The 117,064-nt window shown below is 42.3% G+C and overlaps 2 protein-coding genes across 4 annotated transcripts; one reads left to right on the forward strand and one right to left on the reverse strand.

The window, feature by feature from the left end:
- The first annotated feature begins 21,290 nt into the window (after positions 1–21,290).
- LOC128499098 (rab5 GDP/GTP exchange factor-like) lies at positions 21,291–36,012 on the forward strand. Of its 2 annotated transcripts, none has more exons than XM_053468534.1 (9): positions 21,291–21,376; positions 22,653–22,855; positions 23,549–23,715; positions 24,234–24,379; positions 24,497–24,566; positions 24,870–25,005; positions 28,042–28,133; positions 30,420–30,676; positions 35,537–36,012. In XM_053468534.1, exons 2-9 carry the CDS (start codon positions 22,659–22,661, stop codon positions 35,855–35,857), a joined length of 1,386 nt encoding a protein of 461 aa, XP_053324509.1. In that variant the 5' UTR covers positions 21,291–21,376; positions 22,653–22,658; the 3' UTR covers positions 35,858–36,012. The 2 variants fall into 2 exon arrangements, with proteins under 2 accessions (XP_053324509.1, XP_053324510.1); XM_053468535.1 differs by lacking the exon at positions 35,537–36,012 and adding an exon at positions 32,013–32,117.
- Positions 36,013–37,712: 1,700 nt separating this feature from the next.
- MORC2 (MORC family CW-type zinc finger 2) lies at positions 37,713–77,457 on the reverse strand. 2 transcript variants are annotated; one of them, XM_053468530.1, is made up of 26 exons: positions 77,225–77,457; positions 74,801–74,854; positions 74,457–74,491; positions 73,908–73,976; positions 73,672–73,762; positions 73,212–73,320; positions 66,127–66,286; positions 55,423–55,534; positions 52,337–52,462; positions 52,104–52,183; positions 50,875–50,957; positions 50,244–50,329; positions 49,585–49,725; positions 48,569–48,723; positions 46,877–47,005; positions 46,354–46,459; positions 45,817–45,949; positions 44,209–44,280; positions 43,765–44,130; positions 43,278–43,433; positions 42,869–42,962; positions 41,257–41,398; positions 40,822–40,995; positions 39,483–39,576; positions 39,039–39,227; positions 37,713–38,028 (listed from the first exon to the last, which is right to left on the reverse strand). In XM_053468530.1, the coding sequence occupies exons 1-26, from the start codon at positions 77,290–77,292 to the stop codon at positions 37,960–37,962; spliced, it is 3,093 nt and encodes a 1,030-aa protein (XP_053324505.1). In that variant the 5' UTR covers positions 77,293–77,457; the 3' UTR covers positions 37,713–37,959. The 2 variants fall into 2 exon arrangements, with proteins under 2 accessions (XP_053324505.1, XP_053324506.1); XM_053468531.1 differs by having other exon boundaries at positions 42,869–42,923; positions 77,225–77,455.
- Between the last annotated feature and the right edge of the window lie 39,607 nt (positions 77,458–117,064).

Consider the following 117,064-nt stretch of genomic DNA (forward strand, 5'->3'; position numbering starts at 1 on the left):
ATCTCTGCGATAGTACCCTTAACAAATGTAAAACGACCAGAGCTATCGAGTAAAGTATCTTTAACTAAGAAGGGGACCGAGCGGGCTATGAGAACAGCCGTACCCTTGGATTTGGCCTCCGGGTTATTGCTAAAGAAACCCAGTGGATATGAAGCATCTCTGAGATTGGGGGCCTGCCCTACTTTAAAGTGGGTCTCCTGCAACAACACCACGGAGGCCCTGTGGTGCTTAAATTCCCGGAGAGCTCGAGAGCGTTTTTCCGGCAAGTTAAGGCCCTTAGCGTTGGCTGAATAAAACGTGAGTGGAGAGGGCTGGTAAGCCGCCATGAGGAACTGAAAGCGGGCGAGAGAGGCGGAAAAGAGAAAAAACCTAGGGGAGACACGGGGGAGGGCACTCAGGGGAGGGAGAGGAGGGGATAGTCAGGTAGGAAGGGCATGAGTGTCAATCGCCGGAGGCAATTCCACACTCCAAATAGAGAGTGCGGGATCCCCGGTAGATGGGGTAAGACACCAAGTCCTGCAGGGGCCAGAGGCGTGCAGGCGGAGGAGAATACGAGAAGCGAAACCGCCGTGAAGCGAAACCAAACGTCAGGAGGTGTCTGGATACGGCGAAATAACAACAACAACCGACCACCCGCTCAAGCGTAACAAGACAAAAGGTGAGCACCACGTAAAATAACTAGCAGGCAGGTATAATTGGCCAACAATAAGGCAAGGAGCAGTATACATAAGGGTCACAGAGTAATGAACAACCCCAACGCAGGGGGGACACAGTGAGCGAAAAAAAAACAAAAAAAAAAAACACCAAGAAGTATCAGAATGTATCTAAGTGCATGTGTGGTGTAGTTCTAGTGGAACAAGGCGGTGGGAAGCGCCGATTACTCGAAACCGCCCTCGTAAGACCAAAAAGACTAACGGCACTGCCGCGCATAGGCATGCGTCGTATGGCATAGAGACCGCGTGTAAGCAAACAAGTGGGCAGCAAGAGGGCCCAGTAGCGGCGCAAATAGAAAAACAAAACAAATCCACAGAAATAAAGAAACATAAACGAGCGTCTCACGTGAACCCCAAGCGTCGTACGAAGGAGAACGTCCAAATCTCCCTGAGTCCCGGCGTTATAGTAGTTCGGGAAAAGTCAAACGAACGCAAAACGCAGCAAACGAGGTGCGGGCCAAAAAGAACGTTCACTCCTCCAAGGGGCGAGCAGGGACGTCCTCCTCGGCGGCTCTCCGGGGCGCGTGGGGACGAACTCCTCCGGGCCATGGGGGTCGGTGTCGCTGCCGGCGCGGTCCAGAGGGTCCGGCGCTGTCGCTGAGCCAATCGGCCACGGCAATCTCGGGGAGATCCAGGTCCTGTAGAAAGGATCGTACATCAGCCGGAGATCGGATCGTGGCAGTAACGGTGCCTCGTCGCGCAGTCAGGGCAAAGGGGTGGCCCCATCTATATGCGATGTTAAGGCCCTGGAGCGATGTGGTAAGCGGCCGCAAGGCACGCCTTGCTTGTAAGGTATAGCGGGACAGGTCATGGTAAAGGGAGACCTGATGGCCCTCGAAGTCCCAGGATCTGTGGGAGCGTGCTTTCAGCATGATGTCCTCTTTCTCCACATAGTTGTGGAGGCAGCAGATGACGTCTCTGGGAGGGTCACCCGGGCCACCGACAGATCTCAGGGCTCTGTGTGCGCGATCAAGTTTAATGGGTTTCCTACCGGGGTCCACAGGGAGACCGAGGATCATCGAGAAGAGCCTATTCAGTAGTCCATGGAGGTCCTCGAGGCGTCCACCCTCCGGCAAACCGCGCACCCGAATGTTCGATCTGCGGCCACGGTTGTCGAGATCCTCCAGGCAGTAGAATAAATCGGCCAATTTCGTGGAGTAAAGGCGATCAAGGTGAGTAAGACGGTGATCCACCTCCCGCGCCCTGGTTTCGGTAGCCGTGAGCCGCGTGTCTAGGCGCGCCATGTCAGTGCGCAAGGCCGTAACCTCCGTGCGGACCGTCTGCTTCACCTCTGAGACAAGGAGGCTGAAGTCGTCCTTAGTGGGGAGGGAAGAAAAGATGCACCGCCAGTCCGTTGGAGTAGGGTCCGGAGAGGCATCCGGGCGTAGATGCGGAGGATCATCTTCCTCATCCCGGAGGCCCGCAGGGGTCGGCGCCATGTTGGATTCAGCGGCCTGGGACTGTAAGAGAGCCGGAGTATGGAAAAACTCCCTCACAGACGGAGGCTGAGGTCTGACACTGGGTCCCGGAGTTGCCGGGTCCGCAGATACCCTCTTGGTCCTGCCCATCGCCGGCGGAAAAAGGTGCTTTTGCCGAGTTTAGAGAGCGGGTGGCACGGAGCTACAGGATTATGCGGCCATCTTCCCCGCCAGGTCAGCCACGCCCCCCGTCATGATATGCCTTTTAACTCCCATTATACCACCCCCCAGAAATGCCTTTTTTTTTTTTTTTTAATCTACAATTAATTTTTATTGAAAGGTTTTTCATATAACAGATAAGTATAACTTTTAAGATAGGAATACAGAAAAAGAGAAAAAAAAGGGAGGGGTTCAGCTACTTACAATAGTTAATGTAAATTTTTCATATATACTGTAGTACATCCACATGAGAGTATAATGAGATGTACAATTACAAGGTACAATCTTAATATATCACAGTTGAACTTAGAAAATGACACAATGCACTTCTCTTTTTTCTTTTTTTCCTAAGTAGAGTCCCATTCTGACCTAAATTTGTTACGAAGCTTCCTATCAAATTCATCCCAATGGTACTTTAATGTAGGGTATTCTATCATCAAATGACGTACACTGAGTTCTAGAGATTAATTTTCTTTATAAAGTGTCAACAATTCTTGTGTATTTGGGACAGTTTGTTTACCCCAGTGTCTAGGGAGAATAGAAGTGACAGCAATGAATAAATGGGAAAGGATAATTCTCTGTACTTTGGGAATAACATTGGGAATCACTTTGAATAAAACCATCTTTGGGGTCAGAGAGTTAATAGAATTTGTTATTAATTTGACCATTGTGAGAATATGTGACCAGAAGGGGGTCAGTTTGGTACAGGGCCACCATATATGTTCCATATGTCCTACTGCTCCACAGCCTCTGCAACAAAGTGGGGACTGAGATGATTTCATAACATTGAGTTTAGAAGGATATAGATACCATCCATAAAATATCTTAAGATGGTTTTCCCAATGCGAAGCACACTGAGTGACCCCTTGTAGACTATTTCTGACAGATCCATTTCAAAACCTAGTTCTTTTTCCCAACTAATCATATGAGAATGTTTATTAGAAAGACTAGATGAGAAGTAACTATAGCACTTGGTGATCATGTGTGCTTTATTGGGATGATTTAAGCAGATGTTCTCTAGGTTTGTGAGGGAAATTGACCAGTCCTTCATGTCTTCTGCAGGGCAATCAATGGAACTTCTAATAACATTTAGTATGATGTCAAATTAGTGTATGTGTCCCTGAGTGTGTGTGTGTGTGTGTGTTTCAGTGTGTGTTTGTGTGTCTGAATGTGTTTGTGTGTCTCAGTGAGTGTGTGTGTCTGAGTGAGTGTGTGTGTGTCTGTCAGTGTGTGTTTGTGTGTCACTGAGTGTGTCTGTCAGCTTTGCTGACTCACTGAGCTCCTTTTTGCACGGAGAACCCCCTCCACCTGCCACTGCCACCCGACCACCTGAATCTTACATTTCTCAAACTGTACTTTAGTATTTGCCTTAATGACCTCTATTAAATGTCTTTCCCAAGCATCTTCCATCGTTACTGGGGGAAACAAATGTTATTTTGTTACTAGTATTTACCTTAACTTGTTGGACCTGAGCTTTAATAAGCCCATTTATTTTTTTGACATTATCTGTCACATAATCCGTATGTCATCTCCCCTTCAAGATATACATATTTCAGACTATTCAGGTATGTTTTAACTTGTATGGTTGGAAGGGCCGGGACCTTTATAATCTCACTTTAATATGACTTTTCCTCGAGGCATGTTTACTTGACTTAAAGACAGTTTTGCTTGATCCTCCATTTAACTGACCTAAAGGGTAATTTATTTTATGATGGATGCATGTCCAATTTTAGTCTTTGAAGACAATTCACAGAATTATGAAAAGGTTTGGTCAAGGCATCGTGATGGCTAGATCAGACACAGATTTTACCTTTAGCTTACACCCTAGGACAGACATTGCATTAAAATCTATATTAATCAAAGAAAATGCTATGTACAGCTTAGTAGCCTAGTAAATGTCAAAACTTTCCAGCTAGGAGGGAAGATGGACACTAGTACATAACCTGCAAAATGCTATCAGACAAACCACGATGGTGCTCACATACATATTTCATTGCCTAGCTACCAGGAAAGTATAAAGTCCATTGGTTTATGGAGTATATTGAAGTCTAATGTGCCTTTCCCATGCATAATATCCATATAGTCCAAAGACTGAAAACAAGCATCTTATGCAACAGGTAGAAGCCATTGCTTAAAACTGTAGGTTCATTGTCTGTCAACATGCATATAGTCTTATTAGAATATATATTGCATAGGTATATATTCTGATTATATTATTTGGGCAGCATTAAAAAATATTTATTTTTTGCAAAGCATAAATGGGCCAGGGTGGTTTAATTAAAGTTAAGATTAAGTATAGCAATACAATTTAGTATTGAAAGCATTGACTGTCTGCAATCTGAAGTAAACTGTAAGCCCCAAAATGAATCATATAGAGTAAACAGTAGTATAAAAGAAAATATGCAGAAAAGCGTCTGATAAGGTGGAAAATAAGCAGGGCACTTAGTCTGGGTCAGCAAAGCTCAGTTGCCTATCAAAGACATTCTGTTTTTAATACATCCAGAATTAAAAACTAGATACAGGAGTCCACAATAATGAGGAAGATGATTTGGGATTTAATGAAGTGTTTCACAGCTCGGAATTAATTGAGAAATATCAACTAATTAAAGTCTCCAAGACATAACAAAGGGGGCTTCTCAGAACCTTAAGGGAAAAACCATTCTGGAGTCTCTCTTTTGATACATTTTAATAAAAAGTGCAAGGGATAAATCACAAAGTTTGCTACAAAGACAATCTACACTTTAAATGGTGTTATTATAAAACTCTGCTTTATAATAATTTTAACAGGAACCAGGTGACCCAATAAGCCCCTGGCCACGGTTGGCGGGTTTCCCTTTCTGTTAGCTGGCTACAAGTGGGTAGCCATGTTGGTCCAAATCAGCAATCCTGCAGAGAATGGGAGTCAATGGGGATCCTTTAAAGTTAAATGATATAGGCGGTCCATTCACATAGGGTCGTCTTACTGAATGTTTGTCAGTAGTGACCAATCAGAAAGGTGTCAGTTCAGAGCAACCGTCTTCAAAATGGGAACGGGGAATCTCTGACTGCTGTGGCTAGAAGCTTTATTGTGGCTTGGCAGCAAGGGGGGAACTTGCTGGGTGGACAGGGAAGAATGGAGGGCACAAAGTTAACACTTGAACGATAACAATGAGCTGTGCCCTATATCAGCATACGGTTCCATAATTGAACCAGAGGGTTTGTTTCTATAATATTTTACAACCCCAACAGTGCTCAACAAAATGCTATAAGCTGAGGGAAAGAGAAAAAACCCTCTATTTGGCAAACCACTGAATGATGCACAGTATTCTTTAGTACCTTTTATAGCAGGGCATTGGGCAACTATACCATGCAATTACCAATCCATAAATGTATTGCTGTGGAAGCATGATGTTTCCTAATCCTCAGTCATCTTTTTTCTTTTAAAGCTGGTATTTTAATTAGTCTATTTAAAATGTTCTAAGCCATATTCTTAAGGTTCTTTTGTTTTAGGAATATTTGGTAACTCCCTTGTTTGACATTGAGTAAATTAATTATTCCAGCATGTTGAAACATCTTCCTGGCTACTCTGTTGTACTTATACACACAAATACACATTAACCACTTCATGTGTCTCCTGTTCTTCCTCCAACATGATGCTTAGATTGCAAGGTCTTTGGCACAGAAATGTATTTTTCATACCAATAACGATGAGTGGCTCATGTTATTACTCTTCAATCTTCCTGATTGTAATGAAAAATTGTAAAATTTGAGATTTTGATAATTCGGATCAAATTTTTGATAATTCTTGCAAAGTAAAATGACAAGTTCTCAGTTTTAATATATCAAATATTCGAAATAGAATATTGATTGTTTTATGTTGTCCAGTAAAACAAAAAACAGATTCTGGCTGTAGTAAAAAATAAAGTATGCTATGTGCCACCACTTTGTCAAATAGTTTGCCTATCCTATGTACTCTATATGTGTCATATCCTCTTTGAATAAAAGTGTTTAAAAAAATGCATTCTGTATGCATTCTGTATAAATCATGGTTTGACAAACCAGGGAGCCATACATCCTCAAAAATGTCACTCTTGGTGCTTAATCATTAAAAAATGTGTAACTGTTACAATATGTCAATGTACAATTAATGTTTAAGCACTAAGGGGAAACACAATGTAACATCTGGACACTTTACAGATAAGGTCTCATGGCTGAGGCAATGCTAGGTAGATTTCAGATGCCTTAAAGCATTAAATCTCTGTCCCTCTCCATTGTTTCCTCCAACCTTACTTGTGGCACCAGGTTGAGAGGTTTACTTAATGTTTTGCATATCCAAGATATGTGATACGTTGGTTTTCCATCTATACTCATTCATTTCCCAATACAGCAAATAAGAATTTGCATATACAGCTGACTTTGTCACAGGTATACTGTCATGAGACAAATGTGTTCACATATACATACAAAGAGTGCATTTATATTGCCTTTGTTCTTGAAAGTGGAAACTCTTTAGGTGTTTTTATGACTTAGGTACCAAACTCATGTACAGTGCATGAATTATCAGTTTGACAGTAATTTAGTAACACTGTATTGTACCAAATGTGTCATTGTCAAATGTACCGTACTTATTTTTTTACTTGGTCACTTAAATAATAGGCAGAGGAGAAGCAGTAGTTATATCTAGAATTTGGTAAGGTATTAAACAGTGTCCCTAATAGGAGACTCAGGGATCAGTATGGGGAACCATACTTTTTAATAGAAACATAGAAACATAGAAAGTGACGGCAGATAAGAGCCAGAAGGCCCATCCAGTCTGCCCAACCTCTGAGTACTCTCCTTTAGTACTTGCCCTTATCCTATATCTAGCTTGGCATTATGCCTATCCCATGCTTGCTTAAATGACTTTACTGTATTAACATCTACCACTTCCACTGGGAGGCTATTCCATGCGTCCACTACCCTTTCCGTAAAGTAATATTTTCTGATGTTACCATTAAACCTTTGCCCCTCTAGTTTATGCTTGTGTCCTCTTGTTGTGGTTTTATTTCTTCTTTTAAATAAACTTTCTTCCTTTACTTTGTTGATTCCCTTTAAGTATTTAAATGTTTCTATCATATCCCCCCTGTCCCGTCTTTTTTCCAGGCTATATAGGTTAAGATCCTTTAACCTGTCCGGGTAAGGTTTATTTTGTAATTCATAAACCATTTTAGTAGCCCTTCTCTGCACTTTCTCCAACATATCTATATCCTTCTGGAGATATGGTCTCCAGTACTGTACACAATACTCCAAGTGAGGTCTCACCAGTGATCTGTACAGCGGCATGAGCACTTCCCTCTTTCTACTGCTAATACCTCTCCTTATACAACCAAGCATTCTGCTAGCATTACCTGCTGCTCTACTGCATTGTCTACCTACCTTTAAATCCTCAGAAATAATTACCCCTAAATCCCTTTCCTCACACGTTGAGGTTAGGACAGTACCAAATAGTCTATACTCTGCCCTTGGGTTTTTATGCCCCAGGTGCATTACTTTGCATTTATCCACGTTAAATGCCAATTGCCACAGCTCTGACCATTTTTCCAGCTTACCTAGATCGTTTGCCATTTGGCTTCTTCCTCCAGGAACATCAACCCTGTTGCAAATTTTTGTGTCGTCGGCAAATAAACATACCTTTCCATCAACACCATCTGCAATATCACTAATGAAAATATTAAAGAGAATGGGTCCAAGTACAGATCCCTGAGGTATCCCACTGGTAACAAGACCTTGTTCTGAATATACGCCATTGACTACAACCCTCTGTTTTCTGTCACTCAGCCACTCCTTAATCCATTCAACAACATTGGGATCTAAACCCAGAGATTGCAGTTTATTTATAAGTCTTCTATGTGGGACAGTGTCAAAGGCCTTACTGAAATCCAGATACGCAATGTCTACTGCACCACCTTGATCAATTACTTTAGTCACCCAATCAAAAAAATCAATAAGATTTGTTTGGCAAGATCTTCCTGAGGAAAACCCATGTTGTTTTTGATCTTGAAAGCCATGTGACTTCAGATGTTCAACAATCCTTTCCTTTAACATGGTTTCCATTAATTTTCCCACTACAGATGTAAGACTAACTGGCCTGTAGTTGCCCGACTCCTCCCTACTGCCTTTTTTGTGTATAGGCACAACATTCGCTACTTTCCAATCCCCAGGGACAACTCCCGTTACCAATGATTCGTTAAATATATCAGTTAACGGTTTTGCTAGTACACCCCCAAGCTCTTTTAATAACTTGGGGTGTATCCCATCAGGCCCCATCGACTTATTTGTCTTTACCTTAGACAACTGAAGTAAAACCTCCGCCTCGATAAACTCACATATTTCAAATGATTCAGTCTTTTTTCCCAACTGAGGTCCCATTCCATCATTCTCATCTGTAAAAACTGAACAGAAATATTCGTTGAGGCAGTCAGCTAAACCTTTATCCTCTTCTACATATATGCCTTTTGTTTTTAGTCTAACTAATCCTTGTTTAACTTTCCTTTTCTCATTTATATATCTAAAAAATGTTTTATCTCCATTTTTTACTGATAGGGCAATTCGCTCTTCTGCCTGTGATTTGGCAGTTTTTATAACTTTCTTTGCCTCTTTCTGCCTCTTTTTTATTAATGATATTACAAATGGTCTCAAAGGTAAAGAATGTTTTTTTGAAAACGGTAAAAAAAAAAAAGTCTGCCACAGGGCAGACGCTCTTGTTGGAATAAGTCAAATGGCACTTTAATGTTGGAAAATTTAAAATAATGCACATCCAAAGCTAAAATATACACTACTTGACTAAAACTATGTGGACACCTGACCATCACACCTATATGAGGTTGTTGGATATCCCATTCCAAAACCATGGACATTATAATGGAGTGCCCCTTCCCCTTTGCAGCTATAACAGCCTCCACTTTTCTGCGAATGATTTCCAAAAAACATGTTTATACACCTGTTAACAATGAGTGTGACAGAAACAAAAGGGGGTCTACATGTTTTTTGTCATATAGTGTATTTCTTCAGCTAGTAGATGATCAAACTCACCTGCTTGTTTAGGACATCTATGTTTCATACATCTGTGTTTCCAAATTCTAAAGTTACACATCTCAAGGCTCTTCTACTTAACACCTTAACAACGGTAGGATGTGCTATGCTGTCCAGAAATAAGTGTTCCTTGATGATGGAAGGACAGCATAGCACCTCCTTCATTGATGGTATAGTGCATGGTTTCTTCTTCCCGAAAGATTGCCTTGCAACAGAGGCAGCCGTCTCCCTGCAGAGAATCCACACCTCTTCTGGCCATGTGATTGCCAATCTAAATCCAATTTAGGGTTGAGCTTGCTATTCTGCACTAGGCATAGGCACTAGGCCTTATCACAATCAGACTAAGGAGGCTTATGCCATTTTGGCATTAACCTCAGATAGCGAAACACTCACAGCGTCACATGTGGAGCCCATATCTGACATATCAAGTGTCACTTCCAATGACACTATTGTTCATCCATAGTCCAAAAGAGAAGAAAGCATACTAATCCTGTGCCTATCCATGAAAGTTGTGCATTGGTACTTCCAAACTCAGAGGTTTATCCTCCCCTGTTAACCCCATGCAATGTCAACATCTTCTCTGAGGACATTGCTGCACAAACAAATTTGTATACTACTCAATATTTGTCAGTTAACCCCAACTCATTTTATGTAAGATGCAACTTACCTACTGGAAATAAAAAAAAAATATTTGTCTTGACCCTAGCAATGGGCCTGACAAAAAACTCTCGATTTGGTCTTGACTTATCTAATCAATGGAATTGCTAACCAAGCAATGGAATCAAATTCTACAAGTTTTGTTAGAGCAGCTGAGGCTACACTTTGAGAATCTATCAGAGGAAATACTCTCCTCATCCAGGCTGCCCTAACTCAATTGGTACCAGTGAAAAAATAGTGTGGGACCTTCTCCTCCCTTTATTAAGTAAAGGTTACCACTTATAGGTGGATAATTATTATAGAGGCATTGACCATTTAAAAACTTTATATTGCCTGAGCGGTGTTGCTTGTGGGAGGGTTTTCCCCAGCAGCTTTGGGTCATAAGGAGCTACTTGCTGTAAGATATACTAACAAAAAGGAGGTGTATATGTTAACAACAACACATGATGAGAGCGTACATGTGAAAGGAACATCTAAAAAAAATTCAAACCTCTGCATGGTGCAAAACAGGCACATGGGGAGTGCACTTAGGTTGCCAAGCCTTAATGCATACCTTGTCCACAACAAAACTAATACCTGGTATGAAAAGGTAGCCATTTACCTTGTTCAAATGACAAGTTAAAATTCCTATGTTTTGTACAAAAAAGCCAGCATAGGGAAGAAATATACCTTCCTAGAGTTCCCAATGCAAATAATTGCTACAATTTGTTTGCAGGAGCCTGAAAATCTTACTCGAGAAGGAGTCTGTATTAGAAAAGATTTAAGTTACCACTGCCCATCTTGCGCTGCCAGACCGTTGCATAAACCGCTTCAGTGACTGCCACATTCTGATAAAGTATTGGTAAGGAACATTGCTGTGTGCCGCAAACTTCACCGGTTGTTTACTAATTGTGTCAGTTATCAGTTCTAAAAAGTTTTTTTAAAGTTTTCCATTTAGTTTGTTAGCTTTTCAAAAACATACACCGATCAGCCTTTTGCAGCCAAAACAGCCCTGACCTGTCGAGGCATGGACTCCAGCATTAAGCCTTGGCCTCCCATGACCCTGTCACTGTCACACAAACAGTGTTTTTATTTATTTGATTTTCCCATTGTTCATGTACTCTTGTGCTCTGTCACATGTATTGTTATGCTCATGCCTAGACACATACTTTTCACAGAAGCAGATTTATGCTAGGTTGACTTGGCTTTTCTTAAAAGCAGATGTTATAAGGATAAAACAATGAAATGCCTTAAGTATTCCTTTTCCAGATGCCATCTTATGTTAGAAGACATTGTATTATGGCCAAATATAGGGAATTACTGCCCCATAAAAAACAAGGCTGGAAAAAAATCTAAAAAATGGGTCCCTTGTATAACACAGTAAATACTCCAATACATTAATGTATATTTGCATTCTGAACTCTGTTGACATGTCTCCTTAGCGGTCACTTACCTGATTGGCAGCACTGTCTCATACAGAACTCTTTGGTCTCTTTTGTTTGAACGCACACGTGGAAGTCTCATGTTTCTAACGGAGTAGTTTATTTGAAATTCTGGGTTTAGTGAATAAATCCTTACATATATAAATACTAAAAATGTAATGCAAACCACCTGCATAGTCCTTGGTGTTAAACCAGGGTTAAAATATTGGCTTTACTCTACCTATGTATCTTTTTAAGCACGTTTTCTTAAAAAGGTTTTGTCATTAACCTTTAAATATATTATAAATAGCAGTGGGCTGAAATTCTAAAACTGTAGCTTCCTCTCTTTGTTTATTTGAAATTGTTCCAAGGCATTCAAAGGCGCTCTGGAAGCTCATTGCATAGTTATTGGACAAAATGAATTTTTAAGGCTGATTTGACCTGGTTGCAAGGTTTATGTATAGGTTTTATGATGGGCAGATTTGTGATATATCCAACAAACAGAATGCTGGGCCACCCCCTTACAGGCCAGGTCTATGAATATACTTGTGTACTGACTTTGGCTGCTACCCACTTCATGAAATTGTTGCATACAACAATAGCCAGTTTTGCACATAAATAAGCCAGTGGGATGATATCAAACACATTGTGTGTGTCTGGGCTGGAACCTATGTTTTTCCTACAAAAACAATTATAGTTCCAAGGTGAAATCATTCCTGCCATATCCTGCCTTATTTAGGTTATTAAAATGCACATGGGACTTAGTCATACAATGACCTGTCTAAACCTTAATTAGAGCTAATGGTTGTGAAAATTCATAGTTTGCGATTTAAAACTCTAAGCCTAAAATAGTGATTGTAGATTATAGACTCTGCTAAGAAATAGAATATAATAAGCCAACTAAATAATTAGGGGTGTGCAGACTATTAGTATCACTTTTATTTATTTTCAAACTGTAAACAAACAGTATTTAGATTAGGAGAATTGTCTATTTCTGGCGCCATCTAGTGACAATCAATATGAACTACAAAATGTTTTGAAAAACAGATTTAGGAACTTCTTGATAAATTCTTGTTCAGTACTTTTGTACATAATTAGTGATAAAACCTATTTTCTCTTTAACCACTTTAGGGACAGAGCTGTTTTTTATTTTTTTCGTACCCCCCGTGACAATGACTGCTTTAACATTTCTGCGGTGCTCATGTTTAGCTGTAATTGTCTTGTTTCTCATTTACTGTACACACACAAGTTATATATTACATATAAACAAAAATAAAATATGCTGAAAAATTGAGGAAAGAAAGGACTTTTTCTTACTTTATTTGAAACATATTTTACTCATCTACAAAAGAAGCTAATGGGGAAAAAAACTGCTAAATAGATTCTAATGTTTGTCCAGAGTTTAGAAATACCATATATATATGGTATATATATATAGTTCTTGAGAAAGGCTCATTGAGAGCCGAAACGTTGGACCTTCACCAAGTCAATACATTTTATAAAAAGAAGACCCGCTGAGTGCATCAACTTTATTTGCTGTATATACATATATATATATATATATATATATATATATCTTCAATAAATATCCATATACATTTTTAGACTGTAAAAGGAAATAATCCATACCACTACCACACAAATGATTAATGAGCAGACACTGGCGTGGTCCTCTAATGTTTCTGTCACCCCCCTCTACCATTTTCATTTTCCTTGATCATTTGTGTAGCAGTGGTATTTATAATGGCCTCTTATTGTCTAAAATTGTATATGTATATTGTACTTTTTAAAGCTATGAATAAAACACTTAAAAATGTATTTTGGCATGCATCTTAGATTTTTATTTATATCTGGTTATTCTGATTGGGGTAGAGGGGGCAACATTTACTGCACCATACCTATTTGTATATCATTGATCATTTCACAGCAGAGTATTTTAGTGTGTTCTAAACTATTATTTAACAATAAACTTACATAAACTTAAATAAAATATGTCACCACAATACATAACTTGAGTGGCACAATTCAAAGGAGCAACAGATGACTTAAACCTCACATTGGAGGATCAAGGAGATGATGTTCCCGTAAACGCTTCGCCATATTTCCCTAAATTCACCTCAGGGCAAAATGTCGGTGCTTTCTGTGATTTCCTCTCCCCCGATTGGAGGATGAAGGAGAGAACATCACATCCCACTAGGTTATGTCCTTGGAGATGCCCACAAAGATAGAAGATTAAAGATAGCTGATTGAAGATAGAAAATACAGAAGTGGTCAGCAGAGAAGGTAGGGAAACATTTAGAGAGCCTGAGAGAGAGTGTGAGTGAGTGTGAATGTGGGCAGCAGGTAACGCATTTCATTCTCAAATTAAAATTCATTCTCAAATTAAAAATGCACCCCCCTCCCCAGGAGAACCAATATACAGGGAACGTAATTTGTTGCACGAAAACAAATGGGCCAGAAAAAACTGAAAAATGTGTCAGAATCGTTTGGCCCATTTGAACTTGAAATTCTATTGTTCTATAAAAAAGCTGACCCTAACTTGTGCTAAGCAAACAATATGGACACATTTCACTCAATAACATATGGGTATAGATATATGTGTACAGTATTGTGATATGTTATATATGAATTATGTTTTGTGCATGTTTATATATAAATATAACATATTAGTTAAAGGCATATCATTTACTGCATTCACAGTAAAGCATTCTTAAATAAATAACACAAACTAATACAACTAAGTGTCTGTTTACTGGGACGATCCCAAACAGTATATACCATATCTTATCATCATTGAAAGTACCAACCACAGTACAGAGAAGTTTCTAGGTATAATCTGAAAGTTTGATCTAATTTAATCAGGCTGGGAAACATTAGGCTTAATCTATTTGCAAAGAATTTTGCATAAAGTTTGGTATCAGAGCTTAACAGGAGAAAAAATTGTTTTGGCATATTAACCCTTGGGAAAATGGAGTTGATTTGAATCAATTATTTGATATTGATATGTTTTATTGGGCCAACATAGAAAAATATGTAAACCTGCATAGGCTTTGAGGACCTCAGAGGTCTCTTTTTAGTATAAAAATTTGCAAAACAACCCAATCCCATGGATCTATGAGGTTCAATGTTCCTCTAGCTGAATCTGTTGAGAATTCTGAGACTAGCCAGATAGAATCTAAAAATATATTGATAGCTCCCAAAAGCAGCAGATGATTATGAGGTCAATATATTAAAATTGCATTCAATAGACTTGGGCGCCAGCCAACTCTTTGTGTTCCACGAATATTCGCCGTTACTGTGTTCGGTTCGGGCGAATATTCGTGTACATTCTTCGTGGTACGCACTACGCAGCAGCTTTGGCACCAGGTCCGTAAGAGCAACTCAATCGGTCACTGGCAGGGGCCTCCTCTGCCATTAACCAATGAAATGGACCTGCACCAATAGAGTAGCTCGTACAGACTTTTAAAATCCTGGTGCCGAAACTCGGCCTAGGTAGACCACTGGTCTCCCCACTCTAGGAGTTAAAGGTCCATACGAGCGACAATTAGAGTCTCTCTTATGGACCTTTAACTGCTGACGGCGAACCTACGGATTTCCGCTCCCGTTATCTACGCAGCATCGCAGGGGTTAACGGGAGCGAAAATCTGTAGGTTCGCCAGGAGTTAAAGGTCCATAAGAGTGACTCTATTGGTTGCCAGGAGGGGCCTTCTTTAGCTTCAACCAATTAGTTGATGCCAAAGGAGGCCCCTGCAGGTGACCAATAGAGTTGCTTGCACAGCCCTTGAACTGCTGACGGCGAACCTACGGATTTTTGCTCCCGTTAACCCCTGCGATGCTGCGTAGATAAGGTAGGCTAGATGGGGAAGAAACCAGGGAGATTAGTAAGCGAAGAACATGACGATTCTTCGTGTTGTGTGGCTTTGTCTCCGTACACGTTTTGCCGCCACCATGTTCGTTTCTTCGGTATTCGGGTTGAACACCGAAAACGCACCCTTCTAGTCTAGTATTCACAATTTCTTTTGGTTCATTAGTGTTGATTTAATAGTCCTCCCTTACCTTATTTGCTGCCATGGTATAGGCTCTTCAAATTTTTGGAAGAGATGTTACTGGATTTTAAAAGAAAATATGTAAATGTACAAATGTGTCAGAAATCATAGAAGGGCACATCCTAAGCTACATTTCAAACTTGGAAGATGCTTCATGGTAATTTCAGGAAATAAATATATACAACGTACTATTGATAATCCAGTGAGTGTACAGCTTGCTCTAATTAACCGTATGCACTAGTCTTTTCTAAGTTTGGTCGAACCAAAATCATTTCTAGGAAGGAAATGAATTTTATTTTCAGACAGCTGCAAAGATTATCTGTCAGGAAAAGGAAAAGCTCAGCTGGGGGAAGAGCCACTTCTTATCAGAGATAGAGCAGATGGAAAGCAGCAGACACACAAGGATGCTCGCTGCTTTGTACTTAATTTTACATAAGACTCTCTGTTTGCACAGTGGTGCCTCCTAAACAATGAGGCAGCTCAAAACACCAAAACAATCCTTAATATGTAACATATGTATGTGTAATATCAGTATGCAAGTTAAATAACACTGTGTCACAGAACTAAACTACATACAAGGTTGTCCCAAGACATTCTGCTGCCTGGGTCCAAGGATGAAATGTTGCCCCGTCACGGCTAGCCATCGGATAACCAGACACATAGGGTGTGTGTGCAAGGGTTAACGATTCCAGCCCTTTGGTCACACACTTAAACCGTAAACACACCACAAAAACCCACGCCTGACTGGTAATACGCTGCCACCACCAAGTTATATTTTAAGCTGACTACAGCTTATGGGCGATTCGGTACCACACTGAACCGGTCAAAAATGTAAAAAACCCAATTTAAGTAAAACAATTAAGTAACATGGTATATTCCGGCATTCTCGGAAGGTAGAGTTCAGTTAGAGCACAGAGACGGAAACTGGATTCAGAGCCGGCATTAGGCGTTGTGGCGCCCTGTGCGGACTACTCCTCTGGCGCCCCCCCCCTCAGCCCCTTCAAACTACCCCCTCTCTGCCCCTTCAAACTACCCCCCTCTCTGCCCCTTCAAACTACCCCCCCTCAAACTACCCCCCTCAAACTACCCCTCCCCTCTGCCCCTTCAAACTACCCCCCCTCTGCCCCTTCAAACTACCCCCCCTCTGCCCCTTCAAACTACCCCCCCGCCCCTTCAAACTACCCCTCCCCTCTGCCCCTTCAAACTACACCCCCCCTCTGCCCCTTCAAACTACACCCCCCCCCCACTTACCTTGTTGCCGGAGTCCTGCGGTGAGAGCGGGAGGCATCCGTCTTCTCGCTCTGCCGGCATTTCATGTTGAGCGGCGGAATAGTCCGGCGCTCAACATGAGATACCGGCACCGCGACGGAGTCACGGAGAGTAAGGGGCGCCGAGCGGTTGCTGAGAACTTCACGAGCAACCGCTCAGCGCCCCTGCCCGGGACTTAGATTAAAGCATCAGGTTTTTTTTGTTTCTTTTTTTTAAACTTTATTTAACATGAATGATGTTAAATAAAGTTAAAAAAACAAAAACAAAAAAAACGATGTTTTAACCCCTTCGCGACCTTTGCCGGTTCAGGACCGTCATGACAAGAAGGTCACTAAATGACCTTTGACGGTCCTGAACCGTCAAAAAGTTAAATAAGCTTACAAAGTGATCAACGATCACTTTCTTCGCTTAAACGGCCTTGCTGCAATGCCTCGATGTCGAGGCATTCAGCAAGGCCGAGATTGGCATCGGGGGCCATGTCTGGCCCCTCCCCGGGGCGTCAACAGCCGCCATACATTGTATGGCGGCGGACGCCCGTTTTAAAAGCGTTTAGGAGGCGATCAACGATCGCCTCCTAAACTTAAATGGTGTCGCTGGAATGCCTCGATCAGGAGGCATCCAGCGACACCAAACACTTACCTTTAGGTGGGCTGTGACCGCTCCGGAGAGCGGTCACAGCCGCCGCTGCCGGTGATCTTCGCCATCAAGTAAGATGGCCGCCGCTCTGTAAAAAAAACAAACAAGAAAAAGTTTGCTAGATGGTCTCCAGACCCTCTAGAGAACTGGCTTCACTTGCTGGTTGAATACAGGTACTGCATTCAACCATGCAAGTCAATGGAGCCCAGCTTTCTAATCACTATGTGATTAGTAAAATATTCAAAAAAAAATAAAAAAAATAAAAAAAAAATGAAAAAAAAAAAATGTGCTAACATTTAAAAATAATTATGCAGTGATGTCACTAGATGAACCATCCAGTACCAGCAAAATGTGTAAAAAAAATATAAAAAAAGTATTAAAAAATAAAAAAAATAAAAAATAAAGTTTATTATTTTGAGCAAGTGCTAAAATTTCTCAAAAATCTCAAAGAGTTAAAATAAAAGCACTTCAAATACCCAAGGGGTGTCTAATATATAAAAAAAATGGCTGATGGGGTAAATTGGAGTGGCCTAGCTCACAGATAGGGCATAGGTACAGACTGACCAAAATGGAGAAAAAAAGCGCACTTCCCAAATGTGGCATTTTAAATCTGAAACAACCCGACAAACCCATGCATGTGGGGTATCACTGCACTCAGGAGATGTTCCTGAACACATATTGGGGGGTTGTTTGACAGTGACATATACCAGAACATGTATATCTATAACTAAAGTACAATTTGTGTGAAAAAAATTACTATTACAAAGTTTGACAAAGTGTAGTTCTATAATTGGTGCATGGAAAGGGTTAAAATAACAGCATTCGGAATACCCTGGGGTGTCTAGTTTTCCAAAATATATGGTTTGAATGGGTTAAATTGAGTTAACCGGCTTCAAAGATATTCCAAAGAGGAGATGGAGGCAGAATGACCAAATGACCACCTGAATTACGCATGCCCCAAAAGTAGCCTTTTACCAGCCAAACAATCTGACAAACCCATGCATGTGGGGTATCGCTGTACTCAGGAGATGTTGCTGAACACATATTGGGGTGTTGTTTGACAGTGACATATACCAGAACCTGTATATCTATAACTAAAGTACAATTTGTGTGGAAAAAAAAATAAAAAAAATTACTATTACAAAGTTTGACAAAGTGTAGTTGTATAATTGGTGCATGGAAAGGGTTAAAATAACAGCATTTGGAATACCCTGGGGTGTCTAGTTTTCAAAAATATATGGTTTGAATGGGTTAAATTGAGTTAACCGGCTTCAAAGATGTTCCAAAGAGGAGATGGAGGCAGACTGACCAGATTTGTTAAAAAAGATTTGGAAATCATAAAACGCTGCTTGTACTTATTGCCCTATAACTTACAAAAAACAGCAAAAAAACATAAAAACATTGGGTATCTCTAAACTCAGGACAAGTAGTAGAATCTATTTAGCTAGTTTTTTTACTTGCTTTTTTAGGTGAGTAAAAGATTTTTCAAATAAAAGTCATAAAATGTCTTTTTTTTCAATTTTTCACCATGTTTTTTTTATTTTTTTTATAGTAAATAAGATGATATGATCAAAATAATGGTATCTGAAGAAAGCCCATCTTGTCCTGAAAAAAACAATATATAACTTATGTGGGTACACTAAATGGGTGAGGAGAAAATTACACCTGAACACAAGCACCACAAAAGTGTCAAAACAGCCTCGGTCCCACAGGGTAGAAAACGAAAAATGAGCCCGGTCCTTAAGGGGTTAAGTTAAGTCCCGGGCAGGCACCCCTGCTACCATGGCGCCCTGTGCGGTCGCACAGGTCGCACACCCCTAAGGCCGGCCCTGACTGGATTAATATGTAGTTTCATCTGACGAATATCACAGTGCTTATGTGCAAAAGTAATATGAACAAAGGTGATAATTTAGACACAGAGTATACAATACAGTTTGTAAAAATAAACAAGGAGAAACACAGAAAAAACTAATTATACGAAACCCATATAGGTCATCTGCGGGAACCTCAATGTCCTTGTTGAGTTTGTTGATGATGTTCGGTGATGTTCCAAATCCATAGAAAGTTTCAGGAGAGGTTCTCGGAGAGGTCAATTTTATCACCTTAAAAGCTAGGCTCCATTGACTTGCATGGTTGAATTCAGTATCTGTGTTCAACCTGCAAGGGGAGGCAGAGTTCTCGGGAGGGTCTGCAGAGACCCCCTTGGAAACTCTGCCAACTCCTACTTGCCGGCATCTTGCGACTAGGGATGCAACTAATGATTATTTTCATAATCGATTAGTTGGCCATTTTTTTTAGATTCATCGATTAAAAAAATAATTTGAAAATATTTAAAATAATTCCATGAACAAACTGGGTGTTAAAAACAAACAGCAGATTAAATAAACTGAGAAAAATGCATTTCTTGTTTTTATTTCCCAACCTGCCCCCCACTTATGAACATCTGAGCCCAGGCTTGCCACACTGTCTCTCAGACATGCCTTATACCCCATGTATGCCTTATACCCCCAGATATGCGTTATATCCCCTAATATGCCTTATACCCCCAGATATGCCTTACACCGCACTGTACCCTCTGATGTGCCTTATACCCCAGATATGCCACTCTGCCCCCCCGTGCTCCAGACTCCTTGTTGTCTAGTAGTGGCAGCCGGTGAGCGTCTGCGCGATGTGTATAGACAATCTCTGCACCAGGTCACGTCACGCGGGCCTCCATCATAGAAGCCCCCGTGGAAGTGCCGGCAGCAGCCGGGATTGTCTGTGAACATTGCACAGACACCCACCGGCTGCCAGAGAGGAGTATCCAGGTCTCCAGCAGAGCTGCAGCGGATCCTCCTCTCTGGCAGCCGACAACCTGCTGGATGGTACTTCTATTGTGGAGCACCGGAAGGTCATGTCAAGCTGGTGCTCCATCATAGAAGCCCCGGTGAAAGTGGAGGGCAGTAGCGAAGGATGTCTGTGTGCATTCCAGTGACGCCCACTGGCATTTCAGTGACACCATTGAAGTTTAGGAGCCGATTGTTGATTGCCTCCTAAACTCTTTTAAAACAGGCGTCAACCACCATACACTGTATGGCAGATGTTGACACCCAGGATGCCAATCTCAGTGTTGCTAAATGCCTCAACATGAAATGTAGATCGCTTTCCACACCAGTTTAAAGCCATGACAGTCCTGGCATGTCAATTGTCGTCATGGGGGTAAAAGATTTTTTTTATTGGTGCAAAGTTGTTTATGTCAAAACAAAACATCAGTACATGCCACGATGACCAATAAAACCGACATGATACATTCAAGCAATTCCTTCCTTGCTTTTTTTTCAATTTTTCATCATATTTTTTTTTATAGGGAATTAGATAACATGATCAAAAATGGTATCTGAAGAAAGCACCTTTTGTCCTGAAAAAACAACATATAACTTGTGCGGGTACACTAAATGAGGAGAAAATTACATCTAAACACGAGCACCACAAAAGTGTGAACAATAACATTAATGCTCTGACTCCATTGATTTCTTGTCTCTTGTTCTAGGTGCATGTCAGTCCTCTGTGGTGAGGACTAGTAACTCCATAAAATGCTACTGGAAGTGTGGTATACACTTTGTGGAATGCCACAACGTCTGTCCTCCTGAAGCTAAGAAAAGCCAGGCTTTATGAGTTATGAACAGCATTGTCCCATTAAAGGGACAAGAACACAGGTACGTATCACGCCATTTTCGTAGTAACAGTCCGCTCACTTTAACTGTTCATTAATGAAATGAAGACGTGTAACACGGATCTCGGAGATAACAGGCACGAGACTGAACCTGTCTCTCTAAATCCCGCCCCCCTTGTCGGTCGAGCGGTTTCCATAGCAACCGATCCATACTTCCGCATTAAGCTGTGGTTTGCGGTGGACCCGGAAGCGGCTGATCAGCTGGGTGTTTCTTCACGTGACCTCTCGATGGAAGGTTTTCAACGTGGTCCTTCGGGTAAAGATTTATTGACCTCTGACCCCGTTATTCAGAATTCAGCGTTATAGTATAAATATGCCGAATTGTGTGTAAGATGTATGGGCAGTTCAGGCCTGTATTCTGGCCGCTCTCTCAGAGTTTACAGCGGAATCACGTGTTTGTCGATATAGTTTTGGAACACTGATACGCATATTCACTAATGTTTGTTGTTCTTCTATGTGTCAAATACCCCGGGGGGCTGGTTAATGCTGCTCTTAGAGCTACATAGCACCTAGGTGGAGCAGAGTCCCAATGTTATAAGGGATATTCTGTATTAGCAACTTAAGTATTTCTTGTTTAAGTTAACCTTAAAATATATGTTGTGTGAATGTATCACAAACTGAAACAGAAATAACACTCCAGTAACACTCTATTCTGCTTTAATGCCTTATCCATGTTTTACAGTGAATGGCTAATTATATGCTTTTGCATCATTTAGTAAAACAGTACAAGATTTAATTAGACTAATAAACTATCACATACCAAATGATTTTTCCTAACATAAAAGTGTTTGTCCTTTCTAATGACATGCACAAATAGCTACAAATAACTGTGTCATCTAGAAGTCACTCTATTCACAACCTCCCTACATAAAATAATTGTGTGACATGTCAGCGGTTTTGTGTTTTAGTGTAATTGTGTAGTATGGATGAAGAAAGTGAATGTATTCTATCCCTGTACTAGTTTATTATGTGGCTCTATTACTTGGCTGTCCAGTTAGTGGCCTGGTAATTGTTTGCAGTAATTCAGCCTTTTTCTGACTCACTGCTTGTCAAAAGTAACATGCTCAGTAGCATTATGCATTATTTTATTAGCGTCCAGCCGCCTAGCCTGAGCTTTTTTTTTGTTTGTTTCTGTGAAAAATCTTGCAGGCCTCTGACTGATTCAGAGCTCACGCGTAGAAGTTGTAGTCCCTCAACAATAAGGATATTGATAAGCTAACAAAAAGGAATCAATCAGTCTTGGGTGACCAGGTGTTTCAGATAACAAAAAAAATAAAATACATTTTATATGTGTATAAACAGACATGTCCTAAATAACTCAATTAGTCAAGAAATAAGGTAATGAAGAGAGTAAATGTATTTTTATATATTATTATTTATTGTTTTATATAGCGCCATCAAATTCCGTAGCGCTGTAGACAGGACATAACAAGTAGTATGTAACATAACAAATTGACTAACAGAGACAACAGGTGAGGAAGGCCCTGCTCAAATGGTTTACCTACTCATTATTCTCTTCTCATCATGCATAGATTACAATGAATCCTGGAGCCTCCAATGAAGAACTGTTCAGTCATCTCAATGAGACTCCCTTCAACTTTAAAGGGTTTGCCTACCACCCAGAGATGTGTAGAAAGGGCTGTGGGTACTATGGTAACCCTATTTGGCATGGGTACTGTTCCAGTTGCTGGATCATGCAAAGACAAAAATCTCAAGCACGACCTCTTACAGATGGGTACAAAAAAATTAAACATCACTATGTTTTCTTATATGATGAACAATATTTTGTAATATGTCCAACGACAATAGATTTCTCTGAAGCACATAAACAATCTAAGTTAAATTAAATAGAGATTTTCCTGTTATTTTGACATTTATTATTCTGCTTTTTTAAGCTATTGTCCACCTTTGGTAGGAGCTGATGTGTTCTTGATACCATTGTATGAGTGGAAGTTAGAGAAGGGAGAGAGAGAAAATTATAGTTCAGTCACATTTTGAGACAAATCACAGCTGTTGCAGGAATTGAATAACAAAAATCACAATCTACAGTATGTTTTTATAGGGTGTTACATTGTTCTACCTGGATGAAAAACTTAAAGCAAGAAAAAAAAAGGTTTAGAGAATTGATTTAAAAATTATATTTTACTGGTCATTGTAACACTTAGAAGGAAATATTTTACATGGGAGCCAGAAATATTCTTTGAGTTTCTGGAACATCGCTCTCTACAAGAGAAGTGTCTATCTTGCCTTCCCGTAAGGTTTCATGAGGCACAGCTCCTGTAATAGTTCTTTAACCATATTGCATATGGGAGTTTTTCTTATTCAGAAGCTGGAACATTTGAATTACCCATTTGTCTCCAAGACAAACTCTTATCATTACAAAAGAACTATGCATAAGTTATGTTTTTGTTTACATGATCTCTGTCAGTTTTAGGCACCATACTGGAACTCTCCTGATAAAACCAGATAAAGGAAGAACTGAAGAAAAGAGTGAAAAACTAGATACAACTAGGGACATTTGCTGTAGTACAAAGACTAACAATCGTCATTATCCACAGACTATCTGCAAAACTTTGCTTCCTACAGATATCCCAGGTCGGTTTGTTTATTTTTGTATACCTGACATTTTTACTTCTCTGAATGTGAATCCACGTGTCGTGAAAGGCACATGTAGTTTTGGCACAGTTGCCAAATTCTGCCTAAAAGTCCACATGTTCAGCTGCCTGACACAATGAAATTTGGTTTGGCCCACCGTCCTCTTATGTGGCACATGTTATATAGTATGCTGCGTGTGTAATAGGCTTCAGGGAATACCCATGCAGGGAATACCAAAAGATGTGTCTCTTTATTTAGAATACTCAACCAGTGACATCCATGAAAACCGAGCATCTCCTTCAGCTAGCTTCAGATTACACAAACAAATAGGCAGAGAAAGTGATAATTCCTTGCCATAATAATGTTTTACTGATCAATTTTAAGTTATTTGTATTAATATTTTTTTTGTTTTTTTCTTCTTCTTCTTCATTGAGCCTAAACACATGTTTGATTATTGTACTCTACATGACTGTTCTGTACAGAATGTATTAACTGGATCTGTTATTCTTCTCTCATAGATTATCTCTACTGCCTTTCCTTATCCAGCCTCCGCACATTGGCTCAGGGAGATTTTTCAGACTTTCTCAAAGCTTTGCAAAGACCTGACGCACAGCCACTAATGACCCTTTGCACGAAATTCATACAGTGGCTGCAGAAAGCAGAGGTGATGTTAATATAACAAAGACACCAATATGATATATTATGTTTAAACATACATTTAATTGGAAAACTTTATCTGAAATTTGGACAAATTTTGGAAATAAATATGTCTGTCTTCCAGGACCTGAGTCTGGAGAGCAAAGGAGACCGTGTGCAGGAATTCTATTGTAGAATTGCTGATCGTTACCCTGGTAAGATAGCAGTGATCCTCTTCCCTCGAGTAACACTATCAGTTCTCCTATCCATCCAGTTTTAACTGCTTTGCCACTAAAAGCAACCAGTTTGAATATTCTTTCAATGTCATAGTGAAGCAAGACATTGCTAACATCTACCAGCATTTTGGTAGTGACTTAGAGCATCTGACCCTAATACGTACTGGATGCTTGGCTGTCATACATATGTCCAAGATGTAAACGCTAAATTGTGTGAGTAGGTTAATAGGTCTGTTGTGGGTTTCTGGGTTTTGGGATGGCCATAATCTCCAATTCTTGCAGATCAATTGACGGAGGAGAGAGACCAGCTGCTAAGTAACATTGAGAAGCTTGTGATGACACAACTGTATAAGTCAGTGTTTTGCTTGGATGGTTCACTTGATGAACAGAAGGATATCTCCCTCCAAAAGCGGATTAGGTGAGTTAACAGAACCATTGCTACCATTTACATGGGATGATTTGGGAGATACATTGTTTGTAATAATAAGTACTTTAATATGCATTTTTTGCTGCATGGCACATTGGATCATTCATTTAAGAAATGTTTGAGTTATATAAAGCTCTGAAGACCTATCCGTAACCTGTGAGTAGACTGCTGCCTGGTGGCCTATATTCTTTTTATGTTAACTCAGGGCTCGACAATGGCGCCTAGGTTTTGTCAGCCTCTTACGTCCAGAAAAAATTGTGGATGTAAGAGGCTGAGTCACCACACGGGGGCGCTGCTGCTGCTGTCTGCCCAGGAGTCTGGGCAGACAGCACAGCCACTCCGAGGCCGCCCCCGAGCCTGAGATCACTCCCACGGAATGAGCCTGTAGGCTGAAAACGGAGTTGCTGCAAAACCAGCAATCGCGTTTTCAGCTGCCACAGGCAGCTTCAGGGAAGGGGGTTGTGTGTTGATTAGGTCCCCACACAAGTGTGGTTACCTGACACAACACCCCCCAGCTCCATGAGAGCGACAGTGCAGCGTTAACCCCTTCAATGCCGCGATCGCAGCATTTAGGGGTTAATTCCCGTTTTGTACGGGGCTCTGCTGCTGGTGGTCTGCCTGGAAGCAGACCAGCAACAGCAAAAACGAGCCCCCCGCAAGCCCTTTGATGATTCCTGTAGGCATGGAAGCCTACAGCAGTCAAAGAGACTCCCCCCTGCAATAGCTGGTCTATAGACCAGCAATTTGAGTCCCAGCTGCCAGAGGCAGCTTCAGGGACAGGGGAGAGGGTTCTTTGGTCTCCCCATGAGTGTGGAGAGCAGCCCCAACACCCCCCTGCTGCCCGATCGCTCCCTGAGAGCGACAGTGCAGCGTTAACCCCTTCAATGCCACAATTGTGTATGACACATTCGTGGCATTGCAGGGGTTAACATTTGTCCCCACAAGCTTGTGGGGACTAAATATCAGTCAATGCTGTGCTCCAATGGAACATCAGCATTGAAAGGGTTAAAAAAATAATAATAATTAAAAAAAAAAAAAAACAGCACTTACCTGAAAGTCCAGGGTGCTTCCAGGTCAAATGCTGTGAGTTTAGTAAGTGGGCTGATGATGATCAGATCACTCCTGACCAACTGTTAGTTTAAAAAAATCCTGGCTCCAAGGTTCACAACAAATTTGTCAAGCCCTGTGTTAACTATCAGTTAACTGCTGTGTGCCACCGTACAATGCCTTGCATTCCCCCAGAGTTAATACACTCAATCTTCGCCATTCCTGAGGTTACGCTACAACCCTGTGAATGCAGAAATCATGAATATGGAACCATTGATCCTATGTCAAAAAGGGTTCCTGTTTACCATACACTTTTGCTACTGATCACGGTAAACTCGTCATTTAGTGTACCCTTCTCTTAAAACAGCTTATTTTTTATACTGTGTATTTTATAAACTTATTTTATACAAATGTTTGTTTTTATTTGTAATAGTACAGTATTCACAATCTTTTGGTGTACCAATACTCTCCTGTAACTATTCACACATCAACACGCACACGTTATTACAAAATCCCCAGGAAAACATTGAAAACATTTACACACACATGAGGATCATCGGACTTTTTGCATTTGGGCACACTCGCCAACACAACTTGCGTGTAACTGCGAATACGCAAAAGGTTCAAGTGAATAGCAAAAAATTGGTTATAATTTATCTTGCACAAATCCCTGAAAATCCTGGTTACTTGCATGTTCTGAACTCCGTGTACTTAGTTAAAGGATCTTTGCCAGCAATTACAGCTCCAAGCCTTTTTGGTTTCTACTCTCTTAATTTTAGATGATTTAAGTTTAGTCTTTCCACTTAATAAAAATTAGATTGAGGTCTTGGCTATGACTAGGCAATTTTAAGGCACTCGGGTTCATGTGTTTAAACCAGCCCATTGTAACGCTTGCTTTTGTGTTTATGGCTGTCTTCTGGAAGATGATCCATCTTCTGTTTATTCTAGAAAATTACAGCTAAACACCAAATGTTAAAATTTGCCATTATCACAAGGGGTACAAAAAATGAAAAACCGCTCTGTACTTAAGGGGTTAACTTATTATTATTTGGTTGAAAATAAGATCACACAGAGAAGTTATAAGTTGATTTCATGTATTTGCAACTGACCCCATCATGGAATATAAAGAGAGGATACATGTCTTAATATTTGTTATTACACCATATGCCAGTTTTTAAGACATCTCAGATGTAAATCTCAGCTAAAATGAACTTCAAAGAATGATACCTTTCACACTGTTTAATATCCCTACCTTGGTTCTCAAAAACATTATTATGAACTTGTTTTGAAATTTTTTTAATGCTTGTGATGTTCTAACATTTCATTTCTAGGGCCTTCAAGACGTAGGTGTTACACTTATGCAAAAGTATGCTTGTGTGACATGTTTATAGTGGTGTTACAGCATAGGAGGAAATTCTCAAGCACCCGAAAACTTTAAGACCTTTCACTTTATTATTGGTGCCTGAAATACATTGACTTTCTCCTCTGATTTTGAAGTTAAGATATTACTGTTCCATACAAACTAGTATATAATTAAATCTATTTTAATTCCAGGTTGTAGAATAATTTCATGTATAAAGGGGGCAACTTATGAAAAACACTGTTTTTCAGATTTGTTGCTTACACATTTTAGCTTCTTGTGTACTTCATGGCTGGTACATGGGCTGACAGCTCTGTTTACCTCACAGTATTACTGAATAGGTATTCTTGGACTGCACACCATGTAGTTTGTTCAGTCCCAAATGTCATAACTTTTGTTTGTGCAACTATAGTACAAGCATTGAGAAAATATTTATAAATAAGGAAACTCTTATGTGTCCTAAGAGTAACAGCAAGCACTGTTGACAAGTTGAAATGTTGCACAGCAGGCAATTGCAAGTAATAGCTGTTTATGTAAAGCAAATGGTATAGTGCTAGAAATCAGCATAGTCTCAGAGTGGTTGTAATATATAACAAAAAAAAACTATTTATGGTCTTTAGGTCACTGAAATGGGTTACCCCGCAAATGCTTCAACTTCCAATGGATGAAGATAATTTAGAAGTCAAAGACTGGATTTTCTCTGCTATCACCGGTGGGTGAAAGTGCTAATATTTGTATGTGTAAAGTCTGCCGTAAATGTCCTTGACAGGGTAAGCTGGGCTCCTTAGGCCAGTAGCCGTCACCCTGACCATGGGTTGCACTCCAACAGTAGCTGCAAGGCCTTGTTAATCCCTTAAGCATACAGGCTATTTTATACTTGAGGATTCAGGTTGCAACATTCATTTTCTGTTTCCTTGTTTTCACTATGCCCCATGTTCAACCCATGTTTCTCATTAAGTGTACCCAGACAAACCATTTTTTTTTCCGGACAAGTAGGTGTGAAAAAATCTTGTAAAGTAAGAATGCTTTCACAAAAAAGGCATGTTAGCAGCTTAATTTTCACAAAAAAATATTTGGTGTGGCCACCCTCAAAACAGCATCAATCCTTCTAGGTAACACTTGCCCACAGTTTTCTAAGGAACTCTACAGGTAGGTTGTTCCAAACATCTTGGAGAACTACAACAAAACTTAATCCTACTACTACCAAATCCACAAAGTGCAGAACATGCACATTCAGAACTAGTGAAATCACTTGACGTGTCTTGCACCTTAAGCTTATGACTAAGGATTATGGTCCCAACGTGCAATGACTTAATGACTTTACTGTAAAGCTAGTCCTCGCTTAATAACGTTGATCGGTTCTTGGAACCTGCAACTTTAAAGTGAAACAACGTATAATGTACCTTATAAACTCTGTCGGCTGCTGCTGGCATTTCCGCCGGAAAGGTCATGTGATGACGGTGCTCCGTCATAGAAGCCCCAGAGGAAGTGCAGTAGCAGAGGTTGTCTGCATTGCACAGAGTACCACCGGCTGCTGGAGAGGGGGATCCGTGTCCCCTGCAGCACTGCGGGGGGATCTGGATCTTAGTCTTGTAGTCAGATGGCTATTTGAGGTCTGATTAGAAGATGACCTCAAATATAAAACGATGGTTATTTTTCAGAGCACTTGCTCTGGAAAAAACCTTGTCTTATAATCGAGCAAATACGTTAATTGGAGAGCAGTGCAACAGTGGGGTATTTCCTTTGGCTCTGCATTGATTCTTTCTGTGGTGTCGGCATTGACAACGCAAGAAGAGAATGCCTGATCCTTTAACGGTTTACAGAGCTGTATACCAGCTCTTGCACCAATGTCTTTCTGTCAGCTTAGAGCCAGCTCTATTGGTGTACAGAGGAGGGCTGCCACAGTGCAGAATGTTCTGTATCGTTTGTCCTTAAGGGACATGCTATAGAGTTGTACCTTTGATATGATGAGAAGAAATTATCTGGAAATATTGCTCTATAATCGGGGTCATCTTATAATCAGATCTCAAATAGGTCTGACTATGAGACTAAGATCCAGATCCCCCGCAGCTCTGCAGGGGACCTGGATCCTCCTGTCTTATGCCCCCCCCCGCAACTTACCGGTGCTTCTGACTCCCTGGCGTGTAGCCGGGGCAGCGTGTAGACGTCTACGCGTGTAGACAACTTCCGCTGCAGCCGGGAGGAGGTGCGGTAAGCAGCGGGGTTGTCTGCGTCCATCATGCATCCACGACTATCAGAGATCAGAGTTCCCCGCACCGGCAGAGTGCTCTATGAAATGCCTTTTAACCCCCTTAATGCCACTCTGCCTCCAGAAATGCCTTTTAACCCTCTATATGCCACTCTGCCTCCTGAAATGCTTTCTACCTCCCTATATGCCACTCTGCCCCATAATATGCCTTTTAACCCCCTAAATGCCAGAGTGGTACATAGGGGTATAAGGCATTTCTGGAGGCAGAGTGGCACATAGGGGGTCAAAAGGCATATCATGGGGCACAGTGGCATATAGAGGGTTAAAAGGCATATCATGGGGCATAGTGGCATATAGGGGGTATAAGGCATTTCTGGGCAGAGTGGCAAGCCTGGGGGCAGGTTGGAAAATAAAAGGAAATAAAAACAAAATATTTTTCTCAATCACAGCTTTTATTAAAAAAAAAAATAGTTTACATGAATTAACATTTATCGGTAAAACTTTTTTCCTATAGGGTCATCTTATATTCAGGCTTTTTCTTTTTTCCTAAATAAATATTGAGATTTTGGGGGGTCGTCTTATAATCAAGCAAATACGGTATATACTAATTTAATGATAAGGGCGGGGGAATTCAAAATGACATGCCTTATTATCCATATTCTTTTTCTTTATTTTTGATTATTTCTTTTAGCTATGTAGTTATGAAGTACACAATTGTTATCAATTACATTATATAAATATATAATCATCCAGTTTTTATACATACTGCTATATCATGTTTCTTTGCAGCTCTAGTGGAACTGGATTCAAAGAGGGCCCCACAGGACAAACTGGCTTGTCTTTCCAGAGCTAGCAACTTTCTTTTCAAAGCTATTAGAGCTTACAAGGAGGAACCTGCAACAACAGATGATTTTCTGTCTTGCCTTGTTTACACAATACTGAAAGCTAATCCACCTCGCTTGTCCTCTAATCTGCAGTATATCACCAAATTTTGTAACCCTAAAAAGCTTGTGATTGGTGAAGAGGGGTACTGCTTCACAAACACCGTAAGTAGTATTTGATAACACATTTGTTTCTGCTGTTCATATTTACACGTTTCATGTGCATGTTCATGTATTGGTAAGGTAAGCATGGTTGAAGCAGTTTACTTGAGCATGCAGTTTACTTTAAGACATGCAATTCTACCGTTTTTTTTAAACTTAAAACCTTAAACACCGCAATATGTGTCCAGCAACATATAATGAGTACAGTGATACCATGCATGCATAATTTTGTTGGGTTGTTTGGAGGCTAAACGACCACATTTGGGAGGTGCAAATTCTAATTTTTCGACATAATTTTGACATCTGGTTATCCTGTACCCCTGTCCTATTTGGGGCATCATTGGAACCGGTCATCATTGGAATTCAGTCTGCCCCATCAAACCCATGTATTTTTTGAGAAGTATAAACCCAGAGTATTTTATTTCATGTCCTTTCATGCAGCCAAACTCGGGAGTATTTTTACAGCATTTTTTGTGTATTCTTACGATTTCTTGAGCATCTTAATGTGCAGTTATATGTCAGGATTACAAGAATACCCCATATGTATAGGTGCCTTACAGGCCAAAAATAGTTTCCAAATGTTTAATTCATAAAATTGTTTTTGGAGTCCATATCCCATTTTAGCACTACAGCAGCCGACATCCACAAAAGCATATACTTTTAAAAATAGATAACCCAGGAGTATTTCCAGGAATTTTATTCACTCACCTTGCACCATTTTCTGTTGGACTAAGGAATATTTTTGTTTCTGTACCCTAGGTAACTGAATGTTGCTTAAGGTTAGTAGGTATTTTAGAAATGGAAACAAACTATAGAACTTTTTAACTTTAAAATACTGAAAAGTGGCAGAGAACATTTGCATAATCAAAACCAGAGTTTATGGGGGCATTTTGAACACATTTTGAACTATAAATGTAATTTTTTTTTTTTTTATAATGCTCAACCTAACATGCAAATATTGGTTTATCAATATTCCAGTTGTGTGTGTGGTATTTGCCAAAACATTCTACATACAAACCTGGCAAAGAACAGGAAGAGCAGTGGTAGATAGACTCCTTGGTTATGCCTCTTTTGTTGCTCTGTTTTTGATACTCTGCATTGTTTTAGAGGTGCTTGTTTAGGTGCAGTTGGTGGAGTTCTTTGAGAGGAATGCCCCTCGCTCTGTTGGACAACTGCAAGTTTTCTGGAATAGAGGGCTGGTCCATTAGGACCATAAAGATCTCTTTAAAGGTGAATCTTTGGAGAGAAACAAATAGAGTACCTAATGTTTGTGGTTGATGGACCCAAATGTTAAAAAAATAAATTAAAAAAATCCAGTATGTAATTTATTATTACAAAGACTCAAGTTGGCTTGGAAGTTTCCTTACATGATGGCATGGGGAAAAAGAAGTGGAAGTTAGGTTGAGAGATGAAGATTGGTAGGTGACTACGCCAAATACGTCTAAGATGTCAAGTCAAGCGTGAGTCATCTGGGAGCAATGAAAATGTATGTAGTGCCAACTAGATTAAACAAAATGTTCTCTAGAGCCTCTACAAAACACGGAAATTAGAGTTGAATGTTTCATGCATGATTGCAGTTTCAACATATATGCAGGTTTGGAAGTTATTGTGAGACAAATCAGTACAACGGAAAAATTATCCCATTCAATATCTAACTTGCATGTAGCAAGCCAATATTCACAATGATATTTTAATCGTTAGGGTAGAAGTTTAGGTGAACTTTGCATTTTTTCTATGCCTGTTTTGTTATAATTCTGTTTGATACGTTATGCTGTATTACAAATCCGATAGACGTTTTATGATAATGTAATTACCGTATTGGCTCGAATATAGTCCGCACTTTTTGCCCCCACTTTAAGTCTTTAAAGTGGGGGTGTGGCCTATATTCGGGGTCTAGCGCCCGACGCCCGGGACATGCAGTTCCGGGCAGGCAGCAGGGTTAGGATACAGATCCCCCGCAGCGGTGCAGGGGACCTGCATCCTATCCTACTCTCTGATACGCTCAGACAGCCTCCCCTGCCAGCACTTCCCACGGGGGGAGTGCCGGCACGGGAGATTGTCTAATCGCATCGTGCAGATGTTCACCGGCAGCAGCGATGCGCGTAAACAGCCGCCACGTCTGCATTAGGGCTGCAACTAACGATTATTTTAATAATCGATTAGTTGGCCGATTATTTTGTCGATTTAATCGATTAATCGGATAAAAAAATACATTATTTTAAACTGAAGAAAAATTGCAATAAAAAACGTACAATTTACACTTTCATCTCTTTATTGCAATGGCCTCTCTCTATTCACCTTCTTATTTTACTGACATAATAATAAAAGCTACAAGAACCCAAACACGGTGCTTCTCAAACTAGGTTTTAATACAAAGTTATTAGTAAATATTAATTCATATGTTAACTATTTTTCATATTTAATAAAAACTGAGAAAAAAGCCTTGTTTAAATTTTTTTATTTACCAAACTGCCCCCAGTTATGCACATCAGACCCCCAGCTTGCCACTCGGCCCCCATATATGCCTTATACCTTTTATATGCCAGATTCCACTGTGCCCCCTGATATGCCACTGTGCCCCTCATATGCCTTATACTCCTTATATGCCAGTGATATGCAACTGAGCCCCCTGATATACCTTTTACCCCCAGATTTGTTTTATGCCCCCCTGATATGCCTAATATCGATGTCTTATACCCCCTATATGCCACTGAGCCCCCTGATATACCTTTTACCCCCAGATATGTTTATGCCCCCCTGATATGCCTAATATCCATATGCCTTATACCCCCTATATGCCCTAAAAATTCATAATACCCCCCATACACCACTATAACTCACCCATACACCACTCTGGCTCCTCTCCCTCCCATACACCACTCTGGCTCCTCTCCCTCCCATACACCACTCTGGCTCCTCCCCTCCCATACACCACTGTGGCTCCTCCCCTCCCAAACACCACTGTGGCTCCTCCCCCCTCTCATACTCCACTCTGCCTCCTCCCCCCTCCCATACACCACTCTGCCTCCTCCCCCACCCATACATCACTTTGGCTCCTCCCCTCCCATACATTACTTTGCCTCCTCCCCCCCCTTTTACCACTCTGCCTCCTCCCCTCCCATACATCACTTTGGCTCCTCCCCCTCCCATACTCCACTCTGCCTCCTCCCATACACCACTCTGGCTCCTCCCCCTCCCATACTCCACTCTGGCTCCTCCCATACTCCACTCTGCCCCCTCCCATACATCACCTTGCCTCCTCCCCCCTCCCATACATCACCTTGCCTCCTCCCCCCTCCCATACTCCACTCTGCCTCCTGTGAACCTCCGTTTCTGACAAGACACCAGGGAGCCGGGTAGAGAGGCAGAGTGGCGTATGAGAGGGGGAGGAGCCAGAGTGGTGTATTGGAGGGTGGCTCCCATACACCCCTCTGACTCCTCCCCCCTCCCATACACCGCTCTGCCTCTCTACCCGGCTCCGTTACTGAAGGCACTTTCATTGCAGCTTCATAGAAGCCACAGTGTAAGTGAAGGGGAGTATAACGGCTATCAGAGAGGATGATTCTCTGTCAGCCGGTGGGGGTCTGCATCGCACAGACAGACTCCGTTACTCACCTTCACTTACACTGAGGCTTCTATGAAGCTGCAGGGAAAGTGGCTGTCAGTAACGGTGCCGGGTAGAGAGGCAGAGTAACGTATGGGAGGGGGGAGGAGGCAGATGGGAGGGGGAGAGAGACGGAAGTGAGAGACCGACCGACAGTGAGGGGAATCCAGGTCCCCTGCAGCGTTGCGGGGGATCTGGATTCCGGTGTTATAATCCGATCTCTGTTTGAGGTCGGATTATATAAGGAGAGGAGTTTTTCAGAGCATTTGCTCTGAAAAAAAACCTCTTTTTATAATCGATAAAAATCGATCTGATTAATCGATGATGAAATTCGTTGACAACGATTTTCATTATCGATTATTATTGATTTTATCGATTAGTTGTTTCAGCCCTAGTCTGCATGATGTGTTAAAGCACATCGTGCAGACGTGCCGGCAGCAGAGGTTGTTTACGCGCATCGCCACAGCCGGTGAATGTCCGCACGATGCGTTTTACCTCTGCCCCCAAGACTTAGAGGGTGTGGGAGCGGAGGGAGTGATTGCATGCTAGGGAGCATGGAGCGCGGCCAAAGGAAATGCTTGCCTAGGGCCCAATTTTTCAATATTTAAAAATAAATTCTTGTTACAAAGATTAGCTGTTTTTTCCTATATTTAATGTATTAAACGTACATTATTTTTACCAGTGTTTCAAGTTATTTATTATTGTACGTGTTTGCAAAAAAAGAGATGGGGAGAAAGTGGGGATCTGATGGGGGAAAATGCTGCCCCCCCTAGCTTTTTAGGGGTTCCTACGTCCATGACCTTCTGCCTATAATGCTCTGTATTAATTTACTGCAGTCACCTGCTGCATGTATATGTGGCTGGTCCTGCGATTAGAAAAAGGTTTTCAAGGCTAAAATGTACAGGGCAAAATGTTTAACTTGCTAAACATTTTAAGGTTTAGAGGATCACTGAATCAAGCCCAATGTGACTATCTTCCTGCTCATTTATTAAATGTATAATGTGAATGATTTACTGAGGTGAATTTTAGGGTCCTAAGCAATGCACAATTTCCAAAAAGCAACACAAGATTATATCAAGATATGAATGTACCAGCTGGTCCTCCTCATGCTCCTTCCTGCTCAATGATAAATAACAAATCTTCTGAAATCTTGCAGTAGTTTTCACTGTAGGTTCAGCATAGGATGTCTTTAAATTTTACCATGCTGATGGATCATGAAAAGAATAAACTTTTACTTTTTTTTTCTTCCGTTCTTCAAGTGCTGTGCTGTTTCATTCATTGAGATGCTGGATTCTTCTTCTCTTGGTATTAAACATGAGGAATTCACTCAGATGATGCAGCAAAGCGGAGAAGTCGGCACCAATCAGAAATTAGAAATAGAACAAGACGCAGTACAACAAATGCAGCACAACAAAAAGCTCTTGGAGGAACTTCATAACCGACAGGATCGGCTATTGCAAACGACAGAGAGTTTGAGACGAGAGCTGAACGATTGGTCTCTGGCCATTGAAGAAGAAGTTAAGGAAATCATCTGTAGGTTCCCCTTGGCTACTCAATGGACTTCAACAAGCCACAACTAATAATTACTTTTAATCATTCTGCTTAGAACACATATATAATCGTCTTGTCTCAAAGCTGCTATGAGCCCTCTTTTGACATAGGCCAACCAACGAAGGATATTTATTGCTCAGTTATTAAATGGTCCACATTATTGTAATACTTAGACTGCTACAGAGATTTGATGTGGTTTTCCTTAAAGATTGTGAATTGTTTTATCACTATAATCTTTTGTATTATATTAAGATATGTACATTTTTAATTTCTGGGCTATTTACCCATCCCAATCCATAATTGATCACAGATGGCATCTGGATTTATATATACCAGCTACCACAGCTGCTGGCATTATTCTATAAATGGAAACTTGCTGAATGGGCCAGTTGGGTACATATGTCCAAACAGGAGTAAGGCCAGTTGCTAGTCTGAGGAACCCAAAGCTTGCCATTGATAGATGTGGCTCAGTGCTAAACATATAAATCATTAAGAGGGGCAATGATCACTTAGTTCACCATCGTTGTTAGTTACTCCCTCAAAAATGGAAACTGATTTATTCTCAAGCAAACACATTGCTATATTAAGGAACAAATAAAGAGGTGGTATTGCGGCAAATAAAACATTGAGTGGAACACTCTGGCAGGGAGTAGGGTACAGTGCAGTCTCACCAAAGCATCTTTGTGGAGAATGAATGGTGTAAAGTGGTTATTGGCATAAATCCAAATTGTGTTACTCAACAAGTTGCTTGTCCGCTACTAAAACAGGAGGACATTTTTTAGAAATGCAGACACTAGAGGTTCAGTCAAGTGTGTTACATTGTAGTGTTAACCAAAATCAAAGGTCTTATGTCCCATGTGACAGTCTTCATGGATGTTTCTTTTCTGGCTGCTTTGCCAAGGGTCCACTTTGGAATTTTCCAGTGTAGCACTAGGTAGTGCTGGAGGTCACTACACGCTTGCTTTTCTCAGTGGTGAACAAGACCATGTAACAAAATTTTAGGTGAGACATATAGTCTATTTAATTCTTCTGCATGAAGCAATGGCTTTTTTAAGTGACCCTACGACGCAGGTGTCCTGAACAGCAGAGCCATCTGGCTTTGTAGCTGGAATGCTAGTGCTACTTTATGTAAAAGTAAGGCTTTATCTCTCCAAAATCATGTCCTTCAAGGATTAAATAACTTCCAAAGGTGAATTAATAACATTGGCACTTTAAACAGTTCACCTATTGGCCAAAAAAAAAAAAAAAAGAAAAACTATGGGCACCAGTCATCAGCCCGTAATTCCAGTTGTCTTAACTGACAAAGAAACATTGTACAGAAATCAACAGCACAATGAAATAACGCAGAAGTCAAACAGCAGCACTTAGCAAGGTAGGTCATTTTAGAAAAAATTAAAATCATTCTCAAAAATAAAAAAAAGACTAAAAGCCTTAGGGTTGTACAAATACAGTGGTTGGAAGAAGCTACATCATAGACTTGAGATTCTCGCAATCAGCAACTATAGCTGATTCGTGAAGTTTAAGATGCTAGACAGCAGGATACAGAAAATAGAGCCACAGGAACAAAACAATAGCCTACAGCACAAACACAAAAAAATGGTCCGCGTAAATATACTAAAAAATGTGAAAAAAAATGTAATCGGCCACAACATTCATATAAAACGCTATAAAAGATCCATTCATCATTTGCAATGTGATATGATAGTCCACTAGTTCTTCCCCAAAGGGTTAAACAAATTGGCCAATAATTGAATAAGTACAGGTTTTTGTTTGGAATATTTGTGTTATTTGGATCAACGTTTTACTGAAAAAAAACCAAAACACTGTACTGGCAGGATAAGGATCTGCAAATCTATAAGACAAACCACTCACACAGGGCTTGACTTTCTTTTAAAAAATAAATATTTATAAACAAATGAGTTCAACCACAATGCTTAAAAGTTTGCTTACAACAGCATATGCCTGGTATGTAAAAAAAACAAAAACAAAACCCAGACGAAACCATTTTACATCAAAAAATTGACACTGTACGCCGTTTCTTCCTGCTAAGAGAGGCCGGCACTTTGCTGCGGGAACTGCAGGACCCAATCCAGGGATTCCATGCTCTTCTTAAACAGTTGGTTTGAGCAGTTTAGTCTCCTCGTGTGATCAAGTCTTCAATATAAGCATCCAACTCATCATCTGTATTTATATCTATATCCTAAAGTGAGTGAGAGGAGCAGATTATAGTTTACATCAGCTTGTGTCACCATGTATTATCGCACAAAGTAATTGCTGGCAAAAGTTTTTCCTAGGAGGCATCCTAGAATTTATCACATCGGTCTTTATGTTCACTGGATTGTAAGACATGCATGTCAGATATAACTGTTCAGCAAAAACATAGGATGCATGTCCTGACCATTCTCACTGCTGAGGTACTGAGCAAGTAGAAAACTGAAAAATGGAAACGCATAAGGTATCATGGAAACAGAGGTAAACCTACATACATACATACACACGTACCCGTACCATACATACCATACATAGAAAAAGTAAAAAAAACACAGAACAAATTTTTATCTTTCATATCAAAAGGGAGCTGTTTAAGAACTGTGGGTGTGTCAATATAGTGATCTTAAAAGCTTAATTATGAAACAGCTCCCTTTTTCGATCATCAATAAAGTTATAAACAATGCTTGCTTACATTCCCAGAAGCTGTCCCGTGACATTAGTCAGGCAGCATGACCAGTAATATGTGTGGAAATGGACAGACATTCTACCAACCCCTAGTAGCCTCTCTGTGCTACTCACACGCTAGGCTACATGAAAGGCCAATATGTCATCATTTATGATCATAAGAAACGCTAAGTGGCACAAATAAAGTGGGGAGATGAAAATATTTTACCAAAACATGGGTGTAGAGTGTGAAAAAATGATAGGAGCTCCATGATGGTAAAGGACCTTAAAACATTTTTTTTTGCTTTGAATATTTTGCATACAACTTTATTCCTTAAGCTACAAACTATTGAAATACGGCATTAAAACAACAAAATAAAAGGTACAGTGACATTTAAAAACAATTAAAAGGCACAATTATTAAGCACCTACGCTGTAAACATTCTTCAGATTAAAGCTGCCGCTGCACAAGAACTTAACACGATGCCGCTAGGCACAACTGACCTCCATTCAGAGTATAAGGCTTAAGTCAAATTTTAGGTCTATCCCCCTCACCTCCTGTACTTTTTGCAGAAGGGACACTATGTTGGTCCTCAGTTTCTGAAGCTTCTCCTCAGTTTCTTTAAGCTTTCTCTCCGAGTTGCGAAGGTTTTCTTCTGAGGCCTTTGCACGACTATCAGCACGGCTTTGGTAAGAGTTGCACAGGTTCTGCAACCCAACTTCGTACTGCTTGAAGTATTCTTTCTGTAGGGCACAAATAAATTATAAAAACCATAAATGCACCAACCACAAGCAGCACAATGTATAACAATATATAAAATAGATAACCTTAGATCCACAGTCTCACTAATATTGGGACCAACCTCCTGTGCAAATACATTTCCAGAAGGATGGGAACTAATTGATCATTGCTAGTATGTGTGGCTTTGAGTGTCTTCTATATCTCTCAAAAGGTCCTTGTTGTATACTATATATAACTTATACTATCCTTGCACTCACCAATGGAAATGCTATGAGATCCTCTGCATTCATACCGCTTAGTTCAGTTTTAGAGATGGGAAAATTAGGTGGCAAAAAATACCGCAAACAATTCCTGTGGATACACAGAAAAGAACAGATGAAACAACTTAGCATGATACCGAAACATGGTGGGTATCGGTCTCTGGTTTTGCTACCTGCTGTGCACAAAGACCATTGATGCATTTGGGCCACAAACCTTACCAGGGTTCTTTGTACTCCAAATTACCTAGTGAAGAATTTCTCTAATATTTACATACTACATATGGAAAAAAAAGTATTGGGACACCTGACCATTACACCAACAGGGACTTCAACACCAAACTCATCCAACCATGTCTTTATGGACCTTGCTTTGTGCACTGGGCACAGTCATGCTGGAATAGAAAAGGGACTTCCTCAAACTGTTCCCACAAAGTTGGAAGCATAGCATTGTCCAAAATGTCTTGGTATGCTGAAGCATTAAGATTTCCATTCACTGGAATTTAGGAGCCTAGCCCAACCCCTGAAATACAGCCTCAAATCATTTATCCCTCCTCCACCAAACTTTACAATGCAGTCAGGCAGGTAATGTTCTCCTAGCATCCCCCAGACTCGCCCATCAGAGAAGTGTAATTCATCACTCCATAGTCCAGTGGCAACATGCTTTACACCGCCCAAACCGACACTTGGCATTGTACTTGGTGATGTTAGGCTTCCATGTAGCTGTTCGGCCATGGAAACCCGTTCCTTGAAGCTCCCATCACACAGTTTTTGTGCTGATATCAATGCCAGTGAAAGTTTGGAACCTTTCAGATATGGAATCAGCATATCAGTTTGGTGACTTTTATGCCCCATGCACCTCAACACTCGGTGCCCTTGCTCTGTGACTTTATGCGGTCTTCTGCTTTGTGGCTGAATTGCTGCTGTTCCTAAATGCTTCCGCTTTCCAGTAATACCACTTACAGTTAACCGTGGAATATCTAGCAAGGTGGCTTCCTATCACAGTACCACGCTTGAATTCAATGAGCTCTTCTCAATGACCCATTTTTTTCACAAATGTTTGTAAATGCAGACTGCATGGCTAGGTGCTTGATTAGATACACATATTGGCAATGGGTCTGATTGAAACATCTGAATTCAATAATTAAGAGAGCCGTCCCAATACTTCTGTCCATATAGTGTATATTTATTGGAAACACTAAGTTTATTGGTACTCACACTAAACAAGTATTCTTACGTGCAGAGCTGGTGATATATTGAAACAACTGGAACCACTCTGATCCACTTTCTTTTTGTATGTATATATGGACAGCTCTCTTTTGGCCAGGAAGCAACTTACTTAAGGACCTGTACAAGCGACTCCAGTGATGTAGGACTGGTATTGGGCTCTGTTGTGTCTGGTTCTATTCTGGTGCTGTCAGAGGTGGAAGGCTCTGCGTGCTGTGTGTCTGGTATCTGGTATTCTGGGGAGGGTGGCCTCATAAGTCTCACATCTTCGCTTCCTTTCTCAACCCTGAAAAACCCAATACAGCATAAGTATCTCTACTCATTTTAGGTTTAATAAGAACATATTGCATTTCTATATTAGTTGTATTTTTGGTTTCCATTTACACGATAAAACTACAAAGAAAATAACTTCTTTTTGTCCTTTACTGCTACTGTGCCACTTCCTCTATAATTGACCAAACAACAGACTACAGTATCAAGCACTGAATAAACACATTCTTAGCTTCCCAGTCATATCTACATGTTGTACTTGCATAAAACACATTACCATCGATCTCGTGGGGTTGTATCTGTAGGCACGTAATCAAACTTCACCTTCCAGCGAATACCCTGATTGCTTGTTTCTACAGCAGTCACGCGTCCAGTGAACCACTCTTTGTTAACACGTACTTCCACATGTAAGCCTTTGTCTACAGAGTAAGCAAGATAAATATTTGTATGCTATCTTACAATATATGTTTTACTGTTAACAACAAATTATAAATCTGTTCTGCTTTGTAGAGGATGTGTAAGATTTTCAAAGTAAAATATCACCGAATATAATAGAGATTTTTTTTATCTAATCGCCTAATCCTTAAGGCCCAAAGTCAGTGCCCTTCTTTCAAAGATAACTGGGGATATAACATACTTTTCCTGCAAAGGAATAGCTTATCTTGACTCCTCCTTTCCCTAGGGATACTCAGTACATTCTCACAGATAAGCCACAAAAGGACACCCCTTAGAATGGTCAGAAGGGGTGTCTAGGTAAGGAAAGAGTAGCGAAAGAGAGGTAAATCCCCAGTCCTGGACTTATCTTTTTACGTCCCTAATTTCACGGAGGTTTGGGCCACAGTTTTGGTCACAGGGTCATTGAGATTATTTGGAGAAAGTAACAAATCTAAAAAAGCCCAGGCTACTAATGATTATAGCATCATGGACTGTGTGTTTCGCCCTGTGATTGGAGACAGTCTTCTGCACCAGAAGGTACAGTAGGAGTCTGGACCCTCGATAATATTGTCTGCTGGTGGGCCCTCTGATATGTCTAGGTTGCAAATATCAGCTTCAGGAAGGGGCATACCAAAGTCTGAGCCTGGGTAGCAACATCATGACATGAAATGTAGGCTCAGAAACCTGCACATGACATTCATCAGAATATATCATCATTGCACAACATAAAATCAAGGAAACTTTATCAATATATTTTGTAATCTTTGGTTGTTACTGGAGTGACCTTTGACAGTCTGCCGCATTTCAACATAACTAGCTGAGCATCTGGGCAACTCATACTTTTCATTAAATTAATACTTTTTGGCAACTGATGCTTTTCAACTCCTATCTATTTGGATTTAGACGTAAGAAAATCCTTTTAATGATATACTACATAATGTTTAGGGTCCTGTGGGGCAAGACTTGTGATTGGGAGGCTAGTGATAATAAATATCATGATTTGTGAGTTTAGCTGAGACAGTGAAAGTCGAAGGTTAAAGGGGAGGATTTTGTGTGCTTTAGGTGGTAGCAGTTGTAGACTGGTAGCAGAGTTACGGTGCTGTATACAGAAAAAAAAAAGTGTCTGAATGGTATGCCACTGAGGAGTGAACAAGTGAGTTTTCTGCCCTGACTAGTAAGCACAAGGTATATTTTTTGCTGATGAGCAAATATGATATACCCAAATCATGTTTCTAGGTACCATGGCTGTAACATGCAGAATAGATGACTTGGCAATCCATGAATATAACCGAATAAAAACATGGCACAGTTTATACACAAAATAATACGCTATATCAATAAATACTACATTTAAGCATTAACAAAATGTGTATTACACCTTCGCTGTGGATAGTCAAACATCCATTTCTTTAAATATTGAATATACCCACAAACGATTTATCCCACCTACTCACCTTTTTGAGGAGATTTGGTATTTTGAACAACTTCCTCCGCAGGGCTGCTCGCCAGCTGCAATGGCACAGTAGTGTCAGAATGTGTGTGAGGAGCCTGACAGAAAAGGTACACATTTGAATTGTAGTGCCAGTTAAAATACAAGTGGGATGCACATTACTTGCTTCTATAGCATAGGGAAATGCTTTATCAGGTAACAATTTCAAAGACTACCTACATATATAATGACTCTACACAGCAGAGTTTTAAGTAATTTAACTATGACAAAAATAAAATGGTTCATTGTACCTAAAGAACGATGAGCCCCTCTAGAATAGCATTCTGCTCTCCAGTTTAAATTAAGGTTTGTTTTATACAAGGTAGTCAGGATGTTAAGAAGCATAGCACCATGTTCTAGATCTCCCTTCTTACTTTCATCTCTATGTCAGTGGACTCTCTCTTCTCCTGTTTCACGTCCAGTGCTTTTGAGCGTTTTGCTTTCTCAGGTTTATGAATTTCAACTGGTTCAACATCCTCCTCTTCCTCAATCACCATCTGTTGAGAGCTTCTCTTTTTCACACTGCTCACCTGAATTGCACAACAAACCCATCAGTTATTAAGTTAAAACAGCAGCACTGATTCCTGACTGAGAGAAACAAAATTTGAAAAAAAGTATTGAAGATTTGTTGGCATGAGGTAGTGAGGGACACTAAAACAGAATTTAAATAAAGACAAGAATGACTGGACCCGTTAAACATTTGGTCCATGCTCTAAACTGATGTTTGAGATGGCTTTAGCTAATTGCAAGTTTGACTCAAAAACAAAGATTAACCTGATCCTTCGAACCATTAATAAAGTGATAGAAATATTCATTTCTGGGTGTAGCCCAGCCTTAATGTACTTCCAGCAGCTTTCATACCAGAGGAGTTTTGCTTGGAGCTGGTCTTTTTGACAGCATTGTCCTTGTGTTTTTCTGACTTGGTGATGGTGATGGTGATGGAGATGGGGTAGCCCTGGCAAGTCTTGCAGGTGGTGAAGGAGAAGGAAGCGGTGGAGATTTTAATATGGGAGTTGTTCTGTTGGTAAATTTAGCAGCATGGTTTGTTTTTGTAGAGGTGATACTTTGAGGCTGGGATTTAGTGCTAGCTGGTTCACGGTTTACAGTAACTGTTCTTGATGTTCTTAATGAGCTGCTACGTGGTGTGGGCGGTTTTATCACTTCCTTCAGTACTGCAGGCAATGGCGGTGACCTTGGCCGGGGTGGCCTGCTGTCTGATAGAGAGGCCTGATACAGAAAAAGAGACAGGATCAATAACTGTGAGAGACACATATGACAAAAAGCCTAAGAAAGGTGTTTTTTTACCTCTGCTGGACGTGTTGTCGCCTCCAAAGGAAGCTTCTTTAGGTCTGCACTGGAACGCACAGGTGTCACTTTCTGCAACAAAATATTCAAGTTAAAGTTCTACAATAAACAAAATAATTAAGTTATATTACATTTTCACAAAAATAATATATTTTTAGCTTAACTGAACCCGGAAAACAGAAATGTTTTCACTGGTACCTCAAATAAGTGATTATCAAGTAGTTGACAGTTTTTAAGTGGTTACCTACACCAAACACAAAATGTATTATTTATGCATTGTGTAGGCAATGAAACATTAATATTCCTTAGCAGCTTTATCATCCAGTGAATGAAGTTCCGATGGAGTTTGTCTGTCAGGAGTGAGCCTAAAGTCGCTAGTGGAAGGAAGTTTGGCACCTAAATAGTTGAATGTGGCTATATTTAACCAGACGTTTTTTAAAATTTTGTACCCTTCATGACAATGGCTGTCAGAGATCAGAGTTCCCCGCACCGGTTAGTCTTCTACTAGCATCTTAATTCCTACGGAAGCAGTAAGTGTGTAAGTTTTTCACACAGGGCTTCTCCACTTTGGCATAATTTTTCTTCAATAAATCATAACACGGTGTAATATGTCATGTGTTGTTCATCTGATGTTGTATTTCCCAAATGTTTAGACCTCCCCAGGAGCAGCTATATGAGCTTGTTGGACATCTCATCGCAAAACCATGGGAATGAATACACAGAAAACAACTCCCCCTTTTGCGCCTATAACAGCCTCCAGTCTTCTGTGAAGCATTTGAGAGATTTTGAGGCACTGATGTTGTTCAAGTGGCCTGGCTCACAATCAGCTTTCCAATTTATCCCAAGGTGTTCAGTGGGGTTAAGCTCAGGGTTCTTAGCAGGTCACTTCAGTTCCTGCATACTAAACTTGTCAAACCATGTCTTTATAAATCTATAAAAGGGGCACACTTGTGTTGGTACAGGGAAGGCCTTTCCCAAACTAATGTCACAAAGTTGGAATTGTCTAAAATGTCTTTGTATGTTATAATATTAACATTACACTTTAATGGAACTAAGAGGCTTAGTTCAAACTCTGAAAACCATTTGGCACTATGTATTCAAGTAGGTAGCATTCCCATGTTATCCGCATAATTCATCCATCAGACTTCCAGACAGTGAAGCTTCACTCCAAAACAACTGTTCCAGACTCCACCAAACACGTGCCATTGCGCATAGTGATCTTCGGCTTATTTTCAGGTGCTCGGCCATGGAAACCAATTTCATGAAGCATAAGTGACGCTACAGAGGACATGTAAGTTTCACGCTCCACGTTTAAAGTGAGAGAGAGTGTGTGAGTGTGTGTGTGAGAGAGAGTGAGAGAGAGTGAGAGTGTGAGAGAGAGAACACTAGCCAGGGAGTGTAATCTATTTCACTTATATTCCTCACTGTCCTTAAACAGCACAGGCATTACCAAAGAGGAAAGCACTTTCTCCGCTACCAGTATCACAGTTTATACTTTTGCGGTCAGCAAAGATAAAGTGTCTTGGTGATCGCGGGCACCCTTGTAAAGCCTTCAGGTTTTTTTATCTTGTTTTTTTAACCACACAGGAAAGGTGGTCTGCAACTAACCTTTAAAGCATCTAATTTCTCCTGTTGCTGTCGGATTTTGTCAGCCAACTGCTTCTTCTTGTCTTCTTGGGACATTATGTCTTTTTTCAACATCCCAACAGGGAGCTTTTGTTTCTGCTCTGGAGCATCACACCTGTAAAATTTGGCCTTGATGACTTAAAAAACATAACAATTTCTGCATGATTTTCATAAGTTTTGCAACTTGAGGAAAATAATTAATGCTTTTCTGAAGGCATTACTGAGGTTTAGGAATGCAAAGCACATGTTTGACTTTCACACAGCCCAGGGTTACTTGTCTCTAATTCATAGACTGCTATGTTTTCAATGGTAATAAAAATATAGACTGTGTTCCAATGTTCTGGGAGATACTATCAGTTTCAGCTCATGTCTACTCAAGATATTTCAGGTTTCATGGGAAATACATAAGAAAATAGAGAAAATGTGAAAAGTATAACTGAAAAGCTTTTTTGTGCCCAGCCCATATAAAAAGATACTTCATTTCATATTAATATTTAGATGGACTGGATGCATACTGACCGGTCTTGTTCTGGGTCAGGGTTCATTGTACAGACCCATGTATCAGGATATGCCTTCTCTACAGAACTCAACTGGAATGGGAGCATTCGCCACTTAAGGCACATATCTGAAGTATTCAAAATGATTAAATAAATTAGTTGAATTTTTTTAAGAGTACACAAACTAAAAGGGGAACATGAAAGGGAAATTGGATCTATTGTCCAGAGCATTTAGTGCATTTAAGATTTATAAGGACTAGTTTCATAATCAATAAATCAAAGCTCCTGACAAGCCATTATTTAAAAAGTCTTGTAATACATTTTCTTGGCATCTCAGTGTCAGCTTATTAGTTCTTAGATATGTGGTTCAAAAGGAGGAATGAATATCAGTTAATTTTTGAAGGATGATATATTTTATATATACTAAATTTCTCAGATAAAGAAAGAAACCACTTTTAATGGATATTTTAAAATATCCATTAATTGTATTTAAAAATGACACGTGTTCATTATACTTTGTTTTCAAGCACTTCCATGTCACTTACCGCACTGAATAGTTGTGGGAATCTCCATTGCACGTCTGCGTTTATACCGCAGCTCATTAGAAGGAGGCTGATTCCAGTTTGCAGATATATAGCCAAACTCATCCCAGAATTTTACAATTCCTTTCTGTGCTGTAGATAGAAAAACATTTCTTTTTATATATATATATATATATATATATATATATATATATATATATATACACACACACATACATTCATACAAACACACACCACACACGTTAAGAAACATGTCAGATGACTACAAATCCATGAGGTCAATGCTAGGTTTATGTTTATCTTCATGATATTCATCAAGTTTACTATGTTTAAGTTGGGAACATTCAGCATGCTTGTGCCCAAAAAAAGACACATATTTCAAATAAAATTTGTGTGTTTATATATATATACCGTATTGGCTCGGATATAGGCCGCCCGAGATACGCTGCCACTCTGTCCTCCCCCCCCCAAGATACGCTGCCACTCTGCCCTCCCCCCCCGAGATACGCTGCCACTCTGCCCCCCCGAGATACACTGCCACTCTGCCCCCCCCCGAGATACGCTGCCACTCTGTCCTCCCCCCCCCGAGATACGCTGCCACTCTGTCCCCCCCCCCGAGATACGCTGCCGCTGTGTCCCCCCCCCCCCAACTTACCAGAGCAGACTCCCGGGTGTCTTGCGGGGCCGGAGGGGGACATCTACGCAAACTCAGCGGAAGTGCCGGCACCGGAAGTTGTATACACGTATTGCGTAGATGTCTTCCGCCAGCCCCTCAAGACACCCGAGAGTCTTCTCTGGTAAGTCGGGGGGGGGGGGCAGGGTGTAAAATGTATCGTGCGGACGCTTAGACAAACCCCCCCCCCCCGTGAGAAGTGCTGGCAGGGGAGGCTGTCTGAGCGTATCAGACAGTAGGATGATGCAGGTCCAGGTCCCCTGCACCGCTGCGGGGGATCTGTATCCTAACCCCGCTGCCTGCCCGGCGCCCGGGACTGCATGTCCCGGGTGTCAGGCGCTAGACCCCGAATATAGGCCGCACCCCCACTTTAAAGACTTAAAGTGGGGGAAAAAAGTGCGGCCTATATTCGGGCCAATACGGTATATATATATATATATATGCACTGATCTGTACTAGAACCAGCTACTAAAATGTTTAAATATTCATACTAAAAAAACATACCACAAAAGCAAATAAATAAGAAAATGCACCACATCCATCAATATTATTTGAGATGTATTCAAATAGCACATGTGACTTAACCTTTAAGAAGACAAGTGTCTTTTCCATCTGGAAATGTGAAACTAATTTGAAATTACCAACATTTATACTTTTTTGTATTTTACTTTAAATCACGAACCTATGTAAATTGGTGGCATGAAAGTTAGGATAGGGGATTTAATAAGCCCCTGACATATTTTGGTATGGATTCCCCATTTGAATGACTAGCTGTGTGAGTTATAAAGTCCAATCCACTTGTCATGACTTTTCAGCTGTTAATTCTTGAAATTTAGGCCCCACAAAACATGTTTTCCCCCTCAGTTTTGTGCCTTACTGCAGTTAGTAAATTGCATACAGTTGTCCAAATATGATACTAATTTCAAGAAAGAGAACTTGCATCTTTCTGTTTTCAAGAGTTTGACAATTAGTGTGCCAAGTTAATACACAGCAAACATTCATAAAAACAAAGAAAAGCTCACCTATCCCCACATCTTTCCAGTACTGTGCCAAATGCTCGCCCATAGCCTTCAAAAGATGTCTATATTCTTTGGCATCTGCAAAATCTTGCTTGTTGTGTGTGGGCTCCAGAACAAGATATGGGACATCCACCACCCCCACAACTCCTCCACATGCCCTGGAATACAGGAGACAAAAAGGACACTGAGCATGCAAATAGATTTGTGAATATAGAAACAAATGCTAGTTTATTTTTCATGTATCCGTGTGCCATGTATGAATGATGCAGATTTGTTCTGATAAGGCAAATTAGTATATCTAGTTCTATGGTAAGATTATGGAAAATCAGAATGTGTCTAAGAAAGTACCTTCATCTTCAAGGCTTATTTTGGGCAGGCTAAAAGTGTTTCAAATTCTGCCAATGCGGCCAATCTATGTGAACCATAGAATACGACTACATCTGAATAGCAATTTAGCGATTGTCTTGTTATATTGGCCAGGTGAGGTTCCAGGAGTTAAGAGATCCATATAAGCGACTCTATTGGACGCCGGCCCTTCATTGGGTGATGCCAGAGGAGGCTCCTACGGACCTTTAACTCCTAGCGCGAACCTACGGAATCTTGTTCCCATTAACCCCTGCGATGCTGTGTAGAGAAGGTAGGCTAGAGGCAGTGGGAATGGACCAGGGAGGTTAGGTAGGAGATATCAAAAAAGATTCATCGTGTGGTGCTTCCTTGTCTTCGTGTATGTTTACCCGCTGCCATATTAGTTTATTTGCTATTCAGTTTGAACAACGAAAACTCACTATTCGTGTTCGTTTTCATGTTCTCCAGAATACGAATTCACAAGTCTAGTTTAGGTGACTGTCTTTCCCCACATATATTTTATTCTGTATTTGCAGTACTGCTCTCACGGGGTTTATATAAACTTAACCCATACCTTGACCGCTTGTAAGTGGATCAGTAACTTAGGAGATTTTAACCAAAGTAATAGTCTTATCATATAACAAAAAATGTAGGTTTGCAAAGAGGACACTTACATTCCGCCATCCAGCTGAGGTCCAACCTTCTCATACATTTTTATCAACCGACTACAGTTATATACAAACATTCCATCCAATTCTCGACGTTCAATATTCACACCAAAGATGAAATTTAGCTCCTTTGGCTCTTTCAATGCTCTATATGATAAAAAAGAAAAACTACAATAAGAACATACAGCAAAGGTCAATTTTCTTGAATAGTATCCAAAAAGAGGACGAACGGCCAAGTCAAGATGGAAAAAAAATACCTGGAAACCCACATTAAACCAAGACTAATCTCAATAAATAAGGTTGGCATACCACAATGTAGTATAGAATTTAAAAAGCAGACTTTGCTTCCTATTGTTACCTTATTTAGTTCATGTCATGATCTGAGGCTGCCCATTGTAGCTTATGAGAGCCACTGTGTTCTTAACAATTAAGAGCCTATGTCTGCTCCCAGACATCACCGATTCAGAGAAAAACTTGCAAGTATTATTAGAAAAAACTTTTATTACCCAACAAGCAAGCAAATCATGTAAAAGTATGGACAAATCTACAAGCCAGATAGAAAACCTTGGGGTGTACATCACTGTAATACACAATAGGCATGTGACAATTCAAACATATTAAGTGTTATTAGGAACCATAGTTCTTAAATTAGCTTCTTTGCTCACCTCTGTTTGGCTTCTTTAAGCCGCTTCTTCACATCTGCTTCTCTTCGGAAAGTTATCGCCAGGTTCTGTGCTTGTCTGAGAGATGCCTGACAAAGAACAAAACATATGCATATATTTTTTTGTGCATTTCTGGCAAAATAACTTAATTTCAGGTGGTGCTTTGGAAGTATGTTTGTTATGGATTTATGTATTTTAGGGGGAAGTGATGGACCATGAAGTCTTTATGCCGTGTTGATCTAATGATTTTTTTTTAATACTTATTCAATTTTTTGTGTACTTATTTCACTTGGGGTTCAATTTGGTCCGAGATTTGCCCTACAGGTTTCTCTTCAGCTTGTAACTATGTTTTCTTTTTTAATGTTGAGCATTTAGATGGTCATTAGTAGGAGTCTTGGAAAGTCTTATTTCACACGTGTTTTATATCACATTTATTTCACTGGAAGAATGAAATCGGTCGAGGGATCTGTAGTGTGGAGCAAGTTAATATTTAACTGACTACTGGGCTTACCATCTGTGATTAATTGGATTATTCTTCTTAAAGGCAAGCAACTGATTTAGTCATGTTTTATAAAATTTTAACATTTATTTTTGAAACCAGTGAATCTCTGTACATTTGGAAGACTTAACTTACTCTGGATTCCCGACTCAAGTCATCTCCAAGATGCAATTCTATTGCTCTTGCTTTGCTTTCTGCCTCACGTGCCTTCTCCTCCGCTAACATATAAGAGAAAGTGTAAGTTAGAAGGTATTCACTAAAAAAGAGTTTCATGTAACAATCATAGGTTCCAAAAACATATCTTAAACTTGGAGAACTATCAAGAAACTATGAACTAACGTATTAATTTAATGTTCTGGTACTATGTTATTAAAAGGTGCTACGGATTTTCAGCTGTTACCGATATAAGGCTGATAATGGTTAAAAATGAATCTTTACTGACTGATATATCCTTTGCTACTTAGGTTGGTTATATCCTGGATTCAGGATACCTTTTTCTTGCTCTTTACAACCCTGTAGATATAACCCCTGCATACTCACAGGAAGTACATTTGATACAGGTAGAAGATGAACAATAAAACCAACAAAAAACTGAGACATCCTGCGAGAAAATGGCCCTTTTTCTCTCATGTCTCTAGTAAGTACACCTAAAACAGTGACGTTCTCAAGAGGGCAACCATAGGACAAGGGGTCTAGCCTACTGCAGGAGTAAAAACTGACCAGGCTGGGGTTGCATCCACAGAAGAGGGAGCAGCAAAATAGATTATTCCGCTGTCTTGCCTTGAGAGGTCGATAAGAATATAAACCACGTGTCCTACACTTACTACGGCTATGAGGGAAAGAAACAATTTGCATAATTCAAACATACTGAAGCTTGTAGTGGGTTTGCTTTTGCTGTAGTGGATGATGTTTAGGATTACTTGCTGCATTCATCTTAGAAATACAATTGCATCTCCCTTGCTTGGGGGGGACAGGAGCAAAATAAATCAAACGATCCGACAATGAAACAGATGTGTTTTGTTTTTTGACATTGCATGAGAATTTATAGACTTTCAGTAGATATAGCCATACCTACCAACCTACCTAAGACACTATGATATTCCTGACATTTGGGCTTATGTCCCAATTACTGTGAATGATGGCAGATTAGCACACAGAACCTGTGGACACTACACTTTGTAATCTGACGATGCCTTGCACATAACACGAGTAGAACACAACATCATTCCACCAACTATGTGTTATGGGTGGAGTCTACCACAACATCATGAGCGCAATAATGTGCCAATGTAGAATTTTGCATATTTGGTAAGTATGACAACCCTAGTCATAATCTAACCCCCATCCTTACATCCATACCGTACCTATCTTTGCCATGTGTTCTGCTTTCTTTACTTCCTGTTCTGCTCGTGTTTTAAATCTGTTTGACGTATACTTGTACACCCTGAGGAAAAATAATGATATTAAATCAAAAAGTAAAATTATATGCATAAGCTAGAGCTACAGCATTACCTACAAGTAAGAAATATTTACAAAAACAGCAATCACTTGTTATAAGTGATTATATGATAGAGATGATTTGAATTAATGGAGTTACCTGGGATTGTAGAGACAACAAGAAAGTCTTTTTGTCTGAACCTTGTGGCCATTAATAAAAATTCTCATTCTTGGATCAATATAGAGAACAGCAGCGTAAGCTCTGAATGAACGGCGCTCAGGTTTTCTGTGAAAAAAATATATAAAGGTTCATAAATACAGATTTTGCGACCCTTTCCGACAGGAGTATTTCACACCCTAAAGGCTACTTGTTTTAACAATTTCTCTTTCTGTCGTTAGCTATAATTTTATAATCTTTATATTATTTTTTTTATAGTGTGGGGGGGTGCAGGGGTAGCTTTTTTATTTATTATTATTATTATTTATTTTTTTATATGGCTCCGTTAGATTCCGCAGCAGTGTACAAAGGGTAGAAGAGACATATCAATTAGTATATAACACAACAAGATGGCATATAGAAACAACAACAGGTGAGGGGGCCCTGCTCAAATGAGCTTTTTAATCTATATCATATATTTTTATTTCTACTGGATATAGGACATTTGTAAAAATGTTTATACGTTTTGAATTTTTTCACGTTTATATTTTTACATTTTTGACATATAACTTTGGGGTATAATAGACTCCATTAGATTTTTCTTACAACCAGTTAGAATCTGTTTTACAACAAAGGCAAGCAATAACAAATGGGTACAAAATGAGAAGAGGGCACTGCTCTTGCGAACTTACAATCTAGTCAGTGGTTGAGGGAGGAACTGAAACAGAAGGAGAGGACTGCTTGGATTGGGATAAGTTAGTTGAGTCAGGGAAATCTGTAGAGGTTCAGGAAGAAAGGTTGTATGTTTTTTTTTGGTTTTTTTTTTTTAGAGAGCGACGGAACAAGGAAGGGAACTCTATAGAAGGGGTACAGCACAGGTAAAATCCTCAATGCAGGAGTGGGAAGAGGTAATGATGGTAGGAGAGAGATGCAGGTCCTTAGAGGAATGAAGACGGTGGTTAGGGGTGTATTTGGATGGAAGGGTAGAGATATGGGGGGAGGTTGGAGTTGTTAAAGAATCTGTAGGTTAGGATCAGAAGTCTGATCATCAGCATTGTTGTCAAGAAAGTTAATAAAGTGCCCCATTTTCTGAAAAAAGTCACATTCTAGATTCCTTGTTTAGTATGGTTTATAGCCTGTCCATAAGAAAAACATGAAAACATTTTTGCTCTGATCAATGATAGCATGGGGCTCTTTATTTCACCCATTATCATAAAATGCCTTTTTAAAGAGGTCACTGGAATAACACATGTAGGTTCCACATTTAGAATTCCTTGAACATGGCATACCCGATAGGACTCATTCTGGAGTAAGCATATTTTTGGCTATTTTTTTCTCCAGGATTCACATAATCTACCAGCTGATCCCAAAATGGCTTGAATAATTGGACAATGATATATGATATAAATTTGCTTCTGGTAAATTATATTTAACACATCACATTTCAGAGAATTCTTCTGCCTCGTAGACTTTTTTTTACTATTTTTAACTTTTGATGGGGGAGTCAATAACATCTGTATACAAATACGCAGAGCAATTCAATGCTCTTGACTACAAGAATCAAAATCCCAGAAAGGACCATAACATCATCACAACATGCGCTGTGAGAACATCAAAACAAATGAAAGACATAAACAGAAACATGTTTCTAATCTAGGTTGGCTACATTCCCAGGAACTCTGTCAGATCATTAATTGAACACTTAGAAGAGCTGGTAGAGTTCCCAGAATAATTCTGGAAATGTAGCTAACTTAGATTAGAAACTTGTGTCTGTGGTGATTAAGGTTTATTAACATCTATAAGAACTTGAAAAAGAGTTTCAGCATTGAGGGTTAAATGTCCTTGCCTTGGTTTAAGTTAATTGTTTCTCATTTTATTTTGATTATCCATACAAGTCAAACTGGATACAACACACAGCATATCTTGAAATGTTATACAAGCCAATCGATATCTTATGTCATGTACTATTGGTGCAGTTTGTGATACAGTACAGGCTTGTCACATTTAGCAACATAATTTCATACCGAGGGCGATGGATATACATTTTTACATGGAGAGAAGGAAGGGAGAAAAGGAAAGGAGGAGAGAATATGTGTGAGGGTGATATGAATTCAGTGTTTGGGAACACTCAGTCCACCAGTAGGAGAGGCGTTGCCCGACTACTCTGTGTGTCGTCTGTCCGTGTATTATAGTAAGTTGATATGTCTTGTCATAGTGAAAAGGCATTTTGAATATTAGACCTTAGGTGATGTGCCCAGGGCATCCATCGTATTTTGTTCTGAACCCGTCTGTACTATGTCTTCCATAATGCGAATAAAATGTATTTTATATACCCAGTCTGTGTAAGTAGGTGGATGAGGAGATTTCCATTTCAATGGAATGAGAGCTTTGGCTTCACTTAGCAGATTACATTACATTTATTTATAGGGAAGCTGTCAATATGCACATCCTAGGCACGACCCTAGCAACAGATGGGGGGGAATTTTCTGCTAATGGTTTCCTGTGTGTGTGACATTTTACCCATGACTGGATGTAAGCTGTAGAACTAATGAGATCAAAACCTAAGTTCAAAGGTGCTACAGACTAAGGTGACCATATACTGCTAACATACAATAATTACAATTTTGCTGGCATCACTGAAATAGAACAAGAGACAGTTCCAAGGCACCATCAGCATGAAAGTATAGAAAATCAAATAGAATTAATGGAAATTATCAAATTAAAATGTTAATTAAAAAGAGTCCGACCCTGACTTTGCCATTGACCTGTATAGCTAATATAACAATGTAATTTCACACTTGGCATAATATTATGCTGTTTCATAATAATATGGGCAATGTCCTGCTTGCATTGCTAACTGGTCCTTGCCCACATTACACATGCACAAAACAAAAGCATTGGTGTGATTACCAGAACTGCGTGAGATTAATAGTGCTCTGGCATAATTCTCAGTCTAAATTCAGTATAATATTCCTTTAGGTTTATTCCAGTACACATCGTTAGTAGGAAAATACAGTCAACAATCATAATTATAAAAAGTGACTGGAGGTAAATAAACATTTTGAGTTGCTGTTTTGTCCAACACTTACGTTCCTTCTGGTGGAGTCCCAGCCATTTGAATATCTTTTGGGTCAGATACTACATCTAGCTCTGGCTCGCCAGAGTCCACCAGTTTCAAGTTGAAAATAACAACCAGGGTACCTAATAGAACATATAGAAAAGCAATATATAATGAAACGATAAAAAAAAAAAGTTTAGAATTTTAAAACACAGAATAAACTGCAGTCCTGAGTAATTTATAGCTTTGTTTTTAACCCTCTGGTTCCTACTCGCAAAATGAAGTAAAATTATAATCAAATATGAAATCAAATATGAAATCACAGTAATATGCATTTCTAATGAACACACGATTTATGCATTTAATAGCTATTTACAACAAAACTTATGTAAAAAAAAAAAAAAACTACTTCTGTGCATTAACAAAGAGCAATGTTATTTTTCCATAGATAATCACAATACACATTACTGTTTTCATGGGGTAAAAATTAATTTACACAATTTCTAGTAGTGTTATACAAATTTCTCCACAAAACTAGTTAACTTTTTCCGATCTACTCAGCAACAACAAAACAGTCTCACATTGGAATTCCAAACTGACAAAAGGCAGAATGCATTAATTAGCTTGGTAGCAAAAATCAATATATCTCACTGTACTGTGCCATGTTACTATTAACAACTGAAAAAAGATGGACAAGTACTCAAATAATTACTTAAGCTTTAAGATTCCATTTTGTAAATGCAACTGGGCAACTTTTACAGATTATCAGGGAGATTTATAATAATAGATTAAAGTAATTCCTTTCCTACAACAAATGAATATCCTACATTTACAGGACTAAACCTAAAGTATTATTGCTATATGTTCAGGTTATAAGAGGCAGCTCTCAGAAACCACTATATTCCACCCAAAAGGGGATACATTTATTCTAAACGTTGAAGAAGACAAAATTCACGTTGATTAAAAAAATATAAAATACAATTTTATTTACCATCAACTGGTTTCTGCTGAATTAGCAATCCAGTTTTAGTAGAAAAGTGGAAATAAACTGCCATAGGTTTCTAAGCAGCTGCCATACAATTTCAATTAGCCAGGAGAAAGTATGAAAAATACTGTTGAGTGAAAATAATAAAATGGATAATCAAAAAAATGATAATCATAAAAGAGTGATGCCATCTTTGTCTTTACATACATTTTTTAAAACAAACTTAAAAAAAATATATATTTCTACATTTCCCTCCAATGGGTTAAAACTCTCCAATGAGGATATTCGGTGTTAATTGTTATAATTAGAATCTAGCTCATCTGATTTAGTAGATCCCGACAAAATTTTCAAAATTCACCACTGAGGAGTGAGTCATTTAAGTTATTGATCAGTAATGAAACTGTTAGCTCAAAAACGTGAGACAAAAATTACATCAAGGAAGGTCAAAGGCTCTAAAAGTTTATTGCCCATCTATCATCCAAGGTTTTTTGTGTGACATTGGTCTGACATTCAGGCTCCATAATACCATAAAAGTTTTTGACAAGTTTGACCATTAACTGAACTAATTAACCTTAAAAAATGGTATCTTAAAAATGTTATCAATTTCCCAAGATATTATTATAATTAAGATATCATATAACTGGAAATACGTGTGCCTAATGAAATATACTCACTGGCCACTTTATTAGGTACACCTTGCTAGTACTGGGTTGGACCCCCTTTTGCCTTCAGAACTGTTTTCATTCTTCGGGGCATACGTTCTACAAGGTTTTGGTCCAAATGGACATGATGGCATCACACAGTTGCTGCAGATTTGTCGGCTACACATCCATGATGCGAATCTCCCGTTCCCAAAGGTGCTCTATTGGATTGAGATCTGGTGACTGTGGAGGCCATTGGAGTACAGTGACCTCATTGTCATATTCAAGAAACCAGTTTTTGAGCTTTGTGACATGGTGCATTATCTTGCTGGAAGTAGCCATCAGAAGATGGGTACACTTTGGCCATAAAATGGATGGACATGGACAGCAACAATACTCAGGTAAGCTGTCGTGTTTAAACAGTGTGCCAAGAAAATGTCCCCCACACCATTACACCACCAGCAGCTTGAACTGATGATACAAGGCAGAATAGATTCATGCTTTCATGTTGTTTACGCCACAGTCTGACTCTGCCATCTGAATGTCAAAGCTGGAAACAAGACCTTATCAGACCAGGCAACGTTATTCCAATCTTCCATTGTCCAATTTTGGTGAGCCTGTACGAATTGTGGGAATCTTAGCTGACAGGAGTGGAACCTGGTGTGGTCACCTGCTGCTGTAACCCATCTGCTTCAAGGGTCCACGTGTTGTGCGTTCAGAGATGGTACTCTTGGTTGTAACTAGTGGTTATTTGAGTTACAGTTGCCTTTCTGTCATCTCGAACCAGTCTGCCCATTCACCTCTGACGTCAACAGGCATTTTCGTCCACACAACTGCTGCTCACTGGATATTTTCTCTTTTTCGGACCATTCTCTGTAAACCCTAGAGATGGTTGTGCTTGAAAATCCCAGTAGATCAGCAGTTTCTGAAATACTCAGACCTGCCGTCTAGAACCAACAACCACGCCACCTTCAAAGTCACTTAAATCCTCTTTCTTCCCCATTCTGATGCTCAGTTTAAACATCATCAAGTTGTCTTGGCCATTTCTACATGCCTAAATGCATTGAGTTGCTGCCATGTGATTGGCTGATTTTGTGTTCCAGATTCTACAAAACTTTGCTCAGATAAACAGTTTGTACTCATTCAACTCCTCCTGACTGGAGTAGGTAGGCCATAAATGTAATTAGGATATACCCGATAACTTCTTTGTTCTGGGTTTAAGAAAGAATTTAACTATTTATATGAATTTATAGAAAAAACAATGGCATTGGCTCCATTTTGTTTTTGTGTGACATATAATATACTTAAAAATCTAAAATATTTTCTGACCTAAAATTTCTGACACTACAACCTGCATCATTAACCATTCTTGTGTTGATTTTGATGTATGTTTTGGATCATTGTCCTCTTGATCCAACCACCAGGCAGTCAAGCTTCATTTGATGTATGTTGATATATACTATTGAGTCTATGATTCCATGTACCCCAACAAAATATCCAGGTCCTCTAGCAGAAAAACAGCTCCAGAGCCCCAAACTTTTTTTAACCGTGGGCATGAGCTACATTTCAATATAGCTACCTCTCTGAGTGCGCCAAACGCACCTCTGGTGTTTATTGCCAAAAAGCTGCATTTCGGTTTTATGTGACCATAGACCCCGAGTCTATTTGAAGTTCCATTAGTGTCTGGCAAACTGAAGACAGTTGACTTTGTTTTTTTGGATGAGAGTAGAGGCTTTCTTCAAACTCTTCCAAAACACTTGCGGTGATGTAGGAGACGTTGAATTGTATTTTTGGGGACTTTCTGACTCCAAGACGCAACTAAGTTCTGCAATCCTCCAGCTGTGACCCTTGGAGATTTTTGGCCCACTTGAACCATCCTCTTCACAGTGTGTTGAGACAATATAGACACAATGGAACATCTTAATTATTGTACCGTTTTCCTTATAGCCACTTCCCATTTTGTGAAGCTTAACAACCTTTTGCCGCACATTATAGCTATTTTTCTTGGTCTTACCCATTGTGATGAACACAAGGTAACTTGGCCTATGTGCTACCCAATATTTATACCCTTGTGACACAGGAAGTCATGGTTCAGCAATTCACCCAGATGTACTAAAAAATTGAAAATATCAAATATATTTTTCTCACATGAATTCATAGAGGTGCCAATAATTGTTGAATACATAACATTTATTTTGATAAACCCGTGTTGTGTTTGTAATAGTTTGATATCCATGAGAGAATAGTATTTGGCAATGGTGTGAAATGAAGACCAAACTGCCTCTCTACATATCTGATCTGGAGGCACATTTATTAGTTCAGAGTTCAATCCTAAGGAGGTATATGGTTTTGAGCTTGAAGTCTAAGTCTGGCCAATGCTCTCATGAAACGCCATATCAAAACGTCAAAATCCAGAAAGAAACAAAGGACAGCAGCATTCACTTTCATAGCAGCTGGACACAGATCCTTGGAAAATCCTGAATGGGGAAAATCTAGAGCTACAGGAACTGACAGGTAACATGAAGAATAGTTTCTAAGGGCACACCATTCTGAAAAGGCTTTCCAGATGGCAGCGTATCTCTCAAACAGAATGTCTACAACTCCATGGGAAACTTCATGGTTTAGCAAGAAAGCCCTTTTAATCTTCATCAGGGCGCTCTTTTGTAGAGTTAACCGACAGGTGGTGGGGTACAGACAAGGGGTGGTTCAGAGAGGGAGCCTCCCATGGAACGCCAGTTTCTACGACTTCCAGGAGAGCGGGGTTCAGCCGGCGCGGTCATGGAGCACACGCCCGGCTGTATTGTGGTCTGTCCTGGGGGAAATTTTAAACTGCTACCCCCGTGTTGCTTTTTGGACATAATACTCTAGGGGCGCCGAGCTATCCACTGATACCCTGGGATCGTCGGCGCTCCCTCTGGATCACCCCGAAAACAAAAGGTTTGGGGTTATACGGACATTGCCGGGCTTATTGGCCTGAGTATGGTGCCAGGCTGTCTGGGCCAGATATTGTTGTGCTAATGTGATTATGTCCTTTCATTGTTAGAGTGGTGTATAAAAGGTTGTGTGTTTCTCAGTAAACGGTTGTTGTTGTTCACCTTGACATTAGTCTCGTCTAATGATTGAGGGACCAGCTACATCACTCATTGTCCTTTTCAGGACAATTACAGCACCGTATTGGGCTACGCCTCGGCGGCTACGGTGTTACTACGCCAAAAATACCCGATCCCTTCCTCGCAGAACTGTCTAGCACTGGAGGCTTAAGGTTCCGGGAGGAAGCAACGAACAGCTGACAGGTGTACCCAGTTGGGGTACAGGGCGTCTGAGTATGGTGCCAGGCTGTCTGGGCCAGGTATTGTTGTGCTAATGTGATTATGTCCTTTCATTGTTAGAGTGATGTATAAAAGGTTGTGTGTTTCTCAGTAAACGGTTGTTGTTGTTCACCTTGACATTAGTCTCGTCTAATGATTGAGGGACCAGCTACATCACTCATTGTCCTTTTCAGGACAATTACAGCACCGTATTTGGCTACGCCTCGGCGGCTACGGTGTTACTACACCACAAATACCCGATCCCTTCCTCGCAGAACCGTCTAGCACTGGAGGCTTAAGGTTCCGGGAGGAAGCAACGAACAGCTGACAGGTGTACCCAGTTGGGGTACAGGGCGTCCCGTCACAATGAGGATGACATATTTAGCAATCCTGGTCGTCTCGCCTCCGGCTGGTGCAGGATTTGAAAATCCAGGACTGCTCAGCTGATACCCTAGTAAACCTAGGAACTCCTGGATGCTGAAGAACTTCCCCTCTTAGCACTTATACGGTGATGGCAGACTGACATTACACTAGGGTCATAGATTCCATGAGTTTGGCAAGGCCATGGCCAGGCGCTGGAGCCCAGGAGACAGAGTTCAACTGTATGGAAGACAAGCTTCACAAAGTTGCCCGGCCTATCCAGCTTTTGGTTTCCAAATCTGATCCTGTCTCCAATGTCCCTCAATGTGCTTCTGCTTTACTTATATCTGCGGTATTAGGGGCTACTCCTGTTACCGTAACTCCTGTGCCAGTGTACTTAAACTAAAAGCACTTAACAGGTACAATAGGGAACCTGAATTACACAGAGAGTTTCTGAACCAATGTTTAGTCAAGTTGGAACTCACCCCTCAAATGTTCCCATTCGAGAGGACTAAAGTTGGGTACCTTATCTCCATTCTGACCAGAAAGGCCGTAGCCGTAGACAAAAGGGTTGCCACTTAGCATAGAACTGGGCTTCATTTTTTCTTCATAGCTTCCTTTTGTACTTTGACGTACCCAGTAAAGCCACCACAGCCTCCTTATCTCTGCTATATGTGTTCCAAGGATCCAGTCCAGTGCTGCTGAGGCTCTCATTGTGGTACTCTATGGTGGTCTTTCTGAAATTCTCACAGATGAACTGTCCATCAGAGACCACCTTACTGAATCCGAAGAGTTTGTATCAATGTCTCAATGTTAATGTCTCAAGAATAAGAGACAGACAGAAAGAACCAGAAGGCCAAAGATTTGAACATGTCTACTTGATCTCCATAGCAGTTCCTGGACTAGCTGTCCATGCTTAATTGTCTGAAAACCCCATGCAGTTGGAGGCTACTAAACTATTGCTGGCAGAAAAGGTTACAGAAGCTCAGAGGGTCTGTGGCCAGAACGGTAATTTTGCCAGGTCCTGCCTAATAAGGTGGAAAACTCCCACACCCAGGCCAAGTAACAGTGCCTTGTCTGGGTAAGCTTATCGCTGTTCCGCCCACTGGAAAAGACCATTTCCTTGTCCCATTTCCATTGAATGGAAGGGTATCAGCATTTCCACATCCACCATTTGTAACTCAACAAGTAACTTCATTGACTCATATTTTGTTTCCTTCGAAGTATGAGGTGCCACTTTTCAGTGTCTCCACCTATTACACCCTGCTACCGTTACCCAGCGAACTACTCCTCTGCTCCCATGTGCGGGATTGCTATACCGCAATCGCGGCATTGAAGGGGTTAACGCTGCACTGTCGCTCTCATGGAGCGAAAAGGCAGCAGGGGGGTGTTGTGTCAGGTCCCCACACTTGTGTGGGGACCCAATCAACACACAACCACCTTCCCTGAAGCGGCCTGTGGCAGCTGAAAACGCAATTGCTGGTTTTCCTGCAACCGCGTTTTCAGCCTACAGAATCACTCCATGGGAGTGATCCCAGGCTCGGGCTCGGAGTGGCTGTGCTGGTATGCACAGACTCCTGGGCAGACAGCAGTAGCAGCTGTGGATGTAACAGGCTGACAAACACCTAGGCGCCAGGACAAAATTTTCGGTCGCCATGGCGACCTGCCGCCTGGGATTTGTCGAGCCCTGCCCTAGTGCCCGTTGCAAACAGGACATGGTGGCCTGAGATTAAAGCTGATTGTATCAAGTTCATTGCTGCGTGTGGGCCTGTGTGTCCCATTCTCATCCTGCTGGACTCTTTTAGCCCCTTCCTGTTTCTGCTTGTCCTTGGACCCACTTGGTTATGGACTTTAATGTTGACTTCCTCTTTCAGAAGGAAATATGGTCATACTGGTCTTGATGGATCATTTTTCTAATGCTTGTCCACTTTCTAAGCTACCCACAGTGCCAGCGTTAGTGCCTATTTTTGTCGGCTTGGCCTTCAAGCACAAATTGGATCTGATACAGGGGTGCAATTTACAGCTTTGTTTTGGGGAACCTTCTGTTTAACTATGGGAATCACTTTTCCATTCTCATTCGCCTACCATTCCCAAACTTAAGGGAATATTGAAAGGACCAACCAGTTGTTAGAACAGTTTCTCCTGTCGTTTGTGAGGGATCACCAGGCTGATTGGGCAAATAATGCCACTCATAAGCATTAAATGTCCCCCCATTCTTTTGCAACTTCAGCTACCACTCCTCATCTTTGCCATGTCTGGTCAACAAAACCTCTAGCCTCTGAAACATACAGGCTAATTGTCACCGTAGATGAGCCCTGTTATATTTCAGGGGTTAAGGAGCGTGGCTGTTAACCAAGAACGTTAAACTCAAGGTTCCATCCATGAAGCTTGCTCCTTGTTATATCGGTTCCCTTTCGAGTCCTGCGTTGGATTAATCCTGTGGTTAATGAACTGCTTCTTCCTACCTCCATCTCCAAATATCTTGTGTGTTTCATGTTTCTTTACTAAAACCCTTCAACTGGAATGGATTCACAAAAAGAACTCCATAGCACACAACAATCAGAATAGACTCTCATTTGGAATGTGAGGTGCAAGCCATTTTGGTTGTTAAAAAAGTTAGGGCATCGGATTACAAATCCAGACTTGCTCAGCAAAGATATCCTACTGTGGTCCTTGCGTTTGTTACCTTGTATTCATGTTTGACCCTTGAATTGCCTGACTACTCTCCTGCTTACTGAATCTGCTTAAGTCTGATCAACCTGTGTAGTGAATCGAAGAGAAGATCTTATGTTGGCAGCAAGAGAAACTTTGAAAAGTCGTGGAGCCGCACTCTGAGAACAAATGTCCATAGGGAACGCAGCCAGGGCGGAACACAAGGAATGGACATCTTGGATGCTAACACGAGTCCTAACATCATCATAATCTGTCTGATGGAAAAGGAAAGATGTCTCCAGAGATCAATAGTTGAGTCCTTCTCTGGTGAAAAGGGACTATCCAGCTGAAATCCTGTGGACTGACCTGGGACTGAAGGGTGGCAGGTATATGAGCAGCCAGAAGGTATCATCTTGGTTTCTTGAAGTCTCAAAAGAGCTGCTGCTGCAGCGAGTATTTGGTAGAAACTTAAGGAGCCGATAACAGGCCAAAAGGGAAAAACCTGCTCAAAACTGAAAGCAAACAATACCCTGAGAGCTTGGTATAGCCAGATAATTTCTGATAGTCGACAGCAATAGACACGTGCAGCGTCTTCCAAGTCTAGAGTGGCCAGAAATACTGGTGAATAGACTCCTAGTCTGACCTCTTATGTAGTCACAGGGACTAGCATGTCTTTCATCTGAATAATGTTCTAAAAAATCTAACCTTTGTGCAGGTTTAGTGGAAGGGAAGAAGCCACAAATCTCCTGGGAAAAACATCTAAAAAATTTCATGACGTAGCTATGTTAAACATTGTCTATTACCCAACGGTCCGTAGTGGAAAAACCATGAGACTGAATCGAAGAAAAGAAGCCCCCTCCACACACACACACGAGGTCTGGCATCAGCCCCCCAAGGGTACTGGTAAATCTCCTTTTTGTTTAGGCTTGGACAACTTCCCTCTACATGCGTAAGGTTTTGTCTTCACACAATCTGGAAGACCCACACGCCTTGAAGCATGAAAGGAGCTTGAAAATCTGGGGGGGGGGTCGTTTACGCTAGAGCAAGATTTTAGCCAGAGGAATCTGCAAGCCACAAACAGATAAGCAGAAGTTCTAGCCACCATACAAATGTATTCAATCGCTGAGTCACAAAAAGTCCACAGCAGCCTAGATATCTGGAAGAGTACAGCCAATCTGGGGGGGGGGGTGTCTTTTACGCTAGAGCAATATCTTAGCCAGAGGAATCTGCAAGCCACAAACAGATAAGCAGAAGTTCTAGCCACCATACAAATGTATTCAATCGCTGAGTCACAAAAAAGTCCACAGCAGCCTAGATATCTGAAAGAGTACAGCCAATCTTCTCATTACCTAGTCTTAGGGATAAATCACCATCCACTTGCTGTAGCCATAAATCCCATAGAATGGGGTACAGATGCAGAAGCTATCCCTGGAAAGAACCCAGACACAGCGGATTGAAAAAGGAAAAAAAAAAAAAAAAAAAAAAAAAAAAAAAAAAAAACTTTCCTGACTGCCCCTTCTGCCTCCCTGCCCATGCGGTCAAAGGAGTGAGAGGAGTCGTCTAGAGGAATAGCGTCTTTGGCCACAGCAGCATCAACCCTAGGGACCTATGTTAATCTCTTCTCTAAAGGGAAAAGATGCTTAATCTTTCCGGAGGTAAAATGTCTATTTTCAGGATGACTCCAAGATCATGAGTTTTAGCGTCTTCTCTGAGTTCACCTTCCTCATATGACAAGAAGGCTTCAAAAGATGGTGCCTCAGAGGCAGAAGAGTCGGGATCCAGTTTATGGACAAAACCCCTTGAACCAGATGGTAAAGCCATGACTGGATAAGCAGAAATCTGGTTTCTAAATTGCTTAAAAGTATTCTAGAGCTCAGAACAGAACTGCTAGTATGTTCTCTAGTTCTGGAACTGGAAAAGCAGATCTTGGAATTGGAATCACTCAGGGGCTTCTTGCACAGAAGTGCTTAGAAGACCAGAAATCACTTGTGGGCACGTGCAGCCTCTACAAAACTCTGAAGTTGGTGTGCACAAAACCATCAACATCATCAACATCCCAGATCATAACCTCAAGCCGTCCAGAAAGAAAACCCACCAGCGGGAGTTAAGTGTCCTGTTACAGACCCATTCTACTCATAGAAACAAAAAAAAAAATGATTTAACTAAATCAAAATGGTTGAGAGTGTGGCAGGTGTTTAATGTTATAAAATGTAAAATAATGCACTTGGGACATAAAAAAAGCCCAGGAAGCATATAGTATCGAGGGCATTGTTCTATCTATAAACAACAAAAAAGAGAGGGACTTGGGAATAATTATTTCTGATGAGTAAAGGTAAGCTGGGAATGCAATTAGGCAGCAGAAGAAGCAAGTAGGGTTCTGGGTTGTATAGCTATTGTCATTAGTAGCAGGAATAATGTGGTTCTGCCACTTTAAAGATATCTTCTCATACCTCACCTATGAGTTTTGTGTACAGTTATGGAGACTCCATCTCCAAAAAGATCTTCAATCTCTGCATAAAAAGGGATACCAAAATAGTGGATTGTCTGAAGGATAAACTAAGGGAACTCAATGTGTATAGCTTGGAGGAGGGAGGGAAAAAAATTGAATAATTAGAGTTTATTCCAAAGGAGTGTGTAAAATCTCTCTTTGACTGCCTCATTTCTGTATTCAAAAAAGGGCTACAACAACAAATCAATATTTTAAAAGGGAGTAATAAAAAGAAAACACATACATTGTGGTATCTTGTCAATTACAGTGGTATCATTATAACTTAAAAGTTATTTTTTACCTGTGTCACCAGAGATCTTTTTGAACTGCTCCATGATCTCCTTTTGAGAGTGAAAAGGAGAATATTTATATATAAGTTCTGTCTCAATGGCAAATTTTTCCATGTTGTCTGCCAGTGGCTCAAATGTTTTAGAATTCCAAGTGGGAAGAGGGACAATAACCTTCAATGACAAAAAACACATAAATATCATGTTCAATACGCATGTATGCTATAAAAGCTACAATTTCCATTACATTTATACGATGCTCTCAGGTTATTAAGACTGAATTAATAAAAACATATCTGAAACATTTTAGTTTTTGGTGATTCTATATAAAATGTTTTTCAAACTTTACACAAAGATCACTTTTTAACATAAACGGCAATGGCTTACTTAGTAAGGCATATTACTGAAGGAAAGACCAATTGTGGTGGTGACTAAATAAAAATGTATTATTTATATATTATTTATCCTTAAGGGAGAAACAAATGGTGTGCACCAAATGAGGCCAATACAATTTGTCACGGCAACGCACAGCATGCCTAAAACGCCCAGTTTTACAACCCCAAAGCAAGTCTTAACGCATTAGCAGTACATGGATAGCTTTCAGGGCATGGACACAGATCAGTACATGTGCACTTATATGAAACAAATGATCACTGCTTAATAATGCAAAATTGCACCCTGTGCACAATAATGCTCCTTTTCTTTTTTGGTACAAATATTATAGCAAATGAAATGAGCCAGACAGAATTTTTTCTTAACAGAAATTAGGCAAAAAAAATAGGTACTTACATTATGTTTTACTTTTTCTCAATTCTCAGTTTATTGCACGTATGGTAACAAATACATGGTACAGAATACCGGGTACATAGGTAAACAGCAGAGCATATACACACACAGCATGAGAGGATACAGCACACATTCCGGAATGGCCGAGAAAACATGAGACATCGAGAGCATATACTGGAACAGATCGGGTACAGAAAATAGTAAAGCTACCCCTATAGAGGGGGCCAACACCAGGCTGACAAGCAGTGGGGTACCCAATAGTACAGTGCTGGTAAACAAGAAATAAAACAAAGAGAAACAGAAAACAACGTATAACATGTCCGTCCCAGGGTCCAATGGGTAGCTCCGACACAGAGCCAGTACAACCTACAGTACATACTTAGTAAAAAACAAACAAAAAGAGGCACAAAAAGAAGGCGTACACCCAAAAGAAGAACAGCAGCGGTCCCCTAGAGGGAGTCAGGTAAGGGGCGATGTTCCAGAGACGTAATAAACGACCTCCAATGAAACCATTTAAGTTCAACTTTATGACCCGCACCCCTAGCTGACCACACGAGAACTTCCATCTGATAAATGAATTCGACCTGGTTAACCCAAGCCATGAAGGAGGGAGGGGTGGCTGACTTCCAGTGGCGGGGGAGGACTGCATTGGCCGCGTTAATCAAGTGAAACCTTAAGGACCGCTTATAGCCAGAGAAAGAAGACTGCGTATGATGTAGCAGAATGGCTTCAGGAGAAGCCTGGAAATCAGGGTCAGCAACATCACGGATCGCCGTCACGACGGAATCCCAAAAGGGCCTAATATCAGGACAGGACCACCAAATATGCAACAGGGAGCCAGGGTGGGTACCACACCTCCAGCAGGTCGGAGGTACCTGAGGGGCGAACCTATGAATGTCCAGGGGAACTCTGTACCATCTGGTTAGAATCTTGAAAGACGTCTCCTGCATTCGACTAGACACCGACCCATTGTGGACGATAGAGAGGATCTTAGACCAATCCTCCGGTTCAAACGAGCACGCCAGGTCTCTCTCCCAGAGGCTAAAATAGTATGGCTTGGCGACCGGCTCAGGGGAAAGCAACAGCGCATATAATTTAGACAAGAGATGGGGCGGCTCCCGCAGTTCAAGGCATAACCTCTCCAATTGTGAAAGCGGTCGTTCCATATGCGGCAAGACCGCTAAGGAAGACGCAAAATGCCGAAGTTGATGGTAGAGGAACTGGAGGGAAAAGGGGCAGGTTCCCGGACCAAACAAGGCCTCCAAGGGCTTCAGAGCTGTCCCAGAAACCACATGGCACAGGCGTAGGGTGCGTACTCCCGGCGGGAGGAAAGCCTGCAAGCCACCACCTGAGCGACCCGGAGGGAAGTCCGGGTTCCCCACCAAGGGAGTCAGTGGGCCAGGGACCCTTGCAACCGAACCGTCGCGCAACAATCTACGAAAGACCCGCAAGGTAGGGATAAGGAAGGGGTGGGCAGAGAAAGTGACACAACTCACGGGGTCACGAGTCCACGGTAGCGAGGAAACCGGGCACGTCAGGAAGGACCCCTCCACGGACACCCATTGCTTAGTCGAGTCTACGGACCATTCGATAACGCGACGCAAGTGAGACGCCTGCCAATAAAGCTCCAAACTCGGGAGACCAACCCCCCCCTGCAAACGCGGCCGAATCAGATAGGAGAACGCTAAGCGCGACGGTCTGCCTCTCCAGACATATCGCAAAAAGGCCCTCCGACATCTCTGGAAAAAAGACCTATGAGCTATGGGCAGCGTCTGGAAGAGGTAGAGGAATCTGGGAAGAAGGTTCATCTTTATGACCCTTTATGACCCCCACCCTCCCAAACCAGGAAATATGAGGATATGCCCATTTACGTAGGTCTGATTCCAAATTAGTTAACAAGGGCTCAAAGTTAAGAGAACGCAACATCGAGAGATCCGTGGGGATAAGTAAACCCAAATACTTGATATAGTCAACCCTCCATTTGAAAGGGAACCCAGACCGAATGTATTCACGAAGGTGCTCCGGGATGTGAAACCCCAGGATCTCCGATTTGGATAAATTAATTTTATAATTGGACAACACCTGGCTAGCTCCGACAGGACGGTCGAGAGAGACCGAACAGGGTCAGTAAGAGTCAAAAGAATGTCGTCCGTGAACAACGAGAGAGCGTAAGAACGGGGACCAATCCGGACCCCGCGATATCCGGGTGGGCCCGGATTGCATTCGCAAAGGGTTCGAGAACCAAAAGAAACAAAAGGGGGCAGCCCTGTCGTGTACCATTCGCCAGCGTGAAAGGATCAGATAAAAGACCATTAACAGCCACCCGCGCGGTCGGAGATTCATACAAAGCCTTGACACAGGACATGAAGCGAAGGCCAACACCAATTCTCGAGAGCACCCCAAATAGGAAAGACCAGGACACGCGGTCAAACGCCTTCTCGGCGTCCATTGAGGCCACGATCAACGGAAGGCGACGAGACTGGGCATGTGCGATTATGTTGACTACCTTGATAGTGTTGTCCCTAGCCTCGCGCCCGGGGACGAACCCCACCTGATCCGAATGTATGAGATGAGGCAAAAAGGGCAACAAACGATTCGCTAACATTTTTGAGAAAAGCTTCAAATCGACATCGATCAGAGAGATCGGACGAAAACTACTACATAAATCCAAGTTTTTATCTGGTTTAGGGATGACTGCGATGTGCGCGGACAGGGCCTGCGGGGCAAAGGGGGCACCTTGGGCGATGGCATTAAAAAACGTGACCATGTGAGGGCCAAGGACGGAAAGGAATTTCCTATAATAGGCGATGGTGAAGCCATCCGGGCCGGGACTCTTGCTGGCCGGAGAGGATTTCACGGCCTCAGCCACCTCAGCCAAGGAGATCGGCTGGTCGAGGAGAGCCCTGGCGTCGGGAGGCAAGGTGTTAGTGAGAAATTCCGATAAATAAGCTGAAAGAGCCTCATCCGACTCAGAGGGGGTAGTCCCCGGGCGCGGCAAATTGTACAAGGAAGTATAATACTTTCGGAAACATTTGGCAACCTCCTCCGAACGAAAGCGAAGCCGACCCGCCTGGTCCCGAATACAAGGGATATACGTTTGTGCTCTCTTCGCCCTCAACGCCCGTGCCAGGAGCCTGCCAGGTTTGTCCCCGAATTCGTAGAACTGACGCCGAACCAAAAGGTAGTTACGCTTAGTCCTCTCATCCAGGAGGGCCGCCAGCCGTGTACGTAGGGCCAAAAGCTCCACCTGGGTGGAGGGATGGAGGGTCAATTTATGGCGGGCCTCCAGACGTGCTATTTGCCGTGTAAGATCCAAGAGAGCGGCTGCGCGGTTCCGTTTAACGGAAGCGCCTAACTTTATCAGGTGTCCCCGCATGACCGCCTTGTGAGCTTCCCAAATCGTTGGACACGAGACATCAAGGGTGACATTATCCGCAAAATAGTGGTTAATGTGAGAGGACAATTGGGAAACATGGTGGGGATCGCTCAGTAGATTCTCGTTGAGACGCCAATGCCAATTGGTCCTGGGGAGGCCCGAGAGAGCAAGCTTCAGGAAAACCGGGGCGTGATCACTAATCGTAGCCACACCGATGCTAGCCGAACGCAGGAGCGACAAATGGAAGTGGGACATGAAAAAGGCGTCTATACGCGAATATTTACAGTGACTAGGGGAAAAATAGGTATAATCCCTCACAGTAGGGTGGAGGGCTCTCCAGACATCCACCATCTGGTTCAGACGCAAGTGGTGGTGTACCTTACGAATCATGGAAAAGGGGATATGGGAGCTTCCCGAGGAAGTATCAATCTTAGGGTCCAACACCATATTAAAGTCTCCCCCCAAGATGGTAAGGCCCTCCTGGAAATCAGCCAATTTGGAGAGGATCGAGGTAACGAAACGGGCCTGGTTACAATTAGGGGCATATATATTCGCCACAGTGACCCTATGGGAGCCCACAAAACCCTTAACAAAAATAGCTCGTCCCTCAGCATCCCTCCACGTCTCGGACGGCCTGAATCGAATACACTTATGGACGAGGATAGCCACCCCCTTGGTTTTGGAGGAGGGGGAGCTGGACAGAAATGATTGAGTGAAGTGGCGATTTAAGAGAGGGAATTCCCTGGTAGCAGCATAATGCGTTTCTTGTACAAAAGCGATGTGTATCTTGAAGGAATGGAGAAACGCCAATAGTTTAGAACGCTGCTGCGGTTTATTAAGGCCTTGTATATTCAACGAGACTAAGTTAAGAGACTGAGGAGCCATACAGAAGAATGAGAGAGCTCTTAGAAGAGCACAACTGGTACCTTGGACCCCTGGGACATGTAAACAAAACAATAAAACATAACATAAACCAAACCATGTGTAGTGTATGTAACGTGTGGTGCGGTGCAAGGGACAACATCCCTAGTAACATTGCTGTAGCAATAAGTTGGGTGAGCACGGGGACTGCAAGCAGGCCCAAATCAACCGTCCACATAGGGACAGGAAGGCTCCGGGGGGGGGTAGCCGAGGAGGGCAAGGGAGGAGAGGACCAGAACGGCCCTAAAAATCAAGGGTGACAGGGAAGAAGCAAACGTCCCCGTCAGCGGGACAAAAACAAAGAAAAATTACCGCCGTGGGGAGGAGAACCAGGGAGCCGTATCAGCAGCCTCAGAGCGCTAGACGCCCCGGTGGCCGGAAACGAAGCATAGGAAAAAAGAAACTGCCCAGACGCAGCAGGGCGCTGGTGAAAATGTAGTGTAGTGTAGTGCACGAACGACGACGCATGTATAACGGCGGAACCGAGACGAACGAACGAGCGAGTAACAAAAAATACAAATAAAAATAAAGAGAAAAGTGCCAAAGTCCGATAAGTCAATAGACCGAAGTCCAGAGCGCCTCACGCATGGGGTGTTATGGAACACAGGCGCGGGTACAAAGGACGACACCGACTCACCACCCGGACCGGCATGTAGCCACAGATGAAGAAGGTCAGTCGGCCTGGAACCAGGAGCACTACGGCAGATGAAATTCCGGAAACAAAATCAGGCCGTCAAGGGTCTCCATCGGTCGGCGCCGCTGTAGAGGTGGCCCGTCGGGACCGCTTCCTACGGTGCACTGGAGTCGTCCAGGACCTCGACGGCTCGGTGAGCTGCTGCGGAACCTCAGAGGTAAGTTCCCAATCCTGAAGACGAACCACTGGAAGATCCAGGCGAGTGAAAAAAGACTCCAGGTCGCCGTGATGACGGAGGGCAATGACTTCCTTATCCTTGCGGGCAATGAGGGCGAAAGGAAAGCCCCACTGGTAAGGAATATCCGTCGCTCGAAGCGCTGCCGTGACTGGCTTAAGGGCTCTTCGTTTCTGCAGGGTGAACGGAGAGAGGTCTTGGAAGATCCTGATGTGGTCTCCCTCGAAGTCTAAGTCGCCCGAGAGGCGACAAGCCGCCAGCACGGCCTCCTTGACGGAGTATTCGTGCAAGCAGCACACCACGTCCCTCGGTGGAGCTGAAGGGGGTCCCCGTGGACGGAGTGCCCGGTGGGCCCTGTCGAAAATTATCGGAGTGTCCTCAGGCTGCTGAATTGAATAAAATTTGCAGGGTCTTGTGGACGTCAGCAGCCGGGACCGATTCAGGCAGGCCTCGAACGCGGATGTTGTTGCGCCGTCCCCGGTTGTCCAGGTCTTCAAGCTGCCTGCGTAGGGCCGCAAAGAGGTCCGAGTGGTCCCGGTGCACAGCAGACAAGGCATCAACCGCCTCGCAGGTCTTGATGTGGTCTTCCTCCAACACAGCAACACGGTCGCCGATATGCTGGACATCCTGCTTGATCGCGGTGAGATCCGCCCGAACGCCTTGTAAGGCCTGGTCCAAAGCGGTATCTATGACCGAGACCAGATCCGCCTTCGTGGGAAGCTGCTTCAGGGCGTCCTGCCAGGTAAGCGACTCCGCCGGTGGGACTGGGAGCCCGGCATCCTGGTCTAGCGAGGCGTTGTCTGAGCAATCGCTCGCTCGACTCGAGGGAGAGGGCGCCATCTTGGCCGCATGGCCCCGATGTTCAGAGTCTTGGGAACCCCGGAAAAAGTGCCTCATCGAATGCGCAACCGGTCTCTCCCGAGTACTGGGGGCTTTAGGGGTGCCAGCCGAGCGGTTTGACTTCCCCATGATCGCGGCAGTGTAAAATAAATGCGGAAAGTCCCGAGACGGTGGACGGAGCTGCGGTCTTATGCAGCCATCTTGGATCGGCGCCGCCCCCGCCCCCATACATTATGTTTTACTTGTATTAACATTACAGATTATTTTTAACATGAATTATAACATTGTTATAAGAGAATAATCAAACCTCATCAATGCCTTCTTCTTCGTGAAAGGTACGAGAGAGAAACAGACAGGTCATTGTGCCTCCTTTCTTGGTGAACAGGATGAAATCTTTTCCAATTCGCATAGAGCCACTGGTGACAGTTCAAAGTAAGCCAAAGAATATATATGGAAAAAAACATTATTGAAGAGATTATGCAGAGTTTAGATTAATTATTGATATCATGATAGCAGGCAGTAAAACAATCAGTGCACCAAACATCAAGAAACCAATAAAATACAAAAACTCTAAATACACAGCAAATGCATAATGGACAGCACAAAGTGATGAAGCGTAGAAGCCCTACTTGATTAGCCCTCAGTATGAAATCACATTCTTTCAGCGTGTTAAAGACCATTAACAAAGACATGAATTCAGAACTAATGGAAAACTGATATTTTGTATGTTTGGCATTTAAAAAACACAATTTATGTACAGTACTTACGATTTTAAACCGTTTCCATACTGCCCAATCTGGATAGATTCAGGGGTTCTTTTAGCAGAACGACCAAACTGAATAACACTGGCAGCCTCATCTAAAAACAATAATAAACAGATGACGAACCTACATATTAGATGAACAAGAAGACCAAGAAACAAATACATTAAGAATTATATAGTATATAAGTTGCTCCATGAAAACAGCTGCACCACAAAGCCAATGTGTTGCCTTTCACTCACTTGGATCCATTCCTGCACCATCATCAAGAAAACAAAGCATGAAGCCACCTCTTAAGTCTTCTCTTTGTACTGCATAAAATATATAGCCAAAAAATAAACTTGTTAGAGAACACTGGAAACTTCAGCTACATCATATATTTGTAGCAACACTACACTACAGAGTTAACAATACAATGACCATTTAAAGACAACCTTTCAAACTGAAATGCAGAAAGGACCACCTTTCATTTCCCAAACTCAGAAGAATGCAAAATGAAGGCGGTAAAATTCAAAATGCAATGTTGTTTAAATGTGTATCTTTCATCTTGATAATATAGGTCAAAAGTTACCCACTACAAATTGACACTTGATTTTACAATCACAGGCATACTTTCAAATTTAAAGCAGCTTTAAAGACCACTAACATTAAAGATGACCCTGGATTCTAACTGTAAAACCTGTTTATGATATATTTTATAATGCATTTTATTAATTCACATACACTGGACACCCCACCACCACCAGAAAAAAGAAAAGACAGTTTGGTATACTTGGTTTACTAAAACGCACCTGTAAAAACATCAATTCGTGTAGCCTCAGCATCCCTATAAAAAAAAAAAAAAAAAAAAAAAAAAAAAAAGTCACTTAATGAAAGACATTTGATTGAGTTTGAAATGCATACAATTCTGCTTGTGTCTATTTAAGAAGAATTCAGCTGATTACTTAATAATGTGTTTTATTTACACAGAAACTCAAACAAGGTCATTCAAACATAGACATTTTCTGCTTTGCATCGTTTTTCACATTTAACTTATTTACCCCTTAAATTTATCTTATGTATTAAACTCAGTCAGTAAATTTCCCATATAAAATCTATACATCAATTATATGATGAAAAACAAAATAAAGCATACCTTGCGTTATCGACTAATTCAGCCAAGGCACCAAAGAGAAACTCATGTGTTGTGCTATTTTAATAAATGAAACACAAAAAAACACACATTACATTCTGTCAAAAGAAGCATAAAACCAAAGCATGCATGGACAACACGTCTTTCGACACCAAAGGTGGAAAGGAAACAGTCATACAAAGCATGTACTACTGACATTACTGGCTAGAATTATAAATTATATTTGTTATGTTTTATACACTTTTCTGTATTGGTATGTCTAATAAGCTTAATCCATTAATTATTCAGTTTCAAAACACAATAAAAGGATAACCAGTAACTAGACATCAAGATAAATCATATCTTTAAGTGAAAGTCTTATGGACATCTTACTCTAGGTAGAAAATATGTGTCCGCAAGTACAGCACTTTCACAGAAATCAGCTGGCAGAATGCTGCACTATGGAAACAGGATTCCATTTTCATGGAACAATCGCAACCTACTGGCAGTGCTCGAACATTGAGTTCTATAGTGAGAGAAGCTGAAAATGAGCAACTCTCTTCAGATGGTAGAAAGCATCCATGTTTTAACTGTATACACAAGGATTTTCTCTTTAACAGGAAACGTTTTTTTCAACAAAACATTTTAGTGGCCGCAGACAGGAGAACAAATGTACATGGTTGGCATTAGAAGGATTAACGACGGAGAGGCTAGACTTTAGCATAAGCTTTCAGGTCCCTTCTTCAGGAGTCTGCTTCCTAAAGTAACTGATATAAGTAATGTTAGACGTACCAATGCCTTGTCCCCCATACTTCAGGCTACCTGGTGTCTAGTGGGGGCAACCGGTGAACGTTTGTGTAATGCGCATAGACAACCTCTGTTTCTGCTCGGCACATCCCCTGGGGTTTCTATGACTGCGCACAGGAAGGTCATGTGATGTGGGCAATCCGTTGTAGAAGCCCCAGCGGATGTTCCAGGTAGATGCAGTGGTTGTCTGCACGCATCGCACATACGTTGACCGGCTGCCATACAATAGGATCCAGGTCCCCTGCAACGCTGCGGGGGATCCTCCTCTCTGGCAGCTGGTGAACGTCTGCTCGATGTGCGAAGACAACCTCTGCAGCTACCCGGAACTTCCACTGGGGCTTCAATGGCGCAGCACTGGAAGGTCAGGTCACAATGGTGCCCCGGCTTAGAAGCCCCAGCAGAAGTGCCGGGCAGCAACGGAGGCTGCACGAGAGGAGGATCCAGGTCCTCTGCAGTGCTGCGGGGATCGGGATTTTAGTCTTGTAGTCAGACCTCTATTCGAGGTCTGACTAAAAGAGGACTACGAATATAAGACGAGGGGTATTTTTCAGAGCATTGGCTCTGAAAAAAAGCTTGTCTTATATTCGAGCAAATCAGATATTTTCACACTGAGCTTGAGTTCAGTTGAATTGAAGATGTGTTCAGAGCTTTCTCAGACATTGGGCTATTGTTATATCACGAAGTATAAGTTGAAATTGCAACAAGGGAACATTGTCTGCACTACTGACATACACAAAACAACAAAATGCATGGTGCAATAATACAGATACTTGTTCTTGTACTTTTGAAGTTGGCAAATTATTTTCATTGATTATATATACACTATATGACCAAAAGTATGTGGACACTTGACCACCACATCTATATAAGCTGGTTGGACATCCCATTCTAACTCCCCCCCCGGCCCCTTTGCAGCTAGAACAGAGCCCACACTTCTGAGAAGGATTTCCACAAGATATTGGAGTTTGTAGGTAGAAACTTCAGCCAAACGAGCATTTGTGACATCAGGCAATCATTTTGGATGAGAAGACTTCTCTCGAAAGCACTGTCGTGCAAACGGCCTTCCCCAAAGTTACATGCATACTATTGCCTAAATTTCTTTCTATCCTTCACTGGAAATAAAGAGCCTAGCCTGAACCCTGAAATACAGCCCAAGATTAGTATCTCTCCTTCTCCAAACTTTACAGTATGCACTGTGCTTTCCAGTAGGTAGTGTTCTCCTGGCATATGCAAAACCCAGATTCAGCCATCAGGCTTGGAGATAGTGAAGTATGATTCATCACTCCAGAGGACACATTTACCAGTGCTCCAGAGTCCAATTGCGGAGTGCTTTACAGCATTCTAGTCAAAGCTTGACATTTCATATAGCAACCTTCAGCTAGTGCGCAGCCATGAAACTCCTGATGCACACTGATTTGTGTTGATGTTGCGTCCAAAAGTACTGTCTATGTATTTGATTCCATTCACCAGCTTGCGATGGATGTGGCCGAAACAACTAACCTCAATAATTAGGTGGAGTCGACATACTTTTGGTCATATAGTGTGCGTGAATATCACACACACAAATAAATATATAGCTACCGTCTATGTTAAAAACGAACATTCACTCCCTAAAAATGTTTTGACATGCAGCATACTCACGAATTAGTGTGTAGATACTCGAAGGTCAACTGAGCGCGATTTAAGCTGCTATAATTTGAAAATGCCATGTCTCCAGCTGATTACTGCAAAGATAAGTTTGAACTAAAGATTTACTAAAATTCAGACAATAAAGTCTGTATAAAATCTAACATGCGACACAAAAATCCTTTCTATTGAGTAACCTGTACTTCCCTGTCCAATTTTATTTTGCTAGTAAGCGCTGGTTTTGTCTGGATATCCATACAACACAGACATTACATAACACAAGCTCTACTACTCAGTTTCATCCACTGTTCTGTAATATATGACAATATCTCACATAAATAGAAATTAAATATGTAAATTGCCAAGGTGTCATTTTCCTTCACAAATAAAACTAATCAAATTTCTGTTACAATATGAATTTCAAATAAAGCTAATAAAGCTTCCTAGCCCACATAGCATCAATAGATTTTACATAACCATATTGCATGGTATTGTACCTATCTTCCAATCTTTACGTGATTTAACCCCTGTACTGCCTCCATTTAAATACACCAAAACCACAAGTTCCTATACACAACCCTAACCAAGGAAAGAACAAAAAAAAAACCAAACGTAACGTACAAAACCAATCTCCTATCGCAACTAGCCTATCTCTTCACGCTGTACATCGCTATTCTCTTCTAATTCCTGCGCTCCACTCCTCCCATTAGAATACAGTTTCCGGTAAAATAACCCGCCTCTTCCTCGGTGCGCCAAACTAACCCGAGCAGTTAACGCCCAGGTGTTTCAATGGCGCGATCTTTCGCTGAGCAGTCCATAAGAATAACCAGTTAGTGGCGGTTGAGGCGGTTAGTTGAACGATCCCGCGTTTTTCTTTGTTCGACGACTCCTGAAAACGCCTCGTGCGCACTACGAACAGCGGCTTATTCTGAAGATGCCCACCTTCTGGCGCGTGATTGGGCGGAAACCCAGACCTCCCAACCAATCGTACCTCTATGTGACCTGTTACTAAGGCATGTGTTTGGATGATTTTGGTTTAAGGGGAAACGGGAGGTTTGAACGGCTCTGTCGTCACTGGCGGTTTCTTCCCTGCCGCAAATACCAAAGAGGGTTGCGAGCTTTCATTGGCGTAGCGCGATAGGTGTGTCGTGACAGTTGGATAAAACGGAGTCTTCGGCGTCATTTTTGCTTTAAAATTTGAGGAAGGTGACGGCGAGGGTAAGAGCTGCAATAAGCTCTTTCTAAGGTAGCGGGTGTTTTGCATTCCGTCTTAAACGTTAGTGAGTATGCCGTTTCTCGTTTCGCATCCAACGAGTGATTTAGTCCGACATTTCGTGAGGGAGGTACTAGGGTGAAGCTGCAGTGGAAGCGAATCCTCACATGGCGGATGTGGAGGAGGGGGTACAAGCAGAAACGCTTGTTGACGTTTTCACGTCTTTTTTATTATTTTGTGCTGGGCATTTTTGCCGATGTTTGGAGGTAGTTATTTTTAATGGATTGATGGTAAATTGATCGTTTAAAAACAAAAAAAACGCTTCTTCCCAGAAGTGCAATGTAAAGAAAAATCGCCCAGCTTCACCCTACCTTGTGGAAATCAAAGAAGCATGTTTTGAAAGGACTTGGTTAGAATTCTTGCCATGGTTATACTAGGATTTAGCTCCGTCTAAAAAGTGTAGAGAATTTTTAACTCATTTCAAATGCTTTTTTTTCCTTCTCTGTAGATGGGTGCAGTAATACACCTGCTGTGCCTCACCCACGCTGTTGCTTCAGAAGCATATAAGGAAATCAGTGAGTCTCTGCCTCTTGTGGCATATTTTTTTGGGATGGCTGCATTTTTAAGCTCTTTCCCCAAATCTTTTGTGAGCTTCACCTTGGTGTATCAGATTTTTTCTGTAAACACTTGGTGTGACTGTTCAGAGCTGGGCAAAACATTCATTTGAATCTGACTGCGGTGGTGGGAAAACCACTACATTGCCCTGCTTCATGATACAAAAGGTATAGGTTATAATTTCACACAGCATGTTTCCACCTGCTTTTACAGCTGCCTTTGTTCCTACTAGAGTTGCTGTGGAAGGTCCTGCAATTGTGAGATTTGTGCAGTAACTCCTACTTTCACTTTTTGAGTACATGTAATCCTGATCTTTGCTTTTATCCTTCTTTCAGAAGGATATGTATTGCATGAGCTCCTGGCTATGATAGTGTGATACAAACAAAATGTCAACAAAAGAAAAATGAACACCACCACCACTGAAAGTGAAAGAACTCCATCAGAGGACAAGCAGAAAAAATGCAAGTGTAGTAAAAAATTATATTAATGGAAAAACACATTTGCCATATACCAATTGGAAGAAGAAAGAATTGTACCTAATGCGGCGGCTTTTGTCATGGAGTTTACCCATGTGTTCATCCGGTTCATCGCTTTTGTGTGACAAACTGGACTTGGTAGAGTGTTCTTTGAAAAGATACTCAAATGTCCATCTCACTGGCCCTCAAGGGGATACATTTTTGGGCTTATGTGACACAGTGGTGATTGTGTCTTTGCCATTGCTTAAAATGGTTATGCCTAAATTTAGCATGCAGTCACTGACTAAACATATGGACACAAGTATGGCAACCTTAAAACTCAACTTGAAGACCTCATCAATAAGATATATTAGAAAAAGTGATTAAAAACCAGGGTTATGCCTAAATGGCACGCAAAGGAAAGCTAAATGTTCTATATATTTTTCAAGCTTGATTGGACCTTGGAAACCACTTGTGAGTGGCATTGCTGGAACTGAGGCGGACTGCATCATTGTGTATGAGGCTGAGCTTTGTGACTGCACGAGAAAGAATCCTTGTGTTGTATGTATTATTGTAAAAAGGAAGTTGCTGCTAAATTGGCTCTTAAATTCACATTTACCAGTTCTTCATATGCTGCGTATCAATTCTGATGTATTTCAAAGGACATCGAAATATTTTATCAACTTTGTGTCAAAAGGCTCCTCTGAAGAAAACTTCTCAAATCACCTCCATTGAACTGTTCCCTTGGCATCTAATACCAAGTCACTCTACAGCGAGATAGATTAGATCAAAACTAATTAAAACAAATGTACAAGTTTAATCGGGTAGATGGAATGTTCAACATATTTATTGGTTGAAAGATCGAGAGGAAGTTTACACAGGAATACTGAGGTTCCTAATTAAATTAACTGTGGCAATTTGCCCCTATTGAGGTACAAGTATGTTTTACCAATAACACTTCACAACAGGGACAAACCTTACTCTTCACACATAAGGCAGTGCTGAAAGGCCTACTTGGCCTACTTGACTGTTAAGATGGTGAGCAGCAACAGGTTCTTTTTTGTGGGGGGGGGGTATTACAATTGGCGGCCTGCAATAAAGCTGCTCCAACTCCAGATGGTATGTATAATACTAAAGTGGATTAGGTTCCATATAACAACTGTGACCTGATCCAAGTAGGCATGCGCTCTCCATAGACAAGCCTTGGCAGTATAATGGGTTGTACTGAAGTGGTCAGTGACTTTAACCATGGCACTGTCATAGGATGCCCTCTTTGCCACAAGTCAGTTTGTGAAATTTCTGCCCTGGTCCTGCTGTAAGTGCTATTGTGAAGCGGAAGTGTCTAAAAGTAACAGCTCGGCCTTGAAACAGTAGACTATGCACAGACTTGGGCTGCTGAAGAATATAGCATGTATGAATCGCCTGACCTAACTTCACTACAAGTTTCTGAACAGCCTCTGGAAGCACTGCACAAGTGCGGTGTAGCGGGAACTTCATGAAATGGGTTTCTATGGTCAAGCAGAAGGTCACTATGTGCGATGCCAAGCGTCGTCTGAAACTGCATTGGTGAAGCACACGTAACTCGAGATCTGATGGAGAAATCTGGGTTTGGCAGCTGCTAGGAAAGCTACTGAAACTTAAGGTGCTTATTGTAAAGTTTGGTGGATGCAGTTTAATAATCTGGAGCTATTTTTCAGGATCTGGGCTTAGGCTCCTTAGTTTCAGCAAAGGGTAATAGTGCTACAGCATGCAAAGACATTTTAGGCAATCGTGTGGTTTCAACTTTTGTGGAACTAGTTTTGGCAATGTCTTTTCCTGTTCCAGCATGACTGCCCATGTGCGAAAAGCAAGGTCCATTAAGATTTGGTGCGAAGGGAACTCAAGTGGCCTGCACAGAGCTCTGATTTTAACCCCATTGATCACCTTTGGGGTGAATTGAAACACTGATTGCAAGTCGGGCCTGCTTGTTTACTATCAATACCTGATAGATGTGTTTTTGGCTGAATAGGCACAAATACCAACATACATGCCCCAAAGCGTTTTGTGGAAAGCTTCCTTAGAGGACTGTAGGCACTTAAAGCAACAAGGCGGAGAGGCAACACCATATTAATACCCGTATTAATAATTGATAGTCTTGATCAGCCAATAAATGCATTCTATTGCTAAAAGGGACATAGGAGGTGGATGAATATTTGGGTTAACCGTAAACCATATTTTTAAAGAAACAGTCCAGTTCTGCAAATTTTTATGCATATCAATTGATTGATTCATGCATTCTTTATGCACTGGAGTTGGAAAAGGAAAGTTCTGTCTCATTTAACTCTTCCCCTGGCCACCTCTAATGAAATCAAGAAGCATTAGTATGTAGTCTTGCATGTGATCAGCTGCATTCCCACTGAAATATTTACTAGAAGACGCCAATACCATGTATTAACAAAACATCAGTGTTTAGAGAGCAAAGATTTCATTGGCTACTGCTACGCCTATTGACTAGAAAGGGAGTGTTAGTGAGCATTATGTAAGACCTGTACTGATATGTTTGCGACTTCCAGTGCAGGCACCTTAGGGATGAGTTGAAGCAAATTTGACTGGAGTATGCATTTAATATGAAATTAGAGTTGGGTAGAAGTGTCATGCAGAGCCTTTGTTGGGCTAATGCATGGGTGTGGCATAGGAAAGGTTAAGCTAACTAGATGTTTTACAGCCAACAGCTTGCTCTCTAAAGCCACACAGACTGACCCACACCTTTAGTACTTGTGTGTTAAAGATATAGTTTGATATTAGGGCTAGGCCTGGTGTGTCTCTGTGACACTGAAGGTGTGGAACATCTGACCAGGGGATAAAATTGGAAATCTAATCTCCTGGAACTTTCCATGTATTATATTTGTAACACCGCTGAAAATCATCATACTTAACAAGGACATTGAGGTTCCCCCAGATGTTCTATGAGTTTTGTATAATTAGGGTTGTCTGTGTTTCTCCTTTATTTTCACAAACTGTGTTGTATACTCTGTCTAAACTATCACCTTTGTTCACATTATTTCTGTACACGAGCACTGTGACATTGGTCAGATGAAACTATATATTAATCCAGTTTCTCTAACTGAGCTCTACCCTCAGAGATCCTGAATAAACCACATTACTGAATCGCTTTTACCGAAACTGTTTTATACAATTGTTTTATGTGTTGAACAGTGTGTTACTAAAGCATCCATAAGCTATAATCAGCTTAAAACATAACCTGGTGGCAGCGTATTACTAGTTTGCTGTGGTGTTTGGTTTTAAAGGTCTGTAATATTACGTCCTTGGTAACAAGCCCTAAGTGACCAACTACATAATGTTACATCCTACGGTACAAGGGAGAGCAGTCTGCCATTACCTCTATGGTAATGGCACTCAATGCAGGTGCTGAAAATGCCAGAACGTGGAACAAAAACAGGTGGCTTTATACATGACAGACTCAGAACTCACCAAATGTTATAGTACCAAGGATCAAGCAAAAGGTGGGCCTTTTTATATTCATTTATACAGGACCATCTCCTCTTATGTTGGTGTTGGCTGTCCTTTCCTCAAATGAACAACAGTGGTCTCGCGTAGCATTTCCCAAATGGACATGGGTTGACAAATTTGTCCTACCTTTCCCCTGCCCGGACGGAGAATTGTTTCTTTGGCTGCTTTGTAGTTTGTTGAAGTGCTAAATACTCATGTGGTTAGCACTGGGGTTTTAAGCAATTTTCAGCTAATTTTACCTCTGGGGTTACAGTGCCTGAATAAGTCACTGTCATGGATACCGGAGGACCACTACCTGCTACTTCTACCATGATAGGGGGACACGGGTGTGAAATGGATAACAGAAAAATACCTATACATGTTCACTCTGAGGCCCCAAAACTTGCTGCCACCATCAAGTTCTATGTAAGGTTTTAAAATTATACAAGGAGGCTTTGGTAACAACTCAAAGTATATAAAGAAAATAAAAAAGATTGACCCGAAAAGGTATAAAGTTTAAAAAGTAGTACACAGACAGTATTGATTATTAAGAGTAAAATGATCACTGTGCTGACGAAAAGGATTAAACACATAGCAATTACACTATCCAAAGATAAACTGGAAATCTCCAGATGTTCGTCCCTTGTCAGAATTAAATTCCAGAAAATTCAGTTTTCCCCCAGATTTCCATTCTTGTAGTAATCACCTTTCTTTGTCTATTGGAGACTGCTCATTTGTTGTCATGAGTTAGGGATGGGTGCAGCCCAGGCACTTATGATGCGCTCAATGAGTTCGATCATAAAACCTCTGTAATGGCACAAGAACTAGAACTTGAGTTGGTCCCAAGCAGGGACACGCTACAGCACAGTGTATGAAGTGGCTCTTTGTTCTTGGTTGAGCATCTCAAATTTGATGATTTCTTTGGTGATCTCTTGTGCTCACCCCAAATGAAAAGGTGAACTGGCAGATGGGCTACGGTTCTTGACGAAGGTTGTAGATAAGCATGTCTCTCAGTCTCTGCCTCTTAATTCATTTGCTTCCCTTTCATAATGGAGCCTCAGTGCTGGTGCATCTCCCAAAGCAGCTGTAGAGGTTTTTGAGGCCCTATACCAATCTACTAATAAAAGTGTAAGAAAAGAAAATGAGAGGAAGCATTTGTTGCTGGGTCACTTTATACTAAGAGGTGTCAGGTGCTACAGCTCACAGAGATAGCACAGAGATAGGAGGAAGAAAGGTATCGATAGCTTATATATATATATATATATATATAATATATATACACACACACACACACACACACACACACACACACACACACACACAGTGCTGTGAAAAAAAATACTTGGCCCTTCTTTGAGGAAGATAGACAGATCTATAAGATTAGGCAGAAAGTGAGTTATAAGAGCTGCTAAATCACACGCAGAAGAGAGAATTGCCCTGTTGGTAAAAAAGGGAGATAAAACATTTTTTAGATGTATAGGTGAGAAAAGAGGATAAAGGTCTAGCTGACACGTGAGTTTATAGAAGCAGAGGTTCCACTTAAGTTGTCTAAGGTCAAGACCAATAATTGGATGGGGCCTGATGGGATACACCCCAAGTTATTAAAAGAGCTTGGTGGTGTGCTAGCAAAACCGTTAACCGATTTATTTAACAAATCATTGGTAACAGGAGTTTTACCAGGGGATTGGAAATTAGTGAATGTTGTGCCCACTCACAAAAAAGGCAGCAGGAAGGAGTTGGGCAACTAAAGGCCAGTAAATATTACATCTGTAGTGGGGCAATGAATGGAAACGATCTTAAAAGATAGGATTGTTGAACATCTCAAGTCACATGGGTTTCAATATTAAAACCAACGTGGGTTTACCTCAGGAAGATCCATGACAAACTAATCTTATTGATTAGATAGAAGACTTATCAATAAACTGGAATCTCTGTTTAGATCCCAATATTGTTGAATGGATTAGGGAGTGGCTGAGTGACAGAAAACAGTGGGTTGTAGTCAATGGCGTACATTCAGAGCAAGGTCTTGTTGCCAGTGGGGTACCTCAGAGATCTGTACTTGGACCCATTCTCTTTAATATTTTTTATTAGTGATATTGCAGAAGGTCTTGATAGAAAGGTATGTCTATTTGCTGACAACATGGAAATTTGCAACGGGGTTGATGTTCCTGGAGGGATAAGCCAAATAGCAAATGATTTAGGTAAACTGGAAAAACAGAGCTGTGGAAACTGGCAAGTAATGAATCTAGGGCATAAAAACCCAAGGACAAAGTATACAATATTTGATACTGTCCTAACCTCAAAGTGTGATTAAAGGGATTTAGGAGTAATTATTTCTGAGGATTTTAAGGTAGGTAGACAATGCAATAGAGCAGCAGGGAATGCTAGCAGAATGCTTGGTTGTATAGGGAGAGGTATTAGCTGTAGAAAGAAGTGCTCAATCTGTTGTACAGGGCACTGGTGAGACCTCACTTTGACTATTGTGTTCTGTACTGCAGACTGTATCTCCAGAAGGATATAGATATGTTGGAGAAGTTCAGAAAAAAAACTATTAAAATGGTTCATGGATTACAGGATAAAACTTAACAGGACAGGTTAAAGGTTCTTACCATATATAGCCTGGGAGAGGGATATGATTGAAATAGTTAAATACTTAAAGGAGGAGCATTTATTAAAAAGGAAAAATACTACCATAATAAGAGGACATAGTCTTAAGCTAGAGGGACAAAGGTTTAAAGGTAACATCAGGAACTATTACTTTATGGAAAGGGTAGTGGGTGTATGGAATAGCCTTCAGGCGGAAGTGGTAGATGTTTATACAGTGAAGACATTTTAAGCAAGCATGGGATAGGCATAAGGCTAAGCTAGATGTCGGATAAGGCCAGGGACTAAGGAAAGTATTCTGATGTTGGGCAGACTGGATGGGCCGATTTGTTCTTATCTGCCGTCACTGTTTCTATGTTTCCCGATTTCTTCTTTTTTTGCATATTTGTCACACTTGAGTATACACAAAATGCAGTTTTTAAATGATTTCATGTATAGAAGGAAAAATACTATCCAATCCTAACTGCCTCTATGTGGAAAAAGTAATTTGTCAGTGGAAGGGTTAACCTAGCCAAATCTGTTTTACAGCCAACAACTTGCCATCTTAAGCCACTCAGACTGACCTGACATCTTTTACATACTAGAGCCCTGCCATAATTTAATTTGGGTTCAGCCTCAGTGACCACTGGTGGGGCCTCCCCTGTGATCTGGAATTTAGGGTGATGGTCTTCTATGCTGGGTTTGGGTCATCTTGAGGACAGAATAATATCTGTCTATCTTAACAGATGTATGTTAAGAGTATATTTATGCGTGTGTGATACTAAGGGCATCCATAAGCGGTAGCCATAAACTGTGGCAGTGTATTACCAGTCTGGTGTGGGTTTTTGTGGCATGTTTTGAGGGTTAAGTGAGTGACCAGAGGGCTAGTATCGTTAACCCTTGCACACCCACACACTTTGTGTCCGGTCATCCGATAGCTAGCCGTGACAAACTGGTGGCAGCGGCGGGATTCTCTTTTTCTATTTTAGAGCTTTTAGTGCTGCTTATTTTTGTTGGAATGGAGCACTAAAGAAATTGTATAGTTTGGGCAATTTCCAGAGACGGAACTCAGTTCCAGAACATTTCCCTGTGATGGAGAAATATGGGGATCTGGATGTGTTTCTAAGGAGCTTTGAAAAGGTGTGCTGGCAGTACCATCTAGGTAAGCAAGAGTGGGCTAAACTCAACGCTTGCGTGGAAGAGCCCTGGATGTGTTTGCGTCGCTTCCTGTTGAGAATGATCAGGACTATGATATTATCAAATCTGCTTTGTTACAAAGTTTCAACCTCACCCAGAGGCCTACAGGAAAAAGTTTTGCACCATGCAAAATGGTAGAAATGAAAGCTACACTGTGGGGCAGTTGAAAACCACATTTAAGCAGTGGACTGCGTCTGAGCATCTCTACCCTTGAGGCCCTCAAGGATTTAATAGTAATGGAACAGTTCCTACAGATGAGAAAACCTGTCAGGGAGTGGGTCTGTGACCGCAATCCTAAAACAGCACCTGAGGCAGCAAAGCTAGCAGATGATTATGCGAACAACAGAGCTCTAGGCACAAAGCTTTTTAGTACATCTCAAGGTGCCCCGATCTGGAACAGACCAGCTATTCAGCAACCAACTACCAAGCTAGCAGGAGTGCCAGAAGCCACAGCAACAGTCGTCACACCGGGACAGGTTTCTCCTGCAACCAAATTGGGCATCTAAGTAGTACCTGCCCCAAGAAGAAGAAACCTCCATCAACGGCTGGTGGACATCCAGCTGTTTTGCTTGTGTCTAAACACTAGGGGAGAATGGGGGTGACAACCTACAAAAGGTGAATGTAGGTGATTGTGTGACTGTGGGACTAAGGGATACCGGTGGTTGCATGTACTCTGGTGAGGCCTGAGGTGGTGAAATCTGAAGATCTCGTCCCTGGAAAAACCATGGCCATCAAAGGAGTTGGCGGGGTGCGCCCTGCAGTCCCAACTGCACGTGTGTACCTGGATTGGGGTGCGGGTAAAGGTTTGCGGGAGGTGGGAGTGTCTGAGGATATTCCTGTTAATGTTTTGCCGGGCAAGGATTTGGGGCGACCTATTTGCCAGAGGAGAACTCCTGTAAACCTGAAGGGCTGAAAGATGGCTATATGCACTCTAAGGTACTGTGTGACAGTGTGGGGAAAATGAGTGGCTTTGGAGTGGTACAGAACGTAGAGGAAGGCCTGTCTGTCCCAGCACCTGAGACCGTTTCTCCCAAAGCGGTTGTGGGGGATGTAGAAGGTTTTTTGCATGCCCACCAGGGGCCTAGTCCCAGGGAATTAATGTTAAAGGGAGGGAGTAATTTAACCCCTGCTGTGTTAGAGGTTCAGGACAGGGAGTCTGCAGTGGGGCTATAGCGTATGATATAGTATGGGTTGATGAGAGGAGAAAATCGTGGACCCATCAGCAACGAACTCCTACCCACGCAGAGTGGTCAAGTGAGGCCAAGAGCCTGGGATCCATACAGGAGGCCCAGTCCAATGGACACCTCCTTGCTGCCTTGCTTGAAAATGGACTGCTTTTAGCTATCTCAAGCAGGACAGGGAAAAGGATGGATGGGACCCTAAATCCAGTAATAGGACGTTGCTGCCAAAGGAAGAGGTTGATTTACGGAATTCAAGTGAGTGCTTAGCTATGCTGTGTGCTTTGCTGATGTTGCAGCCAAACTTGTATGGCTGTAACTTCATGGTTATAACATCTTACAATCCCCTTCCCTGGACAGACAGAGTAGCTGAAAAGGATAGCAAGCTGCTTCAATAGCGTTTAGGACCACAACAATATAATGTTAATGGGCAGCATGGAAAATCCGCTTCCCTGGGAATGCTGACAGTTTGTCTTGTCAGAGGTAGGCAAAGAGACCAGCTTGTAGCTTAACCCCTTTGTCACCTTCTTAAAGGGGGAGGTGTCATGCAGAGCCTGTGTTGGGCTAACACAGGGGTTTGGCATTGGAAGGGTTAACCTAGCCCAGGGGCATCCAACGTGGGGTGGACCGGCAGACCATCATTCAAATCGGCCGCACGATGGCTTCTTTGAACTTAGAGTCTGCAACGAAGTTAAATCAGCCGGCATGTACACACAGCTCTTCATCCCGCCCCTTTTAAGATGTGACATTCAAGGGGGCGGGCTCACAGAAGAGTTCCTCCTGACAGGTAGAGGATCCTCATGTCAGAAGACAGCAGGGAAACAAAGTATTACCAAAAAAAAATAGTTGAGGTTAAATAAATAATACAAAAGGGGGGTGGCTGGGTTGTGGCATTACAATATCAATAAGGGGGGGTGGCTGGGGGTAATACACATGGCATTAGCCAATACAAAAAGGGTGGGGGCATCAATACACAAGGGAGGGGATTGGCTGGGGCATCGCATAAATCAATATACAAGGGTGTGGGGGCATAAATGCACAAGGGGGCAATGCACAAGGTTGTGAGGGGAGACACAATTAATATTAAAGGGGGCCGGGCAGGGCATCAATACACAAGGGGAAAAAATACAAAAGGGGCAGTTAATGACAAAGCACTGTGTTTTTTTTATGCTTCAGCATGGCAGAGCCTGTCCTGGTGTGTCTGTGTTTGGGTGTCGGTGTGCCAAAGCCTGTCCTGGTGTGTGTGTGTTTGGGTGTCGGTGTGGCGAGCCTGTCCTGGTGTGTGTGTGTGTTTGGCTGTCGTTGTGGTAGAGCCTATCCTGGTGTCTGTGTTTAGGTGTCAGTGTGGTAGAGTCTGTCTTGGTGTGTGTTTTTGGGTTGCCGGTGTGGCAGAGCCTGCCCTGGTGTGTGTTTGTGTGTGTTGGTGTGACAGAGCCTGCCCTGGTGTGTGTGTGTGTGTTTGGTGTGACAGCGTGGCAGAGCCTGTCCTGGTGTGTGTGTGTGTTTGGGTGACAGTGTGGCAGAGCCTGTCCTGGTGTGTGTGTGTTTGGGTGTTGGTGGGGCAAAGCCTGTCCTGGTGTGTGTGTTTGGGTGTTGGTGGGGCAGAGCCTGTCCTGGTGTGTGTGTTTGGGTGACAGTGTGGCAGAGCCTATCCTGGTGTGTGTGTGTGTTTGGGTGACAGTGTGGCAGAGCCTGTCCTGGTGTGTGTGTTTGGGTGACAGTGTGGCAGAGCCTGTCCTGGTGTGTGTGTGTGTTTGGGTGTTGGTGGGGCAAAGCCTGTCCTGGTGTGTGTGTGTTTGGGTGTTGGTGGGGCAGAGCCTGTCCTGGTGTGTGTGTGTTTGGGTGACAGTGTGGCAGAGCCTGTCCTGGTGTGTGTGTGTGTTTGGGTGACAGTGTGGCAGAGCCTGTCCTGGTGTGTGTGTTTGGGTGACAGTGTGGCAGAGCCTGTCCTGGTGTGTGTGTGTTTGGGTGACAGTGGGACAGAGCCTGTCCTGGTGTGTGTGTGTGTTTGGGTGACAGTGGGACAGAGCCTGTCCTGGTGTGTGTTTGGGTGACAGTGTGGCAGAGCTTGTCCTGGTGTGTGTGTTTGGGTGTTGGTGGGGCAAAGCCTGTCCTGGTGTGTTTGGGTGTTGGTGGGGCAGAGCCTGTCCTGGTGTGTGTGTGTGTTTGGGTGACAGTGTGGCAGAGCCTGTCCTGGTGTGTGTGTGTGTGTGTTTGGGTGACAGTGTGGCAGAGCCTGTCCTGGTGTGTGTGTTTGGGTGACAGTGTGGCAGAGCCTGACCTGGTGTGTGTGTGTTTGGGTGACAGTGGGACAGAGCCTGTCCTGGTGTGTGTGTGTTTGGGTGACAGTGGGACAGAGCCTGTCCTGGTGTGTGTGTGTTTGGGTGACAGTGGGACAGAGCCTGTCCTGGTGTGTGTGTGTGTTTGGGTGACAGTGGGACAGAGCCTGTCCTGGTGTGTGTGTGTTTGGGTGACAGTGGGACAGAGCCTGTCCTGGTGTGTGCGCGTTTGGGTGACGGTGGGACAGAGGCTGTCCTGGTGTGTGCGTGTTTGGGTGACGGTGGGACAGAGCCTGTCCTGGTGTGTGCGTGTTTGGGTGTTGGTGGGACAGAGCCTGTCCTGGTGTGTGTGTGTGTTTGGGTGTCGGTGTGACAGAGCCTGTCCTGGTGTGTGTGTGTTTGGGTGTCGGTGTGACAGAGCCTGTCCTGGTGTGTGTGTGTTTGGGTGACTGTGTGGCAGAGCCTGTCCTGGTGTGTGTGTGTTTGGGTGACTGTGTGGCAGAGCCTGTCCTGGTGTGTGTGTGTTTGGGTGACGGTGTGGCAGAGCCTGTCCTGGTGTGTGTGTGTTTGGGTGTTGGTGGGGCAGAGCCTGTCCTGGTGTGTGTGTGTGTTTGGGTGTCTATTTTGCAGAGCCTGTCTTGGTGTGTGTGTTTGGGTTTCAGTGTGGCAGAGCCTGTCCTGGTGTGTGTTTGGCTGTCGGTGAGGCGAGGCTGTCCGGGTGTGTGTTTGGTTGTCTGTGTGGCGGAGACTGTCTTGATGCGTGTTTGGGTGTCGGTGTGACAGAGCCTGTCAACATGGTAACGTGTTATCCTCTCTTAGGGTTTGTGGATATCGATACTAGAGCTCAAAGACAGACCCGGATTATGAATATTTTAATAACAAAGACAAATGTTACACAGTGCCACAATTACAAAAAACAAGACATGCAAAAGAAAAATAAAACAGCAAACAGTTCTTAAAAACAATGGGACTTAAACACAGGACCCTCACTCACAAGTATCTTCACTAAGTAGGCCTGTGGGAACTCCTTAAGTCCTGAGGGTTTCTTATGATGTTGTTCCGATCAGAGTTTATCATGGAGTTCTGCTTTGAGGTCGCTGCATTGCCCCTAAATCAGACTCTTTTGCAAGAAAAACACCCCTCTGACCACATGGCCAATTATATGACACCTTCCCCAAGAATTGGTTACATAGTTACATAGGCTGAAAAAAGACATGCGTCCATCAAGTTCAGCCTTTCCTATATCTGTTAATTTGTTGCTGTTTGATCCAAAAGAAGGCAAAAAACCCCGGCTTCGCTCTTTCCAATTTTGCACTAACCAGGGAAAAAAATTCCTTCTTGACCCCAAAATGGCAGTCAGATTTCTCCTTGGATCAATAAGCTGTTTCCCCATAATTAAAGATTATATCCCCGAATATTATGTTTTTCCAGGTATCCATCCAGTTGCAGTTTAAACGTCTGTACAGACTCTGATAAAACTACCTCTGCAGGCAGAGAATTCCACATCCTTATTGTCCTTACTGTAAAAAAACCCTTTCCTCTGCTTTAGTCTAAATCTCCTTTCTTCCAGTCTAAATGCATGACCACGTGTCCTATGCATAGTCCTGTTTATGAACAGATTTGTATTGGCCCCGAATATATTTATATAACGTTATCATATCCCCTCTGAGGCGACATTTTTCTAAACTAAACAGATTTAAATTAGTTAACCTTTCTTCATAACTATAGTGCTCCATTCCTTTTATTAATTTTGTAGCCCGCCTCTGCACCCTTTCTAGTGCTATGATATCCTTCTTTAGAAAAGGTGCCCAAAATTGCACAGCATACTCAAGGTGCGGCCTTACCATTGATTTATACAGAGGCAAAATTATATCTTTATTCCACGACTTGATGCCCCTTTTTATACACGACAATACCTTACTGGCCTTAGCAACCGCAGACTGACACTGCACATTGTTGCCTAGTTTGTTGTCTATAACAATTCCCAAATCCTTCTCATTTGTCATTACCCCTAATTCACTACCGTTTAGGGTGTAGGTTGCTTGTGCATTCGCTACCCCGAAGTGCATAATTTTACATTTATCTACATTGAATTTCATCTGCCATTTGAGTGCCCAGTCCCCCATCTATCTAGATCGCTCTGCAGCACAGTAATATCCTGCTCGCCCTGTATAACTTTACCTAGTTTTGTGTCATCTGCAAACACAGAAACATGACTTTCAATGCCTCCTGCCAGGTCATTTATAAATATGTTGAATAAAATTGGTCCCAGAACAGAACCCTGAGGGACACCACTTACCACTTTTGACCAGCTTGAAAATTTACCATTTATAACAACTCTCAGTTTTCTACCTCTAAGCCAATGTTCTACCCAAGAACAAGAATTTGCATCTAGGCCAATTTCTTTCAGTTTGAATACTAACCTATTGTGTGGAACCGTGTCAAACGCCTTGGCAAAATCCAAGTAGATTACATCCACTGCAACACCCGGATCTACACTTCTACTTACTTCTTCGTAGAATGCAATTAAATTAGTTTGACATGACCTATGTTTCATAAAACCATGCTGATTTATGCTAATAATACTATTCTTCCCAAGGAATTCTTGAATATTATCCCTAAACAGCCCTTCAAATACTTTCCTAGCAACGGAAGTTAGGCTCACAGGTCTATAATTTCCGGGCACAGAGTTGGAACCCTTTTTGAAAATAGGAACCACATCTGCCTTCCTCCAATCCTCTGGTACAATTCCTGAAAGAAAAGAAGATTAGAAACAGAGGTTCACTTATTTCCTGACACAGCTCCTTAAGTACTCGTGGGTGAATACCATCAGGCCCTGGAGCCTTGTTAACATTAATTTTCTTTAGTTGCTGCAGCACCTTGTCCTGGACCATCCACTCACAGTTTGACTGAAAATTTTTCTCAGTGGTCCAATGCATCTCCATTGCCATAGGTTCCTCCATAACATATACAGAGGAAAAATACTTATTTAAAGTTTCTGCTTTTTCCTGGTCCTCCTTAACCAACACTCCCCTCTCTGTTATTAATGAACCTACGTTTTCATTCTTCGTTTTTTTTAGAATTTATGTACTTAAAGAATTTTTTGGGGTTAGTTTTGCTCTCTTTGGCAATCACCCTCTCATTTTCTAGTTTAGCCCATCTAATCACTTTTTTCCATGCTTTATTGGCTTCCTTATATCTTATATTTGTTTCCTAGTGGTACATACTGAGAAGTGTACCCTACTAATATTTGTTTGAAAATACTCCATTTTTCCTCAGTATTTTTTATCCCTGAAGAGTTTTTGCCAGTCAATAAGTTGTAAAGCTGCCCTTATCTTATTGAAATTGGCCTTCTTAAAATTATACGTTTTAGTATTCCCCATGGGCAATTTCTTTTTTGAGTTTATTTCAAAAGAGACCATATTGTGATCACTATTACCCAAGTGCTCCCCCACTTGAATGTTAGACACAAGATCAACATTATTTGTTATCACCAGATCCAAACAAGTATCCTTTCTAGTTGGTGCTTGTACCAGTTGTGACATGAAGGTGTCATTTAACAGGTTCAAAAACCTGGATCCCCTTGCAGAACTACTAGTCTCTCTATCCCAATTTATGTCCGGGTAATTAAAATCTCCAATAATTAACGCGTTACCCAGATGTGCAGCTTTCTCAATTTGTTCTAACAGCTGCTCTTCCTCATCATTATTAACATTAGGTGGTTTATAACATATCCCAACCAGTAGTTCTTTTCCTTTTTTTGGCCCCAAGTTGATATCTACCCATAAAGCTTCCACAAATCCCTTGTCGCCTTCAAGATGCTTAATATTTGACTTTAGCTCTTTGCTAACATACAAGCATACTCCTCCTTCCCATCTTTGATCTGCCAATAAGTTATGGTGGGGTAAAGGTGATGGAAAACCCCTCCACTTAAGATAGGAATGGAATTCCTATAACTAAGGATCCTTATCTGTTAGGCCATGAATCACCACAGAAGTCCTTTGGGAAGATGACACCTCTTGCCAGAACAGATACAGAGAGCGTGCACAAAGAAACACATTTAAATCAACCTCAGATTAACTCATTGAATGCTTAAACAAAGAAACTAACCACCTCTGCTGGGTTACCCTTCCATGCATCCACTATATTCCATGAGTCAATCATGACAGGTGGGACAGAGCCTGTCCTGGTGTGTGTGTTTGGGTGTCGGTGTGACAGAGCTTGTCCTAGTGTGTGTGTTTGGGTGTCTATGTTGCAGAGCATGTCTTGGTGTGTGTGTTTGGGTTTCAGTGTGGCAGAGCCTGTCCTGATGTGTGTGTGTGTGTGTGTGTGTGTGTTTGGGTGTTGGTGGGACAGAGCCTGTCCTGGTGTGTGTGTTTGAGTGTCCGTGTGACAGAGCCTGTCCTAGTGTTTGTGTGTCTATGTTGCAGGGCCTGTCTTGGTGTGTGTGTGTTTGGGTTTCAGTGTGGCAGAGCCTGTCCTGGTGTGTGTGTGTGTGTGTTATAAAAGTTAATCAATAAAACTTTTCCACTGCTTTTTTTCATTATCGCCAAATTAACCCTGTATTACCGTATTTGCTCGATTATAAGACGACCCTGATTATAAGACGACCCCCCAAATCTAAATATTAATTTAGGAAAAAAAGAAAAAGCCTGAATATAAGACGACCCTATAGGAAATTTTTTTTTCCAGTAAATGTTAATTCATCTAAACTATTTTTTTTAATAAAAGCTATGATTGAGAAAAATATTTTGGTTTTATTTCCTTCTATTTTTCAACCTGCCCCCCAGTTATGCACATCTGCCCCAGAAATGCCTTATACTCCCTATATGCCACTGTGCCCCATGATATGCCTTTTAACCCTCTAAATGCCACTGTGCCCCAAGATGTGCCTTTTAACCCTATATGCCACTGTGCCCCATGATATGCCTTTTGACCCCCTATGTGCCACTCTGCCTCCAGAAATGCCTCATACCCCTATATGCCACTCTGGCATTTAGAGGGTTAAAAGGCATATTATGGGAAAGAGTGGCATTTAGGGAGGTTTAAGGCATTCAGGAGGCAGAGTGGCGTATAAAGGGTTAAAAAAGGATCTCTGGAGGCAGAGTGGCATTAAGGGGGTTAAAATGCATTTCACAGAGCACTCTGCCTCCAGAAATGCCTTATGCCCCCATTTTAACACTCTGGGACATCTCCGTCAGCTCTCAGCCAACCCACTCACCGCCAAGCCCGGAGTCTCCCTGCCCTCCCCAGTGACTGACGTGAACGGGGAGGCGGGGCTAACGCAAGGTGTGAAGCGCCATTATTCTGTGTGTTCGTGGAGAGGGAACAGCAGCAGCAGGCAGCAACTAATCTATGCAGGAACTGGGTCCATACAGATGACTGTAATGACCCAGAGTGCCCAAAGATGGGGAAATGCAGGGATTCAGCATACAGAAGCGTAGCCACAGGACCTGGTGCAGGGCGACTGCACTCACCCGGGTATTGAGCACCTAGGGTTGTGCAGCCACATACCAGCACCCTGACATAGCAGCGGATGTTGTCCAGAACAAAACAAAGTGATATCAGACAGACAAACATGAATACAGGAACTAGACTAGGATTATGCGATAACAATTGGAGATTCCGTCACATCATAAGGCCATAGTATGCTTGGCCCACCACTACGGCAAAGTAATCCAATATTCGGTGGCTCCTAGCGCTAAACCCTGCCTACTGAAGTACTAATAAACGAAACATTGAATCCAAACACAGAACCGAGAAGGACATACCTTTAGACTGTTGACTGAGACAAACATAACAAACGGGTGGGGCAGACCTTATAAAGGAAACAGAGCTGAAGCAAAGAGGGACATCTTTGAAGCCGACCAATGCAAATTACCTCCATCAAACTGGTACGGCATTTGCCAATCTAGTTGTAGCACGTACCATTTCTTGGAGGATGGGAGGACTATTCCCCGAACACCCTGGTCCACTCCGAGAGCCTCCATCCAGGCATTCATGTAACTCGCGACTCTGCTGCGCACCAACACGTCCTGTAGGGGGCCCCTATGGTGTGAGTCTTTGTGCATTTCAACCTACATTTTTACAAGTGACCCCCCACACTTCCCCCACAGGAGGAACCATGGCCCAAAGGTCCAGGCGGAATGTGGGCAAGTGTCCACGAGACTGCAACTCTCAGGAACGGGAGGTGTCTGGCCCAGCAATGTAGTTCTGTCACAAATAGTAATAGTCTAATAATACTTATTTTTATATATGCATCCCATCACATAATATAAAGGCAGAAATAGTAAACGAAAACATTTTCCAACCATTTTTTACCCATATATGCCAAACCAAGTAGTAAAAGTAAACAGAATATTTTTTTAAAGCCCCACTGACCTTAGTATAGTCATCAAATACATACATGGTTGTACATATATGTATATTGCACATGCAATTGCAGGATAGGCATATATAAGAAGGCATTAAATTCCATAGTTATTTAAAAAAAAAAAAAAACTAAATCCAGGAGAAAAACACATTTAAGATAAGAGACCCTTTTTAAAGCTATGTTACTTTAGGGACATACTGTTTGGTGAAAAAATAAGTTCTCTCTGTCCAATCTGGGTGCCCGGGAGATAATGTGGATACAAATTCTATGTGTGCAATCTGGGTGCTAGGGCTGGCTTCTGGAGCGGGTGACCTGTGATCTATGTCTGCAATTTAGAGCTTCTATGACTTTGATCTATACCTATGAATTATGTCTTCTGTCAATGCATACTTAATTCTTTATACTGTGCTGCATATGTTTTTGAAGATAATATATGTACTGTTTATATTAGTGACTGTACATGCTATGCCTGTACTTAGCTGATTATGCTGTTGTTAATAGCGTTCTGTGCTGTGTCACAGTTTACCTTGTAAATGATATACCGCATTGGATCGAATATAGGCCGCACTTTCTCCCCCACTTTAAGTCTTTAAAGTGGAGGTGCAGCCTATAATCGGGGTTTAGTGCAGGGATGTGCAGTTCATATTTCCCGATGCCCGGGACATGTAGTCTTGGGTGGGTGTTTTTTTCATTTTCATCTAGCCCTGCTGCGGGCAAGCAGCAGGGTTAGGATCCAGATCCCCCGCAGTGCTGCAGGGGACCTGGATCCTCCTCTCCGGCAGCCAGTGGATGTCTGTGCGATGCGCATAGACAACCTCCATTCTATGGTGGAGCACTGGCGTGACATAACCTTCCGGTGCTCCACCATAGAAGCCCCGGCGGAAGTGTCGGCAGCAGAGGTTGTTTACGCATATCGCGCAACCGTTCTCCGTCATAAATTCAACATGCAATCATATCAACCAACAGCAGATGGCAGCACAAGGCTGAAGAATTTATGACGTGTCCATGTGTCTTAAGTTAATTAAATTTTTTTGTTATGTCATGTATTTATTACTGAGGTAAAATGTATGCAAAAGTGAGGATGGACTTCTAGTGGGGGTTATGTATAAACATTCCACAACCACATTTGAAGTGACCAAAACCAGACAATTTCATTGGGCGGTTGTGATTAGTGCCACAAAAGCACAAGACTCAATAGCTTTTCCAGTTAAGTGGGCCAGTCAGAGGAGATCCCTTGATATCCCCAAATATCCCGTGATCACTACTGCCCGCGGAGGTGATACAGTAGGGCACCTCAGTGGGACAATGCTTTAATATCAGGGCTGTTGTACGGATATGATTAAAACAAGTTGCCCTTGTTGCGTCAGCAACTAACGAAAGGATCCAATAAGCAGAAATGTTATTTGATATTAAACATATGCTATGGTGATAACACTGCTCTTCAAATTTTGCATTAGATTTACTTACCATTTATAATGGATGTGCATTCTTTTAATTGCTTTATGGGGTGTCTTAGGAAGAGCAGGTAAGACATGGGCCAACTATAGACCGGTAAGTCTTACATCAATTGCTGGGAAAATAATGAAAATCATGTTAAAGTAAACAAATTGTTAAATTTGGGTGTGGCAGGACGGCCTGCAGCTAAGGTCAGACAATAGTCCACACGTGTAGTTTCAGATCAAAAAGTGGTTTTATTTCTCCACAGCAGAAACAGTTGTGCATGCTGTCCCTTTTAAGGCATCACAAAATTTAGCAAAATAAAACCTACTCAACATTGGGAGAGCTTACAAACATTTCAAGCCCTATCTACTGACCTGCTCCCTGTAGTCTTCTTCAAGTACTCTCAGCCTCAGCTTCACTATGTGGACCAACTCTGTGGACCCACCCCCTATTGTCTACTTCAAGTACAGTCATCCTTCCCTGTTAGGACCAACTTCCTGGTTCTAATATATGCTTTAGGTTGATAGGCACCCTGTTGACTTCTACCTTTATCATTACCCCTAGCCTCCCTATTAGCGTAGAGGATTCCTTGTCCTCAGCTAGTTACATTTTATCATCACTCTCCTGGCTACCTGTATTACGAGGCCCTGCACCTCAACTTCCCAAAACACCGTCTATACTCCTGGGTGACAGCTGTACATTAGGAAATAAAAATCCAAAAGCTAAATCCAATGATCCTGCTATGATGCTTCAACTGTTTCGCCAGGCTGGTATTCCTAAATTGATGCCTGACGACCGAGAACGTTTGGTTACGCCTTTCACCCCCTCCGAAATTGCGGCTGCCATAAAGTCCCTCCCTAACGGTAAATCCCCGGGACCAGATGGCCTGGGTGCCGAATATTATAAATTACTTTCTACTTATTTACCGACACATCTTACTGATGTTTTTAATGGATTTCTACAGGGAAACATACCCCCGTAGGAGTTTACGGCTTCCCGCATTATAGTTATTCCGAAACCCAACAGGGACCCTGCTTTGCTGTCCTCTTATCGCCCCATCTACCTGCTGAACCAGGATCTTAAAATTTATGCTAAAATCATGGCTTCTCGACTACAACCTGTTTTAATGAAGCTTACCTCCCCCTCTCAAACGGGTTTTGTTAAGGGTCGCCACTCTACGCGGAATATTAGAGGCCTTATTTCCGCAATTTTTACTGCTAAACTTACAAATAGTAAAGCCTCTATTGTGATTAGTTGTGACGCTGATAAGGCTTTTGACAGAATTTCCTGGCCTTATCTTGTTAGTTTTTTTAAATTCCATCATTTTGGCTTGCCCTTTATACAGATGTTTCGTGCACTGTATCATTTGCCTATGGCCCAAGTTACAGTGAATAATGTGAATTCCCGCTGGTTCTCTCTAGGCAGGGGTACTCGTCAGGGCTGTCCTCTGTCCCCTATTCTGTTCAATCTAGCACTCGAGCCCCTCATACGAATTGTTGAGCGTTCCGTTGAGCTTGAGGGTATCCGAGTAGGTGAGGTTGAGCTCAAGATCGCAGCCTTTGCTGACGATCTGCTGTTATACCTTTCCAACCCCAAAGCGGCCATGCCGTTCCTTCTTAATCTGTTTGACTGTTTTCATAAAGCCTCCGGATTTCTCATAAATAAGCTCAAAACAGAGGCGCTGCCTATTTTTCCTCAGGCTAAACGTGGCTGGGGAGGGACGTTCCCCTTCAATTGGACCCAACTTCCCTCTTTAAAATATCTGGGTCTCATTATTCCTACCAATTTGGCGCACCTCTATAAACTCAACTTTTCTCCTCTGTTGCGTCAAATGGAGGATTCTTTCAAAACGTGGTCCAAATTTAACCTCTCCTTCTTGGGACGATGCCACTTGTACAAAATGGCCTTTTTCCTCAAACTTTTATATCCGATCCATATGTTACCTCTTACCTTAAGGAAGAAAGATATCCACCATCATAATGCATTGCTGCGTAAATTCCTGTGGTGCAATAAAAAAGCTAGAATTTCCCTGTTTAAACTCCAACAGCCTGCTCGCAATGGGGGGGTGAATTTGCCTAATCTGTTGGACTATAATTTGGCTTCTAATTATCGTTTTGCGGCTGATTGGTTGCGAGGCGGGTCTAAATTTACCAACGTGTCCCTGGAACAATGCTTGTCTCCTACCATTTCTTTGGCCTTTCTCCTGCATCTATCTACAGTTGACCTGCCCCCGAGGTCGTATCCAACCCGTTGCTGTATCATACTGTTAAGGCTTGGGGGCGTGTTAGACGACGCTTGGGCCTGGAGGTCCACTATTCTATGTTCCTGCCTTTGATCCGTAACCCGCAATTCCAGCATGGGAGAGAGGATATTGCCTGGCCCGGGTGGGGGGGTCGCACCATTGGCGATTTTCTGGACCCACGTGGGGGTAAACTGTTGTCCTTTTTGCAGCTCCAATCTAAATTCCCTACTGTTCACGTTCACCAAATTCACTACTTTCAACTTCGTCATTATATTAATTCCCTGCTCCCTCATCTCTCTGGGGCTAATTCTAACAGTCCCTTGGACCAGGTAACGGTATTGTCCCCTGTCATACTACTCAAGATATCTACTATCTATAGTCTGCTCAGGCCTGTGCTCGATTGGGAGTCTCACGGCGCAGGTCTTCCCTCCTGGAGGGCTGACTTTCCAAATCTACCTCCGAACCAGATTCTTCGGGTTTATATGTTCAATTCTAAAGTCCTGGTTTCTAGGGATTATAGTGAAATGTTCCTCAAGATTGTGCATAGAGCGTATGTCACCCCTAAACTTCGGTTTTTAACGGGCTTAGCGGATCACTCCCGCTGTTTAACATGTCAATTGCCTGAGGCCGATCTTCTGCATGGCTTGTGGTCTTGCAGCTCTATTGCCCTATTTTGGGATGCCCTACAAACGTATATCAACGACACTCTGGGCATTCGTTTTGCCATATCTGCTGAATGGGCTATTTTTGGTATATTCCCTGACCACACTCCCCCACCTGTTGCGAGGGCTAAATTTCTCTTGCTTATACTTTCCGCAGTGGCAAAACGGGCAATACTGTCCCAATGGATTGCTCCTCAACCTCCGTTGCTTCCTCTCGTTCTGTCGCGACTGCAATTTTTGTTCCATATGGACTGGCTTGAAGCTGTCCTTCATAAGGAAAGCAAAGTTAAATATCTTTTCAGTCGCTGGTCCCCAAATATCGCAACTTTAGATAACGCCACCAGGTTGTCCCTGTTTCAAAGAGTGGTATTGTCTTCAGGTCCTCAAAGGTATTCGCCCCATACCGGGGTTCTGATCTAGTTACGGAACACGACATATCTGTGTTGTGGCTAGGTGTTCTGTGATTGAGGAAGTGTTTTTACCTGCACTGTATGTGTTTTTGAAATTGTGCATTGCTTGTACCTGTCTGCATCTAATCTGTCACCGTGTCTCTGTGTACCATTGTTTTTATATTGTATGCTTTGTCTTCTCCTTGTAATAAAGAAGTTTTAAAAAAAAAAAAAATCCAAAAGCTAAATATAGCACAAAATATAGCATAGCAACTGAGAAGAGAAATTTGGGAGTAATTATTTCTGAGGACTTATAGGTAGCAGACAATACAACAAAATATATATATATATATATATATATATATATATTTTTTTTTTTTTTCACATATTAAGCGCTGTATTTTTTATTCATTTTCTTCACCCTTCTAACAGAACCAACATTAACTTTTTCAGCAATCTGAGCTACAGTAGCTTGTCTGTTGGATTTGACCACATGGGCCAGCCTTTGACCTGCATATGCATCAATGAGCCTTTGCTGCTGAGAACAGCTCACAAGAGCTGCAGTTTTTGAGATGCTCTTACCCAGACGTCTAGCCATCACAATTTGGCCCTGGTCAAAGTTGCTCAGATCCTTACATTTTTCCTGCTTTTAAAACATCAACTTTGAGAATGATATGTTCAGTTTCTGACTAATACTGTATTTGCTCGATTATAAGACAAGGTTTTTTTCAGAGCAAATCTTATAATCGTCTTATAATCGCGGTCGTCTTATAATCGGACCTCAAATAGGTCTGACTATGAGACGACTAAGATCCAGATCCCCCGCAGCTGCAGGGGACTTGGATCCTCCTGTCCCCCCCCCACCCCACTTACAGGTACTTCTGAGTCCCCGGTGTGTAGCTGGGGCAGCGTGTAGATGTCTACGCGATTCGCGTAGACAACTTCCGCTGCAGCAGGAAGGAGGTGTGGCTAGCAGCGGGGGTTGTCTGCGTCCATCGCGCAGACCTTCCCTGGCTGTTAGAGATCAGAGTTCCCCGCACCGGTGCCGGACACATGACATGACAGGGAAGTCAGAAGCACCGGTAAGTTTGGGGGGGCGGGGGAGTGTTAAATGGGGGGCATAAGGCATTTCTGGAGGCAGAGTGCTCTGTGAAATGCCTTGTAACCCTCTTAATGCCACTCTGCCTCCAGAAATGCCTTTTTAACCCTCTATACGCCACTCTGCCTCCTGAATGCCTTAAACCTCCCTATATGCCACTCTTCCCCATAATATGTCTTTTAACCCTCTAAATGCCAGAGTGGCATATAGGGGTATAAGGCATTACTGGAGGCAGAGTGGCACATAGGGGGTCAAAAGGCATATCATGGGGCACAGTGTCATATAGGGTTAAAAGGCATATCATGGGGCACAGTGGCAAATAGGGGGTATAAGGCATTTCTGGAGCAGATGTGCATAACTGGGGGGCAGGTTGGAAAATAGAAGGAAATAAAACCAAAATATTTTTCTCAAGCATAGCTTTTATTAAAAAAAATTAGTTTAGATGAATTAACATTTACTATTCAGATTTGGGGGGTCGTCTTATAATCGAGCAAATACGGTATATCCCACCCACTGGTGCTATGATAGCAAGATTATCAATGTTACTCACTGCACATGACAGTGGTCATAATGTTATGGCTGATTGGTGTATATTATATATACTATATATGCCTTTGTGTGCAATCTTATCCGCTTCATAGTGTGTCCCTAAATGGCAGAAATAAAATGTGGTCACCCTGCTGGATAGTCAATCAGTTTAGAGACAATCTGGACAGGTAGATCTATCAGATCATCATTCCAAAGCAATAAAATAAAAATAGAGCTCCTACCTGATACTGAAGAAGCTACCCTATAGCAACAATCTCCCCCTATTGTCCAACTATTATTGGCACTGATCAGTGGCGACTCTAGAAACAATATATAGGGGGGGCACACAAGATATCACAAACTGGGGGGGCATTCATAATTTCCAAAAGTAATGTGCTATGGAATTATACTTTTGTTATTGGGCTAAAATAATACTTGATCATTCAACATGGGAAGCCTGAAGCCACAATTGAGTGTGACTAATCCTTGAAATAAATATTATAACACAATAAATAACTTTTCCACTAAATGATTTCAGGGCCTTGAACGTTTTGTCCCCTGAAGTCACTACAACTTCAGGAGGGCATTTTATCTCTGGATAAATATAAATTAAATAATTCCTACTGTAAGTTAAGTGCCAGGAACAGATGACCAAACACACACACCAACACAGGCTCTGTCACACGAACACCCAGACACACACACCAACACAGGCTCTGTCACACCAACACTCAGACACACACACCAGGACAGGCTCTGCGACACCGACAACCAAACATACACACACACACACCAGGACAGGCTCTGCCACACAGACACACACACCAACACAGGCTCTGTCACACCAACACTCAGACACACACACCAGGACAGGCTCTGCGACACCGACAACCAAGCATACACACACACACACCAGGACAGGCTCTGCCACACAGACAACCACACACATCAGGACAGGCTCTGCCACACCCACATCCAAACACACACACACACCAGGACAGGCTCTCTCATACAGACACCCACACACATCAGGACAGGCTCTGCCACATCCAAACACACACATACACACCAGGACAGGCTCTGCCACACAGACACCCACACACACCAGGACTTACAGGGTGGCTGTAAGTGATATGTAGACCCCATACTGCTGGCAGCATCAATACACAAGGGGGGCAGCTAGCTAGGTTTTAGCATGTACTGGCTGACTTGGCATGATACGAGTGTGATTGCTAACAGCAATCAAAGTCCCATCATGCCTAGGTTCCAGCACTTACACATCCAACTAGTAAATGCTGAAACCTAGGCATGATGGGACTGTGATTGCTGTTAGCAATCACACTCCTATCGTGCCAAGTCAGCCAGTACATGCTGGTCCAGGAAGGCGGTAAGTGATGTGCAGACCCCATACTGCTGGCAGCATCCATAGACAATGGGGGCAGCTAGCTAGGTTCCAGCATGTACTGGCTGACTTGGCATGATAGGAGTTTGATTGCTAAGAGCAATCACAGTCCCATCATGCCTAGGTTCCAGAACTTACACATCCATGCTATCACACACACACTCATTCATATACTCATTCATTCACAGATTAATTCCCTCAATCACACATTCTCATTCAAACTCCCTCCCCACCCCTTACCTGCACTGCAGCTCCTCGACGCCGCTCACAGACTTCAGCAGAGGGCGCGCCCTCCCTCTGCGTTCTCTGGTAAAGCACAGAGGAAGCGGGACTGGAGCAGAGTCATGTGATGTCACGTGAACTCTGCTAGGTTCCGCTTCCTCTATGCAGTACAGAAGACCCTCCCACAGGTAAGTAGCAGGGCTCGAGGTGCGGCCCACGTAAGATCGGTTGCCTTGGCTGCCGATCTTACTCAGGCCGCACCCTCTCCTCCACGTTAAAAAAATAAATAAAATAAAAAAAATAAAGACGGGATCCAAATTCGGCAGGGGGGCAACAGGGGGGGCAAGGATTAACCTAGGGGGGGCGATTGCCCCCCCTTGCCCCCTGTAGCGACGCCACTGGCACTGATTGGCTGCTTGAAGAATCATTGAGATTACAAGGGTAAGAGGGCAGCATGTGGGCACAACCACAGAAAAAAGAAAGTGATCCAGAGATCGGGGGAAGAAGTGCTTCACCCACAGACTCCGGGTCAAATCCAGAGTTTCCAGGTATAATTAAGACATATTAACATGTTAATTGCAACTGACCACACATTAATCTGTGAACAGTCTTAAGAAACTCTTTATAAATTATATCACAGAGCAGTTAGCACAATGGTGTTTCAGTAAGGGCAGAAATTTAATTTATGTTATCAACTTTAGTCCAAGTCTCACAATATCACCTATTATGGAGTGAAAAGCCCTTTGTATGATTTTTCATTCAACACATTTTTCCAAACGGGAACAACAAGAGTTTCAAAAAGTCAGAGTGAACAGCTCTATGTACCCATAACTTTTGACTAAGATAAGAGAAACATTCTCATTCTGCTTTTTAATGAAGCATAGTGCTGAAGAACAAACTGACACTAATAACCAAGAAATATAGGTTGTCAAGCACGTCGAGGTCATAATAACCTGACAGTATTGCAAGCCTGTCATAGTGTAAATAACATCTTAGGATTCTTTTTAAAGGGACACTTCTGTGTCTTCAACGTTGAATGCAGACTAAAGTACTTGTTGGCGATTAAATATGCATTCATTAAACTTGCAAGAAAATAAAAATAAAGTCAACTTTAGGGGCAGCTGCAGCATGCGACCTCATCCTTCCCTGTTAGGCCTATCCCTCAAACACATATCTACAGTGCTGCGGAATTACATCATGATAATTTGTGCCCGATGCCATTGATAGGTCCCATGGTGAACAGAAAATGCATGAAGGGGGTGAATGCTAAAAGTGAGTGTGGCTGCTGGCAAAGCCCTCCAGCAATGTTCCCTCGAATTTTTCTTAGGTGGTGTGCGCAGAAAATTTCTCTTGTGCAAAAATTTTCCCAGAGCCAAAATTTTGTGCGCACAATATGCTTCTGCAAATGTTAAATTTAAATTGTTATTCTATATTTTTGGTACAGCTCGCTCATGGTTAATAACACTACATTATAGTGTGATAATGTAGTATTAGTTACACAACAGTATTACTTACTGTAATGTTTTTTTAAAGGTGAAATTCTCACTGCATAAGTAAATTATGAGCGAATCACAAGCGGAGGCTCCAGGCCGCATAAAGAATAAAAAATAATTGGGAAAAACTGTTGTGCGCAGGGGTGTACCTAGAGTATTTGGCACCTGGGGCGGATCCTGTACATGGGACCCCCACACACACATTCTTTAAAACTGCATAGCTTCTATCGTTAGGCAAACATTGACAGGGGTACAGCATAACTTATTATTTATTAAGCCAGACATTGGCGGTGGTACAACATAACACCTATCACTATATACTGAAGCAGGCATTGACCGTGTTACAGCATAACTGCTATCATTATATACTGAGGCAAACATTGACGGTGGTACAGCATAACTGCTATCATTATATACTAAGGCAAACATTGACGGTGGTACAGCATAACGGCTAACATTATATAGTGAGGCAAACATTGACAGTGGTACAGCATAACTGCTATCACCATATACTGAGGCAAACATTGAGGGTGGTACAGCATAACTGCCATCATTATATACTGAGGCAAACACTGACAGTGGTACAGCATAACATCTATCACTATATACTGAGGCACGCACTGACGGTGGTACAGCATAACACCTATCACTATATACAGAGGCACACATTGACTGTGGTACAACACAACACCTATCACTATACATTGAGCCAGACATTGACAATAATGCAGCATTACCCCAATCACTATATACTAAGCCAAACATTGATGTGGTGTAGGCCTACCACTTTAGTGTCTGGTCTAGTATATTATATATATATATATAAATATATATATATATAAATATAAATATATATATATATATATTGTAGGGGACAGCTCACGCATGGGGCGGCAATGACAGTTTCACACAGGTTTCAAACGTAAAAGCGTGTTTATTTAGATGTTGTAGTCATAGAGCACCTTGTAAACAAAACAAACTATAGGCCTGTCCGGCTCTAACTAAACATCAGGATACCTCTCTAGCAGCCTAAGGTCTGGCACAAAGCAAAGTAACAAGTTTTGCATGGGGTAAAGCTTCATACCTGGCGGGCTGCAGCGCTGGCTGCAGCGCTGGCTGTAGCTGCTCCTTCATTCAGTTTCTCCTCTCCCTTCAAACCTAACAGCCCTCTCTTTTAAGGCTTCCTCCCCAGTAATGAGCTTAGGAAGCCGCACCTGAGGGCTCCTGGGTTAGCTACCGTGCCTGGCTGAGGAAACCAGGTGAGATATATATCCCATCAACCACTCTCCCATACACTTTACCACATAACCCCCCCTCAACTCCAGACCAGAGGTCTGGACAGAGTCAGCAACCAAACAGTACACCCTGGACAATGCATCCGCATTCCCATGTAATTTCCCCGGTCTATGCTCCACTGTAAATCTAAAATTTTGCAAGGAGAGGAACCATCTGGTCACTCTTGCATTTCTCTCCTTATTCTGTTTCATCCATGCCAGAGGAGCATGGTCAGTCACCAACACGAATTCCCGGCCCAGCAGGTAATATCTCAGGGACTCCAACGCCCACTTGATGGCGAGACACTCCCTTTCCACTATGGCATAATTTGCCTCTGCTGGGGTCAGTTTCCTACTCAGGTACAGCACTGGGTGTTCTTCCCCATTAACCACTTGCGACAAAACTGCTCCCAAACCTGTAGCAGACGCGTCTGTCTGAACCAGAAATGGTTTCCTAAAATCTGGGGAAACGAGCACTGGCTGGTCACACAGGGCAGACTTCAGACTCTGAAAAGCCCTTTCTGCCTCGGGGTTCCACTTTACCATCACTGACTTACCACCCTTTGTTAAGTCTGTCAATGGTGTGGCCATGGAGGCAAAATTGGGCACGAACCGACGGTAGTACCCAGTTATGCCAAGGAAAGTCCACACTTGTTTCTTTGTTACTGGCCTAGGCCAGTTCTGTATCGCCTCAATCTTATTGATCTGGGGTTTAACCAGCCCCCTACCAATGATATAACCCAGGTATCTTGCTTCCTCCAGACCCACTGCACATTTTTCAGGGTTTATGGTTAGGCCTGCATCACTAATGGAGTCTAACACGCCCTGTACCTTACAGAGGTGACTTTTCCAGTCAAACGAAAAAATTACCACATCATCCAGGTAAGCAGTGGCATAATCACGATGTGGTCTCAAAATCAGATCCATCAGCCTCTGAAAGGTAGCAGGGGCCTCATGTAACCCAAATGACATCACAACATACTGGAACAGGCCCTCTGGAGTGGAAAAGGCAGTCTTCTCTTTAGCCTCCTCAGTTAACGGTATCTGCCAATAGCCCTTTGTAAGGTCAAGTGTTGTAATGTACCTTGCCTTCCCAAGCCTCTCAACCAGTTCATCCACTCGGGGCATGGGGTACGCATCAAACTTTGAGACCTCATTTAATCTCCTGAAGTCATTACAGAACCTCCACGTTCCGTTGGGCTTTGGGATTAGCACTATGGGGCTTGACCATTCACTAGTAGATTCCTCAATAACACCTAATTCAAGCATGCGCCTGACCTCCGAGGATACGGCCTCTCTACGTGCTTCTGGTATCCTGTAAGGCTTCAGGTTCACTTTACTGTGAGGCTCAGTTTTAATATGGTGTTTTATGAGGTGGGTACGGCCAGGTAGGTCCGAAAACTTGCGTCTGTTTTCCTGCAGGAACTCCCTCACCTCCTGCTTCTGGGGCACTGACAGTGCCTCTCCTATTGTTACTGGTTGCCCCACTTCTTTGACCCCTGCTTGGGTCGCCCCCAAAGACTCCCGCTCTTTCCACGGCTTGATCAGGTTTACGTGGTAAACCTGGAAGGGTTTTCTCCTGCCCGGTTGATGGACCTTGTAGTTCACCTCACTCATCTTCTCTACAACCTCATAGGGACCCTGCCACTTGGCTAAAAACTTACTTTCGACGGTGGGCACTAAAACCAGGACCCTGTCCCCAGGATTAAAGGCCCTCAACCTGGCAGATCTGTTATAAATTCTGCTCTGGGCCTCCTGCGCTCTTTGCAGATGCGTTTTAACTATAGGCATCACCATCGCTATTCGCTCCTGCATCTGAGCCACATGTTCAATAACACTCTTATATGGCATGGCCTCGGTCTCCCAAGTTTCTTTGGCAATATCTAACAAACCCCGTGGATGTCGGCCATAGACTAACTCAAAGGGGGAAAACCCTGTAGACGCTTGGGGCACCTCCCGGATAGAGAACATGAAGTAGGGTAATAGACAGTCCCAATCCCGACCATCCCTTTCTACCACCTTTTTTAGCATATGCTTTAGGGTTTTGTTAACCCTCTCCACTAACCCGTCTGTTTGAGGGTGGTACACCGAGGTACGGAGGTGAGCGATTTTAAACAACTTACACAGGTCTTTCATGACCTGTGACATAAAGGGCGTACCCTGGTCAGTAAGAATTTCTTTAGGGATCCCCGTGCGAGAGAACATGTAAAACAACTCCCTAGCAATATTTTTGGAGGCCATGTTTCTTAAGGGTACCGCCTCTGGGTATCGGGTAGCATAATCCAATACAACCAAAATGTATTGGTGTCTCCTAGCAGATTTGACAATGGGCCCTACCAAATCCATGGCAACTCTCTCAAATGGTACTTCAATGATGGGAAGTGGCACCAAGGGGCTACGGAAGTGTGGTGTTGGGGCACTTTTCTGGCATGTGGGGCATGACTCACAATACCTTTTTACTTCTTCATATACCCCAGGCCAATAAAACCTTTGGAGGACCCTCTCTTGTGTTTTATTAGTCCCCAAGTGCCCCCCAAACACATGGTTATGGGCTATGTCCAGCACCAGGTGTCGGTATGGTTTTGGCACCAGAAGCTGTTCCACAATTTCCTTGTTAACTTTGGTGACCCGGTACACTAGATCCCCATTCATGGCAAAATGTGGAAATTTCTGGTCAGCTTCGGGTTCCTGTGGTACCCCATTTACTACCGTGACATTTGCCCGTCCAGTTCCCAGAGTGGGGTCTCTCACTTGCTCGGTCCCGAAGTTACCCCGAGACATTTCTAAATCTAAGACCTGTTGGCCGGGTAGGGAAGTTTCTTCTTCTTCCTCCCCAGCTAACACCTGCAAGGGGAAAGAATCTTCACTATACATGTCAGGTGGGCCTACATCCTTTTCATCATGCCCCATACTGGTATCGTTGTTCCCAATGGCCGTCTCACCTGACCCATTATTTACAGGGAGGGGTACAGACTCTGCCGGAGTTTGTTCCCCAGCTGCAGAAACGTTCCCCCTTCTCCACAACTCCCAGAACAAGGGGAAATCGCGGCCTAATATAACCGCATGCATAAGTCTTTTTACAACTCCGACTTCGTAGGTCACAGTTCCAGATGGGGTCACCAACTTAATGGGGGCCACAGGGTAAGCTACAATATCCCCGTGGATGCATAGCACTCTTATGTGCTTGTTAGGCACGTAGTCCATAGTCACAAGGCCGGCCCGAACCAAAGTCACCAGGCTACCCGAGTCCAAAAGAGCCTTCACGGAGCAGTCACTTATCTTCACCATGCAAAAATGCGGCTCAGTCTCTGATTCTGGAATGGCTGCACAAATAGGTTCTGCAAACAGGGACTGACGACGACTAGCGTCACACACCATGGGCTCTGAGTTAAGAGGGCAATAGGCGGCTATGTGTCCCCACTCATGGCACCTCCAGCACTGGGGGGTCCCTGGCCTCCTTAGTAGGGAGCCCTTTCTAGGATTGTGGGGTCCCAGGGGTTCAGGATCAGTCTTTTGCCCTTGCCCAAACTCTAGAGCCCTGCTCTCTCTCACATTTTTCCATACACCTCCAGCTGGAACTCTCTTACCCAAAGATGTCGTGGGTCTGACAGTCTTGGAAGGTGTTGGTGCCGCAGGGACCTCACTGAGGAAGTCCTTGGTTGCTATGAACCTTTCCACCATGTTGACAAGCTGCTCAGCAGTTCTGGGGTCTCCATGCCCAACCCACCGTTGTAGCTCCGCCGGGAGGGCGCGGAGGTAGTGGTCCACCACCACCTTTTCCACAATCTGGGCTGGTGTAGTGGATTCTGGTTCCAGCCATTTGCGTACAAGATGAATAAGATCATACATCTGGGACCTGGCAGGCTTGTTCATGGTGTATTTCCAACAGTGGACTCTCTTGGCCCAAACAGCGGGCGTTACACCCAGGCGAGCAAGGATCTCCATTTTTAGTTTTGTAAAGTCCCGGACATCCTGCTCCCCGAGGTCATAGTAGGCCTTTTGCGGTTCACCAGTCAGAAAGGGTGCAATCACTTCTGCCCACTCTGCAACTGGCAGTCTCTCTCTCTCCGCCACTCTCTCAAATACGGTGAGGTAGGCCTCAACGTCGTCGTTGGGTGTCATTTTTTGTAAGCCCCGCTGAACGGCCCTCCTCACGTTAACAGTCTCAAGGGGGCTTGCCTCCACTTGTTGGGGCTGAGCCACAACAGTCTCTCTGAGCGCAGCAATCTGCTCCATTAACAGGCGATTCGTTTCCTGTTGTTGGGCCATAGTCTGCTGTTGCGCATATTGCTGGGCGTGAAAAGCCTCTGCATGAAACTTCCGTTGCTGTTCCAAGGCCTGCTCATGTCTCAGGTTAGCCTGTATCAGCTGCTTTATCACTTCCTCCATTGTGCCGGATGGGCCTTACAGTGCTGCAGCCTTCACTCAGGACATATGCTTCCGGCCCTTTAAATGTCCACAAAATTCAGCTGCTGTGTTTTGTCCTGCCGTTGCTCCTAGCACAACTGTGCCCGCATTCTCCACCAATTGTAGGGGACAGCTCATGCATGGGGCGGCAATGACAGTTTCACACAGGTTTCAAACGTAAAAGCGTGTTTATTTAGATGTTGTAGTCACAGAGCACCTTGTAAACAAAACAAACTATAAGCCTGTCCGGCTCTAACTAAACATCAGGATACCTCTCTAGCAGCCTAAGGTCTGGCACAAAGCAAAGTAACAAGTTTTGCATGGGGTAAAGCTTCATACCTGGTGGGCTGCAGCGCTGGCTGTAGCTGCTCCTTCATTCAGTTTCTCCTCTCCCTTCAAACCTAACAGCCCTCTCTTTTAAGGCTTCCTCCCCAGTAATGAGCTTAGGAAGCCGCACCTGAGGGCTCCTGGGTTAGCTACCGTGCCTGGCTGAGGAAACCAGGTGAGATATATATGCCATCAACCACTCTCCCATACAATATACACAATATATATATATATATATATATATATATATATATATATATATACATACACACTGAAATGAAAATTCTGGACCTTAAAATTTAGCATTCACTTGACTGAAACCGAAAATGACCCCCCACACACCTTTAAAAACAAAAACAAAAAAAAACACTTTTATTAAAAGTAACACACCAAAATTAGACAAAAAAAATAATCAATAACATTATATATATATATATATATATATATATATATATATAAACAGCAATCACACTCCTATCATGTCCAGGTTCTAGCATGTACTGGTTCCTTGGGCATGATAGGAGTGGGATTGCTGTTAGCAATCATATATATATATTAATATTGTTATCAAATTTTTCTGTCCGATTTTGGTGCATTACTTACTTTTAATAAAGATGTAGTTAACACACCAAAATTGAACAAAAAAATAGAATTGCTAACAGAAATCTCACTCCTATCATGCTCAGGCAGCCAGTACATGCTGGAACCTGAGCATGATAGGAATATGATTACAGCCACCCTATGCCATGCTATCCCCCCCACACACTTACACATCCATGCTATCACACACACACTCATTCACAAACATTCAGTTTAAACTACACCCATCACTCTCACAGAATGTTTTCCTACCTGTCACTTTTCCTCTTCTTCATTCTTCCTCTTCTGTGTCCTCTTCTTTCAGTGCAGTGGAGGCGGTGGGCGTGGCTTCAGTGCTGTGCGCCGGGATATGGCATCAAATCCCGACGCACAGCATCAGTTGTCGCACGCATCGCAAGGGAGCAGGACCAGAGGTCTGTATTAACAGACCTCCCGCTCCCTTGATTTTTTTTAAGAGCCTGCACCTCTAGCGGCGGACATTACTGTCCGTCTCTGGAGGGGTGCCGTGCACAAAACCAGTAGCGGACCGCCCCCCCCCGTTCGGTACGCTACTGGTTGTGCGCACAATTTTTGTTTGTGTGCGCTCCCTCTTAAAGCTTAGAGGGAACAGCTTAGAGGGAACACTGCCCTCCAGGTATGTTCATTAGATGCGATAAACTTAAAAATAGCAAAAACATTTACAGCTCAGCCGTTTTCTCTCTTCTACCTATTTCCTCTCAACAACTACTTACTTGGCCACTTTTTTATTCAAAGCTTTATCTTATAGAGCAATACAACAATATTTTTGTACAAAATAGACGCTGAAACACATCCTCAGTACAGTACAGTAGCCATTTCAAGCGCTTCTGAAATCATGGCACACTCGCCATGAATTAATGTAAATTCTGATTAAGTAACTGTGGATTTTGAGGGATTATAATCCATTGTGCCAATCACATTACAGAATGGATATGAAGGCACAACTCCACTACACAAAACTCATGTTTTTTATAAATGTTTTACCCACCTTAGAGATGTTTTTTTCTCAATCCGTGTTATGAAATGTGGCACCCAACTCCTTTTCCCATGCCATATGGCAGTTTCCATGTACTATTCCAGGGGTGTCCAAGTTTTTTCTGCAGTGGGTCACTTCATCACAAAAGAAATGTGCGTGGGCAGCAAACATTTTTCACAGAGGGAAAATATGGCCTTTAATAAAATATGCAGATTGAAATAAAGTAAATGACACAAAGCCTTTACTTTTCCTCTGACTGATTTCTGGGCCTAGAAAGTTTTGTCCTCTGAAGTAACTACAAATTCAGAATTCGGGATAAGTAAAAATTAAATAGTTCTATTTATTCTAGGGATGCACCAAGATCAAAATTCTGGACCGAAACTGAAAATTCAGGATTCACTTAGCCAATTTTCACAATAGAATTAAAAAAAAATACTTACTTTTATTAAAAATGTGGTTAACACACCAAAATTGTACAAACAAATTCAACAACAACATTAATCGTAGTAATCTTATAACTGGGGCCAAAACTCTTCTCTGCTTCATGGTACCTACTGACAGATCTTGGAACATATGAATGCAGGCATATTTCTCTGGTAAGGATTAGGTTTTCCTATGTGCTTGCATCAATCTATCCTTTCTCCTCCAGGTCATTAAATTTAGTTCGGAGCTGCTCCACATCATGCTGCAGAATAGTGTGTTGCTCTAACATTTCTTTATGAGCATCCACCATCTCATCTGCAGAATTAACTCCGCCTGAATGTCTATTCGTAGATCAGGTATGCTTTTCTTAACCCCACTCAGACCTAGGGGTTTTCATAACCAAAGGGTCAAAATATTTGTCATTTTTTACCATATGTTTTCAGACATCCCAACCTGAAAAAAATCATTTCAGGAAGGTGATGTCACCGTCCACTGCTCCGCCCCCACTACCAAACTTGCCTTATGGTCTTCTGACCCCCGGTACCTATGCCCTGGTCATCCTCTGCGGTAGACCGGCTCTGGAGGGCACCGGGAGAGCGACCCATCAGGATACACAATGTGTCACTGCGTCCTGATTGGTCTCTATTGTTCTAACTAACCTATCGGTTTTCTTGGTAGGTGGGCTGTAAGGGGGTTAAAATCTATTGGGGCACTCACATTATTCAAAAATGTTGAAAGCTATGGGGTGGCACACTGGGCACTATTCTAAAAGGCAAAACCTCTTTTGGCCAGGCTGTAAACACATGGGTTTTATGTAGGGGAGTGGACCCTTGCTATAATGTGAGTGGCTCAATGGATTTTCACTAGACTTGGGCACCAGGGGGCTCTTCGTGTTCGTCTTCGTGCTCGTCTTCGGCCAAAAAAAACACTTTGTATTCCGCAAATATTCGCCTGGTCCTGTCTTCTCTTCGGGCGAATATTCGCGGACATTCTTCGTGTTCGGGTTTTCTTCGTTTTCCCCGGTTAAGGGGTTAAAACGGGGTTAAAGTCGCTCTGGCGCCAGGAGTTTAAATGTCCGTATGAGCAACTCTATTGGTCGTCAGCAGGGGGCTCATCTGCCATTGGTTGATGGCAGACGAGCCCCCTGCTAGCGACCAATAGGGTCGCTCGTACAGACTGTTAAACTCCTGGTGCCGTAATTGTCCGGCAGATGCCACTGGTCTTTAACTAATTGAGCAGGGAGGGAGACCGATGGCACTGGTCTCCCTCCCTGTTCAATTAGTTAGTCTGTGCCGGGTTAAATGTCCGTACGAGCGACCAATAAAGTCGCTCGTACGGACATTTAACTAATTGAACAGGGAGGGAGACCAGTGGCATCGGCAGGGTAAGTTGCAGCATTGGGGTTTTAAAACCCCAATGCTGCAACTTACCCGGCACATCCCACTGGTCTCCCTCCCTGTTCAATGAATTAAATGTCCGTACGAGCGAACAATAAAGTCGCTCGTACGGACATTTAACTAATTGAACAGGGAGGGAGATCAGTGGCATAGGCAGGGTAAATTGCAGCATTGGGGTTTTAAAACCCCAATGCTGCAACTTACCCTGCCGATGCCACTGGTCTCCCTCCCTGTTCAATTAGTTAGTATGTGCCGGGTTAAATGTCCGTACGAGCGACCAATAAAGTCGCTCGTACGGACATTTAACTAATTGAATAGGGAGGGAGATCAGTGGCATCGGCAGGGTAAGTTGCAGCATTGGGGTTTTAAAACCTCAATGCTGCAACTTACCCGGCAGATCCCACTGGTCTCCCTCCCTGTTCAATTAGTTAGGGGTTAACTTTGTTATTTAAAGGGTTAAGGGGCCATGCAAGTGAGCCTATTGGTCGCTTGCACGGCCCTTTAATCTATGGATTTCCGCTCCCGTTAACCCCTTCGATGCTGTGTTAGATAACGCAGCATCGAAGGGGTTAACGGGAGTGGAAATCCATAGGTGCGCTGTCAGGGGTTACAAAGACCGTGCGAGTGAGCCTATTGGTCCCTGTAGGCGACCAATAGGCTCATTCGCACTGCCCTGTAACCCGTGACGGCGAACTTCCGGGAACTGCCGCGATGCCGCGAAGACATGGTAAGTTAGAAGAGGGGGGAAGAATGGTAGACGAAGACAAAGACAATCACGAAGATCTTCGTGGTGTGTGTCTTCGTCTTCGCCTACGTTTTACCGCCGCCGTCTTCTCTTCGGAACGAACACGAAAACGCACTCTTCGTGTTCGTTTCCATGTTCGCCCGAAGACGAATGCACAAGTCTAATTTTCACCCCTTAAAATTATCATTACTTATTGACAATGATAAATACATGGGGTGTGCGCTTTTTATGAGCAAACATGCTTTTGGGCCAGAGTGGTAACATGAGTTTTATGTAGAGTGGCCCAATGAATCTTTACCCCTTGAAATTATCAGCTAATTATCCAAATTATTTTGTTTAACATAATAGTTAGTGTGCATTAACCCCTTGATGACAATTGATGTGCCAGCCCAGGCACGTCACGGAAATGCATCCCCTTAAAAAAATGTACATACCTGGCACATCATGGGGTTAAAGGATCATAGAAAGCAGTCGCTTTCTTTGCTTAGCTGGCTTTGCTGCAATGTCTTGACATTGAGGTAATCGCAACACAAAAAAAAATGCTGGAGTTGAATGTGACGGTGCCTGTCTGCATTAACGAGTTTACAAAACAATCGACGATCACCTCCTAAATTCAGCCGGGAGTTGCTTGAATGCCTAGATATCAAGGCATTCAGCAACACACAAAAAAATGCCCGTGCTTGGTAAAATATTAAAAAAATATGTAAAAATAAAAAAAATCTAAAAATACCGTAATGCTCCAGTGTTGTCACCGTAAGGGAAACTCTCCTGTTGTAAGAAACCTTATTAAGAAATGACCAAACAATTTTTAAAAATACAATAAAAAAAT

Source organism: Spea bombifrons, chromosome 1 (genome assembly GCF_027358695.1).
Source record: "Spea bombifrons isolate aSpeBom1 chromosome 1, aSpeBom1.2.pri, whole genome shotgun sequence".
In the NCBI taxonomy this organism is placed as follows: Eukaryota; Metazoa; Chordata; class Amphibia; order Anura; family Pelobatidae; genus Spea; species Spea bombifrons.

Coding starts and splice junctions, on each gene's coding strand:
- MORC2 (XM_053468530.1), bottom strand. CDS start 77,292: ATGGCATTTTCAAATTATAGCAGCTTAAATCGCGCTCAGTTGACCTTC. Junction 73,321..73,671: donor TATGGAAACGGTTTAAAATC/GTAAGTACTGTA, acceptor AACTGTCACCAG/TGGCTCTATGCGAATTGGAA. Junction 48,724..49,584: donor CCTCAGCTGGATGGCGGAAT/GTAAGTGTCCTC, acceptor CCTGTATTCCAG/GGCATGTGGAGGAGTTGTGG.
- LOC128499098 (XM_053468534.1), top strand. CDS start 22,659: ATGAATCCTGGAGCCTCCAATGAAGAACTGTTCAGTCATCTCAATGAG. Junction 22,856..23,548: donor GCACGACCTCTTACAGATGG/GTACAAAAAAAT, acceptor GATCTCTGTCAG/TTTTAGGCACCATACTGGAA. Junction 24,380..24,496: donor AGTGGCTGCAGAAAGCAGAG/GTGATGTTAATA, acceptor TCTGTCTTCCAG/GACCTGAGTCTGGAGAGCAA.